Source organism: Symphodus melops, assembly GCF_947650265.1.
Source record: "Symphodus melops genome assembly, chromosome: 11".
Classification (NCBI taxonomy): Eukaryota; Metazoa; Chordata; class Actinopteri; order Labriformes; family Labridae; genus Symphodus; species Symphodus melops.
Window position 1 is genome coordinate 13439631 of NC_136701.1, and position 143565 is coordinate 13583195.

The 143565-nt window shown below is 39.6% G+C and overlaps 9 protein-coding genes across 15 annotated transcripts; 4 read left to right on the forward strand and 5 right to left on the reverse strand.

The window, feature by feature from the left end:
* The first annotated feature begins 5404 nt into the window (after positions 1 to 5404).
* On the forward strand, positions 5405 to 13265 carry riox2 (ribosomal oxygenase 2). 2 transcript variants are annotated; one of them, XM_079356031.1, is made up of 10 exons: positions 5405 to 5499; positions 6438 to 6884; positions 7335 to 7454; positions 8552 to 8680; positions 9109 to 9212; positions 9311 to 9413; positions 11106 to 11268; positions 11356 to 11444; positions 12296 to 12403; positions 12990 to 13265. In XM_079356031.1, the coding sequence occupies exons 2-10, from the start codon at positions 6444 to 6446 to the stop codon at positions 13140 to 13142; spliced, it is 1410 nt and encodes a 469-aa protein (XP_079212157.1). In that variant the 5' UTR covers positions 5405 to 5499; positions 6438 to 6443; the 3' UTR covers positions 13143 to 13265. The 2 variants fall into 2 exon arrangements, with proteins under 2 accessions (XP_079212157.1, XP_079212158.1); XM_079356032.1 differs by having other exon boundaries at positions 5459 to 5558.
* A 903-nt stretch (positions 13266 to 14168) lies between these two features.
* tiprl (TIP41, TOR signaling pathway regulator-like) lies at positions 14169 to 17720 on the forward strand. The gene is made up of 8 exons (XM_079355220.1): positions 14169 to 14277; positions 15108 to 15235; positions 15708 to 15887; positions 15998 to 16097; positions 16178 to 16309; positions 16438 to 16533; positions 16702 to 16764; positions 17117 to 17720. The coding sequence occupies exons 2-8, from the start codon at positions 15111 to 15113 to the stop codon at positions 17240 to 17242; spliced, it is 822 nt and encodes a 273-aa protein (XP_079211346.1). The 5' UTR covers positions 14169 to 14277; positions 15108 to 15110; the 3' UTR covers positions 17243 to 17720.
* A 2626-nt stretch (positions 17721 to 20346) lies between these two features.
* On the forward strand, positions 20347 to 26648 carry ska2 (spindle and kinetochore associated complex subunit 2). Of its 2 annotated transcripts, XM_079355587.1 has the most exons (8): positions 20347 to 20369; positions 20759 to 20798; positions 21633 to 21708; positions 22910 to 23002; positions 23548 to 23724; positions 24112 to 24186; positions 24681 to 24714; positions 25535 to 26648. In XM_079355587.1, exons 3-8 carry the CDS (start codon positions 21676 to 21678, stop codon positions 25558 to 25560), a joined length of 438 nt encoding a protein of 145 aa, XP_079211713.1. In that variant the 5' UTR covers positions 20347 to 20369; positions 20759 to 20798; positions 21633 to 21675; the 3' UTR covers positions 25561 to 26648. The 2 variants fall into 2 exon arrangements, with proteins under 2 accessions (XP_079211713.1, XP_079211714.1); XM_079355588.1 differs by lacking the exons at positions 20347 to 20369; positions 20759 to 20798 and having other exon boundaries at positions 21380 to 21708; positions 25538 to 26648.
* Positions 26579 to 43384, reverse strand: tex14 (testis expressed 14, intercellular bridge forming factor). Its single transcript, XM_079355144.1, has 23 exons — positions 43289 to 43384; positions 41840 to 41975; positions 41594 to 41708; positions 40707 to 40872; positions 40402 to 40547; positions 39668 to 39740; positions 38796 to 38929; positions 37832 to 37927; positions 37178 to 37301; positions 36602 to 36780; positions 35043 to 35191; positions 34042 to 34229; positions 33503 to 33620; positions 32448 to 33325; positions 30909 to 30999; positions 30727 to 30811; positions 30293 to 30411; positions 30003 to 30118; positions 28702 to 29278; positions 28260 to 28461; positions 27935 to 28024; positions 27782 to 27847; positions 26579 to 27146 (listed from the first exon to the last, which is right to left on the reverse strand). Exons 2-22 carry the CDS (start codon positions 41964 to 41966, stop codon positions 27784 to 27786), a joined length of 3837 nt encoding a protein of 1278 aa, XP_079211270.1. The 5' UTR covers positions 41967 to 41975; positions 43289 to 43384; the 3' UTR covers positions 26579 to 27146; positions 27782 to 27783.
* Positions 43385 to 45603: 2219 nt separating this feature from the next.
* On the forward strand, positions 45604 to 71961 carry amot (angiomotin). 3 transcript variants are annotated; one of them, XM_079356374.1, is made up of 14 exons: positions 45604 to 45994; positions 56234 to 56488; positions 57977 to 58037; positions 59169 to 60273; positions 62498 to 63113; positions 63302 to 63446; positions 63665 to 63757; positions 63866 to 64011; positions 64153 to 64302; positions 64617 to 64813; positions 65151 to 65279; positions 65622 to 65860; positions 66228 to 66482; positions 67610 to 71961. In XM_079356374.1, the coding sequence occupies exons 3-14, from the start codon at positions 57977 to 57979 to the stop codon at positions 67741 to 67743; spliced, it is 3270 nt and encodes a 1089-aa protein (XP_079212500.1). In that variant the 5' UTR covers positions 45604 to 45994; positions 56234 to 56488; the 3' UTR covers positions 67744 to 71961. The 3 variants fall into 3 exon arrangements, with proteins under 3 accessions (XP_079212500.1, XP_079212501.1, XP_079212502.1); XM_079356375.1 differs by having other exon boundaries at positions 66327 to 66482; XM_079356376.1 differs by lacking the exon at positions 57977 to 58037.
* Positions 71962 to 72137: 176 nt separating this feature from the next.
* On the reverse strand, positions 72138 to 82200 carry LOC306832017 (mitochondrial fission factor homolog A-like). Of its 2 annotated transcripts, XM_079356378.1 has the most exons (8): positions 82039 to 82200; positions 81262 to 81442; positions 80908 to 81032; positions 79682 to 79782; positions 75673 to 75858; positions 75035 to 75118; positions 73730 to 73802; positions 72138 to 72772 (listed from the first exon to the last, which is right to left on the reverse strand). In XM_079356378.1, the coding sequence occupies exons 2-8, from the start codon at positions 81440 to 81442 to the stop codon at positions 72641 to 72643; spliced, it is 882 nt and encodes a 293-aa protein (XP_079212504.1). In that variant the 5' UTR covers positions 82039 to 82200; the 3' UTR covers positions 72138 to 72640. The 2 variants fall into 2 exon arrangements, with proteins under 2 accessions (XP_079212504.1, XP_079212505.1); XM_079356379.1 differs by lacking the exon at positions 75035 to 75118.
* A 4651-nt stretch (positions 82201 to 86851) lies between these two features.
* nipal4 (NIPA like domain containing 4) lies at positions 86852 to 113248 on the reverse strand. Of its 2 annotated transcripts, none has more exons than XM_079355991.1 (10): positions 112930 to 113248; positions 106884 to 106991; positions 103368 to 103505; positions 101547 to 101603; positions 100383 to 100473; positions 99454 to 99614; positions 91560 to 91727; positions 90310 to 90389; positions 89620 to 89721; positions 86852 to 87402 (listed from the first exon to the last, which is right to left on the reverse strand). In XM_079355991.1, the coding sequence occupies exons 1-10, from the start codon at positions 112967 to 112969 to the stop codon at positions 87169 to 87171; spliced, it is 1179 nt and encodes a 392-aa protein (XP_079212117.1). In that variant the 5' UTR covers positions 112970 to 113248; the 3' UTR covers positions 86852 to 87168. The 2 variants fall into 2 exon arrangements, with proteins under 2 accessions (XP_079212117.1, XP_079212116.1); XM_079355990.1 differs by having other exon boundaries at positions 89620 to 89832.
* Positions 113249 to 114824: 1576 nt separating this feature from the next.
* Positions 114825 to 117777, reverse strand: ins (preproinsulin). Its single transcript, XM_079355923.1, has 3 exons — positions 117634 to 117777; positions 116698 to 116893; positions 114825 to 115192 (listed from the first exon to the last, which is right to left on the reverse strand). Exons 2-3 carry the CDS (start codon positions 116879 to 116881, stop codon positions 115011 to 115013), a joined length of 366 nt encoding a protein of 121 aa, XP_079212049.1. The 5' UTR covers positions 116882 to 116893; positions 117634 to 117777; the 3' UTR covers positions 114825 to 115010.
* Positions 117778 to 120859: 3082 nt separating this feature from the next.
* Positions 120860 to 124258, reverse strand: LOC306831853 (E3 ubiquitin-protein ligase RNF26-like). The gene is made up of 2 exons (XM_079356098.1): positions 124081 to 124258; positions 120860 to 123130 (listed from the first exon to the last, which is right to left on the reverse strand). The coding sequence occupies exon 2, from the start codon at positions 123122 to 123124 to the stop codon at positions 121859 to 121861; it is 1266 nt and encodes a 421-aa protein (XP_079212224.1). The 5' UTR covers positions 123125 to 123130; positions 124081 to 124258; the 3' UTR covers positions 120860 to 121858.
* Positions 124259 to 143565: the final 19307 nt, after the last annotated feature.

The following is a 143565-nucleotide window of genomic DNA, read 5'->3' on the forward strand; positions in this document are numbered from 1 at the left end:
ATGAAAGTCTTATATTTACATCTTACACAAATTTCTGAGCTAAAAGTCGCACAATAACTTATTTTATAAGAATGAGGTCTTAATTAGAAAGGTTAAAATCTTAAATTATGTGCACACATTAAGAACAAGTTATCATTATTGTTTCCAAAGCTAACTGAGAAAAGATGCTCCAGTTATTCATATATTTATTTTAGCTAATCAGTCACAATTACAATACCTCCTTAATCCTAAAGCAACGGACAATCTGAATTGTTTTAAATAAAGGACTTTTCAAATCTTCCATGAAATTCATATCCTTTGAAATACTTTTGAAAATAGATGCAATCACTCTGCAATAAAATAATAATAAAAAAAAACATGTTAAAGCGGAGTGATAGCCTCGTTGTGTGAGGCAAAGGCACTGAGGACCTATAAGCATCAGATGCAGGTCTGCCCCTCAACAGGACATTGCTTGGATGTCAGGGAATAGAGGGGGCCTATTATAAATTGCATGTTCAAAAAAATGATAAAGAATAAAAATACATCTATAAGGTTGTTGGCATTAACTTAATCATGAAAAACACTGAATGTCTTTGACTGTCTCATTTCATTTGATAAAAAATTCTGCTCAAAAACCTTCCAACACCCCTACTAGCAAGACTAACTTTTGGAAAAACTACAGGAGATCAAAGTGTTGAAGTCCTTTATTAGTTTGAGACAGGAGCACCATGTCTCACAGGATGATGACTGGTTCATTGATGTAAATGATAAGGAGGGTTGGACTTAAGCTGCAGTATTGTCTAATTATTGATTTGAATGAAGAGGTCAGTTGTTGTTGTTGGGGGTTTTTTTGTTTTGTTTTTTTTTGCCAATTTTTACATCACATTTGTTGTTTTTGAAATGCAGCGGTCTGTGGTGGAGATCAATCAGAGGATTTCCCCCAGCTTGTCTTTGACATAGATTCCATGATGGGGTTTGAATTTGTCTCCACTTCAGAGTGGCGTTATCAGTCCTTGGGTCTAAAACTCAGAGTTTTAGAACAGCCAATCAAAATGTGAATCTAAACATCAACTTTGGGGTGCTGTAAACATCAGGCCTTTTGAATTTTCAGTGACTTAATTGTGTCATTTTTTAGGGAAATTAGTTTAATCCGTTCTGTTCCAGAAATCTTTAATGGTTGGCTACTGACTCTTGTGTGTTTGATGTTTTTTTTTTAAATATACAGTAAGAGGTTTATCTATCTCTCATTATTTTTGATAGGTCCTCGTGTTTTTGTTTGTTCAGAGTTTTTCCCAGAAGTCCCTCCCTCCCTCCCTCTCTCTCTCTCTCTCTCTCTCTCTCTCTCTCTCTCTCTCTCTCTCTCTCTCTCTCTCCCGCCCTCTCTGTCCCACCCATTCAGACATAACACAATACTGTGTTCTTATGTCCGAAAATGCTGAATCAAGGATTTTCATCATTCAGACAATGAACCTGTGACACTTTAAATAATCATACTTTGTGTAACATTGACATTAATAATGAAGGTGTGTCTCACACTGATTATGTCTTTAATAAACTAATGATCAGGCCTTTGATCTAAAGTTCATTTAGTTCATTAAAAATCTTTAGCTTTACTGTATATATCACTGGGAGCAGTTTTAATCAAAAAAGATGAACTAACACAAAAGGTTGTTGTTTGTGGAACTTAATGCCATAAATGATGTGTGTGATTTGAACGAGAATCAAAGAGGATTTATTGTAAACTTGCCACACCAAGAGCAGATTTTAGTTCAAGGCTTATTGTGTAGTTCCATGTATGTTACTATAATTAATGAAACATCACTTGAGAATATTTTTTATTCTCTTTTTGAAAAATTTTCATAATTAGTCTTCTGAATGTACTGAAACAAACGTAGGTACTAGTGTAGAGCTCACACTGATAAAAGGAAATATCTACTGTGACTTTTACTAAATGCCTTTTATTTCTGTGTAGCGACTGCAGCATGCCATATTTGTAGGGACTTTTAGATTTAATTTAAAGTGACGGCAGACTGAAATAAGGAGAGGAGGTGGTGATGTGTCTCCTCACAGAGTGCTGTTGTTCCAGCCTGTAGACACTTAACCCTTTGAACTCTGCTGCACACCATCATCACTCACTACAGTGTGTTTACTCATTGCGATGTCATTCCGTGGAGTGTTTTCAATGACTTCATGTTACTTCATTCTGTATGTTAGCTTGAAGGCTGTATAAAGATAAACACAAACTCAAAGAATTGAAATTGTGGCATTAAGTTAAAAATACAGAATTGTGTCTTTCTTTCATTTTTACATTTCCATCGAGCAGAGTGTTAACTTGCTGCCAATTACCTTTATTTCTATGACTTCTGCCTGATTCAGTTTTTTATTATTATATTAAAGGACTATTGCTGTGGATGCACTGTGTAAGCAACACTTCAATGTAAAAATATCTACATCACATTGTCTAAAATCTATAATGTATACATTTGAAGAGGCATTACCAGGATTTCTGGGCCCTCCATGACAGCCTCAGTCAACCCTTATATTGATATAACTACATCTTCATCACACAGATCACCCCTTAAAGGGCTTCAACAAGTAGAAATGTTCCTGCTTTTATACATCCCGATACACCCCACATTTTCTAATAGGTGTAATTACATTGTGACACTAAGAATACAGCAGGGACCCAAACAGAATAAAAACTAAAGACAGAGGGACAACTGACTAAATACAAACCAGCCCAAGAATGAAGTGGGTGGGGGGTACCAAGAATAGTACAGTACTACAAGTAGTCATTTAAGTTACAAATGTGCAGAAAAAGGAAAGGGAGGATAGTGAAATTAGACTCTATCCTCTCTACTTAATTCCTTGTAGTAATACAGATAACTAAGAATATTGAACCTAAACATATGCATACACACGTGTGTAACTGCAAAGAAGCTTCACTAAAGTGTGCCCATACTTTGTATGATAATGTTATTTATAGTCATGACTGCAGCACAACAAGGTCAAAGTATGTGGAATGAGTTTCATTTACAGCGTTTTAGATTATAGACACAGAGCTCAGAAATACCAAAAAAATCCTCACAATATCCTTAAATGTTTTATAACCATAAATAAAACGTGTTTCATAATAGATTTACTGAGTGTGAAGTAACGATAATAAATCTGTAAGAGAATTCATGCAGTGATGAGGAGGAGGATAAAGTAGTCAAAGTTGTATAAAATTGCCATGAGCAAGTAAACTGTCTAATAAAGACTCTGTATAATGTAATCAACATATTAAGTTAACTGTGATTATATAAAGTATGGTTCAGAGGTTCAGAGTGTGTGAGCTGAACATAAAGCGCACAGAGTGTTCCTGAACGCAGCCTCACACAGTGTGATCAGTGTATGATCAGTGTGTGTTTTTATTGGCTGGAGCCAAGCAGATATCACTTTCTGCTCGCCTGTCACTGCTGATGGATGAATATTTCTCTGCTGAGGAAAATGTATGCAGAGGTTTACATCTGGATCTCAAGATTCACTACTCAGCATTCCACTCAACACATATATTAAATGAAGTCTCTGGTTCACAAAAATGTTTTTCAGAAAGTCTAAATATAATAGCTGAATAGAATAATATAATATCCTGATATCTTTGAAATGAATAAAATATAATAACCAATGTAATGTTTTTATCGTAGTTCATGAGTCCACAGTCATATTGTCATACAGTATTAATTAATAAAGAGCAATAGGATTCAATTCAATTCCCAGTTTAATCTTTTTTTAAAAGACAGTCTGAGTGTGGATGCAACAGAGTTTGTTTGTTAAATTATCACGGTTGGTCACAGCTGACCATTATGATAACACACAAACAATAAGACTTTATTTATGACTGGTTATGTTTATTAATGTCTCTGATGCAACAGGCAGGACTAAGTAGCCCAAAGGACAAGTACAGTACTGTTAATAATGCCATGTTTGAAAAGTGAATTTAGTTCATTATCATATTTATAAAACTAAATCATTTTAAATAGTTTTATAAGGCCTGTTTGGAAAAGAAGCTGAACATAATAAACTTATACATAATGCATTATAAACATAGACAATGTTTAATGGACAAAACCTTGCGTGGTGCTTTTCTAGTCTTCTGACCACTCAAAACAATTTTTGGGTTAATTGTCTTGTCCAAGAACATTTGTTATTTGACATAAATTGGGATTTGAACCCCCAACCTTTGGGTTGAGAGTTGGCATACTTGTTGAGTCAAAGATGGAAACATGCATGTTCCAAAACTGACTGCTGAGCATACAGTCCATCACAGTTTACTAAACGTCAGCTGCGGCTCAATGTGCCGTTTGCAGAATATAATTTTAATCGGGCATGTACCTTTCCTTTTTTCAGCCACACGTGTTCTCTTGGATACCCTGAATGACAAGAAGGAAAACGTTTGGTTTCTTTTAAACTGCCTCATGGTAAAACTGGTAAAACTCTGTTTCTATTCTACTGTTGAAACAAGGCGACAACATTACTCTGAAGAACTACATTTATTTATGTTGTTTTCTTCTTCTTGTTCTTTACCTGGGAGTCCTGCAGTGTTTATACTCTTCTATTAAAATAACTCTTTATAGGAGTTCAGTGTTTAACTTGTAAGGTGCAGCCTATAGCCTGACAGGCCAAGGCCTATTCTTTTCTTTCTATTGAGTTCTTGAGACTAAACTAAGAGCCAAGGATGATAGATAGATAGATAGATACTTTATTGATCCCGAGGGAAATTCAAGGCATCCAGTAGCAGTATACAGACAGGCAGGACACAAGACATCAGTTACAATACACACCCGCTGTCCCCCCTCCCCTCTGTATACAAAATCCCCCAAACAAGATTTAGCAAGATTTTGGAACCTATAGATTACAAACAATTTCTGTAAGTTATTTCTAAGACTCTGCCTCTCGTTCTTCCAGTCTTTAAGGACATTGGGTGACGGACTTACTCCGTCTATTTTGCGGTCTCCTTAAACAGCCATTTAAGCTGCAGGTAATGAGAGGACCAGTCTCTTGTCTGTGTGTGTGTGTGTGTGTGTGTGGGGGGGGGGGGGGGGGGGGGGGAGGAAGTGCATATGGAGCATAACTAACAACAGGTCACCATGTCGCTGTCGCCTACAGTTAAGGATGCATTAAAGACAGAGGGGGTTTTGTTGCATTTTAGACGTTTCACTTTTTGTTGTTGTTGTTGTTGTTGTTGTTGTTTTTCACGAGGTTGCAGCAGCGGGACAAAGTATCAAGAGCGCTGTAGCCATTTTATTCGAGAAACAAAACAATGTGCATGTCTGGGATTAAACTTCTGCAGAGCTGAAATAAAGCTGTAACAACCATAGACTGTTTATATTTAGGTGACAATAAAATGAATTGTTTTTTTGTTTTTTAAAGTCCTGACTGACACATTGGTCGCCTACGTTTTGCTTTCCAGTCGGACATATTTAGTGAGACACATCGCGCTGAGTTCACGTGTTGCAGTGAGGGACTCATAACAGAGAGGTGAGTGAATAATCACCACTCTGCTCTTACATTTGGATTCAGGGCTGCATGTTGATCAGGTGCAATAGCCTACTTTAATCTTTACACATCGCCTACTGTACACAGACGGTACACAGGGACAATATATCCCACACACAGACCGCTGTTAGTTTCAGAGTTGTAGGCAGAGAATTCGTGTATCGCAGTGAACACACACTAATACACACACGATGATCACACGTCATGTTATGATCAGAGGATAAAGATTCATTATACTGTATACTGTATTATACTGTACCTTTGATTTATCCGCTACACGTATCAAAATCTGACTTGTATGCGCGTTAACATTAGTAGATAGCGACATCTGGTGGCAGTGATACGTATAACAACCCCTGAAAACGACTCTAAATTAATCTGTAATAAGAAATCAATATCACACCGGTGGTCACGCTGTTTTATTTGAAGATCAGCATGCTTTGGCGAACTGGAGTGTGATCTCACTTTTATTATTCAAAGCTATAAAGTATTCAAAAGTATCAACGGAATATGATCTATTGTTTATTTGATAATTAATTTGACTGCCCACCATAAACCTGCGTCAGAGCTTGAATGTGCTCCTTTTAAGCATGAGTCATTCCATGGCAAGTGGTCATATGCTCCCCCACCTCACCATCTCAGATTCAATGAAATTGGTTCTCATCTAAGGCCAAATATGAGTCAAATTCTACCTTGAATTCTACCAGAAGCAGCTTAGACACCAAAAAGATTTCTTGGTCTCTAAGGCTTCCTGACATGTTCTTTCCAATGATACCAAAGCAAAAAAGGATCAAAAACTGAGACAAGAGGCTTTTCGATGAGTGCTGATGTAGAGAACAACATCACTGGAACTATAGTAATACCACCTCCGTTTCACAGTTTTTCCAGATTCCTCTGACTTTGATCTCAATCTACCTCAGATCAAAATGCCAAAGAAGAGCAAGATCAAGAGACAGAGCAGTGAAGAGGAGCAGCTCCCTCCCAAGCAGAGCCGAGTGGAGCCTACCGACCCCCCCGCTCTCCTCTCCCCCCTGAGCTTCCACAGCCCTGCAGACCTGTTCAGCAGCCTCCTGCAGCCTCTAAACTCAGACACGTTCTTTCAGGAGTTCTGGGAGAAGAAACCACTCCACCTGCAGAGGTCTGACCCCTCCATAGCCTCCTACTACAGGTCTCTGTTCCAGCTGTCAGACCTGCAGGCTCTGTGCTCTGAGGGTCTACAGTACTACAGAGATGTAAACGTGGTCCGCTGCGTCAACGGGCAAAAGAAAGATCTCAACAAGGAGGGGCGTGCCAAACACGGTGTCCTCAACAAGAGCCTGCTCCAGAATAAGGCCACCATCCAATTCCACCAACCCCAGAGGTTTAAGGTGAGAGAAGAAATGCTAATGCTAATCCATCTATCAGCACTGCTGGCCTCGCCGTGTACGTCAGGCTTCAGTGGTCGCTATAAACATGGATATTATGTCTCCTCGCCCAGACATTGGGACGGCCGACAGGCTCAGTTGGTAGAGTCGGTCGTCACTGAACCAGAAGGTCGTGGTTCGATCCCCAGCTCCTCCAGCCACATGTCCGATGTGTCCTTAGACGAGACACATAACCCAAATTTGCTCCCACTGCTTCGTCACCAGCGTATTAATGAGTAGTAATAGTTATATCGTTTGAAAGGACTGTAAGCATAAAAAAGCCACAAACACTCCTGTGAACATCTTTTTAGACATGTTTGACCTCGGGCCTACAAAATCTATCTGTTGTTTCATGTTGTCTCTCTCCTTCTCTCTGTCCCTCTATCTGTCCATCTGTCTGTCTGTCTGTATTAGGACGAACTGTGGAAGATCCAGGAGAAGCTGGAGTGTTTCTTCGGGACCTTGGTGGGCTCAAATGTCTACATCACACCGGAAGATTCTCAGGGTCTCCCAGCTCACTACGATGATGTCGAGGTACCACCGGACTCCAACAGTCTATTTGACTGAGCCCTGAGAGCACTAAGCCCTCGGATATCTAGATGTCCCTGTTTTACGTACCACAAACTAGGAGAACAGGATTCAGTCATAATTTATTTTTTTATTTTTTTATTTGATGGTTAATTTGATAAGGACAGATGTGTTAAACAAACCTAAAACAGCAATCCAATGCAGTATCACAGTGTTTATAGTGGATGCTAATTTGCAAAGCTCATCCCTAAAAGGGCTTTTGTGTAAATGAGATGGAATTGACCACAGTTTTAAGTTACAGTTCAGATCATATCATGGTCTTGAGTAATAGCTGATCATATTTTATGCATTTGACTTATACATGGACTGTGCTGTGGTTATACCGGTAATTCATAATTAGATGTTTATCAGAGTTTCTAAACAGAGTCCAGATTGTGTCACTTCTTTTTTTTTTCCCTTGCTCCGATCATATAACAGTTTGGAGTCTCACATTGTGTGAGTGAATCAACTCACACTATGATGTTGGAGGCATTCTCTTCTGCTTTCCATCACTAGCAATGGATGACCACATTCTGTCTCTCCACTAGAAATAATACTTTGACCTCAGCGAACAGAGGTAGCAGGCCTCGTCTGACTAGTTGGTTCTTTAGTTGGCTACAATTTTATGGTTAAGATTATTTAATTCATTTTTCATCGCTTTTTTTTCAAAAGGTTTTGAGGGGTTATTAGTCTTTCAAAACAAGCAGCAAACAAGCAAATAATTTTAATTTAGCTCAGCCAAATGGCCACTCCTCTGTCAACGTTATCCTTTGACATGCTGAATGAATCCTTCAGTGATACACTTTCAGCTCTATCCTTCAACCCCTTGAATAAAGCTTGTATCAGAGTAAAATAATCATTGTTCAAGCACTCTGCTGCCACCTTCTGTCCACTGTTAGAATGTACAGCCCCAACACTATCAATATGGTAACACAGCTGCAGCCCGGTCATATCAAACCAATACAGTCTATACAGGACAGAGTCTACTCAGCAGCTTCAGGTTTATTCTTCGATGTGTCTGTTAGATACGTTCTTCTCATCTTGATTCTGTGTTTTCTGCTCAGGTGTTTATTCTGCAGCTGGAGGGACAGAAACACTGGCGTCTCTACAGCCCTACTGTTGCCCTGGCAACAGAGTACAGCGTGGAGTCCGAGGACAGGATCGGCAGCCCCACACATGACATCACACTGAAGGTATGTAAGTATGTTGCATAACGACATAAAGTTCCAAACGCGTTACATAGACTGTCCCGGTCCCTCCCCTCAGGCTTCACTTCCAGAATTGTTTCATTTGGTCCTTTCCTGGTAGATTCAAACATGAAGCAGCCTTTATCTCTTTACAAAGAGAACACACTGAAAAGTTTGAGGAGAAAGTTCTTGAATTCATCATAGGTCCTGATTCTTCTTGAAGCTTTCAACACACATATTTAGTACCGTGTGTCATCAATCTAAAGATGTTCTTTATTTAACTTAGGGGTTAACTTTAGCATCAGTGTCATCTGACTGTGTCTAAAGTATTTTCACAGAGAAATGTTTCCCTCTCCTGCACACAGCTTGTGAGTCACATTTATTATCGACCCGTGTATAAAACATCCTGTATGTGTTTGTTCCCTTCTCTTCAGGAAGGAGATCTTCTGTACTTCCCCAGAGGAACCATCCATCAGGCCAGCACTCCTTCAGGAGTCCATCACTCCACCCACCTGACCCTCAGCACCTACCAGAGAATGTACACAAGACCCCCAGACACAGTAACATTGTTGGGGGGGGGGGGGGACTGCATAAACTCAAGGATTCATACTGTTCTGTTTACCTGTCCTCTCTAAGGTCATGGGGAGATCTACTGTTGGATGTTCTTCCCAGCATGCTTTGTGAACACAGCAAGGCTGATGTCAGCCTGAGGGAGGGGATGCCCCAAAGAATCCTGCTGGTAAAAAAAAGTCTTTTCTTTTTACTCTTTGTTAAAACGTGTGGTCAATGAATCACAATTAACCACCATTTTTAAGTACCGTAAATTTCGGACTATAAGCCGCTACTTTTTGTCGCGGTTTTAAACACTGCGGCTTTTAAGACGATGCGGCATATTTATGGATTTTTCTTGCGGGACAATGAGCTTGTGCTGCAAAAACATTTGACTTCGTCACATCGGATCTTAATATCAGTCATTTTGCGCTTTATGCACGCACCCTCATCATGGAAAACACACGGAGAAATACATATGATGCAGCTTTCAAGTTAAAGGCGATCGAGCTGGCTGTCAAAGAAGGAAATAGAGCTGCTGCACGTAAAGTTGATACTGACAGCGACAACGAAAAAGAGACTGAGGAAGTGAGTGATGAAGTCATTCTGAGGCAGTGAATGGATGGACTTTTTCCCTGTGAAATATATTATGGTAATCTTTTTCATCAGCCGCATTACAGACACTGTTTGATAAAAGATTTACAGTAGGCTTCATATTTGCGGATGTTACCAGTAGTACGTATTTCATTAAAAGTTAAAAAAATGTCTTTGTGTCACGTCTTTCTGTGTAAATAGCTCTTGTTATAACGTGGACACCTGCGGCTTCTAATCAAGTGCGGCTTATATATGTACAAATACATTTTTTTACCTATTTTTAGCCGGTGCGGCTTATATCCAGGTGCGCTCAATAGTCCGGAATTTACGGTACTCTTTTTTGCTAATTGGAATTTTATAATGACCCCAAAAGTGCCACATTTAAATTCAAAGACAGATACAGCGATTTTAACCTCCTTGAGCCGTCCCTGCTGTCAAGGAAAATAACCTGAGCCCACCCAGCTGGTCATGCTTACAACTACTCATACAGAGGTGACTATGTGGAAACAGGAAAACCACACTTGCACTTGGCACAGTCTTAGCCAGATGTTTTCAAACACACCAACCTTAGCACATGATGTGTTGCCTACCATTCAGCAGACCCTGCCTGGAACTGACAGAAAAGACGACTCTTTTTCTGACTGCCGTCGATCCGTTTAGTTATTGTAACCACTATTACTGTTGATTTTTTCACCTTATATGCCATCATTTATTTGTTAGACATATTAATATAAAGCCATGTGTTTTTCTTTGTGTAATTCTGAAAGAGTAAGCTTTTTAGACAGAAAATCCTGGCATACGATAAAGAAATCGAAACATTTTTAACTTATGCCAAGTTATCCAAATTTAAACCACGTAGAATATTGCTGAACTGCAACAAGAACGAGACGCTTGAGCTTTTTTCACGGCAACAGGAGACTTGAGACTCCTACTTTTTCACTGAAATGTGGACACCAGACTCCTCCCATGTTGAATCCGTCCAGATCCCTGTGTACAGATTCTATAATTCTATGTAGAATCGGTAAATGGAGATTAGTGTCCTGTCTGTTTGTTCTTTGTATAAGCACTTTGGGCTGCATGCTTTTCTGAATGAAACGTGCTGTACAAGTAAAGATGAGATGAGTTGAGCTGTTTGTAGCCGTCAGTGAGTTCGACTCGGTCCTGTAACACCCTGAAACTGTTACAGGAGGATCACCATCACTCTCGTGTCCGCCTACTGCAGGAGAGGGAAACCCATCCTGATGATGTCTCTGTGTGTCTACTTCTATCTGTGTATGTGCGTGTGCAGGGTGACAGTGGAAGTGAGGACACCTGCAGGCGGCTGGCGGCTCACCTCAGGTCAATGGCTGATGTGATGGAAACAGGAAAACTTGAAGTTAGATGCACTAACCTTAAGAGAGACTTCATCACGAACAGACTACCTCCATACAGCGAGGAGCAGATCGCTCCATGTAAGGCGTTTTTTTGTTCTTGTTTCTGTGTAGCTTCACAACTTAATAAAGTCTAAATTTGTAACTGTGTGTTTGTGGCGGTCACAGCTGGAAGAATCCCCGCCTTGGAGGATGTGGTGTCTTTAAGGTTTAAAGAGCACATTGTTATAACAGTGGAACCCTCCCAGCAGAGAACAGTGAGTTCAAGTTTTCATTGACACGTTGCAGCATGTTGCCTGTAAAAAAAAACACGTTCATAAAGATAACATAATATGCAGACTTTAAAGGACACGTGTAAGTCTTCTTTTCAACAAGTTCAAATATGTCTTGGAGCTCCCCAAAACATCTGTGAAGTTTGTTGTTATAAATCCACTCTGATCCTGTCTTTGATCATACCTATAAACTCTGTATTTCAGGTCTGCTCAGAACAGGCTGTTTCTGTGTCTGCAGCTTTAAATGCAAATGAGCTGTGTCTTTTTGTAATGTCACAAAGGGAAAATCTCAATATATATTTTTTTTAAATCTATATATTTATTCGTTTTTGAGACTTTCTCACTTTTGAGACCTTTTTTACTACGTGCAGAAGACGAAGGTTTTAATATTTGATCTTGTATAGAGTAACGCAGCGTACGTCGGTATTTTTGTTTAATGTGAAGAGTTTCTTTGGGTTTTTATTTAAGTGAGGCTCTAGCTGTTATTTTTTTGATTAAAGCTACATTGTTGTAAATGTGTGAAAAACTATGCTGCACAAAGATCAACGCTGCTGACCTTTGACCTTAAAAAAACAAGTTTAAATTGAGATGTTGTTACAGAGACCTTGACATTCTTCTGCAAAAGAAAAAAAAGAAGTTGCTAAATATTTTTTTTTCTTGTTAGATTTAGATTAAAAAAAGATCAAATCTCTTGCAAGATTTTAAAAAGCACCGATCTGTTATTACAGGATTAACTACCAATTTCTTGCCCATCATTGTCATGGTACGAAGACGTCATTGCCACAAAGAGTATGAACAGCTCAACAGTTGTACGTTATGTGCATGTGTGTTTTAAGGAGGAGGCTGCAGAGCAGGTTGTGTTTGTTCTACACTCCCTGAAGAACCAGAGGGAGAGCCACATGATGGGTGAGGGTGATGAAGAGGAGGACCGGGATATCTCCAGGGTGAGATATAAGTCACTGATTCCTCTTTCTCTCTGAATACACACACACGCACACTTTAGCAGCAATGACTAAAGTGCTGGAGCTTCTCTCCTCAAAGTCTCCTACGACCACAGTGGTCCAGAACCTTATGAGTTTAAACTTTTAGCACAGGGAGAGGACTCTCTGAATAGTAGACTCTGCCCCCCAGAGGATTTGAATGTTATGGCTTTAAACATTTTTGAACAAATAGCCCCATTATAGCCCTTCACACTCACCATATTTCACAACAAGCCACTTAGATTTCAGTTATAATCAACCTGCAAAATTCTGTGAATCCACTTGACTCCTCAGTTTGCTGAGTCTGCTGAAGTAGTGATAAGGGCTTTGTGACAAAAGCTGGTACCACATATGTTACCAAACACCAGATCAGCGCAGAATAATTGAATTGTACCAACCAGGTTTCAGCCTGTAGAGGGCAATGTCTGTATACCTCTCTTATGTCCACCCTTTTGTTCCATGATAATCTTTTTTCCTAGTTCCTCAAAGACCAGAAGTGACTGTATTTGCTAATCATTGTGTGCTTCAATGTCTGTCTCTGTCCATTCAGGGTCTCCAGTTCCCTCTGTCCCACCTCAAGGCTCTGCAGCAGCTTCAGAAGGAGGAGCAGGTCCCCGTGGTCCAGCTCCAGCTGGAATCAAAGGAGGACAAACTCAGTCTCGTCCTTGCTCTGTGGTCGGAGTGCCTGCTGGTTGCGCTATAACCCAGAACTAAATCTATTTATGTTAATCCTCAGTCTCTTCTGGTTTTTTGTGTTGTCTTTCTTTGCCTCAGCGTTTTCTTCTCTGACTCCTCCTTAATAAAGCCGACACAGGTCCAACTCTGACTTCTTGGTTCATCTCTCTAACAGACAATTGTGAAGAAATTAAGAACAGAAGCAACAATTGGTTGACAGAAATAAGTCTGACTCCACTAGTGTAGGTTTTGATATGCCGCCCGAGTTACGATTAGACTGGTTCTGGTTGACTTTATTATCAAGTGGCAATCTGGTTGTATGTTAAATGGTGAAATCATGTATGTACTTATTTTAAACATTCTTTACTTCAACTTGGGTACAAATGCAATTCTCGCTATCCCTCGAGTTTATTTTGAAAACTGAAAGCAGACGAAAGGACAGAAACAGAAATGGATCTGACTTGGACAATTTTGGCTTTCAGACAAACACGATTTCATTCATTTAAACAGTCAAGTTTTGGTTTTCACAATAAATCAAATGTATAACTGCATGCAAAAGTACTGAGTTTCTATAAATAGAAATCGATGTTAGTGCAGATGCTTGTCCAGGTGTTTTCATTATTTTTTCTGTCAGACTTCAATCTCATGCCACAAATTGTTCTCACAGTTTTATAATAGTAATAAGTTAATCCCTTATTAACAAAAACTGTGGTTAAACAGCAAGAAAATAAGTAAAAGGGGATCAAGACTGAAAGACAAAACAAAACAACATGGTTGACAATAACAAGAAAGCCCTTAATGAACCTTTTCGAAGGCTTTCAAAAGATTTGTATGAAGTTAGTTTGTTAGTTTTAAACTACTAAGTAAGTAGTATAAAGCGTCATTTCAGTAGAAGAGCTGACCTCTGTCTGCTGTGATGAATTCTTTCCCCCCCACCCCCCCAAAAAATAAAAATAAATAAATGAATAAAACAGCTGTACAGGATTGCATTATTACTATGGCGCCAGCAGGGGGCGACCTGAGCCCCACACCACGGTGAAATAACACGAAGAAGGCGCAGAAGGAAAAGCGGAACCTCAGCGAGAGCAGAGTGAACACCCGGACAGGTTTACAGACGGACTCAGTAGCATCCATGACAGGCAGCAGTTTACTACAAAACCGAGGTAAACAGTTTTATTATCCATTCATGTAACTCAGAGTTCATAAGGAGTGACACTGTGTGTGGCGGTTAAAGTGTTTACACACAGACAGACAGACTGTTTAATTATAGTAACACTGAGAAGCTGAATGATAATCATGATGATCTCAGATTATTTAAAATCAGTACAGAAACTAGATAATTTCAGTCAGACAGAACAAAGCTGGTGTGTACTTAAAATGCATGATTAGACAAAGAGGCATTATGAAGGGTTAATGGTTGATATATAACTATTTAAATGAGTACATTAAAAAGTATTTATTTGAGATGTGTGTTGATAATTTATAAACCTGGGCTGTGAGTTTCATCTCCTCGTATCTCTAAGTGTACGTCCTTTACTCCTCTCCTCTCCTCTCCTCTCCTCTCCTCGTAGTTCCTCTCATCTGTCATGACAGTGGAGGAGACACTAGTCTCAGCCTGATAAAGAACAGCTCAATTATAATCAGGTTTATTGTGAATGTAAACTGAACATGCAGGGACATCACTCTCCAGCACATCAAATCCAAAATGATCAGTCTTTCACATTTTTATTTTTGTATTACTATTAGAAATGTTATGTCATAGCTTATACTATTCATTTTTCATTTTTACATTTGATTTGTAGCTAAAGATCTTTAATGTCTGTTGTTGTTGTTGTTGTTGTTGTTGTTTTTGTGTTTTGTTTGCCTGGCTGTGGATGAATGTAGGGTGAGGGTCTTTGTTTTGAGATATCATTCATTATGAATCAGTGCTACACACGTAAAGTCTTGTTTACGTCAGGGCATTTCTTGACGGACTCTTTGCTCTGTGTTGCAGTTGATGTTGGTGTCTTTGTCAGCCATGATGTCACATGGATTTAAAAGCAGTAAGCAGGACTTCACCTTCGGACCCTGGAAAGTGACTGCAGCCAGAAACCACATCATGAAGTCCAAAGACATTGAGCGGTGAGACGGTCCTCATGTATGGAACGACTCATGTTAGCTGAGTTTGCCTTCTGTTATTATTTTAGAATTAATGTTACGCCACTTGCCTTTATTTTGACAGGACCGCTGAAGATAAACAGGAAGTGATGGCAGAGACAGTTTGGGATGATATGGACCAAATAGTGTCAGGCTAGGGTTAGGCTAGTCAAACCTTTGAGCACTGCGTTACAGGCTGTAGCTGAACCTGCATGCAGAAATGTGTTTACAGAGATCCGTCAAAGAAACTAGAACACTGCCGATTCCAAATTCCAGACCCACTAAGTCCCACAGATGAGTCACCTAGAACCCAAACTAAGCACAGGACTGAGGTTTAAAAAGGTTATACAGTTTTAACTTGTGTGTTGTGAATATTGAGGCCCTGGCAGCAGTATACCGGTTGGATTGTGAGGACTGGATGTAGACGTTTATGTCGTGTCTCTTGTCTGGGTTGCAGGTTAGCAGAGGAGATGAACATGCCCTCCCTGCCTGAGATGCTGTTCGGTGATAACGTTCTCAGGATCCAGCACACAGATGGCTTTGGCATCGAGTTCAATGCCATCGACGCGCTGAAGAGAGTCAACAACATGGAGGATGCTGTGAAGGTGGCGTGTGCTCAGGAGTGGCAGGAGAGCAGGTAAGCCACGCCCCTCACTCTGTTACTGCAGGAGGAGCTTCAGTAGAGGATTCAAGTTTAAAAGCAGGGATGATGTTGACTGCGATGCACGTGTTGTGATTCGTCTGCAGAGCGGACTCCGAGCACTCCAAAGAGGTTGTGCGTCCGTACGACTGGACGTACACCACAGACTACAGAGGCACTCTGTTAGGAGAGGATATGCAGATGGAGGTGAGATTCTGTGACATCAGACACTGAGTTACATTCAGGGCTAACTTTTGACCAGCGCGTCTGTTCTGCTGCCTCTGCAGGTGACGAAGACGTCGGAGCGGATCGACTTGGAAAAGCTGAAGGCTCGGGAGCAGATCATGTTCTTCGACGAGGTTTTGCTGTTTGAGGACGAGCTGCATGACCACGGAGTGTCCATGATCAGCGTCAAGATTGTGAGTGATCGTGCTCATCCGCTGTTCATAGTGAAGAGCAGAGCTGACATGATGGGCTGTTGTGTCAAATTATAGTGTGTGTGTGTGTGTGTGTGTGTGTGTGTGTGTGTGTGTGTGTGTGTGTGCAGAGGGTGATGCCCACCAGTTTCTTCCTGTTGCTGCGTTTCTTCCTGCGAGTAGATGGAGTCCTGATCAGAATAAACGACACTCGGCTCTATTATGAGGTCAGCTGCAAACACACAAGCTTTATAATTAAATGAACAAAGTGAAGTTGAAATAAAAAAACATAACCCCCCCCCACACACACACACACACAAAATACACAACAACAAGATATACACATGGCAGCATGAAAAATAACACACAGTGACAGTGAGTATTTGTGTGTCCAGGCTGGAAAGAGTTACATGCTGCGAGAGTTCAGTACGAGAGAGAGCAGGATCACAGAGCTGAAGGTGAGATCTGACACATCACACTCGCGATAAACTACAGACTGAAGCTGCACAGGTGGGTTTAGGAGCTCTGATATAAACCACACAGCCTGCTTCACCTGTGGCCCCATCTCAGAGATTACTTCCAGGCAAGACGTCCTTTTCTGTGTGCCGACATTTATTCCGTCAGCAGCGTTTTATTTTCCAGGAGCTTCATTTGTGATTGTGACGTGTGGTGGTGTTTCAGTAAGCCTGTTTTATCAACAGATTCTATTTTAGACGTTGTTGGAGTGTTTGGACTCTTTATAAATCTCCTGTGATGTTGTGTATTTTTTTTATCCTTGTCATGGTAACACCACTGCCTTCCCGCTCACAGAACGTTCCGGCAGCATTGTACACTGATCCCAATGAGATTGCTCAGCATCTGACCCTCAAGCTGATGGAGTGTGAGCGTCTGGAGCTTCCTCATCCGAACTCAGCTGCTGATGAAGAGCTGCAGTGATTGGCCAGACTGTAAAACTGATATGATGCATGATGAAGAAACATCCGCTGATCTCTTGGATGTCCTCACACACACATAAACATACACACACACACACACACACACCCACACACACGCGCGCGTGTACAGTTTAGTTTTTATATGTGACCCCCTTCATCGTCTGTTTCAGGATTTAAAATGTAACATAATAAAACGTTGTTCCAGGTAAACTCTGTGAACACATTTAGTTTAACGAAATAATTCTCCCAGTTGATTATTGCTGTTTGAAAAAAAAAAAAAAAAAAGCTCTGTAGAGAAACTTCTGCGTTTGTTTTTAGTAGTTTAATGATATGTTTGTAAAAAGCATCACTGTTAATATTTGACGTCAGTCAGTGTGTCTGTAAATATGTCTCCTGTGTTTTCTACAATAAGTCAGACTGATCCAGAACCTGTGAACATGTCAGAAATACAACCAAATAAATTCACAATGTGCAAAATATACCTGTTTGTTCTTTTCTGGTTCTACGTGACAGGATGTCTGCACCAAAGTGCCTGGGGGTGGATGACGTGTTGGGGAACCAGATGACAAAAACGTCAGCGTGTGTGTGTGTATGAGGGTCTTTATCTGTGTGTGTGAGTGTGTGTGTGTCAGAACTGCATCTTTTGATCATGGCTACACAAATGGTGGTTCAAGTGTCAGTGATGATGCCTCTTATATAACCATTTATCAAAACATTGTACCGTTAAAACTATTTTCTTAGGCCAATGTACCTCCGCTTTTAATGTCCTAACTCTGCAGCACTGAACTGACTGTGTGCTGAATGTCCTCATATTAAAGGACACCTTCCTTACCAGAAACTGAACATCACACCCCTTCTGCTGACACAGCACACGAACATGCTAGAGGAGGTACCTAACTGATAACTATATCATCTTGTGACTTCTGACATTCGTGGTCCATTCTCTGGTTTTTGGCTGATCTGTATGTCAGCGAGGTGGACCTCTCGGCTGAGAATAACCCTTGTTATCTGCATTGTATTTCCTCGCTCATCCTTCTGGTTTTTTCCAATTTGAACCTGGGTGCCTTCTCTTCCTTCTCTGAGAAAACGAAAAATGAATTTCACCGGCTAAGGTTAATTTGGAGTCAGTTGTGCATAGCAGCAAGGAGATACGATCAGAAGGGTGATACAGTGTCCTACCAGAACTATGTGTTCTGAAATTGTTCTTGTATTTTGTGAAAATCACTCTGACACGTTTTAAATGTACTTTCATTATTCTGTTTATTATAATTCCTACAATGACAGGCAGGAAATTTCTCTTTTTGTGATTAATAATTATTTTATTGTTCAGATATAATTTGATTCATTCATTTATTGAAAGAAGCCAATTAATCTACAGTGCATATTTTTTGGACTGTGGGAGGAAACCGGAGCATCCTGGAGAAAATCCACATTGACACGAGGAAAACATGCTAAACTCCTACGAGAGGAAGGTGACCGTGTGACCCACTGCACCATCGTGTCCAACAAAAAAACAATAACACAGAAAGAGTGATGTGGTCATGCATTGGAGTACATCACTCTTTGAGTGTCATGTCAGAAGAGTTCCGCTTGGTTGGATGAAGAAGGTATTTCAGGACAGGTTACCTTGTGGAGAGGTGGACGGGGTTATGATTGGGACTAATCGATGTAGAGTGTGTTGTATTGGAGCTTGCGATCCATGTGAATTTGACGTAGCTTACGATACCTGCTGCTATCTTTCTTCAGCTGTTCTTCAGCAAGCTTAGCGGCTTGAAGTTCACCTTTCAGCCTTGTGATCTCAGAAGCCTGTTTCTGATTTTCACGAGTCAGGCTGTCCAGCTCTTCTGACTCCTTGGCTTCCTTGTGTAGGTGAGAGACAGCAGCGTCGAGGTCCCTCTGAAGAGAAATGTTTTTTGCTTCTTCTTCTTTAAGACCCGATGCCAACTGTTTGACCATGATTTTCATGGCAGAAACCCTTTTGCCTTGGTATTCAACATCAGTTTGTAGAGTCTGAATATTGAAGTGCAGCGATCCTATTTCCTGGTCTTTCTTCCGACAGTTCTCCTGCTGCTCAAGAAGGCTGCCTTCCAGTGACTTGATTTTATCACAATTCAACTGATCAAGCTCTTCTGATTGTTCTTTTGACACAAGGTGTGCCTCCGGATTGTCTTTGAGCTTTTTAATGATGGTGTTTTTCCCCTCAAGCTCTGCAGTCATGTCATCGATTGTGCCTTGCAGCTCTCTTTTGCTTAGCCTAAGCTCTTCCTGTGACTTCATGAGATCAACTACTAGAGCCCTCAGAAGTTCCTCCTCGGATCTGCTGCCACCTGTTTCTTCTTCCTTCTCTTTCAGAGCGAGCGGTGTAGATCTGAGTTCACTCTGCAGTCTTTCGTTCTCACAAAACAGCTTTTGTTTTTCCTGAGTCAGGTCGGAGACTTGCCCTTCTATCTTCTGCTGCTGGCAGACAGAAGCTTCGAGAGCTGAGGCCGACCGGTTAACTTTGTCCTTCAGACAGGAAACCAATTCATCTCGGTATTCCAATTCATATTGAAGATCTTGACTATTGAGGCTTAATGATATGATCATGTTTTTGTTCTCTAGATTTTCCTTCTGCTGCACAGCAATGGAGGCTTTCATTACAATGACATCAGTACGGTGCCCTTCCTCTTCTTCGTCCTGCAGTTCGTATAATTCTCTAAGAGTGTTTCCAAGGGATTCTATCAATTTAGCTCTGTCTTTAATCTCTAAGGTCATCACCTCCTTGTCTTATACTAAAGAAATGACACAATTTGAATCAGTATAGTGGTGATTAAACTGCTTTTGATATTTCTTCACTGACAGAAACACTCGTCCTTGTTTAGTTACAAAATGAATAATGAGGCAAGTAAAACAAAATTAAGCTAAAATCATCAAAGCACTGGGCGCGCTTTCATCTTTGAATTATGACGTCATTTGGAACCAAACTCTGCGCGGTAGGGTTCGAGCGGGAGGAACCTTGGTAACAAGCCCCGCCCATTTAGCGTACTGCCATGATGATGACTCCAAGCCATAGACTGTGAGCTAGCCAAGAACATACAAATCTTTCCAGCTGAAAGTTCCTCTACCCATGGCTTGTTCAGATAATAGAGGTTAGTACAAAAACATGATATATCGCAACTCAAATATCTAAACATAATTTAAACATGAATAAAATCACACTTTTTATATGCATCATTGAATTTACACATGTTTTCTTTAACTCTGTGGATTACTATAACGTTTATCTTTGGCAAAAAAAACCGAACTAAGCAAGCATTTTTTAAGCTAAGTTAGCAACATAAGCCTTGTACAGATCTTCACATACTAGCAAAAATAGGTGTATGATAGAAAGGTGGAAAGTAATGGTAAAAGATGAACATCATCTATCTATCTATCTATCTATCTATCTATCTATCTATCTATCTATCTATCCTTTTCATCATTCTGCCAATTTGAAGATGTATGTCATTGTAATTCAGTGTTTTTGTCCTCATTTTAGACCAGAGGAAGAAGAAAGAAGGCTGATACAGACACCAGAAGTAAGTAATAGGGTTATGTCTAAAACGTTATGTATCTAGTTTTGATGTGAGAGATTAATTGGAGGGTTATAAAAAAATGCATACATCTTTCATGCTTTACCCCTGCCATTTCACCTGATGGTCTACTTTTTTCTCCTCACATGAACACCTTTGGACTGTGGATGGAAGCCGGAGAGAACATGCAAATTCCTCAAAGAGAGACTCGTGTCAGACAGGGATTCAAAACCAGGAACCTCGTCACTTTTATCACTGAACCACCGTTCAGCTAACTTGTTGTAAATGAAATAAAGTATTCATCGATTTGAACCTTTTCTCTCCTGTTTTAAGCTGTAAAAAACATAACTTCTCATGAAAATTACAGAAGTAACAGCTGGGCAACAAATAGCTTTAAAAGTACTTAATACTTACATTTAATGCCAGTTAGAGTAAAAGACAGCATGCAAATAAAGTGAGTAGAGTGGCATGATACATACATGAATGAGAGGGCAATTACATTTCCATTTTATTCAATCACATAAGAAATGTCACACTATTGTAACTTTATCAAATACAGATTTTGCATGAATTTTTTTTTAAAAGCTCTGGTAGGTCTATGGATTTAAAATTATTGAACAAAACTTTCCGTATAAATTCACGGAGTGACCATAAAGCAGTCTATGGGAGTGAGAACGCTCATAAAACTGGCGAGTTCTGTATTAAAATGCTGTGTAAATAAAGTTTTTTGCTGTTAGAAAAAGTGACTTGCTTTCTGAAAAGCTTTCTTCTCGAGCAACTAACCAATCAACTCTCTCCGCTCCTCACTGCTGACCAATCAGCGCATTTGGTTCTTTACAGTTGCCCAATCGGAGCGCGCGAATCAAGCTGACAACAGTTCAACATGGAGACCACAGTCGAGCGGCTGGAAGCGATGGTGAGCTAGCTGTACAACTGTTTTGTTTTTGTCATCCCTCTTAAACAGATACGATCACTGTTAAACGATTATAGAGACAATCTGCAGTTTATAGATTATCGATCAGTTCTATCAGCGTGAAGCCTGTCACTGTCAGAGAAGTCCAAAGATTTGTGTTATAACCATCCAGACTTAACAGCAGGCCGCCTGCTTACGTGACAGTGTGGTGATACTACTATACTCAACACTCGGTGTATAATAACAAACAGTATTAGACACACACTGTGAGTGTGTGTATGTGTCTAATACCTCATATTACTAAAGCACAACGTTTAACGATGTGCCCTTATGAACAAGTGGAAAACGTTTTCATGTTCAACTCAGCAGCAGTAAGAGAGGCTGTAAATGGTGGTGCATTAAAAGGAGTCTTATAACATGACAGAAAGCAGCATCTCTACAGAGAGAGACCTTTATGTTCAAATGTGTTTTTAAATGATGGCGATCTGAGACAGTGGTAAGCTGTTGGCAGCTGCTCTGACTTCATTGCACTACTGTATGAGACAGCGAGCAGTGCAATAGTATTGTCAAAGCATCTGAGAGCAGCACACACACACACACACACACACACACACACACACACACACACACACATAGATACAGGAGCTGTGAAGACTGCTAATTTAACTACTGTATATATAAAAAAAACCGAATTTCCCCTCGTGGGATTAATAAAGTGTAACTTCTTCTTCTTCGTATATGTCTGCAAAGAACCTCACTAGACCTGTGTGACTGAAAGGAAGTATTCCAGTCTGTAGGATTGGTTATTGGTCTTTATTAAGACCTAGAGAAGTGTTAGCCTGCTGTCGGCTAACTGGGGGGAGCTGATCAGCATCATGTGGCCTGTTGCACCACCTATAAAAGTCGGTGTAAAGTTCACACTAAATCTTATATATAAAGTGAGTTTGGAAATAAAGTTGTCACATAGTTTACTGACTTAAGGTTCAGCTCAAGCGTGCAGTTTTTTCCTCTGGGATTCAATGATTATGTGAGTCAGAGTATTAGCCATATGGAGTGACTGTGTTACAATCAGGAAGCTGCTCCAGGCCTGCCAGAGGGATGAAGAGAAGTAAACGTAAACAAGCAGTATCAGAGTGAGGATGATGAAGAAGAGGCAGGTTTACCCTCGGTGAGTGTGTGTGTGTGTTTGTGTGTGTGCTTTCAGTTTGTGAAGTCTGAAGCTGACTTGGAGTACATAGAAAAGCGTCTGAAGCTGGACTTCATCAACAGACCAGGAGAGAGCGGATCAAGTGCTGAGGTAGAACCCCAACACACACACACACACACACACACACACACACACACACACACACACACACACACACACACACACACATTGAAACACCTTAACACAAACACACTAAAACACCAGATTACACAAATACACAAGCACACTACAGACACACTGAAAACAGTGTGTGTAGACACCTTTTCATCATGTCTGTGTCTGACAAAATGTTTAACTTCTCACACAGCAGATAACATTAAAATATAACACAATATGACAGTCAACAGATATCCATGATTGTTTAATTAAAATATAATAAATACAGCTTTTATAAATAACTTGATGGTAATTGTGTAACATCCATTGTGACCATAATTCATGAACATGTCTTTATAGTTACGAGTCCATTCTGCTATGATTCACAAGCTGCAGTCTGAGCCCATCAAACATGTAAACACTTAGTAATGAAAGGGGAAGTTAAACCAGTTTACCAAACTGATAAAAATACAAATAGTGAAGGATTTAAACCCATTACAGAAAAGATAACCAAACTGCCTCTGTGTCTGTTTCTGCAGGAGAACCCAGCTGTGATGCTGGAGAACCTGAGAAGTATCAGAAGCAAACACACAGAGCTCTGCTCTCAGCTGAAGGAGATCTCTGCTGCTCAGAGCGAGTCTATGAATAACATCAGATCAAGCCTGAACTCTGTGAGCCAGCTCATCCAGAACTTGCAACAAAACCAGGACCTGAAGGTACACGAACACACCTGATGTACTACAAGAATACAGTACTATAGAACCACACAATGCTATACACACAATGTACAAAACAGCGGTAATACAACACTTCATTACTTTAACAACAGAACCATACAGCACCAGTACTGGTGGACTTCAGTACTTCCCTCCCCAGCATGTCAAATGCACTCATATAATGAAGCTCACACTTGTTGGTTTCATGTCAGCAGCAGAGGAGTGAGGGATGTTTTTCTTACTCAAATATCTAAAGTTGCTGTTTGACATGATGCATTATGTTTACATTAGAGATGAACCTGCACTTTCATAAGCGGTTTAGTTCCAGTTATAGAAAATAAAAACATAATGAGACGAGAGAAAACATTTGGTTATAATCGGCTGCAGGTGGAGCCGCTGACAGAGGAGGAGAAGAAGGCAGCAGAACTGATTGGATCATTTTTAACAGAGAGCAAATCACAGGTGAGAACGTTGACATGATGCCACACTTCTGTTAGTGTTTAGATTTTCTCGTCCAATAGTTTGTTCTGAAATCATGCATTGGGATCCTGCGGGTTTTTGTCCTGTTCAATATATCTTGAAAACAAAACCTCTGAATTAAATAATAGATGTGCAGCTCTCGTTGTCATCATTGAAAACCCCTGAGAGCGTAATAAACACATTTACAGCTCCTGTCATCAGCATCACTGCTGATACTGCACCATCCTGTTCATCAATCTCAGGATCCATTTTACTCTTAGTCCTGAACAAGACCCTAAAACAGTTTTTCACTTGAGGCAGAAGTCCTACTGGAGCCAGCAGACCCGGTGTTGGACATGTGGGACTGATGGGAATTTGTGTTTGTTAAAGAAGGCTACTTACAGATAGCTGTCAGTAATTATGATGATGAGTGTTGACACTGTAAGAACAACTGAAAAAAAAAAAAAAGTAACAAATGTTCAAATGTATTCTTTCAGATTCCTTCTTCAGCATCTGAACAGCAGCCACAATGTGAGTCTGATTGCATTAAATCCTCCACTCTGATCTGAATTGTTTGTTAGACCAGCAGACAGCTTTATTTTTTTTTAAACTGAATGTGTTTTAAATCAAACCAGACTGATGGCAGACCTTTTAATATTTAGGGAATGGATATTGGATACTATTTAATTTGTGTTAAGCCATATATTTATTTTAAAAGGCAACAACAGGCTGAACGTGATATTAAAAAGCTGCAACCGTCATTGCTCCCCTCCAACTAACATTACAAACACAACAGAATTCCTTCTGTGAACAAAACGTTTGCTTTAATTTAAAAAAAACAAAAAACACTTGAAGTTTTGACACTTAATGAACATGCAACATACACACACTGGTCATGTCAGTCATGTGTCTGTCCGTGCACCGACTGAACAAAGTGCTCTGTAATGGACTTTGTTTGTCTCAGTTTGCAGCTAAAGACCACAGCAGGCTACAGGATAACACTACCTACATTAAGTAAACGAATGTTTTCACGCAGCACCAGCAGCTGAGAGCTGCGTTATCACGTGCAGCCTGGACCATGGGAATATTCCAAATACTGTAGATCATGGATCAGCCATGATTCTTTTCACTAATATTTGTCATTAAATAAAATGTTTGATCAGTAAGTTTCATAAACCAGCAGATGAAAATAAATCAGTTTCGTGTAGAAGATCATAAAACCATGTATGTTTTAGAGAAGTTAAAGATGTTACAGACCTTTAGGAGAGTCAGTTCAGTTTTGAAATTGTGGTTAAAACACTGTTTATCACATCATTATAATTATTATCATTATTATCTCCTCTGTGTGCAGCAGCTCAATCAGTGTGCAGAAGATGAAGGTTCTGTTGTGCTCAACCTCTCCATGGTGTAGCTGGGTAAGAAGGCAGCTGCAGTCTGCAGGGGCGTCAGTCCATGTTTGTTGATTCAGCAGTCATGCTTTCATGTTTTCAGTCACTCCTTCACTGTCTCACTTTGGATCCACACACCTCGCAGAAAACCAAACAATCAGTGTCTGACTCTCACCTGTAAGCTCCTCCCCCTCCGTGATCCTCTCCTCCTCTTCCTCACGCTCATGTTCAGTGATCTCATTGTTCAAAAACATTGATGAATAAATGAAAGGTTTCTCTAGAAATGTTTGAAATACGAAAGTGTCCTGTTGGAGCTTTTATTTTGAAAAGGTTAAAATGATCCAAAGTCAAAGACATATGACAGATTAATAAAGTATTTGTAAAAACAAGCTATCAGGTATGGATGGGGTGGCATGCAGTCTGAAGGGGGTGACAGTGAGCAGTTAAAAAAGATTGATTAAAGAGATTGAATCTTTTCTTATTTTGTGTTTCTGTAATGGAAAAAGCAGGATTTTCAGAATACTGAGCAATGAATATAGTGAAGGGGAATAAACAAGCTCAAACAGGCTTTTCTTTTTCTGCCATTTTCTCCTTCATTTAGTAAATGTAGCTGTTTTGAATGTTTTAGTGTTTAACTTCTTCATATTTTCATTGATCAGTTTGCTCAGAGTTTTTGAATTAAGGCAATGTGGGCGTATGCCACTCCCTTTCATGCGAGCCAATCAGAGAAACTCTGGCTTGACTCATCAAGTTGAAAGCCAGCTTCATGTGATCTGCCAAGAAAGCAAGAAAAGGTATTTTCTTAGTTAGCCTGGGTATTTTGAACTGATTTTGTAGTACGAGCCGCCAGAAGTGGTCTCATTTCACTTTCACTTCTACAGGCGCGTAGTGTTAAAAACTCTGTAGACTGAAGTGTTTGTGATGCTGTATGTATTCTAATCATGTCCAACATCTGTGATCTGTGTTCTTGTAAAGAAAGGTCAGGTCAGAGAGGAAAGAGCTGCTCATCATTTCTGCTCTGCTTTTATTGAAACATTGTCAAACAGACGATCGTGTAATAAAAACTTTTTTCACAGACTCGTGTTTGTCCTCATTTCATCAGCTCAAACATTTTGACGGAAACTAAACAGGACACGAAATGAGCCTAGTTGATAAGAATAATTCTTTGAACAGGTTTTCAAACAGACCTTCAACGTTGAGGTCAGGTTTATGTCAACAAGGTGCAAACATTTTAAACAAACTGAATATTAATGGGCCTTTAACAAATTCAACTTTAGAGAACAATTGGTGTCCGTCACGCCCCGACACTCCTCCTGTGTAAACAGAGAGGAAGAACAGATGAGATGAACACCCTCAGAAAAAAATCTACGGTAAATAAGCACATTACTGACTCCAACTTTTGAAATGCATGTGAACATTTTAGTCCAATCATTCAAAGTCACATTTCTTAAACTAACACAGAGAGAATGCAGTGGGAAATCGATTTTTACTCTTGCACGTATACTCTGGAAAAACGGACCCAAACTAGCTGAGGAGTTGAGCACATGTTCCTCAGTGTCCACACCAGGCTTTGACCTGGAAGATGAACAGCGACAAAAAACACAGCATAGTATTCGTTGCATCAGATTTGTACAAAAAGCATGACGTGTGTGTAAAATGTACAGAGCTGTATAAAAGGCCTGAATGTAGCTTGAGCATGTGATTGAACCATGTGTTGAGGACAGCATGCCAGGAGAGTTTTACCAGTTCAGTCGCTTCAGTGTTGAATAATAACAGTGAAGGTTTGATGATATTCTGTTTCTCACAGAACAAACTAAACTGTAAATACAATCAGCAGAATACACGCTTCAATGTGCAGCTGATGGCTTCATAGCTGAATTGATGTTTCCTGTTCTGACCTGTTACTGACAGGTGAACACGATGTAACTGAAGCTTTCTGACAACATATTATAATGTCACCTGTTTTTGTAACACTGACATCACATCGCTGTGCTCAGTGGAAGTTAGTCGTCTCAACTGGAAGGTGGGGGGTTCGATTCCCCAGCCCCTTCAGTTAAATTGAAGCGTCTGTTGGCGAGTCACTAAACGCCATATTACTCCTGCTGCTGTGCAAGCAGGCTTTGAACGTCTGTGAATGGAATAGTACTCTGATGTGAATCAGTGAGTGTCTCATGTCTCTTATTAGTCAGAAGACCTCCAGGTATATTTACCATTACTGCAGCTGACTGTGTCTCTGTCCTTCATGATCACCGGTCTGTCCTTCGAACAGTGCACACCTGCACATTACACACACTCTGTTAAACTGGTCTGATACACACACACACACACACATTAGTATTAGTAGCAATAATGTGCTCCCTCACAGGGTTTTGACGTCTCTCCGGGCTCCCGGACTCTCTCTTCCCTCCTCACATTCAAACTCCTGCAGGACGTCATCTAAAGTAGAGTGAGCTCTGAAAACAGAACAAGCAGGAAGTGACATCACCACCCCAACGCTCAGACTGTCGGAAGCCTTAATGGTGTACAATGACAACAGACCACAGGCTCAAACCTAGGTTCCCTTTCAAAAGTACAAACAAATGTTCCCCAAAAAGAGGGGGGGGGGGATTCACAAAGCTCTTATCATAGCTGACACGTCAATACTTCACTCAGGAGAGTGTGGACTGAGATGTGTGTAGCTGCACCCACCTGATGGTGTCCTCAAGAAGACTCTGCTGTGACTCCATCAGGTGTTCCTTCGTCTTCTGTGATCCAGGCAGAAGGCCGGCTCCACCCGATCTGTTACCTCCTGATTCTTGATCCAATAATCCTGACGTCATTTTCCTCCCGTGATCAGCCTCGTCCTCAGACCCTTCCTCCTCCTCCTCCTCCTCCTCGCCTGACCTCACCTCTGCAGAGCACAGCCAAAGTTTAGACATGCTTCTGAGTGACCCTTCTTTCAATCAGTCTGTTACACATATGGCTGCATGTTCATAATCAACGTGTGTGTCCACACATCAATCCATAAAATAGGTGTTGTGAAAGTGTTAAAGGGGCGGGGTCATCAGTCATTTCTTTATCGGAAGGTTGGGGGTTCGATCCCCAGCTCCTGCACTTTATGGAGGACTCTGTCAATCTGTTGTGTTCTCACCTCTCTGTGGGGGACAGAGGCTGACCTCATCTTCATCACTGCCATTTTCAACCGTCTCCTCTTCATCACTTCCTCCTTCAAACTCATTTTCATCACAGCCCCCGACAACATGCTCATCTTCCTCACTCTGCTCTTCGTCGTCAGTGTACCCTTCGACACGCTCATCTTCATCACTCCACTTTTCAAACCCTTCCTCCTCCTCACATCGTTCTACGACGCAATGCTCTTCATCACACCCTCGTTCAACATCCTCTTCTTCCTCACTCTGCTCTGCTGTGTTGTCCTCTCCATCCTGGCTGTCTTCGACAGTCTGTGATGTTTTCTCCTCTTCTTCACAGGCTTGCTCTTCATCCTCTAAAAGTACCAGTGGTTGACTAAGGCCGGTTCCATCCTCTTCCCTCTGCTCTGGCTCAGCCCCCCCTTCCTCCTCTTGCTCACTTCTGTGCTCCTCTTCCTCAGTGCCATGGACAATGGAGGTGTGAGACGTAGTGTCATCCGGCAGGCAGGCAGTCATGAAGGTTGGGGAGCTGCAGGCAGAGAGCACGCTGAAGGGGGGAGGCTGAATACTGTTGAAGACCTGAGAGTTCACACACAGACAGTCAGCTTCAAGAGCAGAAAATGTTCAAAAGATTTTCAATGGAAGACGCATGCAGTACATTTAGTAATGATGACAATTCAAGCAAAAGTCAAAACAAAACACTGATCGACATGTGGACACTTCATTTTTTGGTTTCCACTTTAACATTACCAGTTTATTTTCTTCAGTGAGAACAGCAGATCCTGTGGTTGATCCTTTTTTTTTTTTTTTTTAAACCTCTATTCTGTTCTTGAGTCGCAGCCTTGGCCGTACTTCTTACTGACATATTCTGAGACAGTAAATATTTGGTGTCACATAACTACTTACTTTAACAATCAAGGGTTGAAAACATGTGAAAAGTACTGGCTCTGAACTGTGAAGAGATTTTTGTGTTGGGAAGAGTTTTCAGTAGAATATGAGATAACTCAAACCACAGAACATTTTTTAAGCTTTGGGAAATAAAAAGCAACTTTGCAGTTAAGCTAACATTGCTAACATAGCATTTGTGGTGCACAGAAAGCAGAAGCCAGCTAGTTTAAAGTGAAGGAATCTACGGTCACAGATGTGCCTGTCAGTTTCTCTTTTCAAAGACTCCTTTGGGCTGTTGTCGTGAGCTAGCTCCTTTCTTTCACGGGGCGACAGAGTTTCTAACCTTTAAACATGTGGTGATAAGAACAACTGATGAGCAGATAGGAATAACAGTGATGAATGAAATGATGGGAACCTGTATTGAGTCTTCTATTGCTTCGTTGAAACTCTTCAGGTTGGCAGAAGGAAGGGCGTTGCACGCAGGGGATTGTGGGAGATCGGCCTCCATAATCATTACACGCTGACGAGTGTCTGTCAAAAGATTCAAATATAATACCTCCTGTGGAAGATAAACCTTAAAAACAAACCGCAGAAACCCAGCGGAAACAGATCTAACTGATGAATGTCTCAGAATACAAGTGTTTCCACTGTTGACACATGACTCTTGTAAAACACATCAGTAATTGAGGAGGATGTGTGCGTTACCTGGACTGTAAGGAGTGCTGTAATAAGGCAGGGCTCGTGGGTTCACAGGGGGACTACAGAGTTTCTGTTGAGCTGGAGAACATGTGATGCTGGACACGTCAGCCACATCAGAACATGTCCTGGTACACACACACACACACACACACACACACACACACACACACACACACACACACACACACACACACACACAAACTAACCTCAATAACTGATCCAATGGTTTCTTTGAAACTTTCTTTCATTTATGTTCCCGTCTATGATGAACTGGTTTGGTGGCTTGATCCACACAAAGTGGAAAACAGCTATGAACTAACAGAATTAGCATGGTGTTAAGTTTAAATATAGTCTCTATATTTTCATACACAGTAAAGGTCTAACGGGTTCAGGGGTCTATATGAGTTATAAAGCACACGTGTTCAGTTCAGGGTCCTTACATGTTAGTGTTAGCTGTATGTTGTGTTTGACTGACAGCAGCATCAGTGGCAGTCTCTTCACAGTGTTGAGGGAAGCTCTCGTACTCTGAGGAGGAAAACAGCCACACTGTGTTCAAACTTCACACCATTCTGCAGACACTGCCTTGCTCAATAGTGGCAGGATTCAGCAGTTCATGTCTTACTGGTGTTCGGAGTATCCAGTGGCAGATTCCCTCTAGAGGCTGGTCTGCACACCTCCACTGTTACTTCTGCATCTTCTTCTGACCTGGAAGTCTGGAGGAGACATACAGTATCTGAATGTTGCTATGCGTCAACTAAACGCTGCCTGAGGGTGGAAAACCAGGTACAACACTTAGGTAAGAGAACAACTAGTAGAGCCTTTATCAAAAATAACTGTCACGGCCAAGTGTGTGTGTGTGTGTGGAGGAGATAACAAGAGTTGAATCTTGTTTCCCTCCATCAAGGGAGGTTCATATTTGACTCTTGTTTAGAGGGGGAGAGAGAATGCCTCTTGATTGTCCCCCAACTGAGCTGCAAGGTCCTAAATTAAAGATGAACTTTCTGGTGCTGTTTTTTTATTCTTCTTAGGGCCACGTTTCTTTGTATTCCTAGTTTTGGAGAGCGGAATATTATCTAGATGTTGACTGATTGAACGCTTGTGAAAAAGTACACTCCCGTTTCCTAAAAAGTTGGGACGCTGTGTGAAATGTTTAATATACAGAATGTGATGATTTGCAAAATTTTAAAAAAGCACCAAGACAATTTGTCAGATGGCGAAACTGAGACATGTCCATGTTCTTTGGAAAGTTGTGTGTCCATTTTGGTGATGCTGACGCCATGTTTCAAAAAAAAAAAGTTGAAACATTGGCAACGAAAGACTATAAAAGATGTGAAATGGTTCCTAAAAACCGACAGCACATCTCCTTGGCAACAGGTTAATAACATGATTGGGTAAAGTGCATCCCAGAGTGTTTCTAAAGTGATGATGGGGAGGGCTTCTCTCTCTGTGATAAAAACTGTGTGGGCAAGTAGTACATCATTTTAATGGTGCTTTATTATTCTCACAAAACTGCTAAAACATTCTGAAGTGATCAGGGTGACCTGCAGGTTTTTTTTAAAAAAAGCAAAATGTTTGGTCTCTGGCTTTACCACATTTTTTTCAGCCAGCCCCCTGAATAAATTAGTGAAGTAAACTAGTGAAGTGAAAATGCAGTTAGCCGATGTGGAAGCACACAAGGACCATAGATTCTATGCGTGTGACTGGAGGGATCTCCAAGCACGTAACAAACCAGTTTTATTTTTTTTAAACCAGTTAAACTTTTGGGCCACGTTCACCTTTATTAGACGGGACAGACGGGGAGAGTGGGGGATGACTGTACATGAAACTGAACTGTTGAAAAGCTGATCATTCATTTATCAAGAGGGGTAAAACATTCTGCTTTCAAAGTGACAGGAACTTGTCTCCTCTGTTACCAAAATGCTTACAAAAGCATTTTGAAAAGACAGAAGTGATGCAGCAGAGTAGTTAACATGACCCTGTCCGAACTTTTTTGAAACCGCTTGCTGGCATCATATTAAAAATGGGCACATGAGTTTTAAAGAGATATTAAATGTGTTGTTGTTGTTTCAGTATTTCACATGTTGTCTTTGGGCTTTTTTCAATTAAATATGTAATGTTGGTGTTTTACAAACCCTAGCGTCTGTGCCCTGTCACAGTGTACCTGCTGCTTCCTGTCGCTGTCATCCACAGCAGAAACATACTGACTCAGCTGCTCTGACTGCTGATCAGCTTCTCCTGTAGAGAGACCTGGCAGAGACCCTCTGTGCTCACTCTGGGTCTGATGAGCTGGATAATGACTCAGCCACAGAGATAGCTCTTCCTCACTCAGGAGCTTAAAGTCTCTGCTTAGAAGCTGGAACACCAGATTCCCTGTCCAGTCATCTCTCCCGTAAGGGGAGAATCTGTACCACTCTGAAGGAGGTCCAACAGCACAAGGATCTTCTGAGGACATAGAGAAGAAGTGCTCGCAGGACGTGTTGTCATGGATACAGGGAGGAGGATTTCTGTGGACCAGCGGGCAGTGGTTCTCCACCAGGTCCAGACTTCTGTGTGACTCCTGCAGCAGCTCCCTCGACACTTTCAGGTTCAGTGATATTGTACTGATCTGCTGATTTATTTTGGGATGTCTCCGGCCAACCAGTCGCTCCATCGTCTCCTTGTCTGCGTGAGGTTCTTCATCATCTGTTACTGAGTCAGGTTCTTCATCATCTGTTACTGAGTCAGGTTCTTCATCATCTGCTACTGAGTCAGGTTCTTCATCATGTGTTACTGAGTCAGGGTCTTCATCATGTGTTACTGAGTCAGGGTCTTCATCATCTGTTACTGAGTCAGGTTCTTCATCATCTGCTACTGAGTCAGGTTCTTCATCATCTGTTACTGAGTCAGGTTCTTCATCATCTGTTACTGAGTCAGGTTCTTCATCATCTGTTACTGAGTCAGGTTCTTCATCATCTGCTACTGAGTCAGGGTCTTCATCATGTGTTACTGAGTCAGGGTCTTCATCATGTGTTGTGTCCGTCCTTAAAGCTCTACAAACAGCTGAAGGACACAGATCACATTTACTTGAACTTATCTTTTGGAAAAACGCAAAAGTAGCACATTTTTAACGCGTTTAAAAACCATAGATTTGTGATTGAACTCTTACAAAACATGAATGTTGTATCTTAAAATTCACAGGCAAACCTATACTGTATGTTTGTGAGTGATGTTAAGTACCACTATGTACTTGTTCCTTCACAGTGGTTTGTTGTGTTCTGGTCTGGACTCCACACTCAGAATCTGGTTCTGCGTAAGCACTGGTGTTAACACTCAGCTGTTCATCCATGCCGATCCTCTGCAGACACATAAAGAAATGTCATACGTAAAGGCTTAATCATTAAAATCATTAACACCCTTTAGACTGAGCTTTTTATTATAACTCATTATACGTCATATAGAGCTCAATGTAAGTTAAAGCAAGAAGACCAAAAGACAGTTTTTTTTTTCTCTCACACATTCAGCACATTTTCTCGATTCAACTTACCTACTTAGTCTTTAAGTAATAATCCAACCAAGTTTTGCCACAACCTCTCTCAACTAATCTAGAGTCTTATCTCCAAAGACAGATTTGTCTTTTCCTAAACTCTTCAATAAATCATTATAAACGCCTACTTAAGTCTCTCCTGATTGAAGTAAACGGTTTGATTTATTTCTTCAGTCTCAACTCGCTTAATTAATAAATTCTTCTTCATCTTCTTCTTTTTCTATAATCTCACCTTGATGTCCTGTTGCAGTGTGTTCGTCAGAGTCTGCAGGCTGCATGTCCGGTTCTGAGGCTCCAGCTGCAGGCCTGTGGAGACCAGCTCGTAGTACGGCTGTGGAACACTGTTTACTGACAGCGCCTGTCCTGAATCCATCGCCTGTTTGATTTGGACCGGGTCCAATGTGCCCCATGGCTCATCATCTTCAAACAGTGAGCAACACATTGGAGTCTAACACACACTAAACCAATTCATTATTTTGATCCAAGAAAAAGGACCCAACATACCTGGTCAATAAAGCACAATTTGACACATTCAAGGAAGTCAGGAAATCAAAACACTGGCTATTAAATTTAATCAATAAATATATAGAAATCTATAGAAACAGCTGGTTAGCTGCACTTCAATGCAGATGTCTGTTTATAGAGACAAATAAAATGATTTTGGATTATTGCTGATGAATGCTAGAATGTCATTACAGCAGATTGTGTTTCTTTTTCTTTATTTATGTTTGTTTTTCCTGCAAAAACCAAAGCCTGAAGTTATGTGATTGGTCAATACTAGTGAGACGTCAAATGGAAACCAGAACACTTCATATATTGTATATATACCAAAGTCAGGTCCTGAGTTTAAGCATTCTACATTTGTGGATTCTGTGAATAGAGATTGTTTTATCATTTTATGATAAATGATAAACGGACGTGAGCTTGTAAAGCTTTTCTAGTCTTCTGACTACTCAGAGGGCTTCTGCATAACATGTCACACCTACACATTAACACACTGATGGCAGATGAAAATTCATGACATACCATCAGAAGTAATTGATCCATACATACAAATGCATACACTGCTGATGAAGCAGGATGAGCAATTGGGGGGTTTAGTGTCTTGCCCTAGGAGCTGACGTTTGAACCCCCAACCTTCTGAGCTTTGGTTCTAAGATATATGGTGTCAGATCAGCACGATCACCATGAGTGCTGTCTTCATTCTAAAAACATGCAGGGTGTGAGAGCTACCTGTATACAGCTCCAGGATCAGAGCACACACACTGTAGAGGTCCGCCTCCTCCCTGCAGGGTCTCTGTTTGATGACCTCAGGAGCAGCCCACCTGTGCAGGCCCGGGGGGAGTGCCATGAGGTGGGAGGGTTTAACACATGAAGTCTCACTGCTGGACACAGAATATGACAAAAACAAAAAACGTGATAAAACAGAGAATAAACCTCATGAAAGATGACCTATTGCTCATAAAATAACATTATAAATATTAGATATGCAATAGTATCTGTTGAATGTATCAATAACAAGTTTCCATGAATAATACTTTGTTTTTACAGCGGACCAGTACTGTCCTTTTCCTCGAGGTAGAGACTATGTTAATGAGTGACTGTCTCTACAACAGCAGGTTACTCATTTAGCATCCACATGATCATACAGTACTTGTCATTAGGGGGGTAACGGTACACAGGCGTCACAGTTTGGTTCATAAGTTGGTTTTGGGGTCATGGTTCATCATGAGTTCAGTTAAAAAAAAAAAAAAACATAAATACAAATAAAAAAAGCAACCTTAAGTCCCTAATGCATATTTCTAGGTTCCTCTCATTTATTTTGAAGCGACAGTAGTGTTAGAGTAAAGTTACAGTTTGTTTGATTTTGTGTTATTTAGAACTTCCTGTGATAGTTGGTACAGCCCGTTGTGTGAACGATACAACTCACAAATGAAATCTGATCATGTCATCACCAGCCAACTTCAGAGTTATTCTGTTACATTTGAGTCTTTCGGCTTACACTTGACTTCTTGTTAACGAAGTTTAAAACATATTGTAGCTGTCATTAGTGCTCCCAGGGTTAAATCACAAATTGGCTTGACATCAAGGTCTAATGTTTCAAAATCTAAATACTTTGGGCTATTTTCGACTTCATGAAAAAGATGGCTAAAGAGAGAGAGAGAGAGAGAGAAAGAGAGAGAGAGAGAGAGAGAAAGAGAGAGAGAAAGAGAGAGAGAGAGAGGATATATTGGGAGGTGAGAGGAGGCAGCATACAGCAAAGAGCACGAGAGCAGCTGCCTCCAGCTCCAGAAACTTGCTTAAATTATTTATTTAAAAAAAACTGACTCAACTGATGAAACTGTGAATAATCTGTCTCTTGTTCTTTCAACCACCTCACAGAGGTGTTCCAGGCTGCGTTACCTCAATCGAAGCTCACCTTAAAGTTTCTGTATCAACTAGACCAGTATTAAAAAAAACAAGTTGAGCCCTTTTGTTTGGCCACCATGATCAAAACACAATGTGTGTGCTGATGAGAAAAAAAAAAAAAAGAAGGTAAAATAGCTTTTTTAAGAAAACAGGTGTACAGGCGTATCAGCCACTGAACTGTTGAAAAGCTGATCATTCATTTATAAAGAGGGGTAAAACATTCTGCTTTCAAAGTGACAGGAACTTGTCTCCTCTGTTACCAGATTCGACTGTTAATATCTAGAAGTTGAATTGCGTAAACATTCAGCTAAAAGTCTGCAAACTAACGTGTCCATCTTCCTCGGAGGACGTTCTGAGCCTGGTGTAGACCTGACTCCACCTACCTGGGCACCGTGAAGCCTAAACAGCTTAGTTTAGCGACTTTGTGCTTCGTGAGGATCACGCTATGTGAAGAGAGGGCCCTCATCACCAGTGAGCCCCTGTGGAGGAAATGAAGACCCTCACAGACCTGCAGCATCACAGACAGGATCCACCCTTCCTGCAGGAACGGGAACTCTGCTCGCTGCGGAGAAAAGGAGACAAACGCACCAGTGACAGTTTAATAACACACACACATTATTGATATATAAAATAAGATTCAAATAATGAAGCCTGTAAAACATTCAATAAATCCTTTAGTTGTCAGACGAATTTGTTTGACGTTGTAAAACCGGACACTTTAACAACCAAGCAGAACACCCAAAACAAATGGTTCAAAGAGAGAAAGAGACGGCTTCATGTTACTGTTGACACCCTTAGAAATAAAAATAGACCACAGATTGGAGGGACCACCATGTTCATCATACTGTAGCTACAAAGTGAGGTGATTGAAGAAGTATACAAGCTGGTCTCAAGGGTTCGGACAACGCTGCGCATTAAGGAAAAGGACCAACCGGCTCTGCACAGAGAGGACGTGTTACCTTGTCGTGCAGCAGGCTGTGCAGAGTGCCGACGTCGACCTGCTCAAACACCAGACTGGTCCTGAGGAGGTCATCAGAAACACTCACTGCCATCAGCTGCAGCAGCTGAGGATGGCTCAGCTGGCTGTGTACACACACACACACACACACACACATACACACAGAATACACACAAGGCACACAAGAAGAAAAAAAAATTAAATTACGTATTAAATGTAAAAAAATATTTTTTAATATAATGAACTGTTTTGATATTTCAGGATAAAGAATGAGCTGCAGCATCAACTAGGGTAAGGAAACCTAAAGCTCCACCTTCCACCAGGAGGAGCAGAAAATGTTTAGAGGTAGTTGTTTCTGTTTGTTTGTCTCATTCTCATTCTATTTTTATTTTCTGCAAGCCTTCACACAGTCTCAGAATATATCTGTTCAACATGAGTGTAGTTCTGCTCAAGGTTTAGAGGACCTTTTCCTTCCACTGTGACTTTGCTAAATGTTGCTCATGGTGGATGAATGCTGGGTCTTTGTAAGTAACATAGAACAGAGCGTGATCTGGACCTGCTCTTTTTTTAAAGTGCGCTTTACTAAATAGATGAATTACTCATTCATAATGTCATACAGAAGATCTGTTAGTTAAGATTAAGATTTCAGTCCCACCTGCAGTACTGTAGTTCGGTCAGTAGGAGGTCCAGGTGTTCTGTCTGACTGTCTCTCAGGGACTTTACCGTGACTTTAGACCCCCTCCATCTGTGCCTGAAATAAAGAACCATTAGTATAAGTAACCATTTCACATCTTTAAGAAGATGTCTGAACTTTGTAATGTTCCTGTATGTCCTCTGTCGCCACTGCACACATTCAGGAAGTCTTATCCAATCAGCAAACATCAAGTGACTCCTGCCAGAAGTCGACCTGCTTTTTAAGGAGACGGAGTACTCAGGCTTAAGTCGCTTTGGGGACATATTCCTCCTCAAAGACGAAGGATTTTCTTTAGCAAAGAGAATCTAACAGCTAACGGTGTGCGCTTACTTCATGTTTGTTGATGTTGCTGGTGAATGCACCTGGACTCGTACAGCCCTTTTCTAGTCTTATGACTAATTAAAGCGCTTTCATACTACATACATGTATTGAATAAGTTGGGGTTCGGTGTCTTGCCCAGGCGGATCAAATACATAACCTTCTGGTTGGATGTCATATCAGTAGGATCTTATAAACACCTAGATGGATACTAGATTGAGCCCAAGCTGGGAAATTGTGGCATTACAACAGCAGGACATCAAATACACAATGTTAGCAACTGAACAATATGATATGGAAAACAAAATAGAAAAGCACTAAAAACTGAAACCACTAAGCTACAGCCATTGTGAAAGCTTTTCTAGTTGTGGTTCTAATTGTGACTGTGGTTGAGTTTTCCCCCCGTTATACTCGTGTTTATTTTCTGTCTGTGGTTGTAATTGTTTTGGTGGTTCGTGGGGTTGTTATTCTGGCTGGGGTTGTATTTCTGACTGTTATTGTTGTTGGGTTTTTTTTTTTTTTACAGTTGTGGTCATTTGTCTTATTGTAGTTGTTGCCGGGGTTATGGTTCTGATTTAGTATTTTTGTGGTACATTGCTGGTGCTACCTGGTCATGGAGGTCAAAGGTCCACAGTTGAAGGAAAGCAGAGGTTGATCATGAGTTTGGGTGAGATCAGTGACTCTGATCAGAGGAACTGATGCTGCAACACTTAAACCCTGCCAGGTGTTGTTGACGCAGAGCTGTAGAAAAGCACCAGTAGAAGAACAGCAGGTAAGTGTGAAGACACAGCTGAGTGTGATCTTTGAGTTACACACACACACACACACACACACACACGCACACGCGCACACACACACACACACACCAATAACTCCAAAATGTTTTTTTACATTTTGTTCAAAGGTTTACTTGCAATTCAAGTCATTGCTGTGAAATGTTTTTCACATTAACAGTTAGCTGTACAGATCATCTCAGTGTGTTTTAATAGTTTAATGTTGACCTCACAGCAGACACACACAGTAGAACACCAGCTGGTGATATGTAGCCACTAAGCAGACTTTAAGTCATTTAAACAACAGCAATAAAAAAAACTATCACTATGTTTAATTGACATGCTAATATGTCACATGCTTAGAGGGCTGGTGGAGCCAAAGAGAAATATTAAACACAACCACGTCCCTGAATAAACTAATTCTGTGTATCTGCTGACCTCTGCTGGTGAACAATGATGTAACAACATAAATATTTATTTTCTGTGGAATAGTTATCCACCTTACCCCAAAATCATGATGGCCAACAGTAACAAGAGTCCTTAACATTGTTAACATCGACACGCACAAACAACAGCTCTGGTGCTTGTGTAACAACAACAGATTTAGATTTAGGTATCGAACGGTTGCTCAATTTTTAACTGTGCAACACACACACACACACACACACACACACACACACAAACAGTGTACTCTCTTTATATATACCTTTCCAAAGCCCAAACAGAGAGCTGCTGTTGAGGAGCACCTGCAGTTTGTCCTCTTGTTGAACAGCAAATCACTAAAGGAAACACATACAGAGCAAATATTATTATCAGACGGAGGAATCGGTGCTTGTCTTAACAAAGACCTTAAAAAAGAGAAAGAAAAAAAAGAAAAGAAAATGTAAAACCTCGACCTTCCGGTTCAGAGACAACATCTCCACCAATTGAGCCGTGTTGTTGCCACTCTATGTGCCCATGGTGACAATAACCAATCAGACCTACTTCATAGTTTGTGCCAGGCTGTAAACATGTTCCTTTATGCTGTAATTCAAACAGATTTTTTTTGCTTGTTGTGTGTATGTGACTTCTTTCATTCCTGGAGCCAGCCTCAAGCAGATATTCAATGAACGGCAGCACTTCACCATTCTCTTCCTTTTTCAAGACCGGAGGTTGCTGCTTGGTTAATTCTTCTTGACAGGCGCATCAGCAAATACATCGTTCTTCTATGCTATACCCCCCCCCCCCCAACCCTAACACTAAGTCTGTTTCCAAATATATGGATCCTGATTTTTAATCAACAATTAAAAACCCATATTGGTGTGGTCCTTGCTGGTGAACACAAAGTTCCTTAAACAGACAATTCTGAGACATTTCTGAATAATAAATCCACTCTTTGAATAAACAAAAGGATATTAAGTGTAAAACATTATCGTGTTGTGTAATGAAAGTTATCAATACCGTGATTTAATACGATTCAGGAGAGACACAGGCTGTACCAGGCTGGAGGTTGACCTGTAGGGAGCGCTGAAGCAGATATTCATCATGTCTGGTCTCTGAAACAGCTGCTGCATAGAGGACATGCATCCCTGCAGAAAATCCTCCATCTGAAGAGACAAAACATTCTGAACAAGTTAAAAAGTTATGTATCCTTTCATTGTGTTTTATTTCCTTTTTTTTTTTTTTTTTTTTAACTTTGTTTCTGTAAGTTGAATATGCTTTTCTACATGTGCGGTCTTCTGTACACGTTTACAGTGTGGACTTACCCTGGTCCTGGCCTCCTGTGGTGCAGACCTGAGCCAGTCAAAAGGGCTCCTGCCCTCCTGATCATGAAGTCTCAAGTCTCCTCCGGCGTCCAGCAGACTGCTCACCACTAAAGGGTTACATGAGAACACTCCTGCATGGACCGGGGTGCTGCAGTCCTTACAGCGACTGGAACACAGGTATATCAAGAGTGAGGTAACTAACTCCTGTTATTACAACATATCAAAGTGTGTCAGCTGACTGACGCTGTGAATGTTACTGTCCCCTTGAATTTCCCTCGGGATCAATAAAGTATCAATCTAATCATGGGTCAGTCTTAAAATAAAACACTTCCAAAAGATTAGTGGCAGCAAATAAGACCCTAAAATCAAACAGGGAACCATCACATACCACACTTCTTATGCTATGCTCGCAGGGCTTTTAAAGGGCTTCTCCCTCTGTCAGTCTGAGCTTAACAAGGTGCCTGAGCTCCACCTGTGCAGCTGGCCGTCAGCTTTTATTCCACAGAAGATCTAATCAGTTTTTTTTCTGAAAAGGGTAAAAATGCAGCCGTGCACTTTAACTGTTAACTTCAATCAAAGCGACTAAAAATGTTGTTGTTTTTTTTTACTGTTTCCGTCTCTCCCGTTCATTAAAGACATGATACAGATAACTGACTGAACTAAGATCCATTATAAACAATGTGATACTATGGATAACCTGAACAAGACATGAGTCTGTGTTGCTACCTCTGAAGACGGTAATGAAGGGGGCTGCTGCTGTTTCTTTTTTTCCTTTAAGCTCAAACATTACTCTTAAGACGAGCAAGGTCTTACTCTGATTCTCATCGTGAATTGTTGCTTGTTCTTTTCTTGTGAAATAAAGGTTAAATATAAATAAACAGATTTACTGGTTTGGGTCAGCTCCATAATCCAGCAACAGGTCTGTCAGCTTCACTTGTCCCCACAAAGCAGCACAGAACAGAGGAGTCTGACCCAGATGATTCACACAGTCCACATCCACACCTGGAACTCATGAAGACATAGTGAGGCTACAGCAAGACCAGGTCTAAGCCAGACCAGGACACAGTGAAACTTAATATATAATAATCAGAATACAAAACTTACTATTATGAGTACAATTATAAGGGGCTGACCTCTCTTTAGCAGCCTCTCTATCTTGTTCAGGTTTCTCTCCACAGTGTATCTGTGCAGCTGGGCATGTTCTCCTCCAGTGGTCACAACCCCGACATGAACAGGAGCGGGAAATGGCAGGGAGGTCATCCTCTGGAGCTGCTCCAACAGATCTCGGAGCAAGTTCACAAGTGTTTGTTTCTAAAGCCTCTTTCACTCCTTACAGAGTCAAACAACACTGATCCATGTCATTAGATAATATGGAAAACACAACTTTACCTGTGTTGGGGGTTGATGTAAATTACTGTTTGGATTGAGTCTTTATGTGTGAGTCAATGAAATGTCTAATCCCATAAACACTGGGCATGAATAAAGATGCTGCAAAATGGAAAAGGTCCCTACTTTAAGAACTCTCACATATCCTGCTGACATATTTACTCATAAACTAAGATACTAACATATAATATACTATACTAACACAAGATATACTAACACACTAACATAATATACTGGCACATACTAACATATAATATACTTACATATACTAACATATAATATACTTACATATACTAACATATAATTATACTAATATAAACTCATAAGATACTACTAACATAAGATAGTAACATATACTAACATATAATGTACTACTGTATACTCACAGAAGATACTAACATATAAGATAGTAAAATATACTAACATATATTAATATACTAACATATATTAACATATATACTAACATGACTGTGACACAGTAAATAATAGCCTGAAGAGTAAACTGCTAGTTAGCATATTAAAAACTACAGCAGTTATGTTTGCAGATAAAACTCTTCATCAGAAAAATGCTGAAACAAACTGCCGTTTTCTTCTCTCACAGTTTAAAATTCACACAACATTCGAGAAGAACAAATCTTAAGAGTTTAACAACTTTAAAAACGACGACCAGCCTGCTAGCTAACGTGTTCGTTATGTTAGCCTGTCAATTAAAAGCAGGAGAGCAGCATCGATAATTATCGGTCTCTTTACAAGTTAATCAATCGCGATGTGGTATTAATCATCAATAAATGATATGTTTCTTTAAATCAAACCTACCTTGAACAGATAGACGTTTGTTCTGTGCAGGTGTAAAGTTTCTATATGTGTGTAACTATGGAGTGGTATTCACTGTACAACTAATATCATGTTTATATTACTTATATTACAGCATTATATAGAATGATTATATTAGTTACATTGTAAAGCATTACAGCATGATTATATTATTTAATAATATCATTATAATATATTATAATATATATATATTAAAGTATTAGTTGAGTATCTCAGTGTGCAGTGTAGGCCTGTTAGTGGTTGGTTTTTAGTTCTTCTTTCACTATTTAATTTATCATCTCCGTTTCCTTACAACACTTTATTTTCACTCTTCTTCTATCAGTCTCTTCTACTAATATATGAAATCCATGCCCACATCAGACCTTTTCTAATCCCTCCCGCAAGTTTTAGTTATTTTCCAGCAGGTGGCGTCCTCGCCAGATTCATGGGTCAAAGGGTTTAAACTCAAAATCAACTGAATCTTCTATAAAAACAAAGTCTTCTCCTGCTTTGCAACTTGGGCTTTCAGCAATCTGAAAAACGTTTTACACCAAACTAATTCAGTAGAATAAAGGGACCTGTTAAATCCTCAAATACTATTACTGAAGTGTTGTCAAGGTCTCCTTTAGAAATAACATTTTAATCTGAAGGCACTTTCTTGATACATTTTAATTGAAATTTAAAAAGAAGTTGACTCAGATTGTACTTTTTAAAAATGTATTTCTTTATTTGTAACAAGTGATAAAACACCAGCTCCAGGAATAATTATTACTCAACGGTGTGTCGTATAGGCCAAAAGTGCACATAAATTTACATTCAGATCTTCTATTTTAAAAGTTTAAACTGGTTTTCTGACAAAGGAAAATAGTAACGTAGGTAATCCATCTTGACATGATAATTCAAGTCACAAAGCAGATGTAAAAAAAGCTAATTCATATCATTAAAACATCTAACAATCCAGTACTAATGGGACTTATAACCAAAAACAGAGTAAATCAGTAGAATAAATGGCCGAGCCTACTTATTAAATGCTACTTAATTCTCTTAAACAAAGGAAACAAACATTTTAAAGCACACTGTCAAAACTAACAGGAGCAATACTGAATCCACATGCAGCCAGCTCCATTGTTCTCAGGGAGATGACACATGTGAGCTGCCAACCTTTACGCTCTAAAAGCCCCGACCATGAAGGTAACACAGTCAGGAGGGTCAAAGAAGGAGGGGGGGCAATCCCACAAAAGATAGATAGGGAGATAAAGAGAGGGATTTTAGAACCATATATGTTTAATTCAACCTCGTTGAGGCATTCCAATACAACCTGGCATAACACAGGGATGTCCAATATAGGCACATATTTCCATTTCTTTACATCTTCCCATCAAAAACATGATTATAAAGGGTATTTAAAGTGTATTTTCTCTGGCTCTGGTATAAACGTTTATCCCCTGGGACCTGTTTCTTGACCTGTTACAAAACAACCTGTTACAAACCTGTGTTACCTGTGTAACCTCTCTGTAAATTAAACAATAAATTCTATTTGTAGAAAAAAAAGAGACAGATCTTATTTTAATCATTGTATTTGTACTAAATTTGGGATTATATGAAAAACAAAGACCGTAAAGTTAACGTCATTAGTCACAACCAGACTGTTGGGCAACTATACAGTCTATGGTCACAACACTTTGAGGGTCTGCCCCTGGTGGTCAGGACATGGAAGGCCTACTCTGTATAGATGTTTCAACATGGTTTCCAAACATCTGTCCATTGACAATTAACCATTTCTCTGGGGTCAGAACACTTCAGATAAAAAGCAGTGTGAGTCACATCACCTGAAAGTCAGACTGATTCGATATCAAAACCGGATCAAAAGACAATAAACGTCATGTCCAGATTGATGCTCTGTTACACAGAAACAGCTGTATGTCCTCAGACAGTGGCCTACTGTGTGTGTGTGTGTGTGTGTGTGTGTTTGTGTGTGTTAGAGAGAGAGAGAGAGAGAGAGAGAGAGAGAGAGAGAGAGAGAGAGAGAGAGAGAGAGAGAGAGAGAGAGAGAGAGAGACTGCAGAAAAAAAGGACTGTCTTTAATACGATCATAAATTACAACTGTGTCCTGACTTTGAACCACATGGTTCTAACTATCCTCGATGCAGGCTATGGCATATGTTCTATCTCAAAATCCGACATTTTCGATAGCACTTGAATGCATCAGTACCACAGTTAGATTTACAAAAGCCTCTTTGTTGTTTTTTTTCTTCTCAGTTTCTCCTTCTTATTCCTGTTTCATCCTTTCTATTCAAGAGTCCACTGAGGTGGACTTTAACCCCGGCATTATAAGCCGATACACTAAGCAAACTCACATCCGATCTGAAACATTCCTTCATTAGAGACAGGACAGGACAACTTCAGAGCTGCATGAAGACTTCGTTTGGGGTTGCCTTATAAAAGTAGACTAACCTAGGCTATATAGTTTGATCAAAGACCATGAAGTTTTATGTCATAATTAAACATCAGATTTCCACTTTATTGAATGATTAAATTTTATGTTATTGATTAAACCTTTAATCATTTTACTCACTTTAATCAGCTTTCTGTCACTTTTGTTTTATAAAAGTTGCATTAATTTGATGAAAGAATCGGCCCAAAGAGCAGAAAGGAGGAGGAGGAGGGATTTCCCTGCTCCCAAAAAAAACCCCTCTTTTCCTTCAGTTTCCATGAGGAAGGTGGAGGGGGTGAGGGAGGGACATTCCTCTCATTCTGTAGGCCAGGCAGGGGGGAGAACTTCCTGTCTCTGCTCTTGTAGGCCCACCGCTTCTTCTTTTACGGTTAAACATGAATCTAACGGGGAAAGAAGAAGACTCTGTGGCCGAACATGAGCTCATGTTCCCGGGGAAAGGATTAAAACCTACGGAGTGCGCAAGGAGCGAGCCTTGGCAAAGAGTTTTCTCTCTGTAACTTTTCAGTTTGAGCAGTTTTTATGTCTGCTGAGAACCGCTTCAGATCCGCAGAAAAAAACCTAAAGAAAAATCACTGAAAAGATGACTCAGTGAGCGGGGAGCTGCAAAAGAAAGAAGTAGAAGTTCCGCACGAAGGTAAATCTGTGTTTCATGACATTTAATATAAAGTTAAACTGACTATTAATGACTGTCAAAACTTTCGTGATCAATAGGTTAGTAAACGTTACAGATTTAATTGTCACTAGGCCCTACGTGAAATGTTTAATGTTTGCCTCCTGTCTCTGACACTTTGATGTGTCCGTGAAGAGAAACTTTGTAGCAAACAAACGGACGTGACAGCGAAACTGGTCCAGTTCTGTAAGATTGTTTTTTTTTTTTTTCTTGTGCCGTGAAGGCAACACGTACAGGCAGTTTGAGTTGTTTTTTTTTTTTTTTTTTTTTTGGATGAGCTAGGCTAATTCAATTTAAGACAAAGGTAGGCTATACATCTGTTGCTATGACTGAAACGGAAGCTTCATACTGTGGCTACAGACTGGGCTGTACACCTTCTGTTTGCTGTGTTTAAGATGCATCTATTCTACAATGTGTATGTGTGTGTGGGGGGGGGGGGGGGGGGGGGCTGTTGTGTCACTGGTGATGCAAACAACAGCTTTCTCTGAGAATGTTAATGTTCTCACTGTAATCTCCATAATCTCAGACTTTATCACACTGTTTGCACTGAAACGGTAACAAGAATTTGATTTGACAACCTGGAAACAAAGGTTTACACTCCCACTTTCCATTGGGTCAGTGAACACAACATATGCCTATAGCTACAGGTGGCCTATTGCAGCAGGTAAGCTTTGGCCAGTGGAGTTTATCATATCATTTGTAGACATACATAGATTTAAAACTGGAGAAACATGCTATGATATTCATTGGTGGATGTTTTGGTACGCAGTAGAAAGTTGGTCAGTAGGCGTGGACCAATGTTGAGCAGCATTTACTTTCAGAGCCAGAAATTCCCTTACAAAAGAGGATAGATACATATTTCTACATCCTGGTCGACAGATTAACATAGCAGAGACTTGTTAATCACAGGTAGCCCTGCATGAAAACCTCTCTTGCTTTATAGTCTATTTGACTCTAAATGGGACCATAATTTAGTCCTGAAAATATCTACAGTAGATAATTTCAGGAGGACTGCTCCAGATATTCTCCTGACCTGGCTGTTCACATATGCACCTCAGTGATAGGTCCCTGTAAGACGGGAAGGGGGGTGAGGGTGTCCTGATGTAGAACGTGATGTTAAAAAAAGACACGGAAGCGGATGGAGCAACAGAGTCCAACATATGATGCTACATTGAGAATATTTTCCTGCGAATCAATGCAATGTTTAGTTTGGAGGAATCACACTATCAACAAAAAGCGGACAACAACATACTGACGATTAGAAAGCATTATGCCGCAGAGATCATTGTTGTCATTGACAGACGAACTTGCTGCGCAAAAAATACTAGGAGGCTGGCAGGAGCCCGAGTGAAAAATTAGGCTCCTCCTGGCAATACCAGGAGTTTTTCATGAGTTTTCTGCCAGTGTGAAAGCTCTTGTGCACACATTCAGACATGTACACACAAACAGCGCCTGCCCATTATGCCTGCTCTCTTTTACATTGACACCATCCTGACTGTCCCCGTTAAGCCTCTCTTTTACAACATCAAATGCTGGACCAGCGGCCGACTTGAGTTTTACATTGTCAATGGAACAGGGACATAAAAGTCCTGCCTTGAACTAGCAGTGTATAAGGGGCTTGAGTTCTCTGCTGTCAGTGTCTGTTAAATGTATGCAGCCCTTTAAGGAAGGTGGCTTTATGGGTAATGTATGCATGTGACCTCGGCTGCAAGTTTACAACGTGTGAATGAGGTAGATCTGCCATCACCATTAACGTGTATCTGGGATTATAATTATGCGTTTTCTGACTCAGGAGGTTGCTACATACTACATACTTTCAAACTATTCATACTAAGCACGACATCAAATTTAGTATGTAGTACGTTCAAAAGTTTTAGTGTGCTTTTTTTGTGAAAGCAAGACAGGCCTGGATGTATTCTTGACTGACTAGAATTTTTAAGTATGATGTAAGAGTAGGCTTCGGCGATAAAATGATAATGATAATAATCATGATATAATTTTTATTGACAAAAATATTACAAATGTTCATAGAGTTAAACTTGTAATTCCAGCACCATAAAGGCAGAATGTGAGACTTTTTGATCCAGGAGAGGTTGATCTTGAGCACTGACATGAATCCAAAACAAACTGCTGTTGGGCGACACCTTTAACCCCTCTCCCCTCCGATTTGCATTAGAGAGTTATTAAATTGAAACGCACATTAATTAAGCGTTAATGACAAGCGGTGGACAAAATTGTCCTTGTCTCGGGCTGCTTTGTTGTGTTAGCAGGCCAATGGTAGCGCTCTTTAGTTAGCGTGTAGCTTCACATTGCAAATTTACAAGATCATGAAAGATCCTCACGTTTACGTGACATTCAAATGAGCACTGACTGAGTACAGCATGTTACTATTTTCTATGGTCCCTAACTCAAACAGCATTTATAACAAAGGGGATTATCCGGCCGGCCACCCAGTCCATGTAAACCCCAATGTAGATACGGCTCAGACAACATCACAGTGAGCGGGACAGTCATTGTAAACAGTCATGACTCAGAGAGTTATTTAAAGGATATATTTATGTGTAAAATGTCACACATTCTGCCTTGGGAAAGAGGGTTGGTGGAGGGGGTGCTTATGCAACTTAACAACAGACATTAAAGACAATAAGAAATAAATAACAAACAGATTAGGCCCTCTCTTTCCACAGAGGCTGCTAAGATATTTCTGCATGCCCTCATCTTCTCACAGATCTTATACTGCATTACCTGTGCCCAACAACAAATCAGGCCCCTAGAGTCTTTGTACAAACAGGCTCTGAAAATCTTTGACAAAAAGCCATTAAGGTATCACTACTGCAAGATAATATATAAACACAGTCTTTTAACCTTTGAAAATGTCAGAATATTTTCGAATCTATGCACAGTATAGAAAAATGTATTTATTAAATGTTTAATTTGTATCTATTTGTTACTTGCTGAGTGATGTATGATTTTATATATATTGTTTTGCTACCTGCCAAAGGGACTGCAGATGTAAATTAGCCTAAGGCTAAATCTGGTGCAATGCATCATATGGTTACATTTTTGTTTTTTTATTGCACACTGTCCCTCACAAATAAAGTTGAAATTGAAATTGAAAACTTTTGGAGAGGAATCGAAAAACAGCCAAAATAAGTGATAATGATACTGAAGAAAGGTCTGTGCCAATACCAGCTCAAAGCAGTCCGAAAACAACCATGACACCTTGACAAAGGCTACTCAACCTCAGCTGTTTAAAGATAATTAGAAGAATGTGCCTCAGTTCAAGAATAGTTTTTTTCACATTTTGACAATAAAAAATGGTTTAACCACAATTAACCGTTTAGTTTTTTCAACTTTTACTCAGGAGCAGAAATCCGCCTTTGTATTTCAAAGGAATAATGATTTCACTTTTATCTCGATAATTATCGACAGTGCCTGATGTAAAATTTCTGTTAAATCAACTAAACCCCACAACGATTGTAGCTTCTCAGTCCATACAATGGCGAATCTCATCATACAAATATAAATATATATGTTTTATATAAGCACCTATGTACATTGTTGTAAAATCCTAGCCTAAAGGTTTAGCCAGCTTTCTGCAAGCTTATTTAACATTGCTTGGACTGGAAATACAGCTGTGTAATTATGTGCACAGAGATCATAATGGTCGCATGCAGACACTCTATGCACCGTGCAGCAGTCACAGTATACAAATGTCCTATCAGGAGAATATCCTGTAGCATTCTCACATCAGCCTGACCCTCATGACCCCAAACAGTGTGAGCGGCCAAATAGAAAGTAGCATATGAAATAAAAATAAAGAGCTTTGCATTTTTTTTTAAATACACATAGAGAGAAGACAGGACTTTAGACTTTATTTTATTTTCAAAACATCCAATCTTTGTGCTTCAAGCTGGCATTCTAAAATATAATAAATTCAAAATCAGTTCTTTGAGAACAAAAATTGAGATCTGCTTGTAGATCTGGCTCAGGATGACAGTTCATATAAAAAATGCTCTCAGCTGCCCCGTTACAGCAGTTCCACACAATACTTTGTAATAATTAAAATTTTATTTAAAATAAACAGACTTTTTTTTCCTCAAGTCATTTACTAAGGTTTCTTTATCCCTGTGCACTGTCTCACAGGCACACACAGTCAGAGCCAATTTAGAGAGCATTACAATGCATGGAAACTAGTTAAACGCACAACTGTAAAAACCGTAAAAATTCACAGGTCAGTATTGAATTGTGAATGCTACGGAACGGTATATACAGTTATTGAGAATTGTTGCATGCATAGTGTCCTCTCAGAATCAGAGGTTTGTCTTGTGATGACTCTGAGAGTGAGAGAGAGAGAGAGAGAGAGAGAGAGAGCTCAGATTTAGAGCGAGAGGCCCTCTGGGTTTGAAATTCCTCTCAGAGCTGCTCTGTGATATAAACACTCCTCGCTCCACTGTGAACATTTCTCTTTCTGTGTCTATTTGTCTCTATCTCTGTCTCTCTTTCTCTCAGTCTCTTCCCCGCCCTTCTTATGACACCTTAGGATAGAGTGAGTAACCATGATTACAGGGATGTTGTCCGTTGTCATGAGACTTAAGGGTCACATATTGTGCAAAATACATTTTACCAGGTGTCTCTAACGTTAATAGGGGCCCCACAATGTCTACAATCTCCCTAACGACGAGAGAAGTTCATCCTCTCCGTATTTTGCCTTCTCCACTTTTTAGAAAATAATGTGTGCTCTAACAGGCTGTTTGGAGATTTTCCCTTTGTGACATCACATAGGGAAGTGTCCCTCAGGTGGTTGACACTGCCAGGTGTATTTTCTGCCCTCAGAATCTCTCTTCTCACAGTAAACAACAGAGCATAGAGCAAGGAAGCCAAAGCCACATACCCTTCCAGAAAGGGGCGTGGAGAGATGCTGCTCATTTGCATTTAAAGCTACAGATACGGAAACAGCTTGTTGTGAGCAGGGCTAAAATAGATAGTTTTTTTTTTTTTTTTAAAGATTTGTTTTTGGCCTTTTGCCTTTATTGTAGAGGGAGGACAGTGGATAGAGTCGGAAAGGGGGAGAGAGAGTGGGGAGAGACATGCGGGAAATGGGCCACAGGCCGGACGCGAACCCGGGCCGCCCGCGCGCGAGGACTGAGCCTCAATACGTGGGGTCGCGCGCACTGCCGCTGCAAATAGATAGTTTTTGAAATACAGTATCAGAGTGGATTTGTGACAGGAACAAACTATTTATATATAGTTTATGTGTTCTTCACATTAGTAAATAATACTCTTTTGTTATAAGTTTATCTGAAAAATAAAAAATAATGTATTAATTTGCATACCCTTTTGATTTACATTAACAATATAATTGATGGATTTTCATTTTAGAAAAAGGACATAGAAGAACAAATAAGAGCAGAGAAGTGTGTAAAATGGTACAGAAGTGTACAAACATAAACTGTCAGACCATATTTTCACAATTTGCCTACTATTTAAGCACATAGTTATCCACACACTTATTATTATGTTGGGGTCGACGCTTATCTGAAGAAATGTACAATGAAATGTTTCATGTTACTTAAAAGTCTAACATCTTAGCCTCATTACTTTAAAGTCAGCCAGAGTGATACTTAATCGAGAGAGGAGATAGGAAGGTAATCGGGAGAAACTAGCAATCAGGGGCCGTATTGACGAAGCCTCATAAGTACTGAGATTTGCTACCATCGTGACAACATTGTAAGAACAATCTTAAAAATCGTGACATTTTCAAAGAATTTCCCCTCAAAGTTCAGACTACATCCTTGTAAAGATGAAACTTATTCAAAAAGTGTCTTTGCCCTTAATAGAGCTGCTCAGGTGTAAAACTGTTAGGAGTAGTGAGGAGGACTTCAAACAGGCTTAAGAGTTTCTCAAGCTGAGGGGAAAAAGAGAGATGTTTTCCAAACACATAAAGAATATTTTTAAATCATAGTTGGGCCACACAGACAAAAGTTATTATTGCAGACATTTCAATCCATCTAGGTGCAAAGTGAGGCATGCATGTTGAGTTTTTAAACATTTATAAACATTACTGGAAAGTGTTTAGTAGCAGCTTTAGCTTGCAGGTTCGATAAGACAGTAGGTTTGCCATCAGGGTCAGCTTTGCAGAGTCGTCCCACAGGAGATGTTGGTAGTGTGTTATTTTTAGAAGTACAGGACGCACAGGTAGATAACTCGCTGTCATTGTTGTCTGTAGTTGACATGTTGAGGCAGAGGCAGTGCTCTCTAGTGGTGGAGGCACACGCTATATAAAACTAAATTAATATCTGGCACACATCTACTTGACCATTGACAGTATTAATTGACTAACTTGCTGAAATTTACACCCAGTGGACTATAGCTACAGATGATATTTTTCTCAGTCGTACCATACTTACATTCTTTCAGTCTCATCCGAGCCACATTTTCCCTACAAAAAGAACCAATGTTGGACATTTTATTATACAGAACTTTTTTTGGAATAAAAAGTGAAGAAAAAAATTACCAAGTTGTTGGTACTCTGTGTGAGTGAAAAAAAAACCTTAATAAATCAGCCTGAAGAAATAAACTGCATGCAAAAAGTTAACCACACTTAAAAGACTTGTTCAATGGATTCTAATAAATGATCCAATCGCTGATGTTTATTCAAAGAGGATGATTCTCAAAACATTAAACACACAAGAGATCAGAGGAATAAATAGTGGAGAAGACAAAACAAATAAGTGAATATAAATCCAGCAAGATACTGAAAAACAATCGAGCTCAGGACTTCCCCCTTTTTATCCCAGTGGGGACCAATCAGATGCAGCCTTGTGTGTTGCTGAAGATTGTATGCGCACAGTTTCAAGTATTCTTCTTGTGGTTGTGTATGCTGTGTCACCCCCCCCCCCCCCCCATGTCTCAACACAAACACACACGTTTCTTTTATAATGAATGAAAAACCTTTGATGATGTATCTGTTACACATTTGCAGGATATTTTCTTGATTATTTCCTGCTGCACTCATACATTGACTCATCCAGACTGTATACAGAAGATTTCAGGGTTTTCTGAACGTGTGAAACACTGCATGTATGCACTCTTTATCATGAATGTACTGTCTCTGTCATTATGTAGAGATTTGTTGACATGTTCAGAAACTACTGCAGACACATTTTGAAGTTGCTGGTCTGCTGTCTTCCTTTTGAAGAGATATCAGGAGAGACTCAGGAAACATGTGCAGTGAATCACTGACTCATCATTGTTGTTCATAGAAACAACTTTTATCCACTCATTCTGTGGGAAAGAGGAAGTGACAGTCAGAGGGTTTTTTTTCTCTCATTCGACGGTTGGCAGACTAAATGCTGGTAGTTACACCAGCACACAGGTATGAAGGAGTGGCTCAGTCCTGAATGTTATCCAGATCCACCTGTCTCTCCCTCCCTGCCCCACCTGTCGCAGTGAGGGAAGAGGGAGGGGGGCAAGGGAAAGAGAGGTGCACCGCCTCAAACCTGCACAGAGCAGCTAGATGTTAGTAAAAGAGAAACTCATCGACCGACAACCTGGATACTTGTTCAGTAGAAGATACAGGATTTCTGAGGAGGTAGGGATTTAATCATTCCACATTAAGAAATCAACAAGGTTGGAGCTAAACTCAGGTTTATATAGAAGATGGTAACAGAGAGATTAAGGCCAGATTAAGAATCTAAATGTATTACAAATTTAAATTTACTCATAGCAAAACAGTTTTAGTATTTACAGTTTTTAGTTTCTCTGCTAAGTAAACTATGCTGGATTTTATTCTTTTTTAAAAAAAATGTATTTATTTATTTCTGGCTTCATTTGTTGCCTGAAGGAATTTAATATTACATGCCAATTTTTTTTTAAAATCTATTTGTTCTTAATTCGAAACGTTTGCTTGAGCAGCAGGTGATATGCTTGGGCATTCAAATTGAAAAACAGCAGTCACAATGATTGAATGAGTGGTGACCAAAGAATGTGGCAGTCTGGAAAACATGTGTAAACTTGTCGCTGACGTCTGTACGACATGAATCCAAGGTGACTTTAGTTTCACATTTCAGGTTTGATTGCTTTGCATATTAATTTAAAAGAAAAGAAAGGGCAGTGTCACAGCTGGATGTGAAAAAGAATCCAGGAGGTCCAGTTTGAGTGACACATTAACATCAGACTCTTAACTTTAAACAATGACGGAGACATGATGTGCCGACATCTTTGCTACACTTAATTAGCCTCAAAAAGCCAATGCAAAATTAACATTTCACATCCCCACTGTTACTTTTGGCTTTTATTTTATATTTTGTTTATGTATTAGTCTTTAAATGAAAATGTATTTTAGTTTAGGTCACATTTGAATCATTTTAACCCTTTACAGTTTTAGTCCAGTTGAGGTGATGCCTACTCTAAACAATTCAGTCCTGTTTTGATCTGTGAAAAATCATTAGATGTCAGTCATTACTTTAAGTTAAAACATTTTTTTGTATACTTAAATAATTCATCAGGACAAAAGGTAGTTTAACCTCTGTTCTTAAAACTCATACAACAACTTTAAACACCAAAAGCTTTAAACTGCTACATGCATATAATGTGTGTAAAATGAATAACCAATAACTAAAACACTTAAAGAGGAATAGTACTTCACTATTGATACTTCTAAACATCATACTGATGACAATAACTGAAGGACTTTTACTTGTAGTGAAATGATATCAGTGTCGTAACTTTATTACTGCCTCTGGTATAATATAGACTCTTTAATCCATTACAGAATGGCTATACATAGGTATGGTTATAGCTGCTGGCCAGTCCTCACTTCTTAATGTGTCTTATGTCAGCTGTCTCTATCAAACTCTCCTACCCAAGCACTCTGAACCTTTCATCTCAGGCTCTCTGCTGGTTCGTGTCCTGCATCTCACGGAGATCTTTTAGAGTGTCTTGGAAAGGAGAAGAGTCAGAACCGCACAATTTATCCACAAGGGTGCGGATCAGTGCGCAGTCCCCTTTTCTTCTCCATATACATCACCTCACTTGGTGCAAGAACCCTTTCCCATGCCTTCTCATACCACTGTTATGTTGAAGATACCCAGTCATTCACGCCAGATGACGTTACAGTCTCAGCAAGAATTTTGTCTTGCAAGTTGCAACTCAACCTCTTAAAGAGCTCTTGGCAAATCCTTCAATCCAACCGCAGATTAATTTCCAGTTTGGAAGAACCAAACTCATGCCAACAAGGTCCGCCCGTTACCTCTGTATCCGGAATGATGATCAGCTAACATTTAAGGTTCGAGTGTCCTCGGTTGTGCGGTAATGTTGATTAATTAGTTTCGTCAATTATCCATCCCATAATTCATTGTGAATGATATCGCTTCAACTTAAATAGAACTTTTCCCATTGCTTTAGTGTTTCTACCGTTGATGCAAGTGTTGCAATGTCTTGTCGTCTCTGTTGTTGAGTACATGTGAATGTTTAAAACACACTGTTTACATGAAGGTGAGTGAGGATGGGGGATGTTTGTGGGGGGGGGGGGGGGGGGGGGGTGTTGAGGTGCAGGGGAGAGTCCCTGTTGCATCTGGAGGTAATTATTGTTCTCGAGGGTTAGTTCTGTTGTCGTTCTTATCATCTGAGTCACACTAAGAACTTCTGTCCTCTGAGGACATTCGCATGTCATCCAAGTGTGTGTGTGTGTGTGTGTGTGTGTGTGTGTGTGTGTGTGTGTGTGTGTGTGTGTGTGTGTGTGTGTGTGTGTGTGTGTGTGTGTGTGTGTGTGTGTGTGTGTGTGTGTGTGTGTGTGTGTGTGTGTGTGTGTGTGTGTGTGTGTGTGTGTGTGTGTGTGTGTGTGTGTGTGTGTGTGTGTGTGTGTGTGTCCCAACAGCACAGCAATAGTTTTATTTGACTATTCAGTGTTTTTGAAGCAAATCTAAACCTTGAAAGATGTATAAACCATTATGTTTGATGATAATATAACAAAGAGTAAGGTTTTTCACCTGCTCTTTTGTACAGATTTGTTGTGTTATTTATTGATTGATTGATTGATCATAGCTGGGAACACAATGTTTGAATCCAAAGTTCAACAAACTTGCTTTTAGTGGTGACGGCTTAAAATATATTTCAGTTCATGCTCCCCAGTTTTGCTAATCTCCATCAAGAACAAGCAGTACATTGCATGTTTAAACGTTCATCTCTCTTCTTTTGCAGAAACGTTTGCCAGAACTGGAACATATAGGACCTGCAGGGAGGCCAAAACCAGGAGCTGGACCACACTACACTGGACCCACTTAGAACAGACCTCCCTCAACTTTACCAACAAATACCCCTTTAAAACGTACCAATACTCCACCCAAAAACACCTACATCATCTACCCCCAGACCTAGCCCCCAACTCCAAGCATCTAGATATGAACCATTTCTGACGCCAACTACAGGCAGAGTGCAGTGTGAGCAGCCACACAGGTAGGTATGGGTGGAGGGAAGTAGTTCGTAGGACAGTAATATTAGTTAGTATAGTAGTCACTGCTTGTGTGTTTGTATGTTTGTGTGTTTGTGTTTGTGTTTGTGTGTGTGTGTGTGTGTGTGTGTGTGTGTGTGTGTGTGTGTGTGTGTGTGTTCTAAATCGCAAAGGTTTGTTGCTAATGCTTCTATCAGTACAAAGTTGCTTGCAAGTTTTATTCTGCATATCAAAGGTCTTGTTGCATTAATTAAGAAATTAATTAATTTCTGATTTGCAATGGTTTAACAGTCTCTGATGTCATGTTGTTTATCTCTCTCTGCTTCCTGTGGATTTCACTTTTAAGTTGAAAGATACCAACATAATGTGAAAAAGCTACCCCAATGTACATCATCACTAAAGCTTTGTAGATTTTTTTTAAAAGTTCATGCTAAGACTGTATTTGACTCACAGAACCAAAACTGTGTTTTTAGAGAGTGAACTGAATGTACCTAGACTGAGATGGATTCATTGTATCTGAACTAGATCTATAGACATGGACAGAGAACTGGATGGGCAGCAGAGTGGGTCGGTTGGAAAAAAAAACAACGTCGTCAACTTTTTTGAAGGAAGTCGAAATTTAAAACTACTACATCATCCCTTTGATCCTGATTCGCACAACCTTTCAAAAACCTCCAATCTAGTAAGCTTGTTAGTGAAGACCAGGGTTTCCATTAAGTCTGAATTTATTCCCCTTTACTGATTATCTTAAATAAAAATAAACACAAAATATGTGTGCCTCAGTAAGAAGCAATAGCGCTAAATGAGGAACCCCCTTTCCACACTATGCACACGCCCGCATACTGACCTTGTCCCAGTGTCATAGCCCCAACGATAACTTACATAACCCTTGTCAGAGCTGGGGGTTAAAATGACACTCTGCATCATTAGGAAGATAGGAAAGACATCTGCACAGCGCTCCAAGAAGCTTTGCGCTGAGCATGCAATTTTTGTTTCTTTTTTTTGCAAACAATCTGTTTTGGAGCTTTTACTTCGGTATACAGTGGAACGATGTGGGGAATGACATGTGGGATAGGAGTTACACTTGGACTTGTGCCGACTGCTTAAGTGGTAACTTCCTGTGTTAAAAAATGAAGCTAATGTGGAAGTGGAAAAATATGCACATAATAACAGCAGAAATAAACATCTTTACAGCCTAGTACAAAAAACATTGTTGATCGCCATTGATTACCCATAACAGACTATTTCCACATTGCAGCCCCCCTGGCAGGTTCTGTAATTTACTTGATCAAATAAAACAGTGATAAAGTCAGTTAAGACACATTTATAAAAACCTTTTCTACACTCTTAGTAAGGCATCAGAAGACATCCCCCCCACTGCAGCCTCTGTGCATACTTTGTTCTTTTCTACCTCTTCAGCTTGAAGAGATGTGACCTATTGTTGACCAAAGCTAACATTTTTCCTTTTGTCTCACAATTTCATTTATCTGCAGATGTTTCGGAAAAAAGCATCTTCCTCGTTGAGAATGAGAAGAATAACAGAAAGCGCTAGATGTAATAATTTATTCCTTTACTCTGTAGAGAGAGGTGTCAAATGTTGCAGTTGTTAACCTTCAGGGTTGTCAGCAAAAACCACATTATTTATATAATATGAATAATGTCCCCCTCCAATAACAGGCAAAAAAAAAAAAGTTCCTACATAACTGTAGGTGAAGCAGTTTAGCCACACCTTTTTTTATGAATGGTTTGATCGTTTTGGCTCAAGTTCACAGGGTTTGACTAAGGAGGAAACGACACAACATCACAACAGATAAACACAATGTGGTATTCACTCTGACAACTTTGGAAGTTCAACTGAACACACATGCTTCTGTCTCTTACTCTGTTTGAATGTATTCGAATCATTGGGTTTTGATTTTCTTCAAATGATTTTGCTTTCTTGTTTTCTGTGCCATAGTCAGGGTTTTATTACATTTAATTTTAAATGATCTGTTTCCTGGTGTTTGTGTGAAGGGGTCAAATAGAGACAATGGGACCCTGTGTGATTTTAAATTTCTTTTTGATTCTTGTCCAAATTGTAGTCTGATGAAGTGTCATACAGCCATCTGAAAAACAAAACATTAGGGCCACTGAAAAAAAATAGTTCAGACTTTTTCACAGACTTTTTTGCGGAGTCTTTAATCTCAGCATGCTAACTTTTTCCTCAGAGTTAAAAAATATTTCCAGTCTTTAATCCTCTCCTGTATTCATCAATCCTATAACATTACAACGTTCTGTACTATTGACTCATGCTATCCCATCATTACATGTCAAAAGTTAAAAAAGCACTCTAATGTGCATTAGTCATAATCTCAGATGCTGTATTCACTGCTCAGTTATTAAACTTCTGCAGCTTTATTGCTAACAATGCTAATCTGTGTGTGCAATGCTAGGTGGTGGAGTAAGCAAAACTAAAGCCTAAAAGCTCATGGTCAGTCATCTGTCACAGCCTTTATACTTTGATGTTTATGTCCGTGTGGGTTTTTCAGACTGTCCCATCCTAAGTCAGTGGGTCTTCATGGGCTTTGGCAGGGGGAGGCGGGGGAGTATGGCAGACTTCAATGCTTCCTGTCCTTTTATCTGTTTTCTCTTTGCTACACTACGTCCTCCTCCCCCTTCTCCTCCTCATCCTCCTCCTCCTTGTAGGGAGTATTGACCGCGGCCGGAGTTTGTCCTTCCATGAGGTCCGTAGCCAGCGGGAGGCAGAGATGAGGGCTGCAGCAGAGGAGTCGTCCAACAGCAGCAGCAGTGTGGGAGGTGGAGGAGGAGGTGGCAGCAGCAATGTCCTGCAGCGCCTTCTGCAGGAGCAGATGAACCGTAACTATGTCCTGCAACAGCAGCAGCAGCAACAACAACAACAACAGCACCACCACCAACAACAACAACAACAACAACAACAACAACAGCAGCAGCAGCAACAGCAGCAAGTAGGAGGTGGTGGAGTTGGAGGAGGTTACTCAGGACAGGGTCAGGGACAGATAAGCCCCCCTGAAGACCACTCTTTGACCCCCCATATTGCCAGGCAGGAACCCCAAGGACAGGAGCTGCAGACAGATAGTGGTGTGGAGAAGCTGGGCTCCACTAGAAGAGGAGGAGGTGGTGGGAGCAGTGGAGGGGGAGGAGGTTTTGGCACTGGAGGAGGAGGAGGTAGCAGTGGAGGAGGTTTGAGCATCCAGGGGCAGTGTCAAAACCCAGAGGACCTCCCTACGTACGAGGAGGCCAAAGTGCAGTCTCAGTATTTCCGTGGTCATGGCCCTCATCCTTCTCAGCCTGCACAACAGAGCAACCCTCCCCAGCAGCCTCCCCACCCCAACTCTGTGGGTGCCACCTTCTATGTCACGGGGATGACCAATGCGAAGGTGCGCACTGAGGGTCGTCCAACAGTGCAGCGGGTTAGCGGCGCAGGGAAGGTGCACCAGGACGATGGGCTCAAAGATCTGAAGCAGGGACATGTTCGCTCTCTCAGTGAACGTCTCATGCAGCTCTCCCTCGCCACAAGTGGTGTAAAGGCTCACGCTCCCGTTACCAGTGCCCCACTCTCCCCCTTGCTTTCCCCGCCTGGGCCTCCGGGCGACTACTACAAGCCCCAGCATCGGGGCCCACCTCCGGACTACCCCTTTAAAGGAATGAGCTCTCCCTCTAAGCAACAGGACTCTGGAGGTCACTTCTACCAGGAGCAGAGAGGGAGAGAGCACTCCAGGGAGGTGCCCCATGTCAGATACCAGCCCCCACCTGAGTACGGCTCCTTCAGGTGAGGAACACACAGGAACCCCAATGAACACACACGCACACACACACACACACACACACACACACACACACACACACACACACACACACACACACACACACACACACACACACACACACACACACACACACACACACACACACACACACAAACGCACTGCACTTAATACATCTTCAGTTTAAATAATACATTTCATAAATGGTATTTATTTATCCCCACAGGGGTTAATAAAGTGTATAAACACATACATATATAAAAAAAGAAAAGTCTCAAGGACAAGGAACAAACTCTGACACTTTAGAAAGACAGATCTCTGTCTGTCTGTGGAGGTTTTTTTTTTTTTTTACTTTCGCTTTGGAAATGCTAATGTTTACAGACAGACAGAAATACAATTATAGTTTCAGTGTTTTAAACAGCCTTTTAAAAGTCATTGAGATATTTAACAGACCCAGATTAAGTGCCATAAAATGTCACAATCTTGTGTTTGGTTATTTCTTCACAAGTCATCTGAGCGGTTTCCATAGCAACTTCAGCCAGAACAAGACCTCTAACACATATTTGAAATGAAGCAGAACAGAGAAAACACAGTCATCATCCCGTGATCACAAGCTACATTATTAGGGGCTTCTCCAAATTATGTGGAGAGTGATTGATTATCAATCACTCCAGCTGATCAGGAGCTGGCTTTTTGAAATCAACAAGCTGACATATTTAAATACACACAGGTTCTGTTTCGTTGTGTAGTGATCATTAAATGCATTTTTTTTCTTAACAGGCAGGCTAAAAAAAAATCCCAACAAACACTTAAAAGGAAAAAAACAAAGGAACCATTTAGGAGTTCCCAAAAGTGTTTTTCTTTACAAGGATAAAAGATCCTGTTGGACCTGTTTCATTTCATCGTCTTTACCTGGAAGGAACCAGATTCACACAAACATGAATACCACAGGATTTATAGCATTAGGCAGGACAAGTTGAGACTTGACTTTGATTACATTTTTTTAGACTAAAGGCAGGAATGTTTGCTCATTGCAAAGCCGGTTTTCAACTGGTGATTTTCCATAATAAATAGAGAACCAGACAGGTGAATCAAACGGAGAAAAAAAGTTCATCATTTAAAAAAAATAGCTTATTTTTAACCTGTGTAATTGTTGTGTTAAAAGCAGAGACTGTGCTTATTGTGATGCCATTTCTTGTTGTATCTTTATGTTTTACATCAATGCTCTTTGATTGTTTCTCTACATGAAGCACTTTCTGCACATCACACCTGCAAGTTTTAGTGTCTTAGCAGCAGTGTTGGGCAAGCTATTTGTAAAATGTAGTGCGCTAAGCTACCAGTAACTCTACATAAAATCAAGCTTCAGTGCCCCAAATCTACCTCCTGAAGGAAATGTGGCACGCTAAGCTACAGCGCTAATGCAAAAGTAGGTTGCTACAACAAAGCTATTTTCATGTATGTATTAGTTTATTTTTTATATGGTATCAGTCCTAGAAAAAGTCAATGTTATTTTTGTACGTTAAGAAGGACCCTCTGTACCTCTGGACATTTTAAGCAAATAACTTTGGCCAGCTTCTGAAAATGATCATCATTCCCCTGATGGTTTGAATTGAACAACTGTTTTAAATGAGAAAGATAAACGTATACATATTATTCATTCAATACACTGCAATGTTTCTGTGACAGCCAAAACAATGTTTTTTTTGTGTAGACGTTAAGGGTCATCAAAGATTAGACCGTGATGTCATAAAGAAGTAAGTAGTCGACTGTCGGTGCATTAGCTGGCTGTCTTCTACTCATTCTTAGAAGTTTGATTTTGGACCGTTTTTTAACACTCCACTGAGCTTCAACTTTGTTCTGGAAAAATGTTGCTTAAGTTATTGAAAAGCTAATTGATTCAGAAATCGGTGACAATACCCCAAACATACTGAAAAATGCAGGTAAACTGCTGAAGCCACTAGTTGTGGTGCCTTTACTGCCCAACATGCCTCAGATGAAGAGTAATCGTCTTCTTATTGGTGGATTGGCAGACTCATCAGTGTGTGAATGGTTTAAAACTGAAGGCTGGCACTTGTGTAGCGGCATCTCAAATCAGTGTATGAACACGTGGTGAGCCCAGAAAAGTACTACATAATAACAATTCCAGCACCTGTTATCAACACATCTGTGATATTGATCACACACCTCATACAATCACACCTTGATAATGACACTTTGTTCTCTGTTCAGGTCAAGTAAGGAGGGGTCACTTCATTCCCAGAGGACCCTCCACCAACACAGTCCAACCTCCTCCGTCACCTCAGTTGGGTCCTTATCTCGTGCTCAGTCCGCCACCCTCAGCAGCATGCTCAGTGCCTCCCACTCCTCCCACCCTTCCTTCCCTCACCAGCACCACCACAACCAGGGGGAGCCCTTTCCCACAATGGGACCCCGCAGTCCTGGCTCCCACCCTGGAGGAGAGAGCTTCACAATGGCGTCAATGCACCCAATGCCACCCAGAGGTCATGCCTTAGCTCAAGACCCCTACGGCTCCACCCACAGGATGCACCATCACCAGCAGCAGCAACAACAGCAGCAGCAGCAGCAGCAACAGCAACAACAGCAGCAGCAATATCTACACCACCACCAACAACAGCAGCAGTTTACAGGAAACCCTCCTCCTCTGCTCCAGCCCCCAGTCCAAGCTGCACATTTCCCCCACCCACACTCCTTCTCTCACATGCAGGGGGAGCCTGTTGCTATAATGGCTCGGGCTCATCAGATGGTGGATGTGCTGACAGATGAGAACAGGATGCTGAGGCAGGAGATGGAGGCCTGCCGGGAGAAAGTCACTAAGCTGCACAAGGTAACATAAAAACATGAACCCCTGCAGAGGGTCATTAAGCCTTTAAATCCGATGGCCTGGCCCCCCCCCCTTGAAACTGTCCTGTCTCCAGGCGATGGCACTATGTCTGTCATGTTATTCTTATATATCCTGGTGTTAATCTTAAATATTTTTACTGTGTTCCCTCCATTTTTGCTGTTCGTGGACAGCTTGAAACGGAGATCCAGCTGGTTTCAGAGGCTTATGAGAACTTAGCCAAGTCCTCCTCTAAGAGGGAGGCTCTGGAGAAAACTATGAGGAACAAGCTGGAGCTGGAGGTGCGCCGGCTGCATGACTTCAACAGGGACCTACGTGGTAAGCGTTAAATTAACACACAACTTTTCATCTAAAAGACTTAAAGGTGCAAAAAATGTCTATGAAATTGTTTGGGACATACACAAGTATTGTTGTTGGAATTAGTGCGCAGGCTCAAATAAAGAGCTTCTTCTACTCTGATAGTTGGTGGTTTTCTCTCAACACATTTTGCTCTTTGTGTTGTCTCACAACATGTGTGTCTCTGTGTCTCTTTGAAGATCGCATGGAGACTGCCAACAAACAGCTCGCTGCTAAAGAGTGTGAAGGCTCAGAGGACAACCGCAAAACCATCTCCCAGCTGCTGACACAGAGTGAGAACCACAGAGAATATACACGCTATACGCTGACACAACAAATTACACACACTACACAGAGACTGACAAGTACCGTGATTAAACAGTATCCTTGGGTTTGTTCAGATAAAGAGACGCAGCGTGAGAAGGAGAAGCTGGAGATGGAGCTGAACGCTCTGCGCTCCACTACAGAGGACCAGAGGAGACACATTGAGATCAGAGACCAGGCGCTCAACAACGCTCAGGCCAAAGTAGTCAAACTTGAGGAGGAGGTATGATCCTGACTGGTTAAATCAGCAATAACACACACTGCTGTTGAACCGATTTTCATGTGTGTGTGTGCGCCTGTGTGTGTGTGTGTGTGTGTGTGTGTGTGTGTGTGTGTGTGTGTGTGTGTGTGTGTGTGTGTGCAGCTTAAGAAGAAGCAGGTGTATGTGGAGAAGGTAGAAAGGATGCAGCAGGCTCTGGCTCAGCTTCAGGCAGCTTGTGAGAAGCGGGAACAGCTGGAGCATCGCCTCCGTACCAGACTGGAGAGGGAGCTGGAGTCTTTACGCATGCAGCAGGTAATACTTATTTATCAGGTAAAACTCATGTAGCAAGTAAATCTGATGCAGGACAGGAAGTAGCACTCATGTAGCCAGTAACACATAAATCTAACTCATATTTGACACAGACAAGCTCCTAAAAAGCACACTTTATCATCTGGTTTCTTGTGCTCTCTGAAGGCTAACTACAGTCTTATCTTTGAAGGTATACATGGTGACAATTCTCATAATGGTACCTAATGCAACGCTCAATAATTACGTTTTGATAGTAATGAGTCCTCCTCTGCACTTTCCCCTCTGTTCTGTGTCCCTTTATTTGTCCTCTGCTGCAGCGTCAAGGAGGCTCTCAGAACAGCGGCGCAGCCCCCTCGGAGTACAACGCCACAGCCCTCATGGAGCACCTGAGGGAGAAGGAGGAGCGGATCCTAGCTCTGGAAGCGGATATGACCAAGTGGGAGCAGAAGTACCTGGAGGAGAGCGTGATGAGGCAGTTCGCCCTGGACGCTGCTGCATCAGTTGCCACTCAGAGGTGAAGTAAAGCAGAAAGTGTGGCAGCCAAACTCAAAAGAAATGTAACACTCTCTGATGCAACACTGACATGTAGGATCAGGTTTGTGTGCTGATCTAATGCCAACAGGTGTTTACAGTGTTAGACCAGGGCCCAACTCTTCTTCACTGCAGCTGTGTGGCTGCCACTTTTAACTGCTGTTTTAGAGTCGAGAAGAAGACCTGATATCAGGTCAATTATCATGTGGTGATGATCACTTTAAAGAATGCATTGTTGTAGAAAAGTGTAACAGTGATCTGAGCATTTTCATTTCAAATACAGTAGTGTAACACAGGGTTTTTTTTCCTCTTTGTGTCAGGGATCGGTCTACAACCATCCTCAGTCACTCTCCCAGCAGCAGCTACGACACATCGGTGGAGGCTCGAATTCAGAAGGAAGAAGAGGAAATCCTGATGGCGAACCGACGCTGTCTGGACATGGAGAGCAGGTATACACACACACACACACACACACACACACACACACACACACGCATTAGTTAAATAAATGAGTTTAAACATAAATTATTTTGCACCTTTGGCAGTTTAAAAAAATATATTTTGAGGAATGTGGGCCTGATATTCTGATCTACAAATAAGATTTTGATGTAAGATAAATTTAGCTGGACTAAGGTGAATATTGCTAAAAATAAATTAGATGTGTTTTTTTACCAGACATTATGCAAAAACACTTGCTTAGATTAAAGTTTTGACAGTGTAAAGGTGCACAAGTATTGCTCTTAGGTCTCAGCTCCTCCTCTAACTGTTGCTCCTTTGTGATACTGATCAAGGATTAAGAATCTCCATGCACAGATCATAGAGAAGGACGCCATGATCAAAGTACTCCATCAGCGCTCCAGGAAGGAGAACATGAAGTCGGACGTCCCATCTGCCATGAGGCCCTCCAAGTCCCTGATGTCCATCTCCAACACGGGCTCAGGTGGATCAGGTCTGCTTTCTCACAGTCTGGGACTTAGTAGCTCCCCCATCACTGAGGAACGCAAGGACGCGAGCTGGAAGGGCAGTCTTGGTAAGAGTTCAGCCAGGGGAACCGTGTGGGTAAAGGCTCATGTATGCTTCCTTTGTTAATGAAAATAGACACATAAACTTTATATAACTTTCACGACCAGTATACTCCCATGTGTCTGGTTCTTTGCGATGGATGTCCTTGTATGTGTAAATGTACTTGGCAATAAAAAACGATTCTGAGTCTAAAAAAAAAAGAAATCCACTAGAGGGCGTGGTATCTCCACTTCTCTACTAGACCTTTTCTTTGCTCTTCTGTTTTAGTTTAATGTGTGAGGTAACGTCATGCAATAGTTCCAAAATAATTTGTATGATCTGACTATCACAGCAGGCCCTTTTCGGCTTCATGGTTCTCTGCTTTGGTTCCTCAGGGGTTCTGCTTGGTCCAGAGTTTCGTGCTGAGTCCCTCAGGACAGATTCAATTTCCTCGTCCCCCTCACCTGTGCTCCCCTCCACCCCTATGACGGCAGGACACTCCAAGACGGGCAGCAGGGACAGCTACACGCAGACCGACAAGGGCCAGAGCCAGGAGAACAGCAAACCCAGCACCCCGGCACTGCAGAGCATGACGCTCCCAGCGCGCCTGTCAAACCCCAGTCCAGTCTACATCCCAGACCGGCTCGCAGGTCAGCATGCATCAAATGCTACATGGCCTCCCTGAGCAGCATAGTGAGGTTCACAAGTCAAGTCAAATGTATGGATATAGCACATTTCATACCACAGACGTAAACTCAATGTGCTTTAAAACAGAAAAAATAACATAGGTGAGGTACAACCATGGCATAATGTAAGAGCATAAGGGATAGGAAGGTATTATATATGAAACAAAAGCTTAAAAAGGGAGGCCTCGAACTTCAGAAATATTCCTCAGGTGATAAAATGCAGTTTTGCAGGTTTGCGATATGTGAGAGTCCAGTTCTTTTCAAGTCAGGAGAGTCACACAGGTACAGGTGTGGCTTACTGTAACACTCATCACACACTATGTGTCAGGTCAGATAGACTTCACACAGGAGTAGGAGGGAGTGTATCATATCATATTAACAAACAGCATGTGAGACTGTAATATCTCAGATAAACAAACGACATGAGGGTTTGTATCAGAATAATAAAACTCATGATTTTCATCTCAGATATTACAAAACATGAGCGATTATCTTCTCACATTAACAGAAAACATGAGTTTTTCATATTAAATTAAAAACATGACTCAATTACTGTAGAGCTGCATCCATAGCAACAGTTAACAATGAAGCCTTCATAAAATGAGCTAACTAGCTTTTATTACTTACATTAAACTAAACATGACCACTGATGGTTACGACCCGCATCAAATTTAAAACCTCGCTGCTCGCTTATGAAACAGCAACAAAAAACGGCTCCTCTTTACTTAAACCATCCAATGCATCCTGCAAAATTAAAGACATTTAATCCAAAATTAAAGGTGTTTTTATCCAAATTTACCAACACAGACATAAGACTCCTTTGTCCTTCGTCTGCAAACTACGACTGAACTGCATGACTACCTTAGATTCCTTTTGAGATTATGTCCCATCATGCACCTACTGGAAATTTACAACCACAACTTTTGAGCAGAAAACCAAAAGGAGGAGAAACTGGTTTACCTTTAGACAAGGCAAGAATGCCTCTTTGGCGAGGATGCAAAAGGATGAACTGTTTTTAAAGTTTGTGTATTAGAAATCTGGTTTACTTTCACATTAGAAGTGCTGACCATTTTTCTCTGACTGCTTCATAGATGTGCCAGTGTTTCACAGCAGCACCCTGGAGAGGAGGCTCCCCGTGCATTCCCACCCCCAGCAGCAGGCCCCACCTCCTGTCGCTCCCACACAACAGGAAGTAGACAATGACATGGTGGAGATCCTTATCTGACACCATGACACCCAGCAAAACTTTCACTTCTATGAATGATTGGACGGCAGCTCGATCAGAAAAACGAAACAAAAAAAACCAGACATATAAACCTGCAGCTGTGAACAAGTCAGACATTTCTAATGTTTACATTTCATTCACAAACTTCCACTCTTTGCGTCATTCCTTCACTCGTCCTCTCCATTGTTGAAAACTCAGAGAGGAGAAGCAGAAAGCGGGATACTGGCTCCGCCTCTTGTCGGATCTCCGCCGGCAGGTTTTTTTTTTAACATGAGTGAGTCTATGAAGTTGTGCCTGGAAACTGAAAAAAACATGAATAGTTCAAAGCCTCATATTTCCTTTTCTGATCCTCTTTTATGGCTGCTTCCCTCTTAAAACTGACGACAGATTGAGGTTAACTCTGTAACAAAATGGGATGGAAAAAAAACTGAGCATGCAGAGCTGAAACCAAAACCTCCCCTTCTGAATCAACCCAGAGAATACACACACATATCCCCCCCCCAACACACACACACACACACACACACACACACATCTGTATTAAGGTGAAGGATTTCTCTCTCGGTTTCTGTTGTATGACTCTCAGGAGTCACTGCACTACTATTTGACCTAAACAATCATTGTTACTGCGTTTTCGACTGATATTGAGCACACCGATAACTGCAGCACCATTTCAGCATATTCAGAAATGTTTGCATATCTGAGTATGTAGCACTTGTTTGTTTCTTAACACACAAGCAGATGATGATGATGACGATGATGACAACTTTAAACTGTCCTTTGTATGGCGTACTGTGTCGATCATCAGTGTTTCTGTAAGCTGCCCAGCTTCATCGGACCAAACATATCCGCTATCATTCTGTTGCATTTATTGCACTAGTCATGCCATGTGTCTATTATGTTACCTTGTATTCAATATTGTATTTATGTGTATTTTTAAATGTAGTCAGACATGGCACTAACTGTGTAAATAATGTTTTTACATTGTGTATGTGCTGTAAAGGCCTGTGTAACTCTGTGGGTTACATTTCCATAACTTTTAAAGTGTTTGGATTTTTTGTTTTTGTTCTTTTGATGGTAGTTTTTTCTGCTTCATGGTTAACCTCAGCAGCCCTGATTGGTTCTGAAACAACCAACACATACTAGTACTTAGTTTTGGCAACCTTTGTGGCCCTTAGCCAGATCCGCTGCCACATTACCCATCAATCTGCCTCCCCTCCTAAGAAAGAAAATATTACTGTGCCGCTAAACATGCATTTCACAAGCTGAATGCCAGAAATAGCAGAATGAACTACGGACTGTATCCGACGAAGGAGCTTGTGTGTAATGTCTAATGCATGATGCTGCAAAGTTTTAAAAAGCAGCTGCAGCACAAAACGTTCTTAAAGAAATCCATTTAAATGCTAAAGCAGGAGGAGCTGAAGCTGCTCTTCTTTTGTTCTGCCTCCTCTGAGGGACCCTCTTCTCTGTAACACATGTTTCTTCTTTTATCAGTTACAGCTTTTAGTCGGTCGTTGAGCATGAATGACATGGTAGGGAAAATCTACACGCGCACACTCTGTCACCTTTATTTCTTGATGTAACACGAATGCAACAACCCACCACGTCTGCTCTAAACACGCTCTGCGGTTGAATTCCATTTAACCAGGCTGATACAAGGTTAGCATTACTTTACACTATGCACAGTGGAGTGTTGAAGTTTGTGGAAGTTTTCCATTGTATTAATGAGGTAGTATGTTTTGACCAAAGGTTACAGAATGGATTGGTACTCATTCAGTGTGAACAAATAAATATGTATAACCGTTTTAAGATATGCAGTCTTCTTGACATCAGGTGAAATAAGACTTGTGCATCAATGCAGGGCTGCCCGTTTAGCTCAGTTTGTAGAGTACAGTATAGAGGCTACAGTGCTCGTCACAGGTTCAACTCCCGATCCTGTCGCTGTTTGATGCATGTCATCCCACTTTCTCTCCCCATATTTCATGTCTGTCTTCAGCTGTCCTTTCAAATTGTCTGTCAAAAAACATGGTCGTTCATTGAGACACTAAACAGACTCTCTTAATTCAATTATATCAAGATGTTTCACAACAGACTTTTCAAGGAATCCAACTGTAAAGCTTAATAGAATGTACATTACCAAGCTATTGGGATTTTTTTTTAAAGATGGTGTTGCTGCTTCCACTGGTTAGAAGCTGGAACTGCAACACAAAAACACTCCTACTTAAGAATAGCTGAGCCTGTAAAAAATCAGATGTATTGGGCTTATGTGGTTGAATGTTACATTGCGAGTCTTGCGTTTGAATGTTCACTGAAAACCAAAAAGTTTGGACCAAAGAAGCTAAAAATAGTTTACTTGAGTGTAATACCGGTACCGACAGTGACTGTTTCATCAGAAGCAATAACTCGATCAGCAATTACTTTTTCTGCACTGACTGTTGGAATCAATGACTTAGTCAGCTGGAGATCTTTCTGAAGGACTTTCCTAGAAATGCACTGATTTGTAGTAACTGTATGGGAGGAATGAGGAGTTTGACTGGTGATATATTTCTGTGGGTGTAATCATATAAAAGTCTAGTTTGCTTTCTGGCACTGAAAAATCAGCACTCTAATTGTGACTGAAATGTGTCCATATCTGCCGTCACATTTTAGTTCAAAACTGATAAATTATTGTCAAATTAAATTTCCTTTCCTCGTTCTGACATGTTATTTGTTCTAACCGAACAGAGAGTAAAAAAGCACAATGCCAGTGTTCATGAATAACAGTGTTGATTTCTGTTCTTTTTTTTTTTTTTTTTTTTACCATCACCAGCACATGTTAAGTAACCTTGAGGCTGGAACTGTAAAATGCTATTCTAGTTGTTGTCTATTTGGTTCAATATTACAGCACACAACAAATCCCCTTCACCATCCCCTCCATTTGGCACAATGCAATTTCATTGGGGATTATGTGGGAATGTAAATCGAACCCTCCAAACAGACTGGAAGGACAGAATTCCCAAAATGCTTTGCAAACTAAGGTAGTTGAACATGGCACAAGACTATCAAGTGTGGGGAAATAAACCCACATCTTTGTAAAAAATCATGCAAACAAGTTCAAAATCTGAAATTGTATTTAATTATTTGAATAGAAAAAGAAATATGTGTAGACGTGTGGTAACTACAGAACTGTATGTGAGCGATGGTTGATAAATATGAAGAAACTTGTACCCTTCAGTGCTCATTGTTGACTTTCAGGCACACATGTTCATGCTGTATTTCTGAGGGGAAGGTTTAAGAAATGGTATATGGTCACAGTGAAAGTTCCGGAGTATTTCCTGCTTCTTCCTCGCTTCAGCTTATCCCAACTTTAGGCGAAGAAATTCCACGTCAAGTTGCAGTGGAATATTCTGCTGTACTGTATGTGTTCACATGAAGCTCACACCGAAATTTTCCGGAAGTTTTAAGGAGTTTTGTGCAGGTGTGAAAGCACCATAAAACTCTATTCTTTGACCAAGGTTCTCATCGTGTTTCGTGAGCCCGGTGCCATATCAACTATCCCCTCCAGTTTACATTTTTCACTTCTATACACTTTTGTGCTTTCAGTGTGTGGATGTGTAAAAGGGTGAATGTGACACATAAAGAGCCCCTTGTGATTGGTGAACGAAAAAAGCATCAGTATAATCCCATTCCTAACTATCAGAATCAGAAATACTTGATTTATTTTTTTAGGGGGAAATACGGTCTGTCTGGTTTTAACAAGACGTGTTTTTTTTTTATAAATCAGTGTTGGTGCCTTCTAGAGAAACATTGGTTCTTTAGTCTTCACCAGGCTTTGTCACCAAATGTTTTCTGTTAGTATGTGGAGCTAATCATCCGTGCTCATTCACTGCACTTACTGAATGTACAAACAGTTCCCCTGGTAATGTGACAAACGCCTGGCAGAGAAATGCACAATTTCAACCGTTTCCGATTCCTCCAATTGAAGCTGAAAACAAGATCGGAGCATATTCTTTGTTTGTCAGCTGTAGAAGTTATATTATCTTTTATTTTTTTATGTATTTGTATGTTATTTTTGTCATTGCTGTACAATCACCACTTTCTGATAATCTGTACTCTTAACATTCATCTCATGCAGCTTCTTATATTCTGGTATGAAGTGTTTTTTCTCTCTCATTTTTTTGTTATTGACAAACCCCCAAAACTGTATATGAATGTTTCATAAACATTTGTCAATTTTCATTTCCTACTTTTGTTCAATAAATTTAAGTTTAGACTTTGAGGCTGTTTGTAGTGCACACTCACACAGTTCTCTCCTGTTTTAAATTGTAGTGATCAGTCGGCCATCACATCTTTTTTTTTTTTTATCATTCTTCTCTCTTTGATAGTCATAACACATGTAAAAAAAATCACAACACTTTCAAATATAAACTCTACTTTATTAAATATAAAGACATTAATGGAGACATTTACATACATGCTGCTTCAAAGTATACCGGCACAGCTTAAAGAAAAGTCTAAGATAACATGAATGTAACAATCAGACACCAGTGTGTTAGGGTTGTATTCAGTGGTGCTCATAGTGTTGACTTTTATTACAGTAGACCTTTCCTTCACACAATTTGAATAAATGAGACTATGACTCAGAATAAAATGACTCTTTGACAAACGTTCCTAACACAGATCATTACACTGCATCACATCATTGTCTCACTGTTCTATGAGACATCAGCCTTCAGGTGAAACACATGGCTGACAGGTGGCCTTAACCATCAACATGCAGTCAAATATTCACCTGTGGGTGCACCGCAGCTGCAATGCATTCTGGACTATTTCCTGTTTCTACGTCAATCTTTCTGTGGCGTTTGTGTCTTTGTACCACAACGAGTGTTTAAGGTGTGTTAGTGACATTCAGCGTGTGCTATCTGCGGATCCACAGCCACACGTTCAGCATGCAGGCTGAAAGCAGCAAAGAGAACAAAACGACCTCGGTGTTCCTCCGCTCAGCGCTTTGACGCTCCAGAGACGCCAGCCGGCGGCTCATCTTCATCACCTGACAAGAGAAAGACTTTAAATAAAAGTAAAAGCAATGTCTCTCTGAGGAATTAGTTGTAGTGATGGAGTGTTAATGGTAGAAACCCTGCACAAACATCCCCAATAATCAAGCCACTCTTTACTAGCTGACACATCCGAGGCTAATTGTAACACAACAATAGCTTTATTCGTCTTGGATGAGACTGATTGTCTTGTCCTCCCTGCTCAACCACAGACAACAGGACATTTTCCACAGTAATGATACCATCTAAAGGGACTACATGAACTCTGTTGGATAGACAGAGGCGGCCTCTTAGTGGACCCAACAATCAACTTGTCGCTTTTAAAAAAAAAATAAAAATCCTGGCCCTGAAAATTTTTGCTTCAAGGGCAATTGGCAAAAACGGCTCTGAAATTCAAAAAGTCTTTCTGTTTGGGTGATTTCTCAATATCGTAGAACAAATCAGAGGATAATTCTTCAATTTCCGCCTGAAATGGGTGCAGAAGAACCTTAGCAGGATTTGACACCATGTGGACAGTGTCTGTGAGATGTCGAGTAGGTGAGGGTTCTCTGTCCTTGCTTGTGTCTCTTGTCTTCTCGCCCCTCACAGTACAGCACAGTTATCCATTCAAATGCTGACTACCTGGTGCCACTCAAGCCCATAAGATAGCAGGACATTGGGAATATTTAAAGATAGAAATAACGGTTTCTTTTCTATTTATTGCGTTCATTATTTAATTATTTCGCGCCACATGCCTCACGCCTGAGTTCAGGCGCGGCGCCTGAAAAATGTAAGCCCTGGATTGTGTGTAACACAATCGATACCTGATGCAACAATTAAAGAATCTAACTTGATCGTGCAGTGAGAAACAGAGAAAAATCCAGCTGGAAAAAAAATGATTTCAACTCCGCACCACTCTCGCCTCCCACTCATTGGTCACAGACGCACCAGAAACACACAGACGAGTGTCCCACCTGTCTCCTGAGGATGATGAACTCAACTGCAGCTCCTCCATCCTCCTCTGTGCTCCAGCTCTCCATCATCACCCTGCACACAGAGAATAACATAACCTAACAGAAAAGGAACAGCGACACGAAGCACGGAGTCTCACAGCTGAGTGAGTTTCATGTAGAACAAGAAGGTTGTCGATATGAGTTTTTATCCTCCTGGTTGGGCGAACGATTTTCTTTGTGAGCAGCTATTCTTCTTACGACTGTGCATGTCTTTGTTCTTTCCCCCTGCAGACCTGCACTCGGCCCATTGTTTATCTATTGCAGGGCGGATATGTACTGCCGAGCTTAATTCGGAAGAAGAAAAAAAAAACAGAAAAGGTGAAAGAAATAAAACAAACATCCGAAGTCACAGACATGAGAGAAGAAGCGAACGAAATATCTGCCGCACCGTGAGGGGGAGCGTGAACATTCCTTTTTTTTGAGAAAGTTGGTGACGTACCTGGGGCCAAACTAGTTGGCCCCAGGTACGTCACCCAAACTCATCTGTATTGTTGCTGTACCCTGAAACTGCATAGTGCACTTTTATAGTGAAGTTAACCGCTGGCATTTTAACCCCAGAGAGGAAGTCAACATTACCTTATTTATTCTCAAAGGGAAATTCAGTTTGCTTTTGTTGAACTTACTTGTCAGTATAACCCTCTATTCAACTATCATGAGTGTCTGCTGTGTTGAATGTTGTGTTCAGTGTCTGCTGTGTTAAATGTTGTGTTCAGTGTCTGCTGTGTTAAATGTTGTGTTCAGTGTCTGCTGAGTTAAATGTTGCGTTCAGTGTCTGCTGTGTTAAATGTTGTGTTCAGTGTCTGCTGAGTTAAATGTTGTGTTCAGTGTCTGCTGAGTTAAATGTTGCGTTCAGTGTCTGCTGTGTTCAATGTTGTGTTCAGTGTCTGCTGTGTTAAATACTGTGGACATGTCGATGTCCTCTTTAATTTAAGTTCAGCTGAACAACAATACAGCAGCCCTTTTATTCAGAGACTTGTTCCAGTCTTTACTGCACTAATCAACACAAAACGTATTTGATCTTTCTGAACCAACAAGCTTAACACGAGCCTGATGTTCAAACACACAAACCAGCTTAAATGCTGCACACGTACTTCTTTCAACACAACTACCAGATGATAACTTCCTCTCCTGCTTCTTATGAGCTGAAACCCAAAACGCTGCTGAGTATGCGACTAAAGGGACTCTGTTCTTATTCAAAAAATAATAATGCATCGAGTACAATGCAGAGATGTTGTGTAGTTTAAAAGGCAGTTTGTGTTCCGTCACCTTCTCTTGCTGAGCTCCACCTGTGCTGCAGCAGGAACCTCGGCCATGAACTTGGCTGCTGGGGGCTTCCCTTCGTTTGTCAACCTTTGCTCCCATAAGAAAAAGACAAACTGAAGTCTGCTGCCTCACAGGCACACGTCAACACACACAGGTGCACAGACTAGGGCAGATTGAAGTGCAAAGAGATGCAGGTCGAGGTCAAAGCAGACACAGAGAGACAGGCACGGGGAACAGCCAATGTGAGTGACTAAACAACAACACAACAACAGCAGCTTGTATTAGTTCAATCACTGCAGAAGACTAAGTTATTATCAAATATCCAACCAAAAAGAGTTGCATAAAAAAAAGGTGAGAGTCAGAAGCAGAGGAGAACACACTTCTCACAAAACAGAGAACCCGTTATAACATGTTCTTTTACTGTTTCTCAGAATTAGTGGAAAACTTCATCAGTATTTGAATTTGAGATTAGTTTGCTGTTCAGTGGTGAAGAACGTTTTCTGTCAAACACTTGGTTAAGTATGGAGTTTAAAAAGGCTTTTATATTGTTAATACTTCAAAGATAAGTGAACATGATCATTTGGATTGGTAAATATCACAGAGGGGAATCTGTGAGCAGCTGGAGAAAACGTGGCTCAGACCTGTATTTCTGGCTGACTGCCTGCAGGAGGCGCTGTGAGGCCTGCAGGCCCAGCGCCCTGGCTGTCTGCAGAAAGGACTGAGGAGATGAGAGGCTGTAGGGACTGGAGGGCGGGTGCTGGGCCTGAGGGTCACTGGTGTGGACAGAGGGAGAAGATCTCTGGAGGAGGGGACGTCCTGAACCTCGTCTGTTGATCGATGGAGAGAGGGAGAGCGAGGAGAGAGGGAGAGCGGGATTAAAGGAGGCAACAACACCGAAGGAAGGAAAAAGAAAACTTCTTAAGTGCTGACTTCTTAACTTAAGTCTTAAGACAAAAGTTAAGAAGATTTGATATTCATGATTGAAGATTTGATGTCTTTTCTTAACTTTCTTCTTATGTTTTTTACTCAGAAAAAACTTTCGAATAAATTAGATTTTTTAAAATTTCATTGTAATTTTGTTCCTAACTTTAAGATCTCACTACGCCTGTCCTAAAATTGTGTGAGAGAAAAAGATTTGCCTTTAAATTAATTTCCACTTCAAATTAACAATTGATTGTAGATTTTCAGTTTTACTACATGTGTCTAACACTTGCCACTGTTGTTTTTGATTTAAATGTCATGTCTCCGGTACTCCTGAAAATAAGCTAGCAAATTTAACAGTTCATTTTAAATCTAATTTCATTTTACTCCAAAAACCTATCTTGGAATATTTTCCTTTACATAAAGTTACGTCAATCATAAATATGGTACTGACAGACAGCAATAATGTTGACAAACATGCTTATTATAAATATTTCAATTTTGTGTGTTTAGTCATTGATGCTATGCCCATGTAAGTAGACATATGCAGTCATGCTATAGAATTGGAGAAGTTCCCAATTAAGAAAATGACACTGCTCTTATGAAAACAATCCAAAACTACACTTAAGAACATTTTTAACAACTTTCTGGATGGATGATAACAAGACAAAGTGGAGAAGGAAGCAGGGGAGAGAGGAAAGGAGGTTGATATCGTGAAGTATTGTGCCAGAGCTTTTTCATGTTCATAGCTCAGTAGTGGACAGCCTCCTATACACCCATCCTTTGTTAAAGTCATCATACTGGAGCCACATCAGATGAGTGCCAGGCTCATACACTCTCAGTAGCTCTGGACTCTGTAGTAGTTCGGTGCCACACTCATATTCTTGTTCTTTTGACTCGTTCAGTTCAAAGTTCATCAAAATCAGCAAGTGAGCAAGTCACAACTCTGTTAGTAGGATACCCTACAAAATGAGCTGTTAATATACTGCATGTTAAAATATTACAGAGACTTCAGGAGCTCATCTGACTCAATACGCTGCTCACTGGCGCCCCCCTGAGTGTCACATTGGAACAATATTAAAAAGCTTAAATTGAGTTTATTACATAAACTTAAGATACTTACATCTGTCTCACCTCACCTGCTGCAATAAATAAATCGATTGTAATATTATATATACCATCGACTTTATATATTAGTGGACGATGCAAACACATTACTGCTCTTATACTATGTCCAGGAAGCCAGCAAACCCCCGAGTCTTGTGCTTAGAACGTCATTTGGAGCCATGGGGGTTCTGTAGGATTCTGTTGGTCTGGCCCCCGGTCACGACCCCCCTCTGATTCAAGTTCATTCGAGTGTAGAAATGTACAATCATCCGCTGAATTCAGTAATCAGGACAAACTATGCAGCCCCTGAAGTCCCCAAGTTATGATATTTTGTGCACAATTTAATATCTTGTCTCTTCCAACCAAAGTCTGACTCACGGACCAGGTGAGCCGCATCACATTGTGACGTCTCTGGCAAGACAAACTAAAGACTTCAACATGTCAAACAATACACCCCAAGTGTCAAGCTCTAAATGACATTCAACAATACTGTCATCATTAAACGCTGCATCACACAGCAGGATTTTAAAATTGTCAGCCGATCTCCTAAACCTCAGAGACCACACACGGCGATCAATAATCAGAGGTTTCACAGTTTGGGTCTGACATGAGATTTAAATTTCGACCACCACTGGTATAAACTGGTACAAAGCTATCATACTGGTATAAACTGGTACAAAGCTATCATACTGGTATAAACTGGTAATGAGCTTTCATACTGGTATAAACTGGTACAGAGCTATCATACTGGTATAAACTGGTACAAAGCTATCATACTGGTATAAACTGGTACAAAGCTATCATACTGGTATAAACTGGTACAAAGCTATCATACTGGTATAAACTGGTACAAAGCTATCATACTGGTATAAACTGGTACAGAGCTATCATACTGGTATAAACTGGTACAAAGCTATCATACTGGTATAAACTGGTACAAAGCTATCATACTGGTATAAACTGGTACAAAGCTATCATACTGGTATAAACTGGTACAAAGCTATCATACTGGTATAAACTGGTACAAAGCTATCATACTGGTATAAACTGGTACAAAGCTATCATACTGGTATAAACTGGTACAAAGCTATCATACTGGTATAAACTGCTACTGAGCTATCATACTGGTATAAACTGGTACAAAGCTATCATACTGGTATAAACTGGTACAAAGCTATCATACTGGTATAAACTGGTACTGAGCTATCATACTGGTATAAACTGGTAATGAGCTTTCATACTGGTATAAACTGGTACAAAGCTATCATACTGGTATAAACTGGTACAAAGCTATCATACTGGTATAAACTGGTACTGAGCTATCATACTGGTATAAACTGGTAATGAGCTTTCATACTGGTATAAACTGGTACAAAGCTATCATACTGGTATAAACTGGTACAGAGCTTTCATACTGGTATAAACTGGTAATGAGCTTTCATACTGGTATAAACTGGTACAAAGCTATCATACTGGTATAAACTGGTACAAAGCTATCATACTGGTATAAACTGGTAATGAGCTTTCATACTGGTATAAACTGGTACAAAGCTATCATACTGGTATAAACTGGTAATGAGCTTTCATACTGGTATAAACTGGTACAAAGCTATCATACTGGTATAAACTGGTACAAAGCTATCATACTGGTATAAACTGGTACAAAGCTATCATAACGGTATAAACTGGTAAAAGGTGTCATACTGGTTTAAACTGGTAATGAGCAATCATACTGGTATAGAATTTTATTTAGCTATCATACTGGTATAAACTGGGTACTATGATATGATACTGTTTTTAGACAATGGCTGCAATATATTACAAACTTGTATTGCTGTCACAAAGTTAACAGCACAAACAAAAAGTTGAGTCCAGACTGTGGACATTTTGACGGTTGAGTGGTATCCTTACACAGTATATGACCATTTTGTATCAGTCAGATGAAACTCGAGCTAGCTACCAACAGACCCAGGGGGGTGTTGAAATTCACCATGCAGACTTTGACTATTATGTGACATCATAGGAACAGAACATAATCACTGCTGACCAGTGTTGGAAATAAGCATGTACCACATGCGTTTTGTGCAGTGTCGGCCTGAGTAAACCAAAGTAATGTTGGCTCACAGAGTGATTTGTGACAGCAAACAATGTCCTGTGCTTGTTCCGCTCTGACCGTATGACCAGATCAAGACGGTCCCTACTCACTCCTTGAGTAGAGAGCTCCTCCTCGTGTCGGAGCGAGTGTCAGTGTTTACAATGATGGACTCTGTGATAAAATGGCTAAACTAAATGTCTACTTTGAGTCGAGCACGGATAAGCATCACCATTGAAGCCGCTCTACCTGTACGTAGTGTTTGAAACGAGTACCGCAATCCAAATTCCAAACATTAGAGAGAGCTGTCACTCTTCGCCCGCTACTCGCTAGAGTTGATATGCACGCAGGTTGTCATGGAGACAGAAGCTTCGGTGTTTAGTGTGACTGTGACTGTTGACGTTCTTGAAACCGTTCTGCATTCTAACCTCTCTCCATTTTTCAAATGTCCAACATTAGTCACAGTTTGACCATGTTTCTGATGCTGTCATATAATAATGTATAAAATTAAAAGATGTCACAGTACTCACAGACTGGAGGGGTGTCTGGTCAGAGTCTGTCTGAGCTTTGTCGGTGTGCCAGGAGGTGTCCTTCCAAAACTTTGATCACTGTAAGATCTCCGAATGGGGCTCTGTCACACAGGAAGAGACAGTCATATATTAAAGCTTTCATACATCTGAAAGAAACATATTTTCATGATTCTGACAGACACTTTAATTTACAATAGTTATAAAGACAAGCAATTGCTCCATTTTCTGCCTAGTGAGTTTTATACTGATCATTCCTGCAAACAGTCTGTGAGTATCTGCTTATAATGAAACACATTTCATAACACATAAATGAGCTGCCACTCTGGAGCAAGTGTTGTAAAAGACAGGCTTGACAAACCCCACAAACACAGTGTGACTTTACTTGCACTGTTAATCATGTACATACCTGCAAAACTGCTAAGCTTCCACCTTTTGTAAATTTGTTGTCCTTTATATATTTTATTATTTAATTGTGTGTAAGTTCCCTGTCAGCAGGAGCACTACTGTTTTATTTTATCTTACTACGTTCACTTTATTTCTTAGCAAGTTAAATTCCTTGTAAGTGTTAATGTACTAAACAAAAACTGATTCTGATGATGGAAGGTTTCCGTGGTAACTATGCCAGGCTGGCTGTAAAACATGATGTCAAACCAGTTCAGTGACAGGCCTTGGAAATTAGCATTGGGACATTATCCACAGTAGTCTAATCAGGGATCCTTAAACAACTGCTATTAAAGAAGGCCCACATGTTGCCTGTTAGGTAAAGTCGGCTTCACCTCAAGGAATTAGACCTTTACCTCTGCAGGATGGCATACAAAGACGGCTATATGAGGCATATAAAGCCGCCTTTATATTCCTCATATAGCCAAACTTGTGAGAGAACACATTTAATGATTTAAAGCTCGAACCAGCTTCACAAGATGGAAAACCTCTGGGGACGTATTCACAAAGCTTCCCATGCTACTATAACTGTTAGCATTGTACTGGTTTCTGTACAAGTGGGCTTATTTTTAGACACTGTCTTAGCTTGATACATTTAAATAACAATTACAATGTGTTCAACAGAGATCTTCAAAGTGTCCACACACAATGTCTGACTAGATTCTGTCATTAAGATGAGTGAGTTCACATTTTTTCTCAGCCCATTATCCCTTAGAGTATTTTCATTAAAAAATACACTTTACCGGCCCTAATTTAAATAGAACAGTGTTCACATGTCCACCTACCTGCTGTTGCTCTCTGATAAAGACCTCTCCTGACGGACCCTCCCAACAGGGGTCCAGACTCTGGGGTCCACAGAGGGTCAGTTTGGACGGCGTGAACAGCGGAGTGGGGCTCATATCGGGGGCTTCTGAAGATGACAAGTCAGCATGTTTATTAAACGCAGTGATTGTATCAGCAAACATTCTGAGGCATTTCAAGTCAATAAGTCAGAAGATTTGCACGAGTCAGAGTGTCATGAGCAGGGCTGGGACAAAATAGTGATTTGGGTAAAATGTCACCTTCCAGCTTCTGTTCATGGGGCGTATGCACCAGCTCTTCATCTTTGGACCCTGTTTATAATCAAGGGTTATTATTACCTGCGTATGTCAGCCTATCAGGGACCTGCATGGTGAAAGCAGGAGGAACGTGCTCATCCCTCTTGCTGCTCTCCTCCTCCTCCTCCCCTCTCCTCCACTGCTGCCCTGAGCCCATGCTCAGCCGCTCGGGGACCCTCATGTTTTTGTTGATGGCCTCCAGGAAGGCCGGGTCCTGAGACATCTACAAGAAAACAAGGGAGGTTATCTTTATACACCAGAAATAAACAAGCCTTTCAAACTTTCCAGCATACCCTAACCAATTTCTAACCAAAGCACAGCATAGATGTTTCATTTAGAGCACAGAGGACTGTTTAAAAGTGAAAAGGGTATAATATGTTCCCTTTAGACATTATCAACTTTTCAGATTCTTTTTTAATTTTAGTTATGTTAAAGATTGTGACTTTAACTTTACATATGTTAATTTATATTTCGTTTAAACAAATTGATCACATTAACTTTACTCAGATTCATATTTACGTTCAGTTACTTTAAACACGATCACGTTTATTTTGCAGTGATAATTCAGATAGTTTAGCCACATGCTAACAGATACATTAACAGTGCCGTAAAGTGTGGCTTTGTTTACATGCAGAGGACATCACTTAGCTTAGCTTTGTAAGGTTAGTAAGCAAGTGTGCTAGCAACAGGTTGCTAAAGGAAGCTAACCAACAGGTCACATTTTACAACTTAGAAGCATGGTGTGACACGTGACGTTAAGTAATATTATATGTTTAAAAAGGGGATACATGACAACAAAAATAACAAATGATGACAAACCTTGATTTGAACGTATAATAACAACTTCTTCTCTGACTTTTCCTTCTTATATTTCTCTCCCCATCGACTTCTTTTTCTTCCGAAGGTTCAATGTAGGTTGACCAACAACGTTTTGGTGCAATACTGCCACCAACTGGTTTGGAGCATGAACAGGGTGTAGGCTGTAGACATATACGATAGATGCACTGAATAAGAATACGGATAGAAAATCGCCTCACACGAGAAAGAAATCTTAAAGTTTTACAGAGTTAAAAAAAAAAAAAAAGGCATCGAAACAAATTTTAACGGGGCTACAAATGAGAGCAGCAAATTGAAAACATGAGCTCAGTGATAGTTTCTCGTGTTAATTGGTGATATTGGTAGTTCTCTTAGGTGGGGAAGGATAGACAGATACAAGAATCCAGTGTATTAAAAGCAAGACTATAAACTTTGTGCACCTATCACTCATGAAGATTGCAATATGTTATATTAAATAGGACTAAAGTTTCAAAAGGCCACAGCTCTAGAATATTATTAGACACTACAGGTCCTCGTAAAGATACAGGCTGTAAAGTTTGTGGTTAAAATAAAAATATTAAACTATCTACACGTTTATATTTGGACAAATTAAGCCTAAGAATTTGGGTGTCTTTATTGTAGCCTTTTATTAACTCTAAGCGCTGACCATCAGTGGTTCTGGATTTCTCTCTAATTTGCAATTCAAATTCATCTGCAGCATCAGACCAAGGATCATCTCTCTCTCTCTCTCTCTCTCTCTCTCTCTACAGGTTGTAGAGGTCCTGTGTGGTGTTGCACCCGGCAGCAGTGGCTTCTCCCAGTCAGACATGTGAGGGAAGATGCGTGACGCATCTTCCCTCACATGTCCTGTTATTTTCTTTTTCAATGTTTTTTTTTTCTTTTTTTAAATGAATTGGAGAGAATGACATCTCACTCATGTGTATGCTGACAGTAATTGACAAACTGAATCTTGGATGACTGAGCTTACTGCAGATACAGTAAGTCCTTTGAGACTTCAGACAAAAAGTAAAAGCAGGCTGAGACCTGTGAGAGTTTACCCACAGGTAAAGAAGCAGAGCAGGAATAATGAGTTATAATCAACACTTGAAAACCAGAAAAAAAAAGTTATTTATACTACAGTACATGTATATAGTATAATGAGTGAGTCGTTAAACTCTCCAACAACTACTGTGCACTGATGCTGGCTTACATACCAGGTGTAATACTTTTCATTGTTTGTCATGGAAGATGATCCTATTCCTTACAACCTTTTGTTATCACTAACACAAACTTCCACTCTTTTGAGTGAGATAAAAAGAGTACTATCATAAAGATGTAAGTATTAAAAAAGGTAAACATTGTAATCAAGATCTAATAAACAACTTTCTCAATGAAAATGATGCATTATTATGCTGTGTGTAAAGTGTTTTTGTTTAAAGGTACTGACAAAAACTTCTTACCTTATAACATTCAGTTTGAATCAACAATGTTTTGTAAAACAGAAATGGCCAAACATTAATTATCTATCTATCTATCTATCTATCTATCTATCTATCTATCTATCTATCTATCTATCTATCTATCTATCTATCTATCTATCTGATTTTATGTTTTATACAGACTACTGTTAAAACATCTAACTCAAGAGAACACATACTTCCAAAAATGTCAGAATACAAATCTGCCTTCCTCACAGTCATGCATAACTATCGATTACATTTACCACATATCAATAACTTAAAAATCCCAAAACACTGTGGCTGTAGAAAAAAAGTGAATTTTAATAAGTATACAATAAATAATGGACCTGAAAATCAAAGGAGGGGTAAATTAACAAAGTGAGTCTTTAATTAGGTTCTTCCTCTGAGCTTCATAGACAAAAAGTTTTTCAGCTCCAGAAACACAAACATATATATTATACATGCACACAGTCCACTGATCATCATTCAGTGTCTACACAACTTGTTAGCTTCACACATTGGAAACTGGAAACACTGGTCCTGGTCCTAATTGTTTGCATTTCAGATTAGTTTAAATCTTTATAAGTTTTATTATTCACCTCAGTAAAAATAAATAAATTAAAATTAGTTCACACTGAACGATGATCTGTTCATGTTTATGTCATCTGGTTGCTTCATAGACTCCAGCCATCAGCAGAGAGAAGTTTAGTTCAAGTTTGGAACAATTGAGACAATGTGCAGGAGTGTGCCTTCATTTGTTGGTAATTAAAAACAAGTGATTACACAATATTGGGTACCTAGGATTAGGCAGGATTTCTATTTTTGTTGCCATGATGTCGAAGAATACATACATATTGAATGATTGTTTACTAGAATGGATTATAAATCTAGAAATGGCATTATGACAACGCTAAACTGCAAAAAAAAAACCAAAACAAAACAAGAACATCACAAAAATACATACACTGACCTTAAGTAGAGATATCTCACTCTCACTGTTCTCTTTTCCTGACATCAGTCTTACAGTCTATAGAAACAAGTTTGTATGCCTGATAATACATTGTCTAAAATCTAATCTACTGTAATGGCGATCTATACATTTTCAACTGTGTGGGTGACCCAGAAGGCATTGAAATATTTTGTTTTATTAATTTAATGGTAGAAAAAAATAAAATAAAGACAGAAAGTTGGATTTATTTAAGAAGAAAAAGATCCCTGAGTTTATGTATTAAGTGTTATTATTCGAGACTTATGTCATAGATAAGAAAATTGTATTCAATGTTTTTTTATGCAATATGAAGCATGGTAAGACTTTTTTTAAGTTCTCAATCGGCTTTTTTTTATTATTGTTGAAGGAATAAAGTTGTTCATCATCATTGATTTTCTTATTACTTAGTGTCACAGAGAAGATATTTACCTATTTGCGATTAATTAGCTGGAAAGACTAAATTAAATTAAACAGACTGCACAATCCTTGAAGGGTCCAGTTTTGTAAACTTGTGACGATAAGTAGTGGAACCAACATTTAACCATTTATTGTCAGAGCTTGTAGGCACTCGTTTATACGAGACAAGTTTATATTTAGGAATACACATACACTCTCACATGAGGATCTTTTGTGCTACCTACACAAGGTTAGGGTGCTGTTCACTTGTTGTCGCTGAATTTCAATGTTTAACTGCAATTAATCACATTTTTATCACATTTAAAAATTCTTTATTTCGCATTTAAAAAAAGGTTTTTGTTAGGCTTATATTTTAAATGTTCATACTTTCTTAAACTGAGAATACTTTCAAAACCTTTATTTTGAAATAAAGCAAAGAACCTCTGGAAGACGAAAGCTTACGAAAATAATGTAAAAAGGAATTTCCTACAGAGCGAAAATTAAACAAAAACCACTAAAGGGAACAGTAATAAATAGAGATATTTGATGTCATATGTTGAATATTACTTTTCACTTTTTAATTTGTTTGTATTTAAGAGAAATTAGACATTCAGAGGCTTGGCAGTTGTGTTATTTTCTGTCACTGTGACAACAAGGAGGCACTGCAGAGGCTAATCTATGGTGGTTCTAAAGGCTCAAAATAGCATGTGGATAATGCGACAAAAAAAAAAAAGCATTCATTTCAGACTTTAACTACCGTAATCGCAATAAACGCATTGATGCTGACAGCCCAAGTAAATCCATTGTGGAGAAAAAGACTTCCTGAAAAGAGAATGAAGTCAAACTCCCTCAGGATTAGTTGTTCTCTAGTGAAACATCTAAACTGCCTCCCTATCCTATCCCTGCCATCATGTGGGAGAAGAGTGAGAGCCCAGCCCATTCAGGAAAGCTGTGTCAAGGTGCATTAAAACTGTGAGCCGATGCAAGAGTATATTGTTGGAGACACAACAAACTTTAAAAATGGATAAAAAAAAGACTGTCTATGTAAAGGCTCAATATAACACAGTCCTGAAAACATGTTTTGTCCTTCGACCAGACCAGGTGTAGGAATCTAAACCAAAACACCTGGAAAAGTCACAGTCAAAGACCAAAATAATAATAATTTAAAAAAAGTATATGCTATAACCCAACGCCTCATCTCAGATCTGTGTCCTCAAAGAGACATATGACACTGAAAGAGGATCAGGACCTGGATCACACCTTCACCTGGACCAAAGAGAGTCGAGCCTCACACACAAACTTTATATGCAATCTCCAAGACATACAGTTGAAGTTTACTCTTTAATATCCAGTTTCCTTTGCAAATTTGAAATGAGCAATAAGCCCTGTCATCCACACTGCAGACATCTCTGCTCTCAAGTTACACTTCTACCAGTTTTAAAAGACACCTAAAAAAGTCCAGCTTATTATTTATTTAACACTAATCTCCAGAAGAAGAAGGTATCAAGTGGCGTCAGGATGTCCCTGTTTTATAACTTTTAATCTGTCCCTCCTCTAACTCTGTCTTTGACATTAGGGACATTAGCTCTTTAAGCGTTGTCATTTGTCAAGAATGTTAAATGTTTGTCATTTTAGAGGGGCTCTCGGGACTGTCTAACAATAAACTTCATTGAACACCATAGCATCACCATATATCTTTGAGAGCCGATATGTCAACCTTCATGATCAATAATGATAATAGAAAATAATAATCATCATCATGTCAAGGTACATTGGATTGTGTGTAACTTCTCAACAGGTTTTAAACATTTTGTATTTACTCTTGATTCTAAAAACACACTTCTCTAACTTAAGGAGAGTCTTTTACTTTCCTGCTTTTATGCAACACGTATACATGGTTTTTTTTTACTGTTGATTTATGGTTTGATGTGTGATTTATTTATTTTCATTTTGAAGAACATTAGTGAACATATTTTATACTTGATTCTCTCTTTTTATTACTTAGGTCTTACTATGTATTTGTGAAATAAGGTACATCATAAAAATAAACTGAAGAATCTAAAACCAACATTTAAAAAGTTGGTCACTGTTTTTTCTCAAGGTGCTACACCCTTGAAGTGATAAAGTTATTTGAAAGTTGATGGATCTCAGTGTAAAACTGTAACACCATCAAACAAGAGGACCGGACCTTTAAATAAGTGGACAGCATCAATCAGAGTCAGGACTTCACCTCAGATCAGTCTGAACTGAAACACATATCTGTGACTCTGTTTGTTCTTGACATCTCTTTCAGCTGATGATGAAGACTCTTGGTCCATCCTCTCTCATAGGAGGAAGACTCTCGATCATCATGTTGTCCATGAGTCCATATTTATCCTCTTTTTTGGTTCTACTCCCTCCTCCTCCTCCTCCTCCTCCTCCTCCTCCTCCTCCTCCTGGTTGTCCATTGGCAGAAACCTCCCTTGCAAGCTCCTCCCTCTCAACCGGCATGGTCAGCTGACTGGTCAGCTCTTTGATTGTTACCTGGGAGACATTAAAGAATGTAGAAGTATGGAAAAAGAGAAACATTAGAGTTATGATATAGTTGAGAGGTGAGTTATAAAGATTTGTTAGTGAAGTTGGAAAGTTGGAGAAGTGATGCTATATTTTCTGAAGTAAATACACACACTTTATTTAAAGGACAACTGGGTCTCTGGAACACTACCAGGAGAGTTACGGTTTCACTGTTGCGGGTCCACCACCATAACTTCTCATGTAGCATTTTATCTACTAACAGTGTTACAGGCACCACATTTTCTTCTGAGGACAGTGTGTATATAAAGTTATGAACATAAACCACAGGATCTGTACATTTCTACAACTTTCACATTTCTCTACCAAAATCCTTGTGCACCTTACAGATATGAATTACAACTGGTTAGCTGTTAAAGCTTGGTATTGTTGGGACGATTAAACTCTGAGACGCGCGTGCTTCGGAGGACGATCCATATGTTTCAAAGATCCAATGTTCACTGACATTTCAATAATTTGGTAAGGGCTAGTCTTACAGTTCAATATACATATTGACCAAAGGAAAAGGATGCATGAAATGCAGATTGAAAGGTGAAAGGTGTCAGGGATGTAAGCATCATTAAGCTGCACGATGTAGGTTTGTTAATTTAAAAAAAAAAAAATCAAAGATACATTTAATATTTGACCTTAGAAAAAGCATTGCTGAGAACATCACACTCTATAAAAGATTCTTTAGTTTTTTACTTCTTTATGTGATTTATATGAAAGGTATTGTTTGGTTGTTTACTTGTTTATACAGAATGTAAACAAACGGTATGCAGCTTTTTATCATGTAAAGTATTATAGAGTATAGTAGTGTATCCTTGTCATGACCCGGCTCAGGAAGTCACAACAAAAGATGGGAGACACACAAGGTTAAATTAGACCAAATGAGTTAAAACTCTTCATTTCTTCAAACTCTCCAAACAAAGACCAAAGTGTCAAACAAAACCACAGGGTTCCTGTAGAGAGGAGCAGTTTGAACAGGGGAAGCAGTGAGAGGAAACTGAAATGGCAGGAGGTTAAGTAACGTCAGCACACTGGGCTCAGGTGGGCTGACGTTACTCCAATTAGTGCTGCAATCAGATCACATGGTCGACACACATCCAAGACAACCACCACACAATGAAAACATTACCTGCTGTCTGACCCCACTGAGGCATCACATCCTACTAAACAGTATAATACTGGGAAGCATAAACAAGTACCCTGTCATAAAATACTGTATGGTAGAGTATCATTGGTAAAGAGCAATTGTATAATATCACAGTGTTTAGTACTATATATTATCATAGAGTACCAATACAATGCCATATAATAAGATAGTATAGTATTATATGGTATCATATTGTGCCTTAATAGAAAATATTGTGATGTATAACATCGTATTGTATCATATAATATGGTATTGCAATTTAACATATCCTACCACATCATTTTATGTTGTGTATCGTCTGATTGCATTATATAGAATCATGTTTTGTTGTACTGCCCATTAGCTATAAATTGAGGATTTTTATTAAATTTTTAATGTTTGTCTCTGCTGCCATCAGGTCAGAGTTTGCAGAAGCAATAAGCTGCATGGTTACCAAAAAGCCTTTGTTTACATTTTACGACAGCAAAGATCCACAGTGAGTGTGTGATATGGTTTAATGTTAAAAAGGACAGGATTTCTAGCAAATAAATGCAACATGCACACTTACAGAATATGCTTGAAGAGGAACTGCTTAGTCTACAGGGGGCGCCAAAATTATCTCAAGACAAACCTTCCTCCAGGTAGCTTTAAATAAAGTGTGTTTTACAATGACCTGCAATGTTTATTATTTTCTATACATACTGTTGGTCAAATCAAACACAAACTAGAGCTGAGGCTGGTGGGAATGTTATATTTATTGTCCCTAACAAATAAACTGCATAGATTTTTATTCATTAAAAACAGTTCAGGCTTTGAGTTTTGCTTTCAATATCTTGAAAAATGGACCTGTCAGGTGAATTCATCTAATATTAATATGATGATTTTTTATTTTTTTATTTTTTTAACCAGAAATTAGACCAATAAACTTGCTTGGAGTTGATTTTTTGCAGTGCAGCCGTTGCTGCTGGGATCCTGCATTTTTTAATCTCTTAGTCGAGCTTTTATGTTTTTCACCAAAAACACCAACATAAATGAGTAGAGCATGGAGCACCAACCTGCAGGTCTCTGAAGAAGTGGAGCATGGCCACGCCCACCACGATGACAATAAAAGCTCCCAGCGTGGTGACCACATCCACGATGGCCATGCTCCTCCACTCCTGGAAAAGAATGATGGAGGAGCACAGAACCACAGAGGTGAAGAGGACGTAGTAGATGGGGTATACTAGCAAGGTGTTGAAGGTGTCCAGGGACTTGTTCAGGTAGTTCACCTGTAGGTAAGGGTAAAAGGAAGTTTATGAAGATATATTTCCACACATTTCATTCTCCCCCCAGGAATATCTGATTCTCATGGAAGCCCTAAATGGACATATATTTTATTTTACTCCATTTCCCAGTGATGGCAAGGACATTTTGGTTGTTTCTTCAAGATCTTGACTCAGTTATCTCATTACCCCAGCTTAACAACTCATGTTTTCCCATGATAACAAGTAGGTCAATAAGAGCTCTGGCCCTGACAACTTTAGTGGCCGCAAGCTGTGCTTTGCAACGAAGTAGGATGTTTAAAGTGATGTTCACATTTTTTTGTCTTCTTAGATGTCCTAAAGTATGAAAACGTGCCACAAACTTGAAAAACATCTTTTTAGGTTTTTAAAAAGCAAAATCAATGAAAGAAGAACTATAATATATTTAATATATTTATAGACATATTATCATACAAGGAGAGGATGAAACAAACTACAGCTCACCTGTGTTATGATGGAGACAACGAGAGTTAGCAACAGGATCCAGGTAAGGGGATGAGCGAGCACTGAAATATCATCAAACACTACATGGAGAGAGATTAAAAACTGTGTTAAAGGAGTACATATTTATCTTTTACTTCAAACACTAGCATACTCATGACGGTAACTTTAGAAACAGATGCAGCAGAAAGACTATTAAACCTTGGTCTTTACTGTAAACACATATGCAGCAAACATCACCACACATTGTTTTATAATAATAACAACAGCTAATCTTAGAAGAAGTGAATGTAGGGGGCACTGGTATTCTAGTGGTGAGTGTGAGTGCCTCTGGTACAAAGGCCATAGTCCTCCAAAAGAAATCCCAGGGTTTGAATCCTTTCCTGCATGTGATTGCAAACTCTCTCTCGCCAGTCTTTAAATGAAGGCATAAAAAGCCAAAAAATAAAACTTAAAAAAGTGGATGTATTCACTGTGACATCACCCATTCGATCCTTGATTACCATTTATGTAACTTCAAGTTTTGGATTTTTGCCCAAGCAGTTTTTACCCGCTTCGTACCCCACCCGCTCCACCGAGGGTGGAGCGGGTGGGGTACACCACAAAGGGTAGATGGGTCTGTAGAACCTAGAGTCACTTCAAGCTGTATAGGAGAAGACTAGAAACTTGAGATTAAGACTATATGCTATTTTGTTTACCTATACATCATCTGACAAGTAGGACCATTTTATCATAGACATTTATGATACAGTTTTAAGAGGTTTTCTTTTTTTAACTGCTAAATCGATTCTAGGGAGCACAGAAACCCCTCCAAAAGATTAGTGAACAAACAAAAAATTATGCCAATGTCAATAAATGTATTCATATTTATTTATAAAAGAAGAATTTATGATACGTTATCTCAAAACACCTTACAAAGGAGCAGGTAAAAGACCTTACTTTGTTATATTATCCATAAAGACCCAACATTTATCATAGATACAGTACAGTGTCAAAACCAGACTCATGTTTAACAGCCACCTGCTGTAACTATGTTGGGCTTGGAAAATGAGATCGAGGGAGATGCAGAATGAGAGCAACAGCAACAACAACGTTATTGGCTGAGATAGATAAATAGCTACAATGCCTAGAATAACATAAAATGTTATTAGCACAAAAAAAAACCCTTGAAACAAAAAACAAGTGTAAGAACAAATTCATTTCTGATGCTATGGTCCTCTGGTGTAAGAACATGGCAATTTTGTGTCTCTTACCAGTGTTGATGGCGATGGCGAGGCCCTTCACAGAGGAAACAGTAAAGGCTCCGAGCAGCGAGCAGATGCTGATGTAAATGAGGATGTTAGAGCGACCGATCCGTGGAGAGAAATACAGCACGAGCACAGCACACAGCACCAACACCACTGACATGTACACCAGGAAACCTACAGTAACACACACATCATACACAGTTTTTACTCAAACAGAGGACAACAAAAGTGATGAAATAACTTTATAACTTTAAATATCTATCTATCTATCTATCTATCTATCTATCTATCTATCTATCTATCTATCTATCTATCTATCTATCTATCTATCTATCTATCTATCTATTGTTGGGAATTTTCAGGAGCGAATACCTGACCAACGGTTATGTTGGGTTTTATGACGTAAAATTTGATTGTCAAAATAAATTAATAATTAAGTTTATTTAATTATTAATCTAAATCAATAATTGTTATTAAACTGCGTTTAATAAACCTCGGGGCACCACCCTGTAAACAGGGAACAACCAAAATATTACCAATATCAGTCTCAAATTATTTAATTAAATACCAATATCATTAATAATTAATAATCTGTATTTAATTGAAGGTGTGAAATCCGAACACAAAGCCCTTTCACCCAGCCTAAGTCACAAAGCAAATTCACAGTCATCACAAACAACGACTTTTTAAGATATAATAGAATTTATTTAACAAAGCAACATCAAGTAAATCAATGAAACCCAATCAAACAAATAACCATCATAAGCCAAACTACAAGTAACAAACAAAACAAACAAGCGTGGCACATGTGTGTGTGTGTGTGTGTGTGTGTGTGTGTGTGTGTGTGCGTGTGTGTGAGAGAGAGAAAGAGAGAGGGGGAGGGACAGACAGACAGAGACAGATCAAAATGGCGACGACCACGCGTGGTCACGTGATGGCGGACACAGAACGTGATCTACGTTTTTGCAGCGTCTGGAAAGCCACAGATCTATGTGTGTGCGTCTACCGAAAGGTGTAAGTGTAAAGGCGAGAGAGCGAGAGAAAACAACGCACCTCGACAGCTCAATCTCGGACTGGAGCTCACCACAACTCAGAGCACAGTTTACGTCACGTACCAGAAGCAAGTGGCCGGATTTGTATCAGACGGCGTTCACACTAGTCTTTCTGATAGTGAGTCTATTACCCGGTGATGACGCGGGAGCTCACAGATAAACACACGGGACACAGCGGCACAAGTAAAGGAAACAAAAGAGATTTTACTCTGGTAAAATCTAAGACGCAGTGGTCAAACAAAGAGAATAAAGGAGATTTTACTCTGGTAAAATCTAAGACACAGTGGTCAAACACCAAGCAAATATTATCACCGTTTCACTATAATAACTCAGTTATTAAACACACTCTCTATATCTAACTGCCCAGACCAAGCTAAGCCTCACTTGGAACCGTTTTGTCCACGGTTGATGAAGAAAAAGATTCTGGAACGGCCTTTCTGCAGTTGTTTGGAGATGGCGGTGCGTGTCCAAAGGGGGTTGAGCAGGGCCGTCGTGTCCTCCGTCGAGCGAGGTGATCTCCGTGGGTGTCCTTTCTTTAAAGGACGGAACGAGACGTAATCCTTCCAGTCTCTCTCAATACCGTTTCATTACGGGAGAAATAGAACGCTATACTTCTGAGATGCGTTCAAGTGGATGATCTAGGCTCGGAAATTAGGACGTCGGTATGCTTCAAGGCCTTGGATCAGCTGCGCGCCAAAACTTTTAAACAAAGGGAAGCGTGCTGGAAACAGGAACAGAGTTGGGTATCCTCGGACGTCGCCAGACGACGTTTGAAAGAGGCAGAACAATGAAGCATGGCCGGCTTTATACCTCCCAGACTTCACACCTATGTGTTAGGTGTGGCAAAGCATTCTGGGAGTACCTGCAAGGCATGCTGGGATAAAGAGTCTTTTGTTGTAGTTCTCCAAACGACACAGCCTGACCTTTGTCATTCTGGCTGGACCCCAACATCCCCCCTGGCCTGAAGAGCGGGATGCAGGTCATGGTCTTCAGGGCACTATGGGCCACCAGTCCACGTGCTTTGGAGATACTTGTACAAAAGTTAATTTGGCAAACAGTCCATAAATTCAAGAGGCATTTGGTCTGGGCAGGCATTGAGGCAAAGTCTGGGCAGACTGTCTTACTATGTCTAACGCTAAACATCAAAACATAATCAGACATTAGCGAAGCTTTGCTGCTCAAGGTGCATTCTTTGACAAAACACATGAAATAAACAAACAAGAGGAAGAGAGAAAGAGAAGAGTTTCATGTGTAGATTTGTGGGCTAACTCCTTGACTGGGCAGGAGAAAGCCTGTGTGTGTTTGTGGCATGTCAGTGTGTAATGTACATGTACATGTAGAGTCTCACTATGGGTGTGAGGCCACAAAACAAAACAAAAACAACTACAACAAAAGCGTGAGTAGAGTTACTGGATTTTGAAACGGGAGCTACTCACGCCTCCCCAATGTGGAGTCAGAACCTGGTTCTTTGTAAGGGCTGGAGGCCTGCCACTATCTTACCCCATCTATCACCCCCCTCGGAATTGTGCTAGTCATCTCACTGCTGAGACCTGCTTCCTTATGAAGCTCTTGGGAACTCTGGTTATACCTACCCTTCTGACTTAGGCTTCGGCCATCCCGAGAGTTCCTCTTGGGAACTCTGGTTATACCTACCCTTCTGTCTTAGGCTTCGGTCATCCCGAGAGTTCTGTTCAGGTCTGTCAGTGATTGACTCCTCAGGCTGGAACCTACCCTACGGCTGGCTCAACCCTTCACCCCCCTGGCTCTGTCGTCTTCTCTGCCGGTGACGTGGTCTCTTGGACTTCTTCATAGCACGAGGCAATTTGTTGCCTTCAAGTGCTACGCCACCTCTGTGACTTTCAGGCTCAGGGCGTATGCGTGTCTCCCACACTGCCTGTGCTAACTCCTTGACCTCTTGCATACTCGGCTGATGAGTTCGGTAGTGCAGCTCAACAGTTGGCCGCACACTGTTATGCAGGTTGTACACGAAGATGGACTTGAGAGTTCCATCCTCGTCCATACCTGGAGCCCTATGTCCCTGAAAGTATGCTGACCTTAGGCGCTGGTAGTACTTTCTGGGGGCTTCATGTTCCTGGTGGAGGACTTTGAAAGCACTAACAAGTTTCTCTGCAGGGTAAACGAAGGTGGAGTATTCCTCGCACAAAACATTGCAGAGTGCAGAGTACTTTTCTCTAATCCTGGGCCGGAGGGTACTGATGAAGTCATGAACACTGCTGGAAGTTGTCTTCCAGATCAGCCTGAGTTTTTCACAGGTGGATGCATCAGGGATTTCACGGAGGAGCAGGTTGATCTCTCTAAGATAATCGACTATTTTAAAGTCTGTATTATCTGGATCAAAGCGGGTCGCATCATCCACCAGAGAATCAATGAGCTTTGTGCGCATTATTGGATATCTGGGTGAATAGGAGCCATCCGAGTCATCAGACGTGTCATAACTGCTCAGCTGTGAATCCTGTGGTGGGAACCTGCAGGTGGCAGCAGAGGGCCTGATGTACTCTCTGCCTGTGGGGGCTGAGAAGTCACCCCCCTTCCCATAGGAGCCATCCGAGTCATAACTGCCCAGCTGTGTATCCTGTGGTGGGAACCTGCAGGTGGCAGAAGAGGGCCTGATGTACTCTCTGCCTGTGGGGGCTGAGAAGTCACCCCCCTTCCCATAGGAGCCATCCGAGTCATCAGACGTGTCATAACTGCTCAGCTGTGTATCCTGTGGTGGGAACCTGCAGGTGGCAGCAGAGGGCCTGATGTACTCTCTGCCTGTGGGGGCTGAGAAGTCACCCCCCTTCCCATAGGAGCCATCCGAGTCATCAGACGTGTCATAACTGCTCAGCTGTGTATCCTGTGGTGGGAACCTGCAGGTGGCAGAAGAGGGCCTGATGTACTCTCTGCCTGTGGGGGCTGAGAAGTCACCCCCCTTCCCATGGGGTGATTCAAACCTGTCAAGGTGTGAAAAAGTGTGACAGCTGTCAGGGTACCGGAGCGTTTTCTCAAAGGGAGGGGCTCTACAGTCAAAGTCTTTCTGTTCAGGATTAACAGGGGGAACAAGACTTTGTTCAGTCATTAGACTATCCTGGCTGCTCGGTTTTCTACTGAGCTTTTTCAGCAGGGGCGTTTGATCTTCTAAGGGGCTTGGTGCACGATCAGAGTCGTATCCTGATGACGTGGCTTGCTCTATGCTTACCTGTGCTCCCTTAATTAATTCAAAGGCGTCTAACACCTTCTGCTTGGCAGTTTGTAGGTGCTGACGAAGAGATTTGTTCTCTTCCTGCAGGGATTGGACCTCTGGCTGGAGTGTCTCCATTGAAGCGCTGACACTCTGTCTGGTCCATAGACCATGAGTTACGGCCTGGTGGGAGTTGCCCGAGTCGTCTGAAGACTCATAAGTCCTCTGGTCGTCCAACATGTCTGTCTCCTTCCTCCAGGGATCTGGTTCAGTATCCCATCCCTTGTGTAGGGCTTCCTCAGCTGGCGTGGGGGCTGCGGTGCGTACCTGCTCCTCCTGAATTCCGGGTACCATGACACTTTCTTTCATTCGTCTGGCTAACCTGCAGCTTTCTTGCAGTATTTTATTCTCCTCCTGCAGGGCCTTGCATTCGACTTGCAAGGTCTTAAGTCGGTCCTGCATCCTTTTGAAGCCGTCCTTTAGGATCTGGTTATCTTGCAGCTGGGCGAGCTGTGCCTGGTGTCTCTTTTGCTGCAAATATGATTTGCGCTGAAAAGGGAGGAGAAGTTGGCCGAGAACATTCGAAGATGTGTACTGTGGTTTCCCTGTTAGATGAGTCATATACTCAACCGACTCATTTAATTTATCTTCGCCTGTGCTGAGGGTGGAGGTGTTCAGACTGTTGACCTTTAAAGGGACGTGGTTCAAACCTGCAACTCCAACCTGAGGGGGTGGATCGTCTGATCCACAGGGGGCCTTGGTCCCTGGCTGCTGAATGTCTTTCGCAGACATTCTGTCTTTGTTGGGGGTGATCTTGGCTCGGGGGTTGGCCTGGTCACCTACCTTTCTCAAGGTGTTCTTACAAATGTTAATGAAATAGCTGTTCAGGTTGGCAATCCCCTCTAAGGAGAGCTGCGTCAGACCAGCAACAGTTTCTTTTGGTGATGTGTGGTGGTCTGATCCAAAAGGAGTCTTAGCTCCTGGCTCACAAGAAGTCTTGGTAGACATCTTAATGTGGTAAAACAGAATACCTTAGTGGATTTACTGTTTTCAAAGCTGCAAGGTAAAAGTCAGCAGGAGGCAATTCTGATCTATGGTTCTGAACCGGATCAGTGCAGTCTGTCCTGGCAGCTAGGTGCGAGCATTCACACCTCAAGTCCTTTTGAGGATTGGGGGAAGACACACCTCTCAGGTAGCTGGCTCTGTAACAATTTTAAAGTTACACTCCTGACTGAACAAATGGCTAACTTGTTGTCTCCAACAACAATAAGCACAAAAAAAATTATTAAACTACTCACTCATCAACACGCAACAGCACAACTAACACACAACTTGATGTTTGCTCTGCTTAAAAAAACAACAACAAAAAGTAATCTCCCAAAGAAAAGAATTTCTTTTAGAAGAATCACTTTAGGATTAAAAGTTTGGATCACTGTGAACAAACAATGTAACAAAGCTGGTTTATTAAGGGCCTCACACGGGGCACCATTATGTTGGGAATTTTCAGGAGCGAATACCTGACCAACGGTTATGTTGGGTTTTATGACGTAAAATTTGATTGTCAAAATAAATTAATAATTAAGTTTATTTAATTATTAATCTAAATCAATAATTGTTATTAAACTGCGTTTAATAAACCTCGGGGCACCACCCTGTAAACAGGGAACAACCAAAATATTACCAATATCAGTCTCAAATTATTTAATTAAATACCAATATCATTAATAATTAATAATCTGTATTTAATTGAAGGTGTGAAATCCGAACACAAAGCCCTTTCACCCAGCCTAAGTCACAAAGCAAATTCACAGTCATCACAAACCACGACTTTTTAAGATATAATAGAATTTATTTAACAAAGCAACATCAAGTAAATCAATGAAACCCAATCAAACAAATAACCATCATAAGCCAAACTACAAGTAACAAACAAAACAAACAAGCGTGGCACATGTGTGTGTGTGTGTGTGTGTGTGTGTGTGTGTGTGTGTGTGTGTGTGTGTGTGTGCGTGTGTGTGAGAGAGAGAAAGAGAGAGGGGGAGGGACAGACAGACAGAGACAGATCAAAATGGCGACGACCACGCGTGGTCACGTGATGGCGGACACAGAACGTGATCTACGTTTTTGCAGCGTCTGGAAAGCCACAGATCTATGTGTGTGCGTCTACCGAAAGGTGTAAGTGTAAAGGCGAGAGAGCGAGAGAAAACAACGCACCTCGACAGCTCAATCTCGGACTGGAGCTCACCACAACTCAGAGCACAGTTTACGTCACGTACCAGAAGCAAGTGGCCGGATTTGTATCAGACGGCGTTCACACTAGTCTTTCTGATAGTGAGTCTATTACCCGGTGATGACGCGGGAGCTCACAGATAAACACACGGGACACAGCGGCACAAGTAAAGGAAACAAAAGAGATTTTACTCTGGTAAAATCTAAGACGCAGTGGTCAAACAAAGAGAACAAAGGAGATTTTACTCTGGTAAAATCTAAGACACAGTGGTCAAACACCAAGCAAATATTATCACCGTTTCACTATAATAACTCAGTTATTAAACACACTCTCTATATCTAACTGCCCAGACCAAGCTAAGCCTCACTTGGAACCGTTTTGTCCACGGTTGATGAAGAAAAAGATTCTGGAACGGCCTTTCTGCAGTTGTTTGGAGATGGCGGTGCGTGTCCAAAGGGGGTTGAGCAGGGCCGTCGTGTCCTCCGTCGAGCGAGGTGATCTCCGTGGGTGTCCTTTCTTTAAAGGACGGAACGAGACGTAATCCTTCCAGTCTCTCTCAATACCGTTTCATTACGGGAGAAATAGAACGCTATACTTCTGAGATGCGTTCAAGTGGATGATCTAGGCTCGGAAATTAGGACGTCGGTATGCTTCAAGGCCTTGGATCAGCTGCGCGCCAAAACTTTTAAACAAAGGGAAGCGTGCTGGAAACAGGAACAGAGTTGGGTATCCTCGGACGTCGCCAGACTACGTTTGAAAGAGGCAGAACAATGAAGCATGGCCGGCTTTATACCTCCCAGACTTCACACCTATGTGTTAGGTGTGGCAAAGCATTCTGGGAGTACCTGCAAGGCATGCTGGGATAAAGAGTCTTTTGTTGTAGTTCTCCAAACGACACAGCCTGACCTTTGTCATTCTGGCTGGACCCCAACACTATCTATCTATCTATCTATCTATCTATCTATCTATCTATCTATCTATCTATCTATCTATCTATCTATCTATCTATCTATCTATCTATCTATCTATCTATCTATCTATCTATCTATCTATCTATCTATCTTCAATCAGCAACTGAAAAAAGTTGATTACATTTGATAACCAATAAAATGTAGTTTGATAATGTTATAGGATTAGGCGGGAAAGGGAATAAAGCAACAGATTTATTTTCGCTAGCTTCAATAGCTATAGTTTTTTTTTAGCATGTGTGACTTAGCTTTTACAAGCTGAAAGTTTATAAAATATGTTGTTTAACCTTTAATCATTCTGACTAATTGTCAATTCTATTTGTCTTTTCAGTAGATTATCAATTAGAATTGTGAATGTCTACATTTTTTATATGATTTGGAAAAATATTGTTTTCCAGTTTAACATCCTACTCTGTGACATTATTGGAAATTGGCACATATGTGAATATAGTGAAGCAAACCACGTTACCAGGCTCCAGCAACTTGTTTGTCATGTCCTGTAGTGACGTCACTTCCCGTTCCTGTGGAGCGTGGATGACCAGTAACACGCTTCCAAGTACGCAGAGCAGACAACCAAGCTTCCCCACAACATTCAACGTTTCCCCCAACAGGTGGGACGACAGAACTGCACTGAAGAGAAAAAAAAAACAGCGTTAATTTATTTATCCATTAATCTCATAGACAAAGATAGAAATGTGTTGTAATTTCAACTGAACTCTACAGTATGTATACAGAGAGAGTACAGTTTCGTCCAAAAGTGTGACCTCTAACTGTTTTTTATGTATTTACTTTTAAGGAAGAATGTGCAACTTTGTCTCCAGTAGAGGTTGAACTTGAGCACCTGTTTGGCAACATCTGCCACACTGAAACCTCTGCTATCCTACAGCGACACACCTCCAATCCCTCTCTCTTGCACAAGGGAGTCTAATTCAAAATTGGAATCCACCATATTAAACACGAAGTGCAAACGGGGGTCCTTGTATCAAGCCGCATTGATGCATTATCAGGCTAATGGGGGTGCTCTTTAGTTAGGTCGTAGCTTCACATCGCATGTTAATTTAGACGGATTGATCATGATCTAAAATCGTTACATTCAAATATACAGTGAGGACAATATGGTAGTCTTCTTTTCTCTTGTCCTTCATTTCAACAGCTTTTATTCTCAATGAGCTGGACGACCGTCCCATCCATATAAACATGATGTAAATACGGCGCAGAAAACATCACTGACCACAGGACTTGCATGTCTCACTCATCATAGACAGTCATGACTCAGAGAGATATTTAGAGGATATATTGGATGCTAGATTTATATGTAAAATGTTGCACATTCTGCCTTTAAAGACTCTGTGCTGAGCAAAGCATAACTTGAACTTGAACTTTGTGAACTTCTGCTACCTGATGAGGACACTCAGAGCACCAAGAGGAGTTACCAGGGTGGCAGGAGCAAACATGTAGGCAACAAAGTTACACACCTCCCCTGCTCCCACTGCAGAGACAGAGAAGGAGAGAGACGAAGAGAGACACACTATCAGTATTAAAAAGACACTTATACTCTGTCTTATTAACTTTAATATCATAATATAATTAACTGTATATAATTCATGACGAACATGTATGCATCAAAGTCAATGTAAATATCAATGCTAATTATGATGTTATTGTATTGTACATCCACTGCTTTGTCAACAACAAATTTGATCTTTTCAAGCCAATAAAGCAACTTCAGCTTTAACTTCAGACTTTACTGACAGACAAAGAGAGATGGGAATCAACATGCAAAAAATGGAATTTTAGAGCATTAATAGAAAAATATTGACATTTACTTTTCTCACAGTAGGGCCAGTGCAGTGTTTTTAAACCCTTTAAAAAATAAATAAACAAAAAACATTAAAAATGGTCGACTTCTGGTCGACTGGAAGATATGGTATCCAACAGGCTTTTTCTAGGATCTAGGTTTTCTAGGTACTTCCTGTTTCATGGCAAAACAGGAAGTTGCCAATTGGTGGCACTGTGACCTACAGTAATGTCAGGGACTCAGACAGTTGGTTAGACACTTAACCCAAAATTATTTGTCAGCGTTATGTGAAAGTTTATGAATGGATAACTTAATACTGATGGACACTACTTGTTATGTAGATTGAATGGGTAAGTGTGATCTACGGTGTGAAATCAGTTTGAGTAGTCAGAAGACATGAAATGCACTATGGAGGCTAATTTATTGTCTTAATGACATCACACTGCTACTGATCATGAACTAACATAAGTGGTAACTCTCTGCTTACAATGTTTGAAGTGACCAAGGCTTTAGGACCTGAGAATCTCGGTGCTGCATATACATAGAGCAAACTGATAAAAAACTTAATATAGATAGTTCTTGTCATTGTAGTTCACAAATACAGTACACCTTTGCACACACTTTTCGTACTGTACATATCTGACAGTGTAAGACACAAAACCACAGTTCACAGTTACCAAATTATCAAAACAATCAAAATATATCAGTTATTTTTAGTTCTTTTATATCAACTCAGAATCAATTATATTGATATCAATACTTACTGGTTAACAAGCCTCCCCACCAGATCCAATCCTTCAAGTAACCATGTCCTCCATCACCTACACACACAAACACAAATAATATAAAACGTTTATACAAAGCCAAAACCATAATACCTCATTACTTCAGTCAAGAAAAAAAAAAAAATCATTACTTCAGGGTAATTTCTTCATGCACACACTAAGGAGATTGGAGTTTCAGAACTGCATTCAATGATTTGATATTTATAACAAAATAGGCTATAAGCCATGAATTATTTTGAGAAATTCAGCAAATGTATGTAGACATTGAGCACCCCCAGTCAACTGAGGCTCTCCTTTCATTTTAGCAGCCCTCATGATAAGTGTCTTGTCCACACAGTTAAAGACTTTCATTATCAGCCCTCTGGGTCGCGCAACAAGCTGAACTTAAGTGTCATTAGCTTTACAAAGTCTGTATGCTCTCTCAATCAGTAGTAGCATAGGAAAGTAACATCCCCCAAGCACCTCAGACAGCAAATCTAAAAATGAACACAAGTCAGTCATTTCCTTCCCTTCAGGGCAACCCAGGAGACGAAGGATAGAGCGACAACTGCAGCAGGTCTGTTTGGTACTAATTATGTTTTTCAGCATAAGTGATAGCAAAGTCCCAGCTATCAAATCCCAGCATAAAGTCAGGATGTTGTACGGGCTGATAGCCATGGTAGCAGCCTCTTTGTTAGAGCGGCCGATAGCTTGCTTCATGGGGGTCAATTTTCACAGATCTGCCACAGTCTGCTTTGTGACTTCACCTTCCACTTAGCAATAAGGTTTATGGTATTCAATAATATTAATGATTGTTCAGTTATATTTAACTCTAACCTTCAATATATTAAAATTATGTCACTAACATTAAAAAATGTGTTTTAGTCGTTTGTTTGAGAAAACACTAATAATGTTCAGAACTGTGTTTTTTTAACATCAGTTTTTATAACATTGGTCATTTTAAGGATATCAAAAAAAGATAGAGTTTTAGCTTCCATGGTCACTATCTGCTTATCTTGTGAGGTAACGATAGCTCAAAAATATATAAATATAAACTGGTTTGTCCAAGTTGAGCAACTTTGTTTAACCCTTTGTTACAAAACACACAAAAATGAAGATTCAAACTAAAAGATGAACTTTCGTATATGTTTGAGACAACTGATCTCATGTCCAATCAACATTCTTGTGATTTTTTTAGTATAATCTTTTTCCATAGAGCTAGTCACCTGATTTAAAGCATTATGTGACAAATATCTTGAAGAGGCTTCACAACGATGCATATTTGAAGTTGATTCTGGTGAAACATGTTTCTTTGTTTTGTCAAAGATACTATCAAAAAGGGTTGTAAAAATACAGATTCTTAAAGGGGCTATATGTAACTTTGTCACGTAATTAAATCGTATTAGATCGCCCATTAGTAAGAGAACGGTTAACTGATGTTGAAATAGAGACATTCACTGTCGCCTGTATAACTTTTTATTTTTTGACGAACCCAGGTTCGATTTTCCCCGAAGGCTGCAGGAAGTGACGTTCTATGCGCACGTGACACACAGGTTAAATCTCTGGAGATTAAATTAAGTTTTTCTTAATTTCAGAGAAATAATTCAACACAGTCAATACTGATATGTCCCAAAATGCAACTGCAAAAAATAAGTAAAACTGAAAAAAAAAAAAACACACACACAAATGTCTTGTGGAAAATATTTTCTTATATGAACATTATCTTCAGAAACATTCAAATGTAAACCCTCAGTCATATTCAGAAAGGACTGAGACCTCTTTCTCCTAAACATGTTACGTCAGAAAAATGAGTTTACTCACCTGCTCTGGTGTGTCCATTCCTGGCCAAACGGAGGAGAGCTTTCTTCTTCAGGATAACGCTCCCACCAATCAGGAAGGCGGACAACAGAGCGAGAGACAGGCCAAGCCAGCGGTTGTAAGACGTGTGTATCTGTAAATCTGCAGACAAACCTTCAGTCAGCTGAGTGTGTGTTCATGAGGGTGTGGACATGCAGTGTGTGTGTTTAATCATTCCATCAGACCCGAACAATACCTCATAGAATTCACTGAATTAAACAAATGATTACACTGAGCTATGTTTGTGCAAGTGGATGTTTTTACTTGACCAAACATTGGGTCATATAAATCTACATGTTCATGTGTATTGTAAAGAGTTTAAATAAAAAGTGAATTTGTCATTTTTATGACTTATTGTAAGGTAATTATAGACATTTTTAATTTAAAAAATAACCAATTAGAAAGTAGACCAGACCCTAAACATCTTTCAATATGATCCACAGTTCCTGTAGCAACATGTCCTCCTTGGGCAAGACACTTAACCCCGAGTTTCTCCCGCTGCTTTGTCTGCGTTGTATGAATGGGATTAGTTACTTCTGATGGTCTCCAAACATTGCAGCCTCTGCTCTCAGTGTGTGAATAGGTAGGTGTGACATGTGGTGTAAAAAGCGTTTTGAGTAGTCAGAAGACTAGAAAAGCACTTTACAAGCTCAGTTTACCATAACCTGCATTGAGCATGTTCCAAAACGACAAATGTGTTAAGCTACAGTAATGTGTGGTCTCATTTATTCTTTTAAAACAGTTGAATACTAAACTTGGTATCAGTGTCGAAGTTCAAATTTTGTCCTGTACAGTGTGCAGATGAAGTTATGAGCCGCTTAGTGCAGCTGCGTCTAATGGGCCGTAATTCTAAAGGTTACTCAAAGTCAGAGTGCATTATCTCCTGTAAAATAATCAAGCTTATAAAACAGTACATTCAAGTCATTCTAACATTTTCATCTTCCTCTGCAGTAACAGCCCACAATGTATTCACAGTACAGTCACAATTCATGGAGACAGTCATTTGAACTCTACACAGGGAAAAGACAAACAAGTCCTGGTCACATGAATCGACTCAAACTGTGCACCAAAATCAGCACGAAGAGAAGATGGCTGGCATGTGACAGATTTGAAACCTCATATTAAAGAGAAGCGCTTTCTTTAATCATTTTAAAGTTCCTGGACTGAAACTGAATGATCTCAGAATTGCAAGTTTCCGGATACCTCAGTTATACTCAGTAGAGATCCTTATCAAACGTCCTTATTGTCTGAGTCAACACGTGGCCAGTCTGAATGTATTTCAGGTGCATAACGTCACATCAGTGAAACATGTCTTATCAGCACAGCTGATCCTCAAAGAACAGAGTCAAGTTTGTGTCTGAACTGCAGAGATCGAGGTGGCCTGCAGCAAACTAATAACAACACCATCTATTACTAAGACTAAACAGTTCACACATGTTTTCTACTTTTAAACAACCATAGACATTTGGTTTGGTGTGCTTTGACGACAGTAGAAGGTCCCTGAGTGGAACTGCACTGTCAAAAGACACACAGTGCTGTTGTACCTGTTCTTCTGAGAAAACATGCATTTGTTGACAAGCAAGTAATGCGTGGCCGGCAAAGACTTTGTGAGAAACCAAACACTGATATGGACTGACATGGTACAGTGTTAATACTAGATTTTGTGCAAATATGACTCTGCAAGCATCCTCAACCCATTGTTTGTAAACTGTATCCGTGTTGAGTATGTATTCAGCTGTTACCATGATATCGATGAGCTGAGGCTCATGCTTATGTTAGCTGAGACAGACAGTTGTAGAGTTCCAAATGTATAAAGCTAACTTGACTATATATATATATTAACGATATACTTGACTTAACTATTAGATGGATTTATTAATTCAGCTGTATGCAAACCTGAGACGTCCTTCTCTATGTTCATTCTCCCCACGATTAAAACAATTTACCTTGCATTTTCAGTGTGCTCAAGACCATTAAATACATCAGAAATCTCTGTGTGACAAGGCACACATTTTGAGCGATGGTACCAACTCACATCTGATCTGGTGACACAGAAAATAAACTAGTTAAGAGTCCAATATGATCGATCCTCCAGAGCCCTGGGTTGCAAAATGGGAATTTTCAAAGTTAAAAACTTTCCATGGGAATAAACAAGATTAAACCAGGAATTTACAAAGTTAAAGGTTGGCTCTTAACAGGGAACTTAAACATGTATTTTGACATAATCTTGTTTAAAAGAACCAGATGCCATGCCAGTCGCTTGAATATCTATACTATTCCTCAATCACATAGCATACTGCTTACTGCAGGGCTATTAAGGCCACGCCCTCTACATGCACTGTGCACTTCTCATTCACAGGTGATTTCTAGACTATTGTGAGAGAATAGTCACAAATTTTATCCTGTGGACGACATAAAGGGAAGTAAGTTTGGTTGACATTGTGGGGTAAAATATTTTAAGAATGTGATGTAAAGCTGTTGAGATGGTTTTTTTTTTTTTTTAATTGTTTGTTATTATTTTCCATGGATGTCTGCGTAGGACAAATTAAAATGTTTATATTAATGCATGGATGATACTGTTCAATTAAATTACCCTAAATTTCCAGTTAATTCCCATTAAGTCCCATAAATTCCCATAATTCCCATGGAAAGTTTCTGATTTGGAATATTTCCAAAATTTCTAAGAAAAGCTAAACTTCCCATGGAAAGTTTTCGGAAATTTACCAGAAACTTTCCACCCCTTTTGCAAAGCTAGTCCTGACACATTCACTGATCAACAGCGTGTTCCCTGTTCCCCATGTGTTTTGGGTCAACATAGAAATCCTTTTACTGACACCAATTGTTTGACATGATGTTAGATCAGATTGAAAATCCTAACAGGTGGAGCTAAAGCACACGTCTTCACTAAACAGTGACAGTGGGATATAAGAGGAAGAGAGAAACAGGTCGCGAAGCTGTATGTGGTTTGTAATAAAGTTGGTCAGTAATAATAAGAAAAGCTGAAACTCAAACATCTTTAACGTCTATAGCTCATAATTTAAGCCAAAAGCTGTTTGTGTTATTTTTTTATGTTCATAGAGTACTGTCTACTTCATAATAAATGTAGTAATAACATGGAATTTAATTTTCAAATTTGTTTTAACAGTCAGTTTTTCACTACAGGTCCATTTATATTCAAAGTAACAGGCTCCTTCAAAAATGGCTTTGAATCAGAACACAAGTTAAACATTATGATGTTCCAGACATTTTATAGATCAGCTCATCGTTGAATTTTAATTGAATCCCTCTGTAACACGCTTCTGTACTTTCTGCCCATTAAAATGTACACTTTAAACTCATTGTTTTATTTTAAGGTACTGCATGTCTTCTCCATGCAAACAACAGAGCTTTTTTTCTTCCTCACTTAGCTGTGTTAACAAGGAAGTTTTCCTCCTGTTAACAAAGGCTTTCACTGTGCAGATATTTAAACATGACTTGTACCTGTTGTTTGATTGTTGTTGTTGTCCAGGTGTGTGTTGAACACCGGTTGATCACCAGAGACTACACACACTGCGGACTGAGAGCCACACCACAAACGCACCACAGACCCTGCAGAGAAGAGAGAGAGAGAGAGAGAGAGAGAGAGAGAGAGAGAGAGAGAGAGAGAGAGAGAGTTAGTCTGTTAGTTGTTTTGTCATTCTCTGAGTTTTTAATGTTTCATGGCTTAAACATTAAACAATGCCTCAGTGCAAGAGCCAAGGAGAGAAAATAAATAAAAACACAAATGCAGAAGTAAAAGGACAAGCTTGACACTGGGTTATTTTTTGGAAACTAACTAAATATATTTGTAGCTTTAAAGGGAAAAATAATAAATACGAGTGATACCCCCTTTAAATCTTGTATTAACACGTAATCTGTACCAGGACTATTATACAAAACAAACATTTAAACTGCATGTGTATTTTTTAATACAAGTTAGAGTTTACCTGTCGTCAGATCTGAATGCAAAATGATGATTTCTACACAGAGGTCAGAATGTTTTACAGATTAAGTTTACATCTAAATCCGGTCCAAAAACAATGTGAGACGCTCCTTATCAAGGAGGAGTGTGTGTGTGTGTGTGTGTGTGTAATATTTACTGTCATTTACTGTAAGGAATATAAGTGAGAAAACATTATATTACAGTATATCATTGTAAAGGAATCATATCCTGTCATAATCCATAGTTTAGGACGCTGAGCGCTTAAAACACTGAACTACATTGTTTTTGTTATGAAAATGGATTCTGTCAGCACAAAAAGCAATGCCTGGATACAGGTAATTTCTTACACATGGTATCATCCTCCAGCATTCATCAACCAAAGAACCTCAACAAGTATCAAATCATCCCCCCAAATCACCAGTCTAATGCTAGCAGAGACAGGTGTGTCAAAGTTACCAAAATGTAAATATTTCTGTTTTTCCACCAGCTACATGTTTATTTTTTCAAATCAAACTTGTCTGAGGGGTCATTGATTTGGCTCAAATTCAATCTCAGGATCAGAATGGGTTTCAGGAAGACAAAAACAGTACCCCAAAAAGTTGTTCTTATCATGGTTACACTCACAATTAATACAACAACATGTTAAAGCTGTGCATATTTATTACAGCTGCATAGTAAATTGCAATTTCGTTGCTCATTTCTGCTCATTTCTGAATGAACACAACAAAGTTCTGCTTTTTAACTGTGTACATTTTACCTATTGGTCGGAGGGTTTGTTATACAGTATAATGTCCATGTTTTTACAATGTTTTCACACAGTCATTTGAAGCTAAATTCACTACCAACTACTCTCGATTATTGATCGATCAAATGGTGAAGAAAACTTTTTAGATTTATTTTAGAGGAGGGAGATGCTGCAAATTGTGTAAAACACAAAGAATAGCAGAAAACAGAAACTATGAGTAATAGCTAATCTGCACTCTTTAAAGGCAGTCATTTTCTCCACTTTTTAAGATTTTGTCATTCATGTCTCCCTGTCGTCCTGCTCGTTCTCTAACCCGTGCATGTACGAGCCCACTCTCAAAGCATGAGCTGAGGTCAGCCTCTGGACCAATGACGCTAGTGCATGTAAATGAGGGGCATGGGCTTCGAGGGAGTACAGAGGAGAGGAGGGTGGGTGAAGACGGAGCACTGAGGGAATGCTACTTTCAAAATCATGCTGGTTTTGAAAATTACCAACCCTGCCTTTAATATTTGCTTTTGGCACTTCATAAGGCCATTGCAATGTCGAGCAATACGACTGCATGCAGTATTTGTTCTCATATTGTGCATCCCTAATTTGTACCCAATTTGATTCAAATCAAGTAACACTGTTCAGATTAAGTGACCACAAAACCACACTGGTAGTTGTCCAGAGATATTGTTGATAAAGCTTATTCAAATGAGAAAAAAGTGTCCTTAACAAAAAGCATAGAAAGAAAAATTAAGCAAATCGGTTTAAGACAGACGGTAATACAGAAAGATACAATCAGTTGAGGACATTCTTTTTAAATATCTCTTGGGATTCTGTTTTGGTTTCTCTGCTTATTTTCTTCGTTACCAATAATCTATCAGATTTTTACAGACTAGACATTCAAGGAAGTTTCTCATATATCACCATCTCTATATTAGACAACTTCCTCGTTACTACAGAGAGAGCCTGATGTGAATACATTTTCTTGTTAACAGAGGAACTCTCAACGCTTTTTGAACCTGAATATCTATAGGGACGGGTTGTGAAATACAGGTTTGACCACTGTGCTGGTTAATGTAACATGAGGAGACAGAACAGTTTAATATTTACACAGTAAACATTGAGGCCTCAGTGCACACATCACTGTCAGTGCAGCACTTTAAATGGCTCAACATGAGATGGAAACAAATAGGTTTCTATGTCAGATGTTGAACATACCTCAGTATCGATAGAGGAAGATTAAATGTGTGTAAGAAAATATACTGGAAGGAACAAACTGGATACGGAGTTAGCGAGTTGTATTTAAATACAGTTTTCAAAGCAGTTAGCATTATAGTCCATCTCGTGCAACTCCAAAAATCTGCTGATGCAAGTTTACACTCAACTAATTTTTAAAAAATGTTTTATTCATCTGCGGATAAGTGGTAAAAAAAAAACAAAAAAACATTTCCTTAAATAGACAATAGCCTGATAATGTTAGCACAGCTAGCATCTGTGGTACACAGAAGGCAGCAGCCAGCTAGATATCCCCATCAGTGACTGTTTTCCAAGACCAGAAGAGACATTTTCTGCGTACAGCAGCAAACATCCACGGTATGTTACCTCAGCTCCACCAGGTGATATGGCTATATACTGTAGTATTCAAACTACCGTAAATTTCGGACTATAAGCCGCTACTTTTTTCTCACACTTCGAGCACTGCGGCTTCTACTCCGGTGCGGCTTATTTATGGATTTTTCTTGGGGGACAATGAGCTTGTGCCGCAAAAACATTTGTCCTCGTCATATCGGATCTTAATATCAGTCATTTTGCGCTTCATGCACGCACCCTCATCATGGAAAACACACGGAGAAATACATATGATGCAGCTTTCAAGTTAAAGGCGATCGAGCTGGCTGTCAAAGAGCTGCTGCACGTAAAGTTGACACTGACAGCGACAACGAAAAAGAGACTGAGGAAGTGAGTAATGAAGTCATTCCGAGTCACTGAATGGATGGACTTTTTCTTGTGAAATGTATTACGGTAATCGTTTTCTTCAGCCGTGTTACAGACACTGTTCGATTCCACTAGGCTTCGTATTTGCGGATGTTACCGGTAGTACTGTAGCGTCCGTCCGGACGTTAAAGGACGACGAGAGTGTACAAATAACAGCTTTTAATAACCTGGTCACTGTCGGCCGTGACCACGCCGTTTACCGCAGAGAACAACACATAACTTGCCGCAACAATCCAACTCTCTCACCCAGCGTTCTCTCATACAGCCACTCAACACGTTCTCGCTGGTGCATTCACTGACTCTCCACATAATCGGAATTATGAACACATTATCAACTACTGACTTTACAACATGAACCGTTACAGTACGCATTTAATTAAAAGTTAAACAAATGTTTTTATGTCACGTCTTTCTGTGCAAGTAGCTCTGTTATAACGTGGACACCTGCGGCTTATAATCAAGTGCGGCTTATATATGTACAAATATTTTTTTTAACTTATTTTTAGCCGGTTCGGCTTATATCCAGGTGCGCTCAATAGTCCGGAATTTACGGTATATGAGCTCAAAATGGCTCTGTCTTTAATTCTGCCCAACTATATTGCAGAACACGTTCAGGCTCATTACCATTCATTCATTGATTTTTTTATTATTTTAATAAGTAGCCTAAAGACATTCATATAGTTAGATAATACAAGATTGTGAAATATGCTAGGTCTATAGTAGGCTATATAAAATGTTTAAATTTATTGTGTAAGCAATCATAGAAGTGTTGACTTTACCACAAGCTTTCAGTGTCAAAATTTGGTGACATGTGAGAAGCCTCCGTGACCTCTACTAACCCCACTTTACCTTACATTCATTCTTTACTTGTCCATTTTAGCAGGAGTTATCTAAACACCAAAAAGGATGAGCCAATGGTTTTAAAAAAAAAGTATAAAAAGTTGACATTTCAGTATGGAGTCTGTCCAATTTTTTTTGTGTATCTGAAATGTCCACCATCAGAATCATCTCTATAAAAAATAGTGTCCCTGTCCTTTGCCTCCTGTTGTTCTCCTTATAAGATATAATGTTGAACATCAAATATTTTAGCACATGTAATCACATGCACATGCAAGAATAACATACATTCTTAGTCAAGGGCCATTATTATTTGTATTTTTGATTTTGCTTTTTAGTCGGACAGACTGCACAGTATGTTGCTTAATTAAATTGAATATACAGTATGCTTGGCCAAACCTTCTTTTAAAGAGCTGGTTTCAACCTGTCTGACATTTTTTGATTCAGTTCGATTAAGCTGGACAGTTATCCTTCCTGAACAGTTTTGATGACTGGAGTTTCCATGGCTACTAAACTAAAACTTATACAATATGTGATGGAACTGATTTACCAATTAAATGAGATAAACATATTGAAGTTAGCCATACATATTGAATAGAGAGGTATTTCTGGAAACTGCAAGGACATACAAGCAGCCTCCACAAGTGTTAGGGATAACAAGCTCGCACAGAGCAGCTCTTTTCTCAAAATGGAAAACTTCTTGTGTGAATCATCCTAACCTTTGACACATTGGGGCTGGAGACCTTGGATAGAAACAATTGATGATTGTTTACTTTCAAAACCATTACACCCACTTAACCATAACATAACAGTTTATTTTAGTTAGTTGATTGTGTACCTTCAATCATTTTTATTGACAAGAGGCTGAGGAAGACAAGGAAATGAATTTATTATTCAGAAGGGCAAGTTACTTAATTTTGCGGTCAGAGAGTAACGTTATCATTTCAGTATAGCTGTGAGATTTAAAGCCAGTCTGGCCTGACGAGACAGCTGCTGTTGTGCTAGCTCCGGGATGCCTAATGGAGCTTTGGACAGTAGGGATGTGACAATGTCAAAATCTCATAATACGATGATGTTGCAATAACAAGTCCATGGTAGGCCCTATGTTTCTGCCATATTAATAATAGAAGACTTGGAAATAAACACTATTTCTGAAACAATGTTACAATGAACCAGGGGAATGAGTGTCAAATAACCTAAGGGTCTTTTATTAAACAATAATTGCCCCAGGTGGACCTTGTGAAAAAAAAAGCCATACAGTATAACATTTAATAACTTTTCTCCCTTATACCATGCAGGGAGTGTACAGTCTGGAATATCAGGGAGTGTGCAAAAGTATTTATTTAAAGGATGATCTTCACATTATTTAGGGTTGTTTTGTACAAAGAGCACAGATCTCCTGACACTAAAATAAGCTGTATTGTATAAAACAATGCAAAACGGTTCTATATGTCGTATTTCTGTGTTGGGAACTGGCTTTTGCCCCCATATGTTAGGGGGAATGTAACAGAGTTCAGGGACAATTGTAAAAATCAAAATTCCCTATTTTATTGCACTGTATCTAAAATAAAAAGCAACCTTAAGTTATAACATATCTGTTGTTTGATCTTTTAATGTTATTACAGATTTGTAGTAATTTTGCTTTAATTCTAAAGATAGGTTGGCCCAAGACATGAATTCAAAGCAATAGACAGGCATTTCTTCTGTTCAATAGGATAGGTCTATAAAAATAAAACACTAGTTTAAGTGCAAACATTAAAGTAAAGCTGTAGGCTATGATACATGTAGAGGTGTAACATTGTATACTATACACTATATCTAACGGTGGAGTTCAGAAAAACAAAAGTAGGCTATAAAAGTATGTAGGTTACATTAAGGTCAACTTTGTCCTACATTTGTGTTTTCTGGATAACGAAACATGAAAGAGAAAACCTACAGATAAATAACCTAATAACGTGAGGGATTTATTTCTGATGAAATCTTGCATTTATTTTGCTTACCGTTGCTGCAAGTCTCATTGTTTAGGTGAACGTCTCGCATCGTGTTGCTATGATGGAGAAAACAATCCCCAGAAACAGCAAAGAAAAAAAAAAAAAACCACAAAATGTTTACAAAGCGAACAGAGCTTTCTGCAGGTACATTGGGCCGGAGGTGAAGACAACACAGAAGTTATCCACGTCGGTACATCCAGATGATCCTCTCTGCTCTCTGAATTTATACAGGTAACAGGTGACTTTACAACACCGACAGAACACTCAGGTGGGAGGAGGAGAACGTAAACAAAGCGACACCTGACCCCGCCCCGCCCAGCCCAGCCTCGCCCCGCCGGGACAAGCCGGTGACTCTATGGTTACACACAGCAGGTGTAGCCTATTTGCTTTCAGGGAAGGGGAAAACACGTTATAATTGAAAAAATAAATAAATAAAGACTTTTACATGAAAATTACTACAAATGACATACTATATATAATATGTCATGGTTTAACACAGTTTAGGGCTGAAGAAGGGGAAAAAATGTTAGGGGTTCATACGAACATTGTTAATGATTACACTTTAAAACAGTAGGACATTCATAAATATATGAAAAATAAAAAAAATCCTAGCCTTATAAAAATAGTGAGAAGAAAATTATCATTTGCATCAGCTCGGCTACAAATTGTTATCTTATTGGCTTGAACATAATACATTAGGCTAAACGTATATTTCAAAGAAGACATGGTTTTGCATTCTGAAGGCCTATGAAAAAAAAAATGCGTATACTTTTACATTTATAATATTCCAAATCACGACCTATTCATACTTTTGCTCATATGATGTGAGTATCACTAAAATAAAATAAAATAAAATAAAACAATAATGGTAAAAAAAAAAATAAAAAAAAAAGACTAGCCTATCCTTTGTTAATGACATACACCTTTTTACACCCTCCTAGCAAATCTCTCCCATGTTTTGGGAGTGGTCTTCTTTGCTTCGTATGCTTCATTGATTTGTAATGGAACTACTGCCATCTTGTGTCAAATCACAGTAGAATCGATTTTCAGAAAATACTGAACTCGTTGGAAAAACAGGCTTCATGTAAAATAAAATTAATAAAAGTAACATAAACCAGTGGTTACTTATTGATAACCTATGTAACAACAATTTATTTATGTGTAGATGTTTATTTGTTTAGGTTTCCTCCTTAAAGGCTTTACTACCAAATTGTCATTGGAATCTTTTGTCAGTCATAGCCTATATGTTAAACATGTTTTTTTTTTAATGACATCCAGAACTCAGTGTGTTTTTTCAAATGAAAATGGCATGATTGAGAGCCTACTATGTATTTTATCTCTGAAAACAAGGGTCATTGCTAAAAGGACTTGTGCTTGTCTTGAGCTTTTCTATTCTTCTAAAGCACTTTAACACTGCACACACTATAAAGTAGAGGCTGCTGTGTGACATGGCCATATCAGCTTATCCCATTTATACACATTTATATGCTGCCAAAGAATCAGCGGGAGAAATTTGAGGTTCAGTCTTGCCCAATGACACATTGGATTTGATGCTGCAGGAGCTGGGGATCGAACCCTCGACATTCTGGTTGAAATACAACTGACTCTTGGTAACCACTGATCCACAACCAGCAATAGAAATAGATATATCAATCAATTTGACTACTTCATAATTAATGTACTGTAAGTTTAAAATATTTGAGAATATAGTGGATTAAAGCAGTACTGTGCACATTTTAATGGTTTATCACTTCACTAAATGTATTTGGGATTGTTTGGCTTCACTGTAAACTTAATTGTGAATCTTTACAAATGCTTCTAACAATGTTCCTTAAAGTCTTGTTATTTCATTAATAAGCATAACTGAAATTAAAAGAAAACAGCAAATCAATGACCACCAAACATTTTCTCTCAATTCACAAAACTTTATTTCTTTAGGAAAAAATAATTTCATCCATTTCTCAGCACTTCATTTAAAAGCAGTTGTTTTTCAGAGAGAGGACAGCACTGCCTCTTCTGAAGCAAGGGGAGAGGTGGGGTGTTAGCCAAGAAGCTAAGTGAGACTAAGTGAGGCTATGCAGAGCCAGGCTTTAGTTACAGTAGTTCTGCAGGTCGAAGAGGTTGCAGGGTCTGTGGCAGCACTGCTCCACAATGCCCCTCTTAACCATCACCTCCATCTGGTCCTTGAAGGGCAGGTCCTTAAAGGCGTACTCCGCCACCTCGTTCTCGCCGCCCACTGTTGCCGCTTCATTTGCACTCTGAGGGAGGAAACCTGCCGTGACAAACAAACAGACGTTTGTAATGGAACCTATCACTAACCCCATTCAAACTGTGCCTCATTTCCACCCCGGTGATGTCTCTCCTTCAATATGAATACCTTGTGTAATGGTGGGATGAAGTGATTACCACCTCTGTACCATTATCGGAGATAGTAACAGAGGCGTTACAGGAGCAAGACGGGATTGGCTGAGCAGCGGGGAAGAATAGCGCTGTGTGTGTGCATGTTTCATTACATGCTGTGCGTTCTCTATGCTGAAATGTGACTACCAATATTATGGTGCAGTGGAATCAATATGAAAGTACAAAGACTGACAGCAGAGCTTTGTTGCAGCACTGTTATAAAATCGCACTCTGAAAATGGCAACTGACTGAGGACTGGGGATTGTGCTACCATATCATGTTCCCCTTGCACTGAGGCTGACAACTTTCTGCCATACGATGTTTTAAAACAGTTACTGTAACAGTTACAGTTACAGCACTCTGCAGCTGCAGAGCAAGATATTGAAATTGAGGATGCACCACCGTAGAAAAACACCAAAAGCTGGCACGTGCAAAAGAGAAACAGCACATAGGAAAAAACAAATGTGTGAAATTTTGTCTGCATTTTTCATAAATAAAACATGGAGATACCCAATATGGGATGCTTAGGACTTCTAATTTTGTTTGTGCTATATTAAAACTGATTATTTTGTTATTTATCTGATCTGCTATTCTAAGTATAGTAACAGAGTAACAAGGGGTAGACATAGGTAATGTATAATGTCTGAGCCAGCAGGATAGAACGATGCTGTGTGCTAAGCTCTCAAATGTTATGTCCAGGCAGCAACTTCTGGTGTTAAAAAATTAGGCCAATGCAGAAGTGCAAAAGCCGCAGTTCCTCAAGTGTCCACTTGAGCCTGACTCCAGAAGCTTGTTCACCCTGTTGCAGAACAGCAACGTATAAAGGCCATAACAAAAAGCATCCAGCTGTTTTGCTGCACATAGAGTTTACAGCTGATTTCCTGTACTTGTTCCTTGTTTTGAGCAGTGAATAAAATAAACATTGTCTTGGTTGTTTGTCATTGCGCAGCTGTTTCATAGATAAAGCTGGTTTTGTGGTACTAATGTGCACTTAATGGAATATTACACAACTAGACCTTAAAATAAACACAGACTTTGACTTTCTACTTATCATGTTTAACTTTGCACTACCTGCATACAGACGCTGCTGTGTCAGAAAAACAAATATGTAGTTGCATAATTTAGGTCTCCTTCAAATTGCTCTATAGGTCTGATTTTTTAATAGATTAACAAACAAACTTTTTTTTCATTTTATTTAAACTTTTGTTAAGGGTTTCACATAAACATACAGTATGTTGCTGATCTATCTATAAAAAAGTCCTCCACCAAAAATATATCTTTTTTAAATAGTTATACTATTTAAAAAACATATAAAAATAAATACATAGTTTTTTGGTTTTTTTTGCTTTTTGGTCTCATTTAGGCCGAGCATCTCACCCCTCAGAGTGTCAGCGGCTCTCTTGGGGTTGTAGAAGAAGCCTCGCTCCCCACAGACCAGGTAAAGGGCATCGACCAGGTGAGAACCGCACAGGTGCTGAGCGGGGGGGACGGCCTGAGTGGCCGGCCACGATACAGCCAGTAAGACCAGCAGAAACACGGACTGGAGACCCAGAGCTGCCATAGTGGAGGAGAGCTAAAAAAATAAAAAACATGAACAGTGACTGATACATGATGCGATAAGATCATTTACAATGAGATGCAATAAGAGAGGGTATGAAATGATGATATGATACAATAAAATAAAAGAACAATACAATATCATACGATCTAATATGATGAGCATATTAGATGTCTCATATTCGAGATGATTATTGTCCACTCATAGGAATATTTGTCTTGGACTTAAGTGCTAAATACATTTAGCTGCCTCTATAGTCCTCCCATTCAGCCTGTTATAAAAAATAAAATTAAAAAATCTTTAAAACAAAAACTTATACTGCAACTAAAATAAATGCAGAAACTTCAGTAAAATATAGTTCTTTTACAGTGTAGTAAAGAAGTAAGACAAAATGCAATAATAAGAATATTGTTTTCTGATATCAAAACTATTAGAGGAGAAAGAAAAGTATAAGAAAATGCAGAAGTGGAGAGCAACTCACCAGTAGAATCAGGTGGAGCTGTAATCAGGAAAGAGGTGAGGAGTTGGGTAAAGTGCAAGAAAGTAGTCCGAGCAGCAGACAGAATTTAAGAAAGATTAGGATGAGGGAGAGTAAGAGTAAATCACGTGGAGAGTCAGGGGAGATGACAGCCCCTGAATTGGAGTTTAGAAAAGAAGGACATGGAAAGTAGGAGGGCAGGTCGGCTCTAGATCTGTAAGACCCTTGGTCTACTCCTTACAGAGGAGTAGACCAAGGGAAGGCAAGAGAGACTCACCTGGACCGTTGCAGGAGAAAGTGATCCTGTGATGAAGAGGTGATGCAAGGCTTGCTGAGAGCTGGAGGGTTTGAGGCCGAATATCTGTTCTCCTCTTTATTTATACTCTACCAGCAACACCTGGAACTGCTACTGCTGTGTGTGTGTGTGTGTGTGTGTGTGTGTGTGTGTACGTGTGTGTGAGTTTAGATTTACTTCTGATTGACTGCTCACATCACTTAGTAAAATAAACAGGGCTAATGAGCCGACATGATCTTATCACCTCTGATAGACAAATATTGATTATTAGTCAGCCAGCTGAGCTCAGCAACTCGCCAGAGAACACAGATTTATTTGAATAAAGTAGGGAAGAAAGTTGTAGTTTTTTGTTCAGTATATTTCTGGTCATGAAATATAATCTGAGACTGGAGCTGTGCAGTAATTTTCAGCTCATTATCAATCTCATACCTGAGCTGGTTTACTTTCAGCTCTCATATAACCCCATTTCCCACTTGCAGCAAACTTTTTGGGATGAGTTGCTATATGAATGCAAACGGCCACATTTTTAACCCCAACTTTACCCAGAATTTTTCCCGTCAGTCCCCTAAAAGAAAACATTCCGAAAAATACACTGTGGTTGAGTTGAAGGAGCTGAAAATGTGAAGTTACCTTGACCTGTGCGAAACCAGTTTGATCTTCATGTTATTAAGGCACGTCATATTATTTTCTGTTTACCAGTTTGTTCTGTTCTACTTATTCATTGGTACTATGACACATCTTCTTCTTATTAATAACAGTTAGCTCAGACCAAGAAATCTGATTGAATGTCAAGCGTTCTATGAGGGGCAATAGGACAATAACAGCACTAGGACTTTTCACATTATGTATCACTTCTCGTAAGCCAGGACTTCTGTTTACTTCCTTGCCTTGTGCCTATGACCGAATCACAGCACTGCTGACATTTAGTACAACAACCCCTCTTGTGTGATATTACTGAACATCTAGCATTGATATAAAGGCAGCCTTTGAAGGGTGCATTCAAAGACTGACTGTGTCCCATTTCAAAAGTTTCTTCGAATGTGTGCTCCTCTCCTCGCCAATCAAAGCTCCATTAGATGCATCAATCATGGCCCAAAATATCCAGAAAATGATTAGCACAAATTCAAATAAACTGGTTGGATCCTACACTGCAATTTTATTTTGTACATATTTATTTTGGGGAATTTCACTTTATTTGAAAAGGCAGTGAGTAGAGTAGGAAATAGGGAGACAGGGAGGGAAATGGCATGCAGGAAAGGAGCCGCAGGTCGGACTTGAACCTCGTTTGCCCTTCGTACATGGAGTGCAACCTAACCGATAGGTCATCTGCGCCTCAAGTGCACTTTTTTTAAAAGATTGGTTTAAAGTCAATAACATGTGCAGCAACTACATGGTATGTTAAAAAAAAGAGGAAAGGAGTGGTCTTGAAACTTCTAGGTATCCTAAAAATAACAGATGAAGTGCATGATGTATAAGTTAGCTAGTAATGAAAAGGTAAGGGTGGCAACAGGTGGTGACACAAACAGAAAATAATGAATACATCAGCACTGGAGAATGCATCAATCCTGCTCAAGTGAAAACTTAGCTTCGCTTGAACCTACAGTATATCTCATTTAGGACAGTTTATGCACTGGGTTTGATCCCAAGCTTCTGCAACCACAATTCCTATGTGACCTTATGATACTTACAGCAACCCCAAGTTGCTCCTGCTGCTTCGCCTGCGGTGTATGAATGTGCATGGAATTAGTCACTTTAAAGCAACCTCTGTCAGCAGTGTGTGAACAGGGGATCGATGGGTCGGTGTGTGCTTTGAATTTTCAGAAGACTAGACAAGCATTTACACAAGCTGTAGATTAACACTATGTGTGTGTTATAGTGGTCCTACCTTATCATTATGCTTTGTCATATTTTACACACATTTTCATTGCTGTTTGTGGATTAATGGCTGTCAATTGAAGTGATTTTCAACCATTAGCTGGTGTTCTATTAAATAGTGCCAACATGCTGCTCTGTGCAGTAGAATGAAAAAAAAATGTTTTTTAAAGGGATTGTTAAACTATTGAGATATCCTGCTAATTTTCTTTTAATAAAGGTTGTATTATAGAGTATCAAAACTTCCATTTCCTTACAGTGAAAATTGCAGCAAGTAGTATTTTTTTAATTGACTCTGTACATGGGAAAATAACAGTATTTGGTAGGAGATAATTGTCGTCAGATACACGTCCCCTAACTCTTCAATAACAGAGCACCAAACTCGCTTCCCATACTCTAATAATGTATATGAAAATGTATTTTGTACTGGTAGTATTATTTCATAGGGGATACAGATAGCCTCTGCTGTTGTTTCACGCTATATGGAGTTTTTCGAAGAAAACCTTTATCACTCTATTCGTCACCTGACACCCAGTAGAGGTTTGCCAAACTAGAAATGGTTGTATTAAGCAGTTGTAATACTCTACTTGTTGATGTTTTTTTTTTAAAGTTGACTTACTATTGTAACAAAAATACAAAGTTTAGGTTTCTCTACATTATAATCGCTAAGGAGGGGCGGACTGCATACAGAACCAAGAGCTTTAACTAACGACTCTAACACCTGCACACACACACACGGAAACACACACACACACAGTGCTTAATGGGTGTCACATCTGTGCTGATACAGCTCCTCTTTCCGCCTGTTGGTCACTGAGAGGGAAACTCAACAAACCGTGCTGAGCGTCAACATGATGACAGAAGAGCACGCGGGATGAAAAGTGTTTCTGAGAACTTCAACATACACAATCAAAGTCTCCATAAATCTCCCAGAAACCACCTCTGACTCAGAATCTCCATCCTGGTCCCTAGTTTAGATGCATTTTTAATGAATAGCATTTTTTATGTTTACTGTATTTTAAAGTCTTAATAGGACTTTTGCATACATGACTTTTCCCCGTTAAATGACTTTGTGCATGGAACCTAAACTTTCATGTGTTTAATATGGATCTGTTGATCATCTTTGTGCAACTACTAACTACTAATTAAATTATTTTAGTGAATTATTCTTTTGTCAGTTGCTGGTAAATTCACAACATGGCACCACTTGCTCCAGTGCTTATCTGCAGGGTGATTGGAGACTGTTTAGGAAAAAAGGACAACATACACCTAACTTGGTTAAGCCTTAAAAACTGTGTGCTTCTTTAAAAACAAATTGAAAAGACAAGGTGACCAATAAAGTTTCATTTTTTAATAAAATAGTAAGTTACATTTTTAACACATGTATCAATTTGAAGCCTACTCTTGTTGTAAACAAGTCATTGTTCTTTTTGTTCAGTCTTAAGCAATATAAAGGTTTGTATTTTGTCATTTTACATTTGAAGGGATTCCCCATTTGTGCTTCTTCTCCATTCTAATTCATGCTACATGACTTTTAGGCTTTGTTACTTTCAGCTATCAAAACAAAAGAAAACTGTACGAAATGAAAAGAGAAACAACTTCTAGTAAGGTAGAAAACATTCACATTTATCATGAAAACATTTTGGGAATCCGATGAAGAACAGGAACAGTAATGAATAATTGAATCACCTGGTGTACATTTTTGGATTTATAGGAAGGAGAAGAAAATTAAGGAATAATATCTTAAACTTTAGCTTCAATAAATAACAATGGCAGCGAGTAAGGCATAAATATAAGAAGCAGAGTGATAAAAAAACAACAACAAAAAAAACGAGGTACCGACTACTTTCAAGGATGGGTAAGAATTTGGCAGTTTGAAGGAATAAAATTCACTTAATATAGACTTCCACGGAAGATGTGCAGTTGCCTTTAACATATTTGATAAGTGTTATATTGTTACATAAATGTTCAAATATATAGAACACAGTGATATATAATAATACTATACATACTTCAAAAGTCTTGGCAGAAATCCCCATGTTTAATTATCCAGTGTTGATTATCATCAGCAGCTACAAACACAAATGATGTGAACATACAGACTTCTTTTTCATGATGAAAGAGCAAAGTGCACAAATACTTTTCAGAGGGGTAGAAAAGTCCTGACTTTTTTTTTTTTTTTTTTTTTTTAATTTTGTTAATTTTATAGAAAATATCACAACATGTAATAAACACACATACCAGCAGTTGGCACATCTTGATACATAAGGACTCTCATTTAACATCCGGACTTACAAGGTTTTATTATAGTGCAGAAAAAGAAACGGCATGTTGGTCAGAGAAAGACGTCCATGGTCTTTGTGATTGGCTGCCTGCAGAGCGGACAGCATCGTTGTTGCACGGCTCGGCGCTGCGTCAGGATGTCAGCGCAGAGTCTACAGAGGCAGAGGTGACGACACGGCAGCAGCAGCACCGTCTTACTCTGGTCCTGACAGATGACACACTTCTTCCTCTCCTCCTGCTCCTTCAGCAGGCTGAGCAGCTCCGTATCTTTCAGAGGGCCGCTGACATCAGGTGATTTTCTTTTGGTGGAGGTTTTGGTCTTGCCACCGTTTGCTAGCTTGCTCTTATCTGGAGCATGGCGCTGCAGAGAGTCTGGCGGCCTTTGTTCAGTCTCTGGCACATTGGTCTCAGTATTCAGAATACCTGTATGTGTGTGCGGGGGCCTTGCTCTGCTCACATCCTGTGCTGTGTGGATGTACATATCCTCATTGGCCAGAGCTTGTTCCACAATAGTTTGAATGTGACCTGCTCCTTGGAGAACGTTCATGAATCTGACAATCAGACGTGCAGCGTGGACAGAAAGCGCTGGGTTCAGAAAGAGCAGAGCAAGCAAGGCGATGACAGCGGTAATGAGCAGAACATGCACGTCTAACGTCAAAACACTGAGGAAAATTTGTCCCAGTGCAGCCAGGAAGTCCAACAGTAGTTGGCAGGGTGTCCACAGCAGCACAGTGGCTCCGACCAGGCAGCTGTACAGGAAGGTGAGCAGAGTCAGAGCCAGATCCACCACCCTGTGCAAAGGATCCGCCACCACCTCCCACACCCCAACCAGCACAGAGGCACAGTTCTGCGTGCTGATCAGAACAATGTTGATCACTGTGTTGACAAAATAAAGGACAAGGCTGAGCGCGATGCAGAGGCCTTCACATGTCTGTCGCAGGATGCAGCTCCCTGATATAAACCCACGGTGCAGCACGTCTTTTACGCGCCACCCCACATGACAGAAGAGATGTCCCACCATCTTAAAACTCTCCAACACTCCTCCCAGCATCTGCAGCCAGCCCTCCACAACCTGCAGGGCTCCACAGGCCGCACAGGAGACAGCCTCTGTGGCGGTGAGGAAGGAGAAAAGAGCGAAGTTCCAGTACTCGACCAAACTGGAGCTGCTCAGGGCGACCATCGTGCCGTGCAGCGAGGTACCAATGCCGGACAGGAAGTGAAGCAGCCAGGTGAACGTCTTGATGAGCAGGTCGAGCAGCAGGCAGCAGGCGTCCACACATCTCCCAACGGCAAGTGAGACAACGTTCACTTCATCCATATTAGGCTGAGAGATGAGAGAGGGGAGTTTGAGCTGCATCAATCAGCCACTCATTGACAATTTACATTTGTAAAGAGAACACAAATATTTTTGGAACGGGTGAGAACATATCTGGGCTACTATTGTATTTAATTATTTTCCCATCACAAAATTGACATTTAAAGGTTTTATTCATTTCATTTTTCGCAGGAAATGATCAGACGGTTAGGAGAGAAATGCTTGTTAAGTGGTACTGCCTCTTGACATAATGGCCTGAACATTATGTCCACATGCTATACCTCCCTCTTTAAGGCCAGACATAATGTGTTTTTCTTCTGGTCAATAAAATGAATAATGACCCATGCACCAGTATTTATATTTAACATGTGTTTCAAAGAAAGTAAAAGCAGAACATATCAGGGGTCTTAAAAGTAGTGAGTCAGTGAGTCAATGTTTTCATTAGCTTCTAACTGAAGTGCACGTAAATGATGTCTAAGTAAAGTGAACAAATAATGTGGGCATACAATGAACGCGAAACATGTTACAAGTTAAAATAACTTTAAACTATAATCACTTTGTATAATGTTAACACTGAATTTATCAGAGCTTATGTTTAGTTTAAATAACGTACTCTAATCACAGTCATAGGGGAGCTTATTCTTTTGAACAAGTATAGATGTTTTCAAACTGAGTTTCGTATTAGATCAGAGCTGTCACATCTGAGCTTTCGAATGATGCACTGAACATAATCATATAACAGTTTAAAAACGTGATTTTAAGTTTTGTTTGTACAGTTTTGTTATCTGTTATCTCCCATGCCATAGTCATAACCAGCAGATGCTAAGGTTTCAACCATCATCATACAAACCACACCCATTAGCATAAACTAGCAAGTTAGAAATGATTTCAAAACAAAACAAGCTTTCTGTGAAAAACAAACAAACAGCACATGACAAAAGAGAGACAGCGCGACTTACCGTGACCACATGGCGCGCGTGGACTTAATAACAGGCACGTGTACATGTTACAGCGCATATTGGACACATTTCAGCATGTTTTCATTTTTTCTTCTTCTTCGTTGTGTGTGATTTAGGAACCAGCCAGTTCAGTAAAAGCTGCACTGCGCCTCCTGTCTTTACTTTTGGAGTATTACAAGAAAAAAAAAAGTGGTGGAAGAAGTACTAAAATATTTATTTGAATGTAAAAAAACGTCATTAAGAAATGATCTGTCTAAAGTAGGGGTAAACCAACAAAATATTATTTTAACATTTATATTTAAATTTTCTACGTTTCACTTGATAATCAACAATAGTATTTTTTGTAATGCTATATAAACTCAAAATACATCACAGATTAGAGTCTGCAGTCTTGTTTAAAGTTTTCCTACAGCCCTGACATGATAAAATGTGCAGCATTGTTCAGAAGCAGAAGTCACGGTAAGCAGGGCAACCTTTTTTTTTTAATAACAACAAAACATCTTCTGAAGCAAATTTTGATTTTGTCAGTGACCCCAAATGTGTTTCATGTTGAAGTGCATTTTTTATTGCTGTATTGATGGCTGACTACCTCACAGTGTACTATACTGTGCTCCAAACTGAGTTAATATTGTCAGACTTTTATCAGCTTTATTTGTTGCACGTTTTATTTATTATCAAGGCAGGCTGCTTATGTTTTCTTTTGCATAAACACTGGGTGGACTCAGTCTGAATTTTTTGCCTACTTTTTTGGTTTAGTTTTTTATTAAGTAGGCAGATTTTTATTTTATTGCACAAAGTGGAGGACTTTAATTACACAAAATTACATTTAGGCTTTTACATGTAAACTCCATTTTAATCTATTAATTGTTTGCACAAAACATGACCCTAAGAAAGCCTGCAGCTCTTCATTGATCTATTTCAAAGTATGCATTTGTGGATTATTCCCTTCATTTTGTGTTTTGCTGATATACTAGCTCTGCAATAAAAAGTATATTTCCATTTTCTCAAAACTGGAAATATGATTGATTTTAAAGCACCATTGAAATTGAATACGAACAAGCCTAATGATATCTTCATTGTGAGATTTTAAATCTGCTTTGCTTGGGGTAGAGGCTCGCGGGAGGCTCTTAATGCTGAAGCCAAGATTAAGACACTTCAGTGCTTTACGTGAGTTGTTTGAGTGTGCAATCTCCAATGTTATTTTGTAACTCTACTGTATGTGTTTGATTTCTTCACACAGAAGGGAGTGTTGTTGGAAGCCTAGGACGTAAGAAGAGTCTGCTCACTGTTCTTGATTCTTGTGACCATAATAATTAACCTGTCATGCATACTGCTGCTATCATTTAAGCTCAGTCAGGCCTCTTACAGAAAGAGTTCCTAAATCAAGTAACCAAATAATAATGTGTGAATCCCTTGTAATAAAAATATTAAAAGCAATAAAGTGCTCATTCAATACACAAACAGTTAGCAGGTCCTGGTTTTTATATTGTGGGTGTCACATGAAAGACCAGAAGGTGGCAGTACCACACATCAATTTGGTTAGCCGTGACGACGCTCATTCTGAACAAATCAGTGTGTGATCAACATGTTCTTTGATTTAAATGTTATATATATTTTCTGTCATTATTTAGGAAGACATAGCGAAAAAGTCAGACATATTAGGCCTGTTTAAGAATGTTAAAATAGATTCACCAACATCCCCTATCTGCCCCTTACATAAATGCACCATAAAAGTATAAACTCATTCCTTCAGCTGTTTATCTTTTTTTTCTGATCATACAGAGGCAATCATTTAGCTGTTTAGCTTTTTTCTGCTACAGTTTATACAACATAATGACCCACAATTAACTTCATTAGAAGTTATTATTAGAGTCAAGTTGCAGATGAATATAGTTGACTATTGACATAGATATTTAACTTCTATATATTGTCATAAATGGAGCGATTCAAGTTTGTAAATGATTGTTAATTTGGTGGTGATAGAGGCTGTTATATTAGCATAAAAACCCATGCTTGTTTGCCATTATTGCGGCCCTTTTTTAGTGTGTATTTTATGAATGCGGCTTGCTAGAAAATCTCTTTTGTATTGTCAATTAAAGAAACAGTTATCAATGTGCAAAACTACACATCTTTTGAATCCCCCCAAAAATTCTGGCTCTGTTTGATTCACAGAATTGACAGTAGCTGACAATAAAGCAATTTTCCTTTCACATGCTAATTTAGATATGCCACAGGTTTGCAATAGCAATATAATAACAATAACAATAAAGGTTGTTTTTTTTAAAGCACTTCATAAATCAATGTCACAAAGTGCTTTACAGAATTTAAAAATCCCAACAGTCAAATATTCAACAATAAATAAAATCCTATTAAAAAGCATAAAAAATAAATAAACAATGCACCAGTCACCCAAACAAAGAACAGAGAAAAAAACTGAGACTAAACTGAGACACGATTAACTAAAGTTAACAGTAAAACAAATAAAACATCTTGGCTAAAACAAGGATTATAAGATAATGCTGTGATAAAACATAATTCACAAACCTGATAAGTATTTAGGAATGTGTCTGTTAAAAACATGAAATCAACATTGTTGGAACTTATAAAATCATTTACAATAAAAATCTTGCTTGAGTCTTGCCCTGACATATATAAGACCAAACTTATCTGAGATAGGAGGAGAGGAAATAGAAGTGCTGGGTTGCTTGCCGATATTTATTACATTTTAAGGAACAGAAAATCTTTTGGCTGAAAGAGAAGTTTCTTTTTCTAATTGTTTTGTTAAACCTTTTTTGTTGCTGTAATGGGACAACACTTTGAACTAATTCGGTAGAATGCTCCATATCGTTATTTAAGGGGCAGCTAAAATTCTTCAGCAAATGACTGTTGTCTGTTTAAGCAGCTTTTTGGACACAAAGGTGTGACTTCAAAGCGAAGAAATTTAGTACAACAAAAACAGTTCTTCGGAGTGTAATCTCCAATATTTTAAACTGAACACCATCACCACTTTTACAAGCTTACACGTTCTTTAATATCTGTCCACAGTTTTTCAGGAAACATCTGCAACTACTGTCCGCAATTACAGAGAGTTCTAACTACAACATGTTACCTTACTTTTACAAATGTAATGACACCGGATCATGACAGTTTACATTCAAAAACATGTATACGTTAACCAAATCAGTCATGAACAGATGTAAAATGTCAACATGTGTGTCAAGTGTATTTATTCTATTTAAATAACTTCTTTTCTATGAACAATTAACTCATCTTTAAAATAACTTTAAGCATGTTGGAATTGACTTCATTCTTAAACTTAAGCTTATAGTGCCTTTATAGCTCACTACTGAAAGCGCTTTATCTTCCTCGGGGCTCCATTGTCTCAAAGGTTCCTCTGGATCGTTGGTGGACGGCCTGCTGCTGTAAATAACTAATACAATATAGTATGATAAAGAATAAGGTCTTTTACCTGATTTTTGTAAAGAGTCTTCAGATAACGCTTGTTGAGAATTGGGTCAATACAAATAAAGATTGCCTGCTTTAGTTATTGAAAGACTGACTGATTTTACACAATTTTTTTTTTTTAAATATCTGATTCTTGTGGGGCACGAACTTGGTTAGAGCCAGCGGAGCTGGAAACACTGCTTTGCTAAGTAAATGAAGAACTAACGTTGTAATATTATGCTAGCATGTTAAAGTGTCTCTTAATGTCTCTTTAAAATTACTCTTAAGTCATGGCTGAAGGAGAAACAAAGTTGTTCCAACACCTGAATATACATGAGATCACAAATATCTGTATACTATTGCTGCCTTCTCTTTGTAATTGTATTTTATTCCTGTCACAACTGCTCTGTATTTATAAATTCACTCTTTCCATTCTTGTCTTCTTCTTATTTGTCTTCATTTCAATCTGTTATGTCTAAAAGCCTCCCATGGACAGGTGTTGCAAATTAGCATATTGCTAAAAACACTAAAAGCAGGGTATCTGGGACTTGTGCATGGTTAAATGTTACAGAACGAATGTTACTGTGTGTCCATATGGTCCACATCAATTAAATAAATAACTTCGGCAGCATTTTAGTCATTAACTATTATTTTCAATTTCCTTTTTCCTCTTCCTCTTTTTTCACATGTATAATTTCTCTTTATTTTCCTTTTGCGCCTTTTATTGACAACCGCAGATTTTTCAAGGAATAACGCATTCAATGTTAGCAATGCAACAAGAGCGAGGGCTTCCTTTGTGCTACATGCTCACTTACTAGCGGCTGCTTGAATACTAAGCTAGCAGCAGCAGCAGCCTGTGTTGGAGGTTTTGGGGTTAAACTCGCTGACATTTATTCTCGTATGCAGACTGTGTCAAGGTGAGCAGAAACAACCAGCGAGGCCATAAAAGGCGTCGGTGTTTATGACCCGCCGCCATTATCAAACTTTCCATAAAGTGGAGGTTTATGGCTGTTAGCGGGTTAATGGTTCACCTATAGACAGGTGACAGGGGGAAACAGAAACAAGATGGATGCCCAGTTCGAACACGCGCACACACACAATCCATCTTATCTCTTCTGAAATGTTCTGCTTCCTTAGCTTCCTTCTGCTCTTTGATCTGTCTTCTTACATTAAAAATAAGAGCGTAAAAAACTTAAAAAGGTATGGTCGGATTTAAATGTAAATTAAAAGAAGCGAGTAATATTACTGTTTGCATTTTCACAAATTTGAGTTGTTGTAGCTTTTTAACTGGAAATTTTGTATCATACTTTTTTTCCCAATTAAACAGGTTTCTGATCCTGATAATTGTGTTTATTAATTGTCATAATACTGTTTTTAACTACCATTTAAAAAAAAAAAGAAAATGCAAGATAGAGAAAGATGACCTAATTATCTGGCTGTGACCTCTCATTTTATTGCTACTGCACTTAAATCATGACAACATAGATGCAGTCGTCATGACATAATACTTTGAGGTATAAGAAAAAAGAAAATTGAGGAATATTTAATGTAACTATCAATGCAACTAGATATAGATATAGATAGAACTAAAACATAAACGAAGAAGAAGCTTTATATGTTTAAAATCAATGTTTATTAAATTCAATTATATGATTAAACAACATGTTTCAAATCAGTTTAAATTACTGTAGTGTATTATTATTGTTGAAAAAAACCCATGATCTTTCAAACTTTCCTTTTCTTTCCTTTTTTTTGTTAAACAAGCAGCAGATATATAAGGGCTTGGACATTAAAAAAATGCCAGAATGAAATAGATACAGGCAGTGCATAGAGACATTCTTAAATACAGTAATCAATATATTAGAGTCTTGAGTCTGAAGCAATCCCATTGTTTTTAAATGTTCATCTCCTTTCTCATTTTACAGTTATAAAGTGATGGTGATAAAGTGATAGTTGAAGACTAATGGTGGTAGGAATCCTTTAGTTATTGCTTTTTTGCTCACAAGCATGAAGATCTTCAGGAGGTAGGCATTCCTTTAAATGAAGCTGTAGCGTAAGTTCAGTAATGAAGACTATAAGTGATCCACGATCTCACGCTATCACATTTCAGCTGTCATTCTCGAGCTGTCAGTCTGGGCTGTCTTTGAGTTAATTAGCTGTCCTGTCAGCACACCTCATCTAACCAATGGCACAGCGTTCCTCCCTCATTTTCAGCCTATCATCGTTCAGCTGTACCCTTTTAAATATTATTCTTTCTGTACCCTTGTTCTTTCATGCTGGTGTTCATGCGCCCCTCCACCTCCCCATCACCGTCATCTTCAGCAGCAGAATCGTCCATCAATTCTTCATCCCACTCGGTCTCATCAAGTCCCCAGCTTCACCACCACCATGGTCCGGACTCCACGAGAGGATTTATCCTAATGACGCTGAGAATTTCATTCTCCAAACTCATCATCCACCCCATAGAGTCCGAGCGCCAAAGACTTTCTGTCAAGTCACATTTTCATATTATCATTGCAATAAATAATTTTCTTAAGATCACTTGTCTCTCACGTTCTACAGAGGCACCATTGAGAGCATCATGTCCAGCTGCATCACCGTGTGGTACGGCGCCTGCACCGTGTCCTGCCGTAAGTCTCTGCAGCGCATCGTGAGAGTGGCTGAGAAGATCATTGGTGTCTCTCTTCCCCCCCTTCTGGACATTTACAACTCACGTCTCACCCGCAAAGCCACCAGGATTGCAGGTGACCCCACCCACCCGTCCTACAGCCTCTTCAGCCTGCTGCCGTCTGGGAGGAGACTGCAGAGTCTCCGTGCTCGAACGAGCAGGCTCAAGAACAGTTTATTCCACCAGGCTGTCAGGAGACTTAACTCCCTCCCTGCTCTCCCCCCCATTCGTCCACTCATCCCCTTTCCTGCCCCTGCCTCCATCCCCCCTCTGCCTCCTCCCACCCTCTGCCCTCAGTTCTCTACCCTCCTTCACCCCTCTGCCCCCTCTGCCCTCCATCCTCCCCTTTCATCCTGCCACAGTCTGCCCCTACAGGTCCTGGCATCACCCCCCTCCACCTCCACCCCCCGCGTGCTCCACTAAGTCACGCACCCTAAAACTCTGCACAGCCGTTATTGTATTGTTTATTGTATTGTTTATGCTATTTGCACTATTGCACACTACCTCACTTTTTAACTTTGTAACTTAATCTGCACTCTGTTTATATTGTTAATACTGTAATTTATCTACATTCTACCTCATAGTGGAACACTCACAAGTGCCCTTGTCTGTCTATTGTCTGTTGTTCGTTATTTGTTGTCCAAATGTCTTTAGTTAAGTTATTTGTTGTATAGTATTGCTAGTTTTTTTTTTAGTGCTCTTTTTATGCACTGCAGGTTTGCACTGGGGGGGGGGGGGGGGGGGGATTGCAATTTCATCTGTGCTGTATGTTAACATGGAGCATATTTGACAATAAAGAACCTTGAACCTTGAACCTCTCCTGATTGAAGTGGTGTTGTATTAATCAAGATCGGTCTTGGTTTCAAGGCTGATTTCAAGACCACTTTTTGAAGGTCTTGGTGTTGTGTCTGATTGAAAACTATCATTACTCAGTCTTGTCGAACCTTTAATTAACTTTGGGCAAGACCACCACACCACTGTTGAGAAACAAAAAATAACTTCACTTTATTTATACTTTGATTTTTTCCCCCGCTACAGCCACAGCCTTCAACTGTCTAGATGAGTGACACGTCCCATGGACATATGTTGATGATTTTCCATTCATATTTATTCTCTTTGTCTTGTCTCAATTGCGCCCTGCCTTAGTCTTGGTCTTGACTTTGTCTCAATCCCCAAATGTTTTACTTCTGGTCTCAGGTATGTCTCACATATGTCTTGGTCTTCGTTAGTGTGGTCTTCATGACAATACCTTTAACTGAGACCTTAAAGAATTTTACAAAGGTACAGAGAGGTGAGGGAGAAATCCAAAGTTATGTCCAGAGTCTCTGCAACTTTCCAAAAAAGTTTGAGATATGGACAAAACCAAACCTGTGCATAAACTACTACTACTACTACTACTACTACTACAACACACACACACACACACACACACACAAAGATTTATGAAAGTGGATAGATTTTCCAAAAAGCTGTATGATAATACTATATTGGCTCCCATATCCCATCACTGACAAACACAGACTATTGTGTTTTATTCAGTAGGGTTAAGTCTTTATAGAGTCTGCCAGTGGTGTTTTTGACTTCATAGTCATCAATAAATATTTGTTATTCTTGTTCTATTCAACTGAATCAGGGATTGTTTAATCCTTTTTGCCCAACTTATAATGTTCAAAATTATTTACATTTCCATTATTATCCGACAGAAGAAGAAGATGCCCTGCTTAGACTAATGGTCCTGTGATGCCAGGAGGAAGTGTGGATTGAACACAGGCCAAATCAACAGTGCGACCACTTCTGACCATATTTTCAAAGAAAACGGAACACACTGATTTATGTGTGCTTCATTAAATGTGCCAGGGCAGCCCAAGACTGAATGAAAAGGTTTATCTATTAAAGGTCAATGCAGCTTGACCGCCTTTCTTTACACTTGACTCTGCTGTTTTTCTCGTGCAACTGTGACATAATCGTGATTTCAAATATTTATTTTTGCGTTTGCAACTAACACATTTGACAGAAAGGGAGTTTGTATTAAAAACGTTTTTGACAACACATGTTTTTTCTAATAAACAAATAAAATATATACATATAAAACATGTGAAATGATTTACAATCAGCTACTTTTGAACAGAAGCTGTTCATATTATGCAAGATCAATATAACATCTATCAAACACTCGAAAATACAAATACTGGTGTTTGTGTAATGCATGTGTGAGTGTGTGCGTGTGTGAGATGAGGATTATTGTGGCTTTTATGTGATTTTACTGCAGCAGACTAAACTAAATACTCATCAGTGTAAAACAATAAATCTTCCATAAATCCATAAAGACGCAGATAATTCCTCTTCAGACGAGGACCAGATGACGAGAAGCCACCGCAGTAACAACGGACGGTAGTCGGTTTGAATCCCTGCAGCACGGTGTTTAAAGTCAATTTATTAGGATCCTTTAGATCCTGATTACACACATATAATAGGGATGTGAAGCCATGATAGAGGATATCTAAGAAGATGTATAGCCACTTGCATAAGCAAGGGTCTTAAACCTACATAGCTTCTAATAACGATTACAGGGGCTTCTTCCATGATGAAAAAATGAACTTAAATTAAAGGCCCATTTAAGACTGTTGAAAGATTTTAACTTTTCAGTTGATTTAATTAATTCATTAAACATTTCCCAAATGAGTTAATGGACTTCAAAACAGCATGATGTTCATTGAGTAAATAATGGTCCCAATTAGAGTCCATAGAGCAGGGGAGCTATAAGAATAATCAATCAGTCACTCTTATTTGTATAGTGCCAATTCATTACAAATCTTATCTTATTATTTGTTATATTATATACAAAGCCAAAACAATTATCCATCATAAGCACATAATAAATTAAACATAAAAATGTCAATCTCAGGAACTGAGTTGATCAATGACAGTGAATATAATATCGCTAGTTAAATGGTAAATGGACTTGAACTTATATTGGGCTTTTCTAGCCTTCTGACTACTCAAAGTGCTTTTACACTGCAGGTCACACTCACACATTCACACACTGATGGTAGAGGTTGTGATGTAGACCATCAGAAGTAAGTAATCCCATTCATACGCCGCAGACGAAGCGTGTCTTGCACAAGGGCACATTAGATGTTTTGCTGCAGCAGCTGACGCTCGAACCACCAACAAAACCACTGATCCACAGCCGCACATTAGGCCCAATGAGGTAGATGGCTGTTTAATCTAGTTTGGCTCAGGGTTCTTCCTCAGAGTTCCTCAGTTTTCCCTTGCCACTATAGGGCTTTCACACTTGCAGAAAACTCGTGAAAAACTCCTGATATTTGCTGGAGGAGCTGTATGTGTGAGTCTGTGTGTGTCTCCTGCCATACCCCTAGTATTTTTCCACAGCAAGTCCGTGTGAGCTGATATGAGAACCCAGCAGGATATTCTCTGGAGAATTCACATAGAGCTAATGGAAAGCGCTCCGCCTCTTCGCTATTTTGATATTGTGGTTTTGCCAATATGCACGTTAATTTTAAGACAAAGACTCTCATTTGAACCTTATATAGCGGACTCTGCTGCGTCTTCAATGTTTTTTTTTGTCTGGCAGGGTTAGTCTCCAGCTGTGAGGAACATAATGTGGACAGCGTTGTTGATTATCCAGAGAAGTCCTCTTAAAATTATTGAGATATTTTCAGGAATGCATATGCGAAAACAGGTATACTTTGCTAAATGTTACAAGGTCCTCCATGAATGGATTCCTTTGAAGTTTTACATAGACAGTCAGCAGTTGGTCAGCGAGGTTTGATCCCTAGCTCCTGCAGACACATATTGAAGTGTCATTGGGCAAGACGCTTAACCCAGATTACTGCCACTGCGAAATCAGGGACGAGTGAATATGTATGAAATATGAATGGAGTTATTGAATACTGATGGACACTTTACATAGCAGTGTCTGCATCAGTGTGTGACTGTGGTGACTGTGACATGTGCTTTAAAATGTGCGTTAATAAGATGAGATTTAAGCATGTTTAACTACCTGCTCCCTTCTATCTTCACCCTTTGTGAGATTATTAAACTTTAGGCTTCAAGAACTTTGACTTGAACATAAACTCTAAATATTTCCTCCACTGTGAACACTGCTGATGCAGGAGGTTATGCTAGCTGTCTGCAGTTTAAACAATAAGAAACAACAGTGTGTTATTTTTCCCACCGCTGAAAACATTGTTTTTAAAAGAAGCGTTGATCAGCCCGTCTCTGTGGCGTGCTAGTGTTTACCTGCAAAGTTTATTGACACATTCACACATATTAAAGCCATAAAGTCATGAGAACCTCAACACTATGATGACTGTATGCTGCTATACATGTGTGTATAATGTGCGTGTGTGTGTTTAAATTGATAAACTTTTACAGCCTGTGGCCTCCTCCAGCTTTTCTCTTCTCTCTGTCATAAAAAATACATTTCTGTTCTTCATATATCTTAAAAAAACATCTATGATCAGAGAGCAAGCCAGATTTTAAAAACACTGTCTTTTAATACTCATAGCATAGTTTTGATTACTTTTAGGTTTAACATTTGAAAAATCTGCATGATGTCTGATGTGTGCATAGAGCAGGTTCCCAGTGTGAGGAACATGTGTGACAACGAAGATTACAGGGGATGACAACATTTATTTATTTTTTAAAATGAAACATCTTATAGTTTGAAGGAGCATCCTAGGAAAGGCTCTTGATTCAAAGCCAACTGTGGACTTGATTGCTTCTCTTTTGGGACTCTTGCCCCAGATTTAAAGATTCACTGAGCTCAGTAACACATCATACACAGCATTGGACCATGAAATCGAAAAGCTGAATGTATTCAGCTTAGAAATTATTCCATACCCATTATAAACCTTAATGGCAATGACATCAACATCAACATAAAAAAACATAACTTACAGTTCAAAATAAAGTCCTCATTGAAATACACAGAACAACATAGGTTTAAAAACTGTGGTAAAATATTAGGAACACCCCCCACTAATGTATGAACCCAACAAAGTGGTACCTGAGTGAAAATGATAAAATGATGTAACAATTACCATCTTTTTATTTGACCAGTCTATTCTTCCTCTTCCTCTCTCTTGTTGTCAGGTTCCTCCTCCGTCTCTGCTTCTCTCCTTGCGTCAAAATTCACAGGTGCACTTTGGGTAAACAATGGCGGGGGCGGAGGGAGTAAGGAGCCAGGAAGAGCAGGGGTGGCCACCCCATTGTTAGCATGCTTTAGGAGAATTACCATTTATAGGCTGAGGTTGAGAGGTGTGAGTCCTCCAAAGTTAAGTAAGACTGGAGTTAATGTGGCTGTAAAAATTTTAGCAAGCTGCCCGAGTTAGAGGTCAAATTATTAGATTATAGAAGAGCAAACACAGTGACACACACAAACACACACAGTCTGATTATGCAGGATGACAGAGACACAGTGGCTGCTTTATGTGTGTGTGTGTGTGTGTGTGTGTGTGTGTGTGTGTGTGTGTGTGTGTGTGTGTGAGCTAATCATACACAGAAAATATACATAAATCAGCTTATTTGTGACAAATAAGCATTTGGTTTGCCGCCAAATTAGATTGACTGCTTTAAATGAGATAATGTTTGTGTGTATCTGTGTGTGTGTCAGTGTGTGTCAGTGTGTCAGTGTGTGTCAGTGTGTGTCCGTATGTGTCCTGTGTGCATTGTGTGTGTGTGTGTGTTGTGTGTGTGTGTGTGTGTGTGTGTTGTGTGTTATTGGGCTTCAGCTCAGCATTTAAAGTGAAGTCATTGTTTCAATAATTAGTTCATGACATTTTTCTGAAGTGTGATCAGCTGATAAAACAATAATATATTTATATAATTTAGTGGATGTAATATAAAATAAATTGTATAGATTTTCAATGAGGATGACATTTTAGTTAATGAAATTGTAAAAAGTGTTAAATTAAATTAATGAAGATCCTCAGTAGAGGATGGATAAATAATGATCATTTTGAAATAATGTTCCGCATAATCAATCTATTGTTTTTATTCAGGTAGAATATAGTGCTAACATTTTTGTAGATTTTTTTTCCCTGAATGCAGACTACATTATTTATTTTTCATTTTGGAATTACTGCTTCAAACTTACAGATCAGTACTTTAAATGGAGGTTTTTGTTTCATGATTGGGGTTTTCACACTTGCACCAAACTACAGAAAAAATCTGTAATTGTTCAGGGTTCACTCCATGTTGAACACAAACTGGTGAGTTTTTACCTCAACTTACCCAAACTTTTTCTTCGCAAGACCCTGAAAAAAATATTCATTTGTGTAGCTGCAGGAGATATTCAAGAAAACATACCAAATGTATTTGTAGATCCGCTAATGTTTGCCTGTGCAGAATGCACAAAGGAATTGGCAGTAGGCTGCTGTCAAGTTTGTTTTGAACCGTCCCACTTTTTTGGCCGAGATGATACGGCAGTTGTTTTCTTCGCACCGTCTTCTTTGCTGACAGTTTGGTATAGACCAGCGTTAAAATATTCTTCAATGTTGTCAGGAGTACGTAGATGAAAGAAGCTTCAACACTATGTGTTTAAAGAGCTCAGACATAAATCTTTAACCTGAATTGGGGTCATAATGAGGACACATGTCATATAAAAGTGTAACAGAGGTGACAGAGCTTCATGACTTCCTTTTACTTTTTCATTGGTTAACTATTGACCCCGTGTCACAGCCTGCATGTCACAAAGGAGATACACAGAGAGTAGTGTATGGTTCATAATAAAGATTAAGAAATGAAAAGAAACTTTTTTTACATTCATAATAACAGGCCTCCTCTTCTTTGGCATGTCTTTTTGGAAAAATAATATTACATATTACTATACAGTTCCAGTTTAGGTCATTCAAACAATAAGATAACAATTATGATGCAACTACTTCATTATGCACAGAAAAATACTGTGCTAAACAAATGTAACTTCTGCTATTAATTTCAGTGTTCTATTTCTCATTTAGCTTTGACACTACACATCTATTTTGATCTTCAATTCTAATGTATTTTTAATGTAATTTTTTTATCTGAATGTCAAGGACATCCACGGCCAAAAAATTATGTTTTTTGTTTGTTTTTTTGCCCTGGGTCTAAACTCAGGGAAACACATGAGAAGATTATAGAGCCCCTGAAAACTAAAGGAGGATTTTTCATGACATCTGCTCGGATGTGTTGTTAAATTTGTTTTTATTCTGTGAGCAAGAGCAGCATCAGAAGAAGGAGAAGAAAACTATCTCTGTTTCTTCATCTCTTCACAAACATGAACTTGGTGAGGAATCAGTGTTCTGCAATGTCGTGTCGAAACCTCGAATATTATCTGTAGGACGAAGGTTAATGAGGGGGAAAGGTAAGGCGGGTAGGACAGACACACACACACACACACACACACACACACACACACACACACACGCACACGCACACACACCTATCTTCAGGTGAAGAGGGTTTTTATAAACAGCAGGTAAAAGCAGGTCAGAGTGAAACCCATCACTCACTTAAGCATCTCATTCTTTGTTAAACAGTCCAATGCAGATGAAACCTGACAATGTTTAAAGTTCATGGGTGGTTTCAACTACTCCCATGATGCATTTCAGCAAGACATATCTAATCACATAGTAAAGTTTCCAGAATTTGCTCTGAATAATTTCAGTTACCTGTTTATTTTACAAATCCAATGATGAGGTGTTTCTCCTCTCTGTGCCTCTTGTCTGGCTTCTTTTCCATGACACCTAAATGCAAAATGATAAAAGGCTCACGCTTTAAACCACACTGAATGCCAAAATGAATTGGCAAATATCTAGATTGTTTGTGAAGCTGACTGTTTAGATCCAGAAAAAAAATTAAAAAGTAAATTTTTCAATGCGGTCGTCACAAGATTCCCTGATCAGAAAAATAATGTTATTTATTAGAAACATTCAGAAATAGTCATCTTGGGCACCCACTCAAAATTCGACCTTGGTCCTACAGTATGCTGCTTGTCATCACCCACACTCTTCTTCCAATACTTCCTGTCTCTCTACAGCTGTCCGATCCAAAAAAGCAAAAAATGCCCAAAATAATGATAAAAAAAGAATAGAACTATTCATGTCTTGTAATAAAATCACAAATGTATGAATCAATAAAACTGATTAGTCTCTTACTCTGTGTGTGTGTGTGTGTGTGTGTGTGTGTGTGTGTAGGTGTGTGTGAGTGTGTAAGTTAATGAGGCTTTACTGTATATGAGTTGTAATTAAGACAACAATCTGTCTGACTGATTGACAGTAATCACAGCGTTCATAAAACTCCTCTATTCACCTGCGCACACAGCTTACACAGATGACTTACAACCACTTACACTTTATTACACATGATAGATGAGAAACTGTTTATTTAAAAAAAACAACTTTTTATTGTAAACTGTCTTTATTGATGTCTTAACAACAATTATGTCATGGTAAGAGTAATAGTTTTTGTCTTTAATTAGTTAAGTTAAAAAACTTGGCATAAGAAAAAGAACAAAGATTTAAATATGAAGTGATGAATATGATATAAAAAAATATTTATAAGTCAATGTTTTTGACACAAATATTATTAGTACAATTTAGTACAGTTTTCTTTCCATTTATACTTCTAATTCTGACAAGTTTCCCTGACTCCGGTCCCTATCATTGTAAAATGTAACTCCTGTACCAAATTTTATTAACAGTCTGCTGCATTTAATTTTTTTTCTCCATAATTTCTCCAAAGATAAATATATCTCATTGTATGTTATTATTTTATTTTATTTTATTTGTGGGGGGTTTTTTAATTGATTTAAAATCTAGCTGAACCAAAAACCTGATCTGATCTGAAACCAAACCTGATTCTGACCAAGAATCTCTGGTTTCATAATTTGCTCCTTCAGTAATTTTATAACTTAGTCCCCTACTTTTGAAAGTTTGTCAGTCTCATTTGTATGTGCTTTTTTGCAGCACCACTGAACTGTAATTCATGAAAGCAGTGCAGGATGACCTTAGCAATACAGACCAAACCTTCGAGAGAATCTCCTTCATTTCAGGAGCTCTTTCTGGGGAATACCAGTAGTCCCGTCATGTCTTCAGTATTATCTGTCCTTTACAGCGCACTACCGTTTCTTTACAACTCCTCTGTTTATCCACAATCAATGTGGCCAATACAGGGGCGTATTAGGGGCAGTAAGTATATTGTAAATGAAAGTTTATGGTAAAATGGCCCATAAACACGCGGCTGTATAAGTCTGAATGAGGTGCTGCGAGCGATGATTCTGTGAGCGTTTATGGACACGAGCGAGAGGTGAGAGTTATTTACTCACTTTGTTTTCTTTTCCTTTTAATTGCTGAAATTATTCAACCTGTTTAAGATGCAGTAAATAATTTTTGATTGGTGTAAACACATCTTTATATCTTTCAAGTATTTCATGTGGTGTTACAGCTAGGTATTCTTAAAAGCCATCCGGCACTCTAAATAAATATTTGGGTTAAATGTTGTTCAAATGTAATGCTTCATCCTGAAGTCTAAGGCATATTGTCAACAGTGTTTGTCACAGTTGCGTTATACTGTCAACCATTTTGTTTATGTGAAATGTGCCCTGAAATGGCTGCCACTTCCGTCAGACTGATGTCACTGTTTGGAGGAGTTTCAGTTTAAACACACAGCACCTGCTTGAATCTTTGTGCGCGGATTTGTGTCTATTTGTGTGTAGTTTCCAGAAAGGACAAACTGATCCCAACCCATATTGATAATGTATACTGATAACTACTCTTTTTTTTTCAAGGAACGACATCTTTAAAGTCCATGGAAGTAAAGATGAAAAATCTGATTTCTCTCAACAATTTTATAAGATTTACTACATTTGCGTTTGTGTTGTATTTGCTGCATAATGTCATGTCTAATAACGTAATGATTATTTTCTAGCTTGTGCTAGATCCTGATCCTCAGATGAACATTTGACCTCGGTGATAACAGCTGAGGAGGTTGTTCCTCATTAACACAGTCACCGCTCCACAAGGGAGCCGGGCTAAACGGCTTCGGTCATAAAAACGCTGTTTGACTCTGAGCAATTTCACGTTCATTCACTGTTCAAGAATCAAAAGAATTGATCAACTTAAGACCCTTCCTATGCTGTCAATGCAAGAAATGTCACAAGCAATTTTGCATTATTAAATCCGTTAAGAATCAACAAAGCGTAAGAACGACACATTTCTATCTGTGAAAATGACACCGTATACTCCAGATAATCGAATTTATTGAACTTTTGTCTGATTTTTTTCCCCACAAGAAGGCAGGGTACGAGTTAGAAATAATATTCTGTCATCTGCATAATATTGAACCAGTAATTGCTCCACCGGGCATTTATTTTCAGATTGACTTATAAGTGACAAGATCTTTTAACAGTTGTCTAGAAATATTAACCACTATAATATTTATAAAAAAAATGCATTGAAAAAATACATTTATAACAAGAGCCATAAATGATTAGGACCTTATCCGTCCACCTATTAGTCAGATGCATGCATCAGCAACACTGGAGAATGAACCTAATGTGTAGTTGCTAGAAACTGCAGTTCTTCAAGTGTCCACTTGAGACTGGCCCATAAATTGAATCGCTCTCCATGAAGTCCTACATGGAATTTAACTAACCGCAAATATTCTGCTGTTTAAGTGTCTTTTTTGGGAATATGAACAGTTCCAGCTGTTGTTTGTGATTCAAACTATTGTATTCATATTTCCAACTTAAATGTATCCCCCTATGAACAGCTTTTAGAGTTGAGGAAGATTTTCACGTCACTTTCCGTTGTATGAGAAAAACCAATCAACTGTTTGAAGCTCGTTCAAACTAATGTCAGTATCTCTTCATGTCCAAACTCAGGCGATGAATCCTCTGGGTGACGTCCGTCGCTGCTATCAGAGCTCATCACGCCTTCTCAACAAACATATCTGCGTTTCTGTGGTGAAACCTTTTTTACTGCACCCACCCCTCAATAAACTTTATGGCTCCGCTCCGCTCTCATTACGCTCTGTTTGCCCAAAAATGAGGTGCGAGCACGGCCGTTGCTGTTCACAACGTGAACATTCTGTGTTTGTCTCTGTTTTGTTCACATGTGAAAGTATTTGTTTTCTCCAAATGCAGACCCATTTTTACCTTTGATTTAATTTTCTTTATTTGAATATTTGGAAGAGAGTGGCATCATGAGGAGAAGTTTAAACTGACATTCCCACCACCCACAACCCACCCTTGTCCCTATCCTCCCTCCAGCGTCTCATCCCATCTCCCATTTTTTTAAACCCAGATCAGTTTCGGTTAATGTCTGTCCATCACAAGACTATAGTTTTGATTTCTCCGTTTTTTGATCTTTTTTTTTCTTGCCACTGTAACTTTGCTGAATGTTGCTAAATGCTGTGCTTATGATAACTTAACATTGGGTCTTACACCCCATGCCCACGAACGTTGGATCTCGAGTCTAGTTTGTGTGACTAGTGTTAGTGCTCGTAGCGTGCTCAAGCATGATACACTACTTCCTTGGAACTTGCACAGGTGAAGGTGGGAAAGGCATGGTGCAGTAAGGTTGCTCATTCATGAGCATAAGCACAGGTAGTCAACATGGACATGACGTGTAGCCTAACCAACCCAACTGTTCCTCTTGTCAATCATTTTAAACAAAAGGAAAAAAAGGGTTCAAGTTGCTGGATACAAATGTGAAGTGTTTCCTCAAAATTTGTGCAGACACGGTTATTCAAAGTCAGCCACAAGAACTCAGAGCTATTTTGGAAAATCCACGGCCAGCTATAGTTTTACAGTACAATGTGATGACTTGTGTTCAAGAGGTAACAGTGTTGAAGACGGTTTCTGGCTGGAGAAATTTGAGCGCAGGCTGGTGGAGGACTGGGAATAGGAGAATATCGTGCTTCAGCACAGTACAGGGCAACTGGGCCCAGTTTGAGTGCGCCCTTAGAAATGTTCAGGAGTGCATGCTTGGAAAAAAGGGCTGCTGCAAACATCTATTTTAAACTAATTTTAGGTTTTTGTACATTTAAAACAGTGTCTTCTTCCAGCCTTTAGTTCAAGATGGCGGACTGAACAACTGACACGTATACACACACTCACACAAACACACCACACACACACACACAGACACACACTTCTGATAGATCATATCAGGTTGAAGATAGGATTGTTTTTGGAGGCAGAAATGGAGCCAGAAGGACAAAGGTCCATAATAGACACACACACACACACACACACACACACACACACACACACATTGTTTCAGATAGCAGGACCTGTGCTCTGTTTACCCAGTGTTCTTCTTGCCCTTTGGACACCACACCTCAACTGCTGCATTAATTAGCAAATATATGAGGTGTGTGTATGTGTGTGTGTGTGTGTGTGTGTGTGTGTGTGTGTGTGTGTGTATGTGTGTGTGTATGTGTATGTATTTTTCCATCTCCCTTTTTTTCTGTATTTTCTTTTGACTCTTTATTTCTCTTTTTACACTACAATGTGTTTGTCTGATAAAGCATTAGGGGAAGTAACCATTTATTATATATGAAAAGCTGTCACTTGTCTGTACTGCCTGTTTTAAACATCTAATGTAGGTTAACAATAATGTAGGTTATCAGCCTGTACTTACATTTAAGGTGAAATGAAAAACTAAGCAGACAAATATCTGCTTTTTGATGGCGCAAGAGTAGCCTGAAAGCAAATATGGATAGAAAGTCAAAGTAAAATGTGAGATCAAAATATTACCATGGCTCATCACAACAAGGATTTCATTTCTTTGTTAATTATTTTAGTGGTGGTTAAAGAATTCTTTTTATCAATAGTAAGAGTCTGTAAGTCCGTCTGTATCTGTATTCAAGACATGTAAGGAAAGAAATTTAAGTCTAATCTGATGCTTATAAAGAAATGAAGTTGGTTCAAAGTTTTGAAATTTAGACATTAGAAAGAAGTACCTTACATTTGAACTAGCTTTGAGATGACTATTGTGTGTTGCAAAAGAATAAAAATGTGTACTCATCTTTACAATATAACCTTTTATTTTAATACACTTAACACATCAAACTGTGGAGCCCCTAAAAGAACATGGCCTCACTTTTTTTTTAAATATGTTTCTGGGGCACACCAGCAATCAACCTGAATGTGAGCAATTTCAACTCACAAGAAAATGTCTTCTGTTCATGACAAAGTTTGCACAAGAAAGGATAGTTGTGTATTTTGTTAATATTTTGTGCGCATAAGAAACTTAAGGTAAGAAACTTTAGGCGCTGGTTCACAGAATTCGCAAAATAGCTTTGAGCTTGTCCTCTGAGACAGGATGGTGGAAATATTTTGGTGCACACGGACTTTCAAGTTA

Bases quoted from the DNA above. Each gene is read 5' to 3' on its own strand.
- LOC306832017 (XM_079356378.1), bottom strand. From the start codon at position 81,442: ATGTCTCAGGACCCGGCCTTCCTGGAGGCCATCAACAAAAACATGAGG. The intron at 79,783-80,907 runs GTAGGTGGACAT...CCTGTGTGACAG, and splicing joins TTATCAGAGAGCAACAGCAG to AGCCCCATTCGGAGATCTTA. The intron at 72,773-73,729 runs GTGGGACACTCG...TTCTCTTGTCAG, and splicing joins TCATCATCCTCAGGAGACAG to GTGATGAAGATGAGCCGCCG.
- LOC306831853 (XM_079356098.1), bottom strand. From the start codon at position 123,124: ATGGATGAAGTGAACGTTGTCTCACTTGCCGTTGGGAGATGTGTGGAC.
- nipal4 (XM_079355990.1), bottom strand. From the start codon at position 112,969: ATGCGAGACGTTCACCTAAACAATGAGACTTGCAGCAACG. The intron at 91,728-99,453 runs GTAACGTGGTTT...GTGTTACTGTAG, and splicing joins AAACAAGTTGCTGGAGCCTG to GTTTCCTGGTGTACATGTCA. The intron at 90,390-91,559 runs GTAAGAGACACA...CTCTCCATGTAG, and splicing joins CGCCATCGCCATCAACACTG to TGTTTGATGATATTTCAGTG.
- tex14 (XM_079355144.1), bottom strand. From the start codon at position 41,966: ATGACCTCCCTGCCATTTCCCGCTCCTGTTCATGTCGGGGTTGTGACC. The intron at 40,548-40,706 runs GTAAGTCCACAC...TTGTCTCTTCAG, and splicing joins CACAGGAGGCCAGGACCAGG to ATGGAGGATTTTCTGCAGGG. The intron at 34,230-35,042 runs GTAGCTCTCACA...CACTGTTTGAAG, and splicing joins GATCCTGGAGCTGTATACAG to ATGATGAGCCATGGGGCACA.
- riox2 (XM_079356031.1), top strand. From the start codon at position 6,444: ATGCCAAAGAAGAGCAAGATCAAGAGACAGAGCAGTGAAGAGGAGCAG. The intron at 8,681-9,108 runs GTATGTAAGTAT...CCTTCTCTTCAG, and splicing joins CACATGACATCACACTGAAG to GAAGGAGATCTTCTGTACTT. The intron at 11,269-11,355 runs GTAAGGCGTTTT...TGGCGGTCACAG, and splicing joins CGAGGAGCAGATCGCTCCAT to CTGGAAGAATCCCCGCCTTG.
- ins (XM_079355923.1), bottom strand. From the start codon at position 116,881: ATGGCAGCTCTGGGTCTCCAGTCCGTGTTTCTGCTGGTCTTACTGGCT. The intron at 115,193-116,697 runs GTGAGATGCTCG...TTGTCACGGCAG, and splicing joins AGCCGCTGACACTCTGAGGG to GTTTCCTCCCTCAGAGTGCA.
- amot (XM_079356374.1), top strand. From the start codon at position 57,977: ATGTTTCGGAAAAAAGCATCTTCCTCGTTGAGAATGAGAAGAATAACA. The intron at 60,274-62,497 runs GTGAGGAACACA...TTCTCTGTTCAG, and splicing joins CCTGAGTACGGCTCCTTCAG to GTCAAGTAAGGAGGGGTCAC. The intron at 64,814-65,150 runs GTGAAGTAAAGC...TCTTTGTGTCAG, and splicing joins GCATCAGTTGCCACTCAGAG to GGATCGGTCTACAACCATCC.
- ska2 (XM_079355587.1), top strand. From the start codon at position 21,676: ATGGAGACCACAGTCGAGCGGCTGGAAGCGATG. The intron at 23,725-24,111 runs GTACACGAACAC...AATCGGCTGCAG, and splicing joins AACAAAACCAGGACCTGAAG to GTGGAGCCGCTGACAGAGGA. The intron at 24,187-24,680 runs GTGAGAACGTTG...GTATTCTTTCAG, and splicing joins TAACAGAGAGCAAATCACAG to ATTCCTTCTTCAGCATCTGA.
- tiprl (XM_079355220.1), top strand. From the start codon at position 15,111: ATGTTGGTGTCTTTGTCAGCCATGATGTCACATGGATTTAAAAGCAGT. The intron at 16,310-16,437 runs GTGAGTGATCGT...GTGTGTGTGCAG, and splicing joins CCATGATCAGCGTCAAGATT to AGGGTGATGCCCACCAGTTT. The intron at 16,534-16,701 runs GTCAGCTGCAAA...TTGTGTGTCCAG, and splicing joins ACACTCGGCTCTATTATGAG to GCTGGAAAGAGTTACATGCT.